The 144179-nt window shown below is 40.9% G+C and overlaps 1 protein-coding gene and 4 pseudogenes across 1 annotated transcript; 2 read left to right on the plus strand and 3 right to left on the minus strand.

Moving 5' to 3' along the window:
* Window positions 1-38205: 38205 nt before the first annotated feature.
* On the minus strand, window positions 38206-55184 carry LOC147425591 (uncharacterized; annotated as a pseudogene).
* Window positions 55185-57473: 2289 nt separating this feature from the next.
* LOC147425592 (uncharacterized) lies at window positions 57474-59090 on the minus strand (annotated as a pseudogene).
* Window positions 59091-92206: 33116 nt separating this feature from the next.
* LOC147425593 (diacylglycerol O-acyltransferase 2D pseudogene) lies at window positions 92207-92790 on the plus strand (annotated as a pseudogene).
* Window positions 92791-93770: 980 nt separating this feature from the next.
* Window positions 93771-94354, plus strand: LOC147425594 (diacylglycerol O-acyltransferase 2D pseudogene; annotated as a pseudogene).
* Window positions 94355-115273: 20919 nt separating this feature from the next.
* LOC147425595 (pterocarpan synthase 1-like) lies at window positions 115274-116037 on the minus strand. Its single transcript, XM_086500248.1, has one exon. It carries the CDS (start codon window positions 115948-115950, stop codon window positions 115330-115332), a length of 621 nt encoding a protein of 206 aa, XP_086356374.1. The 5' UTR covers window positions 115951-116037; the 3' UTR covers window positions 115274-115329.
* Between the last annotated feature and the right edge of the window lie 28142 nt (window positions 116038-144179).

Here is a 144179-nt window from a genome sequence, read left to right on the forward strand (position 1 = left end):
TGGAAATAGAGATAAAGGTAAGGGTTGGGCTAGAGATGAAAAGAAAAACATCAAGAAACCAATCAAATCACAAATCAAAACACACCTTATGTGATAATGCTTCGAGATTTATTCACCAATTTGATGGAGAGAAAAGGAGAGGGAAGACTATCAACATTGAACGATGCACCAAATCCAAGTCCTTGTTTGATTAGAGTTGATCTTACAAGGATTTCTTACAAGATTGGTTAATCTTCCTCAAGGAGCAAGTGTAGGCTTAGGCTTATGTTTATAGCTAAGTACAATTAGGCATTAATCCTCTCACTCTCTAATGAATGGTTTTCAAGGAAGAGAGATCCTCTTTTATAGTTGAAGGGAACCCCCAAGGGTTACATAAAAAAGAGAGGAGCCAGTGTGAACAAGAGCTGACAATGTTTCAAATCGGTTGTCCCCAAATGATATGGGCAGACTGGGATCCACCATTTTGAGCATATCTCCTCAACTGCGGGTCTAAATAAAAAAATAAAAATAGGGAGTTTTTTTAAAGCTCATGAGCTATGAATCTATTCTATGTACTTTGTCCAATTAGAATTGAAACCATGTGTAAAAAGTTCATCAAAATAGGGTATCTTTTTGACAACAAAAGTCTTCTTGTGGTCCCCTTAGCTTAAAGTTCTATTTGATTCCAATGGACACCTCATGCAATTTGAAAGCATGACATTGCTCCTTGAAAATTTTTTGTAATAAAATAGGTGCATCATTGAAAATTATGCAAGCTAGTGTCCCCAAGTTAAAGAGGTGTATCTATTGACGCTTTTTTTCATAATCGTTTAGTAATAGTAAAGTAAGAATATATTATCCTTGAGATAAATAATAGGATGAGATAGAAAGTTTTTAATTGTACTTAGATATGCATATGTACATTATGAAAAATATACTTATATATCTAAAAGGTTACAAAGTAAATCTCCTAACATTTGTTCCCACTATATACGTGCCACAACACGACAAAGTGCCTTTTCTTGGACTTGAAATTTCTTTTGCTTTACTCTTCTCTTCTTTTGAATCAATTCCATGTATGTATGCAAATGAATTTGATAGTTTTCTTTGTTTATAGTTACATCAAGCTTTATCAAGGACTTTTTGCGTGATCTATCTTTTTTGATACCATGGACATGCTTTATGGCAAAGCATTATTCAAAACAAGAACAAAGAACAAATAACTTTCTTGAAAGATTTCCATTTAGTTTTCAATGCCGCTTCATATATAAGCTTTGTCATCCATAACTTTTGCTCAACCATTGCAATGAACATAGGTGCCCGTTTGAAATCCATACATAGTGATAGCTTCACTTCCCTTTGGATGAGATTATCATGCTTAGTTGCTTCCCCACATGCAAGGTCAATACGTAAGGTCTGATGGTATGATTTGGGATCCATTGGCCAAGTATAAAACTCTTTGTTGCGATACATGATGGATTTGAAGAGTAGAATATAGTCAATCACACTATCCCAATTATGTTTTCTGCGTTTAAATCGATTGGTTCCACTCCACAAAGATTCACCATTCAATGAGCATACCTACGCTATTACACATGTGTAAAAGTAACTTTCCATAATGATCTGACTCTTTCTCATCCATTAAATTACGATCATAAAAGTGAAGTTCCTCCAACTCCCTTGAAATGTATGGCATATCAAATTATTGAGTATCATGTTGCAATGTTTTTGTGCAAGCACTTATATCCGCAAAGCCAATAACATCACTTCCACCTTTAAAATAAGCAATGTCCTCCTCTAAATAAAAAAATGGTTGATCTCTATCCATGCAATCATAAAAGGGGGAATTATGATGAGGAATGTAGCAACTGGCTACAAAATGGGTGCTCTTTTTTCAGCCATACATAATGTTTGTACTTGTCATCTACAATTGATACAAAATCTTCCAATCCTTTCTTAACCATACATGACACCTCTCCTTGCCCTCTTTGTTGCTTGAGATTCTTTGACCACATCAATAAATGTTCATTGTAATTCTCCAATCCATTAATACTTTGTGTATCATGCTCCTAAGTTTCAACAAGAAGTACAACTTTGGCTTTGTTGGTTAGTTCATCAATGCCAACCACCACATTCCATGGATATCCATTGGAATTCCCAAAGCATAATTTCAATTGTAACTCGGTCTCATAGGTTGTGCATTCTAATTTGCTTGAGGGACTTGCCTCCTCCTTGGGCACATTTTCTTCATGAGAGATCTCCTTGTTTTTCTTATTCCTCTCCTCATATGCCTTGCGACGCATAATTTGTTGCTTAATAATGTGATATTCACATATAAAACATTTTCTATCCCTCAAATAGATCCAGCTATTATCATGGATAATCTTTAGTCTCGTCTCATCCGATATAGTGCATACAATTGCCATTCTCTCGAGTGAGAAGCTCCTTGCTTACCCACTCTATGTGCTCCATAAACCATAACTTCTAACATGCCAAAGTGGTTTTAGATGAAATCTTAGACAAAAATGGCAAGAGAAAGAGGTGTCTCTAAGTTCTCTTCAGAAATTCCATGAATAACAATGTTTTTGGAATGTTGCTCCCGCTCCTTCAACTCCTCTACATCCACGTTCTCAACATTCTTTGTTTGAGCTTAGGGAGGAATTAGGAGCCACATTGCTACCACATACATAGCTACCACACACATAGCTACCACACACATCAGCTCAAGACTTGTTTGTACATATATTTTTCATGTCGCATACATCTTGGCTATTCATTATCAAATTTCTTCTCTTTGAATACATGGTCATGGTCAACTTTGCTCATGTGCTCCTTCAAAGCATTCAAGTCCACAAGAGAGCGTTTACATTCAATGACTTCCTCTTCAAGCTGCATCAAACAAGTGTCCTCTTGAGATTTTAATTCTCAACCACAAGAACCCTTAGCATGCCATTCTCCATTGCAAGTGCCCGTAAGTATTCACCTTGTTTGTTTACAGTCTCTTGCAAAAATACCAAGTATGCCATGATCATGGCTTTTGATGTTGTTGCTTGAGTGATTGTGTTTCTATCTCCACACTTAGGAAATTTTGGATCATTTTTTAACATGGTTGTGGACCTTGTTGAAGAAGAAAAACCCTTGCGAGTGCCGGAAGACATTGCATGTAAAATAAGAGATTAGAGTCAACTTTTTTGAACTTGTTCAATTTGAACATGCTACTACAGAAATTCCTTTCATGTTTTTGAAACCTTATGTTTCTACATCAATGTGTAGAGGACATTGTGCTCTTTGATTGTGATGCTATAAATTACCCAAATCAGAATTCAGATGAATAAGTTATGATCAAAAGAGTGAACTGCTGTTTACTTGGCCAAAAATGGCTTAGAGAGAGAGAGAGAGAGAGAGAGAGAGAGAGAGAGAGAGAGCATGCTCCTATATAGTCAATTAGAGAGAAATATATATATGGATATATAAGGTTTCTCTCATCTCTACACACTGTTGGGAGGCGTTGTAGCAATGACCTAATCGCAACCCACACAAAATTATCAAATCCGTGGATCGGCAACCTGGCTAGGGCATGGAAGCATGAGCATCGGATGAATAGAAATATAGGATTCAAGAGAATACCTCTCCAATGCAAGTAGAGATTAGCCATGTCAAGACTAACTCTAATCATTCTTTAATCACTAATCTATCAACTCCTACACACATCAAGTCCACCGAAGTCCGACTTGCCAATCTTATGGAGTCACAAGAACATAGTGAACACAGGCATCCATGATCAAAGCACACACTAATTGCATTGAAGTTGGATTTTCCAATCATCACATGCCAGCCAAGTTACTCTAAACACATCACACACAAGTGGCATTGAGCTCAGGGCTCTTGAACCTTCACACACTTAAGCACAAAATTAGGCACAAAATCTAATGACATGACCAAGAGTGCACACATACTACACTAATCAAGAGAATTAGAGGAGAAATCAACTAATTGAAATACTTATGGAAGAAGAGAGTTAAGATCAAAGCAAGAAGTACATACCTCTCTAGAATCTAGAATAATGAGAGTGTAATACTACTTCATGACATAATGAAATGTATAGAAGATAAGACTAATGAGTAAAATAGGAATTAGATTAATCAAGCTTCTTTAATTACAATGGATTAGTCCTAGCCTCTTAAGCATGGGCATTAATCTCAAGGGTAGGCCATAGAGTGAACACTCAAGATAGAGAGAGCTCTCAAAAGTGGATCCTCAAGAGTGGATACTCAAGAATGAAGCCTCCTTGCATAAAGGCTTCCTTTTAAAGGCTTTCACCACAATTGCTTCTACTATGGGTTTAAGCTTGAGCCCTCTAACTAGCATATACAACTTTGGAACTCCAAATGAGCCCAAGACTTATACAAAGTGAGTTGGAAATACTATGCACAACCATAGCATATCTCCCGCTTGATGCATATTTGGTGTAGCCTGTGTTAGCTGCAACTAACATTCCCCCTTCCTAATTTGGCGCGTTGTCGTGTTGTGACACGTACATAGTGGGAACGCATGCTACAAGATCTATCTTGTAATTTTTTAGATACATAATTATATTTACTATAGTGTACATATGCATATTTAAGTATAATAATAAGCCTTCTATCTCATCCTATTATATTTCTCAAGGGTAACATATCCTTACTTTACCATCAAAAAATACTATGGGAAAAGCATCAATAGCTCCGCCTCTTTAACTTGGGGCAAAAAGCATTGATTATTTATTTCTACTATTTCATTATCATTTCACACCCTAGCTAGATCCTATATCTAGGATAAACTCTAATATATATATATATATTCTATGTATTTTTTATACTTTTCTTATATTTCTTTTTAAATAGCTACTAGGAGAGAATCAAATCCTAGTGGGACACTAGGTGGCATGATTTCAAAGATACACTTATTTTAATGCATTATTGCAAGCATGATTACAAAAATTTGTCAAGGAGCAATGTCATGCTTTCATATGGCATGAGGTGTCCTTGTGAATTAAATGAAAGTCTAGGCTAAGGAGACCACATGAAGACTTTTGCTGCCATAAATAGACCCTATTTTGATGAATTTTTTACACAAGGTTCCAATCCGAATTGGAAAACAATTTTAAAATTAAAATCGTAGCTAATGAGCTGAAGTTTTTGCCCATATTTTTACTTTTTTATTTGGAGCCACGGTTGAGGAGATGTGATCAAAATACTGGACCCCAGTCTGCCCACATCATGCAAGGACAGCTCATTTCCAACTTTTTCAATTCATGTTCACACTGGCTCCTCTCTTCTTGTGTAAACCCTTGGGGGTTCCCTTCACCTATAAAAGGGGACCTCTTCTTCCTTGGAAAGAACTCAAGCATTTAAGCCATTGATGAGAGGAATTCATGAGGGAGTGAGTAGTAATGCCTATTTGTACTTAGCCATTAACATAAACCCAAGCCTACACTTTTTCCTAGAGGGAGACTAGCCATTCTTGCAACAAGCTAACCTTGGAAGATCAACTCTAATCAAATAAGGTCTTGCACTTGGTGTATCAATCAAAGTGGAATTATCCACTCTTCTTCTCTCTCCCATCAATAATGGTGCCGAAGGGTTTCAAGTAAGATGTGTTCTACATTGATGTTTTCTTGATTTCTTGTTGTTTTCATTTTCATCTCTAATCCAACATATATATATATATATATGTATCTAATCTCATCTCCTTAACCAAACCTATCTCTCTCATTCTTAGTAATTCATCCTCTCTAGGTTGTCTTTGCTACAGGTACATCTCTCCCCGCAGTATCCTTATTGCCTACGGGCAAGAATAGGGCTTGGGAGGGAAACTTCTCATCTCTTCACTTCTCTCATATCTACATTTCTCACATACTATCTTAGATGAATAACCCACATGATGATCATTTCTATCGCTTTCACTCTGTACGATCTATTAGAATTAACGTATAGATTAGCCGTAAAATACACTTTCAACAACATATAGTGTTTCTCTTCGGCCCTGAAAGGCTCAATGAAATACTTCTATCACCGGATCCCATCATACTACCTCTCATAGACTATAATTTTTCTTTTGATGTAAGCGTAGTTATCTTGCTATGAACCAAGAGGATTTGTACACACAATTAATCCCAATCACTAGACAAAATATCTATATTATGGTAAGCACAAAACTACAATTCCAAAGAACAATTCGTAGCCTATTTGGTCAGATAAGATTGAATGCCATTAACTCATCCATTAACCCTTTCATATTACCCATGATACGATATGACCATAGCCTTGATGTTTTCATCTTCGTATTGTTTTGACATTCTCTTTTGCGTTCTTTCTCTGTGTGTGTGTGAGTGCAAGCGAGAAAGAGTGAGTCTTCTTTGATTGCACTTCTTTCCAAACCCTAGTCTTCATGGCATCTATGGTTTAACTCCTTCATATAGTTTTGTTGAGTTCTCTCACAAACTCTCACAGCCTAGTAAGCCCGGTGCTTTCCTGGCAAGACCGCAAATTTCTCGACATATTTTTGGTACCCACATCATGCAAAGACAGCTCATTTCCAACTTTTCCAATTCATGTTCACACTGGCTCCTCTCTTCTTGTGTAAACCCTTGGGGGTTCCCTTCACCTATAAAAGGGGACCTCTTCTTCCTTGGAAAGAACTCAAGCATTTAAGCCATAGATGAGAGGAATTCATGAGGGAGTGAGTAGTAATGCCTAATTGTACTTAGCCATTAACATAAACCCAAGCCTACACTTTTTCCTAGAGGGAGACTATCCATTCTTGCAACAAGCTAACCTTGGAAGATCAACTCTAATCAAAGAAGGTCTTGCACTTGGTGTATCAATCAAAGTGGAATTATCCACTCTTCTTCTCTCTCCCATCAATAATGGTGCCGAAGGGTTTCAAGTAAGATGTGTTCTACATTGATGTTTTCTTGATTTCTTGTTTTTTTCATTTTGATCTCTAATCCAACATATATATATATATGTATCTAATCTCATCTCCTTAACCAAACCTATCTCTCTCATTCTTAGTAATTCATCCTCTCTAGGTTCTCTTTGCTATAGGTACATCTTTCCCGGTAGTATCCTTATTGCCTACGGGCAAGAATAGGGCTTGGGAGGGAAACTTCTGATCTCTTCACTTCTCTCATATCTACATTTCTCACATACTATCCTAGATGAATAACCACATGATGATCATTTCTATCGCTTTCACTATGTACGATCTATTAGAATTAACGTATGGATTAGCCGTAAAATACACTTTCAACAACGTATAGTGTTTCTCTTCGGCCCTGAAAGGCTCAATGAAATACTTCTATCACCAGATCCCATCATACTACCTCTCATAGACTGTAATTTTTCTTTTGATGTAAGCGTAGTTATCCTGCTATGAACCAAGAGGATTTGTACACACAATTAATCCCAATCACTAGACAAAATATCTATATTATGGTAAGCACAAAACTACAATTCCAAAGAACAATTCGTAGCCTATTTGGTCAGCCAAGATTGAATGCCATTAACTCATCCATTAACCCTTTCATATTACCCATGATACGATATGACCATAGCCTTGATGTTTTCATCTTCGTATTGTTTTCACATTCTCTTTTGCGTTCTTTCTTTGTGTGTGTGTGTGTGAGTGCAAGAGAGAAAGAGTGAGTCTTCTTTGATTGCACTTCTTTCCAAACCCTAGTCTTCATGGCATCTATGGTTTAACTCCTTCATATAGTTTTGTTGAGTTCTCTCACAAACTCTCACAGCCATAAGCCCGGTGCTTTCCTGGCAAGACCGCAAATTTCTCGACATATTTTTGGTGAACCCGACGTGAATCTGGTAGGGTGAGAGTTTGTGGGTAACCATGGGTGATCATGTTGAGCAATAGGGTATGCATTTTGACCCAGCAACAATGGAAATGTTTCAAGCATTTGCAATGTTCATGCAACAACAACATGCTACTGAAAGAAGGGAGATTTCAGCAACCAAGGCCATACAAGCGGCCGTCAACAGAATGGATCAGTTCAATGGCAAAGATGTAACCAAGTACTTACGCGAGTATGTGAAGGAGATGGAGCTGCATCGCGTGTCAGAAGGTGAGATGATTCAAATCTTTGAGCTAGTTGTTGCTCCAGAAATTAGGGAGCATGTTAGGGCAATTAAAGATGGGCATGGGAGAAATTGGGAAGAACTCAAAGTAGCTTCAAAGGAGGAATATTTCATGGAGGACTCTGAGAGAGTGACCAAAAGGCATTCTTAGAATGGGTAGTCAAGCCAAAGCAAGGACTATCAATAACAGAACTACTTAAGGAATTTGAGCGGCGATATGCACAACTCACAAGGACAGAAAGGGCCACACTAGATGCAGAGAAGACAGATCTTTTCTTACAAGCTGCAGGTAAAGAGTTTCAAGAAAATTTGGAGCTTCTTCTTGAAGATAATGATGCTGAGCAAGGACTAAAGACCGACTGGAATGAGGTTGAAGGTGCTGTCTCACTGCTTGCCAAACGACACAGAAGAAGGGACAAGATGGTAGTAAACACTACAAGTCCTTCCACCTCAACTTCTGACAAAATGGTAAAGCCTACTTTTATTGCTCCTAAGTTTGATGATTCCATGCTAGATGAGCTTGTGAAGGGAATGCGTGACTTGAAGGTGAAGTTTGCAAAGCTTGAAGAAAAAGGCCAACCATCAGGGCCACTTCCTAGGCAAAGACAACAGCCCAAAGAAGGGTTTGTTAATAGATGTATTTGGTGTGATAGTACAGACCATGTAAGAAGGGATTGTGATGATTTTAGTGATGCTTTGTCAAAAGATGTTGTCTTTTTTAAGGATGGTAAAATCCACTTAAGAGAGACAGGTCTACCCTTGAGAACTAACTTTGGGAAGGGGGGAATGCAAACCTTAGTTGAAGATATGGCAACCAAACATGCCACCTCTTCAGTTGAGGCAGCTACTTATGGAGTAAAAATTGAACATTTTTGTGATGAAGAGGTGAGTGACCATCATGGTCAAATTTGGCCAAATTTCATGCAATTAGCTAAAAAGGGAAAGCTTACAAAAGAGATTCTACATGAAGCAGGTGATTGCATACGTCTAGAAACAGGATGGAATGATCCACTGGACTCATTGTCAGTGCATGCCTACATTACAAAATGCCAACAAAATGAGGCAATTGTAGAAGAGAAGCGCGGACGTGAGAATGTTGATGAAGCACCATCAAAAAGAGCTTCTAGAAGTGGGGGAAGAAGCGACTCAATGACTTCTCAAACACCCTCAACACAAGGAGCATCTCCACCTGAAGTACTCATGGAGGAGTCTACAAGAAAGATCCAACGAAAGGTAAGACAAAAGGCCCAACTTATAAACTACAATCTGATATTGAGGTTGCTACAGATTTAAAGAAAGTCTTGGAGGAAAAGATCTTGAATAGCAAGATTGAGTTCACTCTGGGAGAAGTTCTTGGCATTGCAAAGCGTGAATTCCACGAGGAGATCATTGACATCATCAAGAGGAAGAGGCAAACCCTTTCTGAAGTTTCTCGTCCACAGGTTGAAGGGGAAACCTCGAAGACACAAGGGATGCAACTGCAAAATAAGGAGAATGATGGAGCTATGGTAGGATGCTACCAATCTAGTGGGAGAGTGAAGCAAGTGCATTTCTCAAATGATGATGGAGAAGTTGAAGAAAGTTCCTAGGAGTTACTATTCACGAAGTCATTGGGCAAGGGCTACTACAGAAACTTTGGTCAAGGTAGGTGATCTTGAAGAGCCATTTGTTGCCTTGATTGACCATGGTTCAGAAATAAACATAATGTCAAAGAGTCTCTACAACAAGTGCAAATGGCCAATGGACACAGATCATGGTTGGATGGTAAAAGTGGCAAACAATTCATCTGGTGAATTGTATGCAGCATGTCCAGGTGTGAAGGTGACAATAGGTGATGTAAAGATTGACCAAAACTTCTTTGTTCAGGATACATCTTCATATCATCTCATCCTTGGATAACCCTACATTGTGGGAGTTCGAATGGAAACAAAGGTAATGGACGATGGTTCAGCATATGCTAGGATACGTAGCAAAGATGGTAAACGTGCTGTCCAATTTCTCACAGTTTGTGTAAACCATGAAAGAAATCGTGACAACCTCAGAGAACATCCTCTACCAAAGGTAAGCAAAGAGTTTCATGATCATAGAGAAATGATGGGTTTTTGCCAAGTACCATTGTAAAGCGGGATTGCAGTGGTACAGAAAGAAAAAGGGTCTCTCCTGATCCAAAAATAGGTGAAACTTTCTCAATGAGCTCCTTGGTAACAAGGAATGGGTCAGTATGTTTTACAAAACTTGAAGATTTGAAGAGATATGAGAGGCAATATGTGCATAATGTACAAATAGGCATGAAAAAGAGTGGGTTGCTAAAGCCTACTGAAAATGTTTTGGGTTTGTGTGAGCAAGTTTCTTTTGTAGATACTATGGGTGAGCTTGATGCTATAATGAGGTCTAGTTTGCATCTTGAAAATGAAGTTGTGGAAGTTTGCTCTATGGAAATGTATCAAGTAATAGAAGCCTTTAAAGAAATCCAAACAGTTGGCCCAGAAGTCCATGTTGAAACTAAATACAAGAGTGTAGCAAAGAAGGTGAAACCAGTAGCTTCACCCTTACCACCCAACAACAGTAAAAGATTGAACAGGCTTCTTACAACCAAGTTTGCGGAATCCTAAAAAGATCGGGCATACCTTCACAAAGGAGTCTTTTCAAGAGTTGCAGATTGGTTGCGAGGAGTTTCTAACACAGGAGGAGACAAAGTGCTTCAAAGAAATGCTTTCAAAGCATGGTAAGGATTTTTCATTTGAGCCACATGAGACAGGATGTGTTGATCCTTATATTGTAGCTCCTATGGTAATTTTCACAATACCTCATGTGCCTTGGAATCTGCGGCCTATTCCGGTTCCAAAGGCTCATTTGCCAAAGTTAGTAGAGCTACTGAATGAGAAAATCAAAATGGGAATCTTGGAGCCTTCTTGTGCTCCATACTCAAACAGGTGGTTCACAGTTCCAAAGAAGAATGGTTCTCTACGCTTCATCCAAGATATGCAACCAGTGAACAAGGTGACAATTAGAAATGTAGGTACAGGTCCAATTGTGGATGAATTTGCAGAGGCATTTGCAGGGAGGGCAGCCTACTCAATTGGGGATCTCTACTCAGGGTATGATCAATTTCAGCTTGCAATCGAAAGCAGAGACTTGACAACCATGAGGACACCTTTGGGTTTGGTAAGGATGTGTACCTTGCCACAGGGAGCAACCAACTCGGTTGCACATATGATGAATGGGATGAATAAGGTCTTACGTGACTTTATTCCTCAAATCACAATGCCTTTCATTGATGATTTGCCTATCAAAGGATGTGAAGAAAGTGACAAAGATGAAGCTTTGGATCTCAAGGGATGTCGCAGGTTTGTGGTAAATCACATAAATGATTGTGATAAAATTTTGTCTAGGTTGGAAGAAGTGAATCTTACATTGTCAGGGGAAAAGTCTATGTTTGGTGTCAAAGAAGTGATCATTGTGGGGCACATGTGCGGGCCATATGGTAGGAAACCTTGTCCATCAAAGGTAGATGCCATCCAAAGAATGAAAGAAACATGCACTAGCATCACTGAGGTTAGAAGGTTTCTGGGAGCATGTGTCTTCTATGTTATTTGGATTCCACATTATGCACATGTAGCTGATCCTCTTTATCAGCTGCTTAGAAAGAATCAAAAGTTTAAATGGACAGAAGCACATGTAAAATCCATGAAAAAGCTAAAGGAGTTACTCCAGTCAGCAACGACTTTGAGAAAGGTAGACTATGAGTGTCAAAGGCCAGTGATTGTGACAGTAGATACCAGTCCTACAGGGATTGGATGGGCAATATGGCAAGATGACAAAGAAGGACACAGATATGTGGTAAGATTTGGAGCAAAGGTACTAAGTGCTCGCCAAAGAAACTATCCACAGATAAAGAGAGAGTTATGGGGTATGGTTACAGCCTTGAAAAGTGGAAAAGAGTACCTAATTGGTGCATGTGTGGTTGTAGAAACAGATTGTCTACCACTTCTTGGGATGATTACAAGCTGCTCAACACCAGACATTGCTATGTTGCGGTGGATTGCCTACATTAAGTCCTTAAATCCTGAGTTTAAGCACATTGCAGGTAAAGACAATACAGTGGCAGATATGCTATCAAGGGCAAGGTATGAAGATGAGTCACAAATGATTGATGAGGGAGATGATGTAGGCACAAAATTCTATTCTATCTCTCATGTCAAAGGTAACAATGTCTACATGACTAATTCACTTGAATTGTTCTTGAAAGATCTTTATGAAGGTGATTGGCTTTCTATTGGAAGGTACTTGAGTACTCTAACAAAACAGGATGATTGGTCTGAACAAGAATTCAAGAGGATACGCAGGAAAGCATATGGTTACTTTTTAAGGGATGGTTACTTGTGGAAGCATCCTAAACAAAAGGGTGCTACACCACAACGGGTTATATGTAAAAAAGAGACTCAAGTAAAGCTCATGCAAGAGTTTCATGAGAGTCTATGGGCTGGACACAGGGGTGTGTAGGCAACCTTCTCCAAGTTGAAAGAAAAATACTGGTGGAAGGGTATGTATAAAGATGTATCTCAGTTTGTAGAGTCATGTGTAACTTGTCAAATGTATTCAAATGTTCGACATCGTAATGGATTTCACCCTACATATCCACTAGCCATGCACTATAAATGGGTTGTGGATCTAGTCACGATGCCTTTAGGACTCTGGCAGATGAGATACTTGGTTCTTGCACGAGAGGAACTAACTAACCAGGTTGAAGGAAGAGCATTAAGAGCTAAGACCACAGAAGCTGTGTGCAAATTCCTTCTTGATGAGGTGATTTGCCGTTATGGTTGTGTGGGAAAAATCACAGCAGATCGAGGTGAACTGGATGCCGAAAAAGCAAGGGAGTTCTTTTCTAGATTAGGGATCAAGCTTTCTCTTACTACAGCTTACAATCCTGAAGGCAATGGAAAGAGTGAAAGAGGGCATCCTCCTATCATCAAAGCTTTGGCCAAGGCTTGCGAAGGAAGAGTTGGTGAGTGGCCAAAATTGTTACCATATGCTTTATGGGCTGATCGTACAACACATAGCTCAGTAACTGGCTACATGCCTGCGGAGCTAATGCATGGTCAAAAGCCAGTGATGCCGATTGAGGATACAATTCCCACATGGAATGTACTACCTTGGCAAGAGGGGCTTAGTAGGGAAGATCTCCTTGCACTGCGTATAAGGCAGCTAGAGAGAAGACTTGGAGACATTGAAGCTGCAAAAGAACGACTCAAAAATGCAAGGTTGAAAAACAAGGACTATTTTGATAAGCGACATCGACTCAGGAGCAAAGCAATTGACAAAGGTGACTGGGTTTTAGTGTATGATAGTAGCCTTGATAACCAGCACACAGTCATGCGTAAGTTCTCAAAAAGATGGTTTGGACCGTATGTTGTAAAGCATGTGCATGAAAATGCTACTTACAGCTTGTCTGAACTAGATGGTACAGAAGTAAAGATTCCCATTGCAGGAAAAAGGATTAAAATGTTTAAGAGAAGAGGAGATAATGATCTAGAAGATATTGATGAGGAAGAAGAGAAAAACACAGGTGAAGATCAAAGTGAACATGAAGCTCTGAAATCATCCAGTGAAGAAGAAGACAAGGAAGATGTACAAGAGGTCTAATCTTACAAAGAGACAATGTGGCACATACCGGAGGATGTGAAGGTTTAGAGGGGGTGGATGTCGTGCTGTGACACGTACATAGTGGAAACGCATGCTACAAGATCTATCTTGTAATTTTTTAGATACATAATTATATTTCCTATAGTGTACATATGCATATTTAAGTATATTAATAAGCCTTCTATCTCATCCTATTATTTTTCTCAAGGGTAACATATCTTTACTTTACCATCAAAAAATACTATGGGAAAAGCATCAATAGCTCCGCCTCTTTAACTTGGGGCAAAAAGCATTGATTATTTATTTCTACTATTTCATTATCATTTCACACCCTAGCTAGATCCTATATCTAGGATAAACTCTAATATATATATATATATATTCTATGTATTTTTTATACTTTTCTTATATTTCTTTTTAAATAGCTACTAGGAGAGAATCAAATCCTAGTGGGACACTAGGTGGCATGATTTCAAAGATACACTTATTTTAATGCATTATTGCAAGCATGATTACAAAACTTTGTCAAGGAGCAATGTCATGCTTTCATATGGCATGAGGTGTCCTTGTGAATTAAATGAAAGTCTAAGCTAAGGAGACCACATGAAGACTTTTGCTGCCATAAATAGACCCTATTTTGATGAATTTTTTACACAAGGTTCCAATCCGAATTGGAAAACAATTTTAAAATTAAAATCGTAGCTAATGAGCTGAAGTTTTTGCCCATATTTTTACTTTTTTATTTGGAGCCACGGTTGAGGAGATATGATCAAAATACTGGACCCCAGTCTGCCCACATCATGCAAGGACAGCTCATTTCCAACTTTTTCAATTCATGTTCACACTGGCTCCTCTCTTCTTGTGTAAACCCTTGGGGGTTCCCTTCACCTATAAAAGGGGACCTCTTCTTCCTTGGAAAGAACTCAAGCATTTAAGCCATTGATGAGAGGAATTCATGAGGGAGTGAGTAGTAATGCCTATTTGTACTTAGCCATTAACATAAACCCAAGCCTACACTTTTTCCTAGAGGGAGACTAGCCATTCTTGCAACAAGCTAACCTTGGAAGATCAACTCTAATCAAATAAGGTCTTGCACTTGGTGTATCAATCAAAGTGGAATTATCCACTCTTCTTCTCTCTCCCATCAATAATGGTGCCGAAGGGTTTCAAGTAAGATGTGTTCTACATTGATGTTTTCTTGATTTCTTGTTGTTTTCATTTTCATCTCTAATCCAACATATATATATATATATGTATCTAATCTCATCTCCTTAACCAAACCTATCTCTCTCATTCTTAGTAATTCATCCTCTCTAGGTTGTCTTTGCTATAGGTACATCTCTCCCCGCAGTATCCTTATTGCCTACGGGCAAGAATAGGGCTTGGGAGGGAAACTTCTCATCTCTTCACTTCTCTCATATCTACATTTCTCACATACTATCCTAGATGAATAACCCACATGATGATCATTTCTATCGCTTTCACTCTGTACGATCTATTAGAATTAACGTATGGATTAGCCGTAAAATACACTTTCAACAACGTATAGTGTTTCTCTTCGGCCCTGAAAGGCTCAATGAAATACTTCTATCACCGGATCCCATCATACTACCTCTCATAGACTATAATTTTTCTTTTGATGTAAGCGTAGTTATCTTGCTATGAACCAAGAGGATTTGTACACACAATTAATCCCAATCACTAGACAAAATATCTATATTATGGTAAGCACAAAACTACAATTCCAAAGAACACTTCGTAGCCTATTTGGTCAGCCAAGATTGAATGCCATTAACTCATCCATTAACCCTTTCATATTACCCATGATACGATATGACCATAGCCTTGATGTTTTCATCTTCGTATTGTTTTGACATTCTCTTATGCGTTCTTTCTTTGTGTGTGTGTGAGTGCAAGAGAGAAAGAGTGAGTCTTCTTTGATTGCACTTCTTTCCAAACCCTAGTCTTCATGGCATCTATGGTTTAACTCCTTCATATAGTTTTGTTGAGTTCTCTCACAAACTCTCACAGCCATAAGCCCGGTGCTTTTCTGGCAAGACCGCAAATTTCTCGACAGCGCGTCCTCGTGTGTCGGTGAAGCAAAATAGAATGACATGGTAGAAAGCAAGTCCATGGAAGAGATGTTGAGCTGAAAAACATAAGAACAAGTAATGAGCATTAAAGGCCAACAAGGATTAAAAAATGATGTACAATGAATAATCATGCAAAGTGACTTTTTTTTGCTTCTAAAAGATGGGTGAATCATAGTAAAAAACTAGACAACATAAAGCAAAAAAAACATTGAACTATTATGAAAATTAAACCACTTGAAATTTCAAGCAATCAATTATGATCCTAGGATAATGCAAGTTCATAAACTTAGTAGACTAAAAACTATGTGACTAATATTAATAAATCATTCAAGTCTATCATGTCTATGGGCTATAAAAAAGCTCCTAATCTATTAGTACATTGTCGCAATTTTTTTTTTTTTGAATCTCATGGAAGTTTTGTTTTTGTCATTCATTGAAAAAAGTAAAACACATCACAAGGCTACCACCCCAAGGCAAGTCTAGGTACAACTCTTGGCTCCTTGAACCCTCAAGAAGGTGTTCCAAAATCCTACTAGCCTACCAAGGCAACAACTAATCCCCCCTATTAGCCCAAGGCATCGATTTAGGGGCTTGACTTGCCAAGTGCCAATAAGGCACTAGGCCTCACAAAGACACAACATAACATAGAAAATTTCTTTTCATGTGTCTAGTAGCATTTTTTCTCCTTTTTCTTGACACTTTTTTGCTTCATTGTTTCATTTTTAGCACATTTTTATTGTTTCCATTATGAGATGTTTATGGAAATTGGACTAAAGGACTAAAGCCTAATCATAGCGCTAGGTCATGTAAAAAATGAATGGAGTATTAAGACTATCACTAAGAGTGTAGAACTAATGAGCAATGAATCTACATTAACCTAAGGTCAAGGCCAATTACCTATGAATAGCACACATAAAACCTAATTTTTTGATGAGTTAATATTCACAAAGAAAAGTGTTGAAACTTTAAGATGCCTAGCTTTTGAACATGAGAGAACCATAGCTTAGAAGCAAAAATTACTTAAGCCAAGCATAGAGAATGGAGAGATGAACAAAAGAGAAAAATCATGGAAGGATTACACCTATTTATGCTCTTTGTGCATCCTTGAGCAAGCATCCCCTTGGTGTAGAGAAGTGTCTTGATCTTTTTTATTTGCAAAAAAAGCTTTTTGAAGCTAAGTGTAAACACAAGCTACAAAGCCAATTATTGAAAGCCAAATGCACACAAAAACATCAATGAAAACCTAAAGCTAGGGTCTTGAATACCCAAATTTGTCGAAGGGAAAAAACCCAAGGGAAAAAAGTGCCTTTGGTTATGCACATGATGCTCTTTGTTAGCAAATTTATGCATACACATCCAAAATGAGAGAGAAAATGCTTCTACATAAGCACATTTGCAATTTTTACAACCTCTCATGCATGTTTCAAAGTTGATTAGTCTCTAGCTCAATGAAATATGGAATTAAAAACAAGCCAAGAGTGAAAATAATGCAACTTTGATGAAATGAAGTGGCTCTTCAAAGCCAAATTTTACAATTTAAAGCTTTCCAAAAAGTTGGCTAGCAACTAGCTCACATAAAATTTTCAATTTAAGAGCAATCTATGAGCTAGAGATGACTTCAACTTTAAAGGAATGAAATTGAATGGATCTCAATAGCCAAGTTTTGCAATATATTGCAATGATGACCCCTTCTTGGATCAATGAAAGCACATGCCTTGCCACATCCCTTCAAAATAAAGCTCAATTGTTAGTGCATGAACGCATTTGTCAATCAATATAAGCACTACAAATGTCATGTTCAATCACAAACTCAAAATGATACTTCTCTCCCATGGTCATTCAAAAAATCCCAATGGTCAGCGCTATGCAGTGATTTGGAATCAAATTAAGCACCTAAAGAATGCATAACAATGCCAAGCCCAAAATTTAATGATCTCTTTTGACTATCAAACATGCTCAATTTTAGCGCTTTCCAATGATTTTTCATTCAATTCAAGCACTAAAATGTACAAGCAAACCAAGTCCAAGCACAACATGTCTCGATCAAGCATGAACGTATCATCAATGTAACTCTCAAATGAAGCTCTCATGCATTTCAAATAGAGCTTTCCATTTAGTGCAATGAGAATTTCAATCAAGCCAAGCACTAACCCATGCACGAGCCAAATTTTTAGTGCAAGTAAGGCAATAACAAAATCATGGCTTTACTAGATGCCTACATGTTGCTCTTACACTAGCAAATATGGCATACGTATCAAATGATGAAATGGTTATTCATCCCTCTCGATTGCTCAAGCAAGACCATTCATTGTACTTCTTCAAATTAGGGCTCAACCATTAGTGATAAAACTGTTTTGCATAGAGCATCAAGAAGTCATGCTCCCAATATACATAAAAAATTCAAGAATGACAAGTCAAATATTCATAAAACTCCTCGTGAGCAAACATCAAATGATTTTTTCACTACATTGTTTTCAAGAAATCTCAATATCTCTTTGCACAAAGACGCCCTCAAGATTTGTTTTCAATGGCCAATTTTAACCCCTTTGAACCAATCAATGAATGCAACAAAGGCAAAGTTTTCATTTCGATTCATTTTCAGCCTAAGTCCCTTGTTGCTTGACCAATCTTAGCATGCAAGATGTTTATTTAATTTTTATTTAATTTTATTTATTTTCTTTTTTTTCAAAGAAAAGGGAGATGAATGGTGTGGGAACCACGGCTTATGAGTGATTTATTTATTTATATATTTTTACTTTTATTTTGATCGCTGTTGTCTGGGAGATGCTGGGGCCGGCTTGTCGCGGGACTTGGGAGGTGTGTGGGACTAGAATGGTGAGCATGCGAGAGAGGGTGTGTGTGTGTTGAATGGTGAGCATGAGGCAGGGTCAACAGACTTTGAGCCTTGAGCCCGTGGAGGTGACGAGAGACAAAAGCTAAGCATTGAGGGGTAGCCAGGTGCGCGGGCAAGTGGCAAGCGAGAGAATGCGAGTACGTGTGTCAACGATTGAGTCGGATTCGGAAAGGTTCGAGGGAAACAGTGCAAGGCCTGCAAGTGGGTAGCGTGATGGGAGCTTGGAGAAGCGTGTGTGTGTGTTGTTTTGCGCCATAATCGGTGGGCTATGGACTGTACGGAGCCATAATCGGCGTGGGCTCTGGACTAGGAGCCACAAAGTGTGTGTGTGCATTTAGGCTTACAAATAATGATTGCACACACATTTCACAATCAAAAATCATTTTGGTGCCCTAATTCACCATCATTCATAAAAAATCAAGTGGTCTTGGATAGGCACACACACTCAATTTTTGCCCAATGTTTTGGCATTTAGGCTTATCCAATGATAAAATTAGCCTATCTTACACATCAATTACATAATTGCATACTCATTGATGGGGGCTTTTCACAAGCCAAGCTCCCATACCCCTCTTATCTCGTCCCCACCCCATGAAAACCTCCTCTTAGGGAGGGAGTGATAAAAAGCATTGGAAAAAGTAATAAAAAAATAAAGTATGATTATGTAAATATATAAGAAAGGTAAAATAGGCCACCTCATGCCTGCGGGGCAGCCCATCCCCACCTTGCCTCCTTTTTCTTCAGTGTTGCCCCGCCGTGTGTCCCTTTTCCTCTCCTCCACTCAAAAGGTCAACCCCCTCTCTCTTCCCCTTGTCCTTTCTCCTTTCTCTCTCCCCTCAAGCTACCCCACCCCTCACCAATAATACATTCTAACTCACCAATAATGCACCCTAACTCACATGCAACTTATCCTATCTTCCAAAATAGTATACCCCACCCCCCTTTTCTCTCTCCTATCATATCCCATGACCCAAATACCCCCCTCTCTCTCTAAAGGGCGCCATGTCTCTTGTCTTGTAGCTAAATAACCTCCCCCACACTCACACACACTCAGTTTCACCGAAAAAGGTGCACACAGACCCATCCCCACCCGGTGGTTACCTGATTTTTCTTGTGTTCACACACATCTGCACACAGATTCAGCTCTGAACACACTCCCCTCTCTCCCCTCTTGTAATTAGTTTATTCTCCATTTCACCTCTCACTTTTTTTCATCAACCCATCTCTCTCTCTTAGTCTCTCTCCAATGAGACTGCTGTTCTGGCACATATACACACAGCCAGACAAGTGGGGCCCACAGTCACATGGCCTATGTAGATAATGATTTCTTCATTTCTAAATTCTAGAATTTCTCCCCCCTCCTCCCCTATATAAAGAGGGGTCACCATCACACTAAACACACACAACATCACCAAAGAATACACTATACACTGTGTGTGCCTAGTGCACACACACACACCCACACCATCACCATCACCATCACCGCAATCACCATGCTCGTTTTGAGCATGACCTCTACACCCTTGGGCTATGGAAGATGAAGGGCAGCTAAATGAAGGATGATGGCCATAACCCTCGTGCGAGTCTTCTCCATCAGCTCCCACCTATCCGCCATGTGCTCTACCACTCTCTTCCTTCTCATTCCCCTACCCTAAGCTCCCCATTTCATTGCCTTATTCTCTAAATAAAGATTGAGGTTTTGTGAGTATGTTTTCTTGCAATGTTTTGCCCATGTGAGGTGTGAGGAATCGCCACCTAGTCTTGTGTTTGGAGTGAGCTTGTGTATGTGTGAAGGGTGTGCGGATTTGCCATCCTTCTGTGGTGCCTAAGTACTAAGCCGCTATACCCCCTCCCTCTCTCTCTCTCTCACTTGATCTCATTTCCCTTCCTCTTCATCAGGACTCTCAAGCATCCATCTCTCTTGGATGAAAACTTTGTTATGGTGGTGTGTTGTTTGCGTCCTAGCCGCTGAAGCTAGGTGGTGGCCCCTATTTGCTTTACCATGACAGGCTCGAGGCGCGCCATTCGGTCCCCGGTGTTTTAGAGGCCGTCGAGGGTTCGGGGTTCGCTTTGCTCCCGTCATTTGGTGCCCCCACTGAGGATCTTTTCATGAAACCCTTCAGTTTACAAGAGTGAAACCCCTAAACTATTGTGAATGGATGAATGGCTAGCAGGATTTACTAATTGGACGACAGAAGAAGAAGAGCTCCAAGCACGAATAGACGAACTCCGCATCTCCATCGAAGCTGGAGTGCCAGGCAACCAACACGCCAAACCCAGTGGATATACATAGGCCAAGTGCCAAGAAGAAGAAGGAGAAGGTCAAAACCATGTCCCCAACCTACAACCAACCCACAACAACAAAATGGAAGGAGTTCTACACAATAGAGAATCAACACTATTCTACTTTGAGAATCGGGTAACTCAAGTCACCGAGGTAATTATCACAATCAGTTTTCAAGTCGCACCTGATGCTGCAGCACAAATAACGGAATCATTGGCTCACACTCTCACTAGAGAAACTAGGGATCTACTGAGTTTGTTTCAGGAAAGAACACCACCCTCTCCCACAAGCTTGGACAGTGACTAAGCACCTCTAAGCTTCACATGAATCAGTACAACCTACTTCAAGACAGATCACACATACCAACACGTGTACGCTCAATCAAGGTAATACTGGACTTGAAGGCTCACTACCAGCACGTCTGGCATCTGATCAACCATTTGTCTTACCTTTGGTACAAGGCAATGTACCCTTTGAAGTTTTAATCTATGTCCTAGTATAAGAGGGTATACACGCCTCCTTGTAAAGAAGAAAAAAACTTTTGCAAGTTAAGCAGTGTGTCTTTCTAGCTCTCTCTCAGTAATCATGGCAAGTGTAGCATTTCCAACATTTAAAGGAAAGAAGGGGGAGGATTTGGTAACAGACTTCCTAGATGACTTTGAAGTAGTATGTGTAGTGAGCAACAAAGATACGGATGAATCCCGGGTTAGAATCTTTAAGCATCTCATGAAGCTAGAAGCTAGATCATGGTACAATGCACTTCCACAAGCAACCAAGGATGACTGGGAACCCTTAAAAACCGCTTTTAAGAGGCGCTTTGGGGGAGGTACCACTTCAGAAAAGTTGTGGGACAAGTTGAGAGACTTGAAGCAGGAGAGTCTTTTAGAATATGCCGCCTATGAGTCCAAATTTGTGGATTTGTGGGAACGGTGGGTTGAGTCACTGGCAAGGGGGAAAGCTGCACCCGATTTCCTAAAAAAAGATCGGTTCACGCATGGCTTATGGCCGCTTCTCAAGGAGAAGGTGAAAGGTAGATTCCCGGCTACGCACGAGTTAGCCGTTGAGATTGCTCGCCTTAAGGACAAGAAGCTGCGAATGAAAGCCAAAGAAACCGAGTCAAAAGAAGCAGGAACATCACGTCGACCAGTAACTACGACAACCACCATTCCACCACCACCACCGGCTCTTGGGGTAAGAGATGACCAACAAGATATGTTGGCCCATATTACTGACCAACTGCAGAATTTGTATGTCCACTTAATACAGCAAGGGAGGAGTCAAGAAAGAGATCAAGACCCTGGAAGAGCACGACGACAAAATAGGGAGTATCATTGCTACAACTGCGGAGAAGACGGTCACGGTATGTACTACTGTCCCAAACCACGACAAAACTATAATAGAGGAGGTAGGAGGAACCAATTGTCACCCCCTAGAGAAAGAACACCCCCACCCCGAGCACCGAGCCCCACCAACACAAATTCTACGTCCGCCACAATCACCACTTACAATAATCCTACGCCCACCACCAATTGGTACCCGCACGCCAAGTATCATTGGTCTTGCAGAAGAGGTCAAAATGAGTGTAACAGAAGAAGGATTAAGTAAGAAGACTATTCAAAGAACTCAAGCAGTGGAACAAGAGGTTAAAGAATCAAAAGATGCTACCCAGGTGGGGGAGGTAAGTCAAGAAAATTGTGTTACAAATGTGAGTACATCTTTAACCTTGAATGAAATAGGCACCAAAGCAATCAATCGACAGCATTGGGCAGTAAGGATAAGAAGGTGTAAAGTGTTGATTAGGCCTCGTCAGAGTAAGAGGAATGCAAAGGTCATGAAAGATACAAGAGAAGAGGAAAACCAGCCTATTAGCAAGGCTTTGCAGAAGATGGACAACATATCAAGCAAAGGGGAGGGCTTTGAAAACGGAAGCCTGTGCACCAGCATGGACCCAGGGCAGTGTAGCAAGCTAAAGGAATCTTGCATCAAGGCAGTTTCACTAGAGGACCATAATGAAGAGGTAAGTATGACTAAAGGTTTGGAGTTGGATATTGCTCCAGAGGCTTGGCAGCCGAGCAAGACTTTATTGTGTAGTGTTATAGACTTGGAGATGGGTAATGCCTCTAGTCTACTGAAAGATGTTATATCCTTAGAGATGGGTAATGCCTCCAGTTTATGTGAGGGTGTTCAGAGTAAGTGTGATGATCAATATATTGCCAACCTTTTAAGGATGTTCCAAACTCCTCCACAACACAGCATTGTGTTTTCATGGGATGCATCAGACCTATGGCTATGGCTAGCCGCTATAACATATAGAGAGAAGATCAGCATGGAGATAAGAGCAAAGGAGCCATGGATAGACAAAAGCCTGATAGAATGCAAGAATGAAGACCTCATTCGCAATTTGGTACAATTTTTTACAAATAGTGCATCCTCTCTTTGGAGAAAGGTAAGTGGATTATGCTTGTATTTAAGCCGCAAGGTAGGTGGCTTGCTATTAGCATTAGTAAAGGAAGCTGACATGTTTGAGCACACCCAAAAGAAGCATGATATGCTTGCAGTTTTTTCTAGTCATGGCAGTAAGCAAGATTCTGAAGACAACTTGAGCTCACCACACCAACAAGGCGGCCATATATGGTGGATTCTTGGTACACTCTTGGGAATCATAATTTTCAGTTCTATCTTTGTAGGATCCAAGATGCTCATTTCCCCTCTCGCTACTGGTGATTACAAATTTGGTCCAATTTGGCATGAAAATTTTATTGTCCGGACACTACAGACAATGATCCTATTTTTCACTTGGGATCCAGGAGGACACTGCCACAGAGTTTTGGAAGCCATGGGCTTCCCGTTTAATCAACTCACACTATTCCAAGGAACAGGCTATCACCCCGACCTGTTATAGATTCATGAATATCCCAGACATCTCAACAATGGCCAAATGGAATGGCTAGTTCAGAAGGCAACTCGATATCGGCTCCTACAGCTAAGCGGAAGAAGAATCAGAGTCAGAGCTAGAAGCATGAATGCCTCTAGCCAAAAGGGGGGGGCTAATGATGGGGGCTTTTCACAAGCCAAGCTCCCATACCCCTCTTATCTCGTCCCCACCCCATGAAAACCTCCTCTTAGGGAGGGAGTGATAAAAGGCATTGAAAAAAGTAAGAAAAAAATAAAGTATGATTATGTAAATATATAAGAAAGGTAAAATAGGCCACCTCATGCCTGCGGGGCAGCCCATCCCCACCTTGCCTCCTTTTTCTTCACTGTTGCCCCGTCATGTGTCCCTTTTCCTCTCCTCCACTCAAAAGGTCAACCCCCTCTCTCTTCCCCTTGTCCTTTCTCCTTTCTCTCTCCCCTCAAGCTACCCCACCCCTCACCAATAATACATTCTAACTCACCGATAATGCACCCTAACTCACATGCAACTTATCCTATCTTCCAAAACAGTATACCCCACCCCCCTTTTCTCTCTCCTATCATATCCCATGACCCAAATACCCCCCTCTCTCTCTAAAGGGCGCCATGTATCTTGTCTTGTAGCTAAATAACCTCCCCCACACTCACATACACTCAGTTTCACCGAAAAAGGTGCACACAGACCCATCCCCACCCGGTGGTTACCTGATTTTTCTTGTGTTCACACACATCTGCACACAGATTCACCTTTGAACACACTCCCCTCTCTCCCCTCTTGTAATTAGTTTATTCTCCATTTCACCTCTCACTTTTTTTCATCAACCCATCTCTCTCTCTTAGTCTCTCTCTCATGAGACTGCTGTTCTGGCACATATACACACAGCCAGACAAGTGGGGCTCACAGTCACATGGCCTATGTAGATAATGATTTCTTCATTTCTAAAACACTATGCACTGTGTGTGCTTAGTGGACACACACACACCCACACCATCACCATCACCACAATCACCATGCTCGTCTTGAGCATGATCACTACACCCTTGGGCTATGGAAGATGAAGGGCAGCTAAATGAAGGATGATGGCCATAACCCTCGTGTGAGTCTTCTCCATCATCTCCCACCTATCCGCCATGTGCTCTACCACTCTCTCCCTTCTCATTCCCCTACCCTAAGCTCCCCATTTCATCACCTTATTCTCTAAATAAAGCTTGAGGTTTTGTGAGTATGTTTTCTTGCAATTTTTTGCCCATTTGAGGTGTGCGGAATCGCCACCCTAGTCTTGTGTTTGGAGTGAGCTTATGTATGTGTGAAGGGTGTGCGGATTCGCCATCCTTCTGTGGTGCCTAAGTACTAAGCCGCTATACCCCCTCCCTCCCTCACTCACTCACTCTCTCTCTCTCTCTCTCTCTCTCTCTCTCTCTCTCTCTCTCTCTCTCTCTCTCTCATTTCCCTTCCTCTTCATCAGTACTCCCAAGCATCCATCTCTCTTGGATGAAAACTTTGTTATGGTGGTGTGTTGTTTGCGTCCTAGCCGCTGAAGCTAGGTGGTGCCCCCTGTTTTCTTTACCATGACAGGATCGAGGCGCACCATTTGGTCCCCGGTGTTTTAGAGGCCGTCGGGGGTTCGGGGTTCTCTTTGCTCCCGTCATCATGTATCATCGTTTTTATCAATTTCTATGCATGCACACACTCAAGATTAGGTGCATACACACTTGAATTTTTTGACAGTTTTTTCCTCTTTGGTGTATTACACACACAATGATTTTTATGCACACACATGAATTCAATGATGAGAATTAAGCATTATCTTGATACACACAAAGTTCAATAGTCAAAATTTGACTATCAATTTCATTCCAAGTGAATCAAATTAGGTGCAAAGTGTAGGTCAATTGAGTTACACACCTAATTCTAGCAAATAATTAGCAACATTGAACCACATTAACCAATCAAGAATTGACATGAGCATTACATCGTAATTACACTCCAAGATATTCCCTTGCTCCATGCTAAGACGTATCATTTCACACAGAAGTGTGTGCACCATCAAATCGGATCCAAAATTGACCATTGTAGGCCAAAAAGTAAACACTCAAATCATCAAATTAGGCATAAAATAGCACAATTAACTTGATTAGAGTGATGATTCCACCTCTTAAAAGGGGATCTAACATACATTACACTTCAATGTTAGTGGTTAGGTTAGCAAACTTACTCAAAAATTAGTAAAAATTAGCATGAAATTAGTACAATTAGCATGAAAATGAAGCAAAATTAGTAAGGGTTAGTATGAAATTAGTGAAATTGGGGGTTTGGGGTATTCATAACTCAACAATTAACTTCAATTACTTGCACAACATCATCAAATCAAACCAAAATTGAGTTATACACACTCAAAAAATCGAGAAATTAGTAGTGAAATTACTCTATTCTAAACATCCTATACTCAATAGCTTAGGTTATCGATTCCCGGCAGCGGCGCCAAATGTTGGGAGGCATTGTAGCAACGACCTAATTGCAACCCACACAAAATTTCCTTCTTATAAGCACATTTAGCTTCAAATTTTGTGAAATTTGATGAGGTTTGGTTTCACCTACCAGGTTACAATTCTACCTCTCATTACACAAGGTCTACAAGTTTGCATTTTCTTACCTGCCTCTCTCTCTCTCTCTCTCTCTCTCTCTCTCTCTCACACACACACACACACACACACACACTTAGAGAGTGGGAAAGAGAGAGTGGAGAGTCAATGAGAATGTTGGAGAGAATGTTGGATGGTTGACACTTATTGATGCTTTCTTTCCCTCACTCTTAATCTCATGTTCACCTAACTAAATCAGTAGACCAAGCTCTGTATATTCTTTTACGTGTGGTTAACCCTCTGGTTTTTTGGATCTTCAAACATTAAATTTTGAAAGGGATGTCGTAATAAATCTTGAAAAGAGTGATTGGGCTAGCGTAGCGATGGAGAGAGTTGTGAAAAATATTGTTAAGCTATATTGATAATACTAAACAAATGATATCTAGTTGATTTCCTTCTCGTCAATCATACACCACCGGTTGACCCTTCTTAAGAATCAAATGACCACTTCCCCATTTTTTATCTGCATTCACAGCAATGAGCCAAGGCCTCCCTAGGATAATGGGATAGCCCTCCCCCTTAGCTAGCATGACATACATATCCACTCGTGCATCTATGTTACATACAGAGACTTTTACATTTTCAATGATCCCCAAACACTTCACACTTGAGTTTTTGGCTAGCCTAGCTTGACAATTAGAGGACTTTGTAATTTCAAGCCCTAACATGTTCATTGATTTTTCCGTGATCACACACATTTGAGCTCCACCATCAACATATACATTAGACACCTTTTTACCCCTTATGTAAGCATCCACAATGGGTTCCACATCTTTTTGTAGCTTTGAGGCCACAACCTTAATGGAAAGATTTTCTTTCTTTTTTGGAATTCTTGTACTTACCAACTTTGGCCATTGCCTTCTTACTTTGGCTGATAGGTGTAGAAGTTGAGGCCATGAAATGTTTGGCTTTTGGGTTTGTAAATCCTCCAGGATTTTGTAGGGCTCTAGCTCCTTTCCCAATGGGAAGTCGTTGATACCAATTTCCCTTCGCATTGATCTTTTCTTCCTGCTACTTTTAGCTTCTTCCATCTTTGACTTCTTCTTCTTGTCCCTTCTAGCTGAATTTGTTCCTTCACTTCTCATGTCTTCATCCTTATCATGTGCTCTTGTGCGTTTTTCTACCGGCATAGCATCAAAGTTTAGAGTATGCTCATCTATTACCTCTTCTAGCTTGATGATGTTGACTCCTCTTTCTTCCTCCTCATGTGGGACGGGAGGTATATTTTCTGGTGGTGGTGGTCGAAGAAGGATTTGTGGGCCTTGAGCTAGTTCTTGTTGCACAGTGAGAGGAGGCAGTCTAGGGGGATATATGTCTCCCGGAAGTCGCCTTGGATGTGGACAATTGTACATTCCATGGCCCATTTCATTGCAATTCCAACATCGCAACTCTTGAGCTTGTCTTCGTTGATTGCGATTTCCTTCTCTTGGTTGTCGTTGTTGAGGTAGGCCTTGTACTAGATTCAGAGTGAGGTTCTCAAGCTGTTGAGTTAGCCTTTGTAAAACCTCTTGTTGAAAGTTATCTCCTATTTGTGAGTATTGTGCAAGAGGGGCCCTAATTGGTGCTTCCATGGTTTGTGAAGACTCCCTCTCACTCACTTCATTCAAACCCCTTGCTCTATGTTCTTGGAAGTGTAGTTTTCTAAACTTGATGATGGCTACCTCACGTGCTTCTTCGAAGGTGGATGGGAATTTTAGCTCTACTTTAGCCTTTAAAAGTGGATACAAGCCAACCATGAATCTCTCTTTTTTTAGAAAGTTAGGTGCACCACCATGATTTTCTAATGTAGTCTCCCACCTACCCCATAGATTGACAAAGGTTGCTTCATAAGAGGGATAGTCTTCAAGTGATACCTGCTTATGTGTAATAAGACATTTCCATATTCCTTCAGAAGTATCACCTTGCCCGAACTTGGAGAGGAAGCTTGCTCGCAGTCTCTCCGAGTTGGACTTGATTTGGGGTTGCAAGGTCTCATACCATGCTTTAGCTTCTGCTTTTAGAACCAACGGGAAGGCTCGTAACTTTACTTCCTCTCCATCTCTCCCGGATATGAGATGTGCCATCTCCAAGTTGTCAAGAAACTCTTGCGCATCTTCTCCACTTCTTGCATAGAACGTGGGAAAAGAACTTGACATTTTGTTTAGACTTTTTGAAATTTTTTTAAAAAGAAACTTTTCTCTTACGGGCCGCACAAGATTGTTGACACTATAGATCTGATTACATTAAAATGAAGATGTACACATCCATTGTTAATTCGTACTTTATCATAGGTAGAATAAATGGATTAATTGAAGCATTGATTTCATTGAGGCGAGTGGATCCAAATATCCTCCTTATGATAGATTGAAACCTAAACATAGTTGCAATGATTATATGCATGGATTGCCGAGCAATAGGCCTAAAAGGTTCATTGTTTTGATCGTGATTCATGTGCTACTCCTCGTTGTTGGTTTGAAGACCTCGTTCCTTCATATGGCCCTTGAGCACCCCTTCACCACTCCTTGTTCCTGCCTTTAAAACAAAATGAACACGTAAACATCAAAAGAAATTTCATAATTGATGATTGGAAGTATAATTGGATTGGGTGATGCTAGTATTTCTCAAAGTCTTTCTGTACCAAACATAAAAACAATGCGTTGCTGGAAAAAGACTTTTCTATCTATGTGAAGATTTACTCTAATGTGTTGTGCAAAATGAAATGGATAGATGGGGACTCCATCGTTCATCACTAAAAATTTGAAGGTAACTTGGAAATATGTTCCTCCGTGGGGGCACCACTTTATGAGGGCGAGTTTTTTGAAATGGGGCCTCTAAACCCAAATCAATGGGCCTACCCTCACAAAATGTTCGTAAAGAGGTACGCACACTTCTTGGGGCACCACCTTCTTTTGGGAGTGGAGAAGGAAACCAATCAAAAGAACACTTGCACTCACCCACTCAAGCAACACACTTTGAGAACCTTTACTCGATGTACACTTTGGACACTTGACACCATCAACGATTATGCAACCCAATGCCGTGCATCAAATGTAAATCTCAAACACTCATAAAAAAAAATCATGCGCACAAGACCTGTTTCTCAAACACACAAGAGAATCACCTACATCAAACTAACACACTTTGCATAGAGAGCTCATCTCCATCTATGCAATGCTGTGACAAATAAAATCACCATGAGAGGTAGCCGCATGCATATGTAATGAAGCAAAAGAGAGTTGGAGTGAGAATTTTCTTTAGACTAATTGAATAAGTGTGGAGAAACAAACCCATGGTAAATTGAGAGTAGAACACTTACTTGATTTCTCGCACACCTTTTAAGGGGTAGACAGACGCTGGCTAACCATTACGAATTGCGACACTTGATTGTTTGAAGATGATTTAATGATCATTAACATAACCATGAGAGAGATCATGATGTATTTACAAGTTATTGAGGTGCTACAATGATTTATTGGGTTGATGGAGTAAGAGATTGTAGAATAGAAAGAGTGGAGGATAGAGTTGCACTTCCTCCAAAGAGGAGGGTTAGGAGGGAGGATGTGAAAGAGGGAGAGTTGGGGGTTTCTCTACTATTGATCAAGAACAACATGAAGTTGAAAATATAGGTGTGTGTCTTTGAGTCTCTCCAAGGGGGGCTATTTATAGTTGTGTAGGAGTGGGATTATGCTACACTTAATTAGGGTAAGTGATTAGCCCTAATTAAGTGTCCTTTGACCACTCATTGAATATTGGACATAAAAGGGACTATTTATTCACCAGAAATATCATTTTAGACCGTGAAGTCTCCATAGGGATGCATAATGTAGGTGGGACCCACCATGAGGCCCTACGGGTGGCTCCTGCGGGGTATCTCAACTTGTCTCTCTTGGCATTTAGAAAGCATCTATGGGTTGGTTCCATCACATGAAAGTGACCTTGAACACTCATTGCTCTTCTAGAAGATGAGTAGGGGAAAAATAAGATCTCACCCTCTTGATTTACTTGATTTATAGTTCCCTTTAGCTGCGAATCTGACAGATTTACACTATTTTGATCATAACTCAAAATGACATGCTTCAAAAGGCAAATTTGACCTTCTCAACATGTTTGATATGAATTTGTACTATTCTTCACGCCCATGCACCAAGAAATTCGGTTTGGAAGGTCCACACTAGGCTAGGGAACCTTTTGCTTCCAAGTCTTCTTGTATGGGCCCTTTGCTTGTATGCATCCAAGGGGAATCATGCTTTTTCAAAAGGGTATGATGCTTAAACAAATAGAGGAGGGCCCAATATTATTTGCTTGTAAAAATAATATACAATTTGAGTCTTTTTGAAAGGAGAAAATCTATATGTATATTCTTAAGAGATATTGGGCCACCTATGTAGGGGGCATATAAGACTTGTAGAGATGGACCATAATCTTTGGTAAAGACAAGTGGAGAGTTGATTTTCCATGGTAATTTATCTATATGGGATGGAAGATGGATATATTATTTTTTTACTACTAATTCACAAGAGGTAAGAAAGTTTGGGGGTAGATAGTTGGTTATTGTATGCTTACTTTTATTTACAAAGCAAAAAAGAAAAGGGTGGTAATATAAATATATGACTAAGGTGACATTTTTGGGAAGAGTACAATGTATGTGTCGCCACAAAGGTTAAACGAAGAGGGGTAATTTATTCTAGATAACTTAATAGCGTAGAAAAATATATACACATATGAGGAAGAGGACGTTGAGTAGGCTGAAAAATGTTGCAAAAAGATGGTTACCATTTTATGCCATTCAATGGTATACAAACTAGGATGTAAGATTTTACCACAACGAAGAAGAGGCAGAATAAAAATAGACAAGCAATCTTACACCAACTTGCGCATCAAGTGGAGCAACAAGATGTAGAGAAAATAAGTGATAGATGTTGGAATTAGGGTTGCAGGAAAACACACACAGCTTGGAGAATGCGTAGGAAGATCAAGGCACACAACTGAGAGTATATTACTTATTACTGTGCAATATAAATATAGATAGCCCTAGAGTGATGGGCGTATATACAATGCATGGGGGAAAAACCTCATAAAGAGGGAAAAAATGCCTTGGCGGTCCTAGTGTGTTCACACACATCACTACCACATGTATATGGTAACAAATCCCCCCTCGAGTGATGTGGTGAATAAGAGATGGCACATGAGTAAAGGGAAGTGCCATGCCCTAAGGACATAATCATCCCACAAAGGGAAGTAAGCCCAAAGATTTTTGGAAAGCTTCGAGCTTCTCACGAGACAATGCCTTTGTGAAAAGATCTGCAAGGTTGTCCTATGTTGACACATAAGACAAGTTGATCTCTCCTGCTGAGAGCCTCTCCCTGACGTAGTGGTAATGCACCTGAATGTCCTTTGTGCGAGGATGGAAAATTGGGTTCCTTGCAACTACCAATGCACTCTGGTTATCAGTGTAGATAGTAATGGTAGTGTCCTGTCCAACACCCAAATAAACCATAAGGAGACTGAGCCATACACACTCAATCGCAGCTCTGAAGACTGCGTTGTACTCAGCCTCACAACTAGAAGTGGCCATAGTAGGTTTCTTCTTTATCAACCATGATATACATGAACTGCCAAGCATGAAGCAAAAACCACTTGTGGACACTCGCGTGTCAAAACAACCAGCCCAATCTGAGTCCAAAAAAGCATGTAAGCCTGGCAGTAATGATCCCCCCTTGGGATAAAACAATCCAAGATGTAAAGTGCCACTAAGGTAACAGAAAATCCTCTTTAAATCCTGGCAATGCTTAGACCCTAGGCTATGCATAAATTTGCTGACTTGTGAGACTGCAAATTGAACACCCGGCCTTCTGTTGCATACATAAATGAGGCATCCAACAACAGTTTGGTAAAGAGTGACATCTATAGGATCACCAGCATCATGAAGACTCAATTTCAAACTTGTTTCCATGGGAGTGGCAATAAGTTTGCAATACTCAAGTCCAAACTTACATAGCAATGTCTCTATGTAACTTTTCTGACACAAGGCAATACCACCATCACACTGCTTAAACTATATCCCAAGTAATGCTGCAACAGCCCCAAATCTTTCATCTTGAAAGTAGCATTCAAATCAGCCTTAAATTTAGCAAGATGTCTCTCATTTGGTCTAGTGATCAACAAATCATCTACATAAAGAGCCACAATGAGAAGTACATCACCCTCATGCCTTACATACAATGTGCTTTTTGTTGGACTGTTACAAAAGCCTTGTTTGACCAAATGAGTGTCAGCTTTCTCATACCAAGCACGAGGAGATTGCTTCAACCCATACAAAGCCTTCTTACATCTGCACACTTTGTCCTCTTGTCCTTTCTTGACAAAACCGCGAGGCTGTGCTACATAGACTTCCTAAAAAATGTCACCATTCAAGAAAGCAGTGACAATATTGGATTGATGTACATCCCAACCAAAATAATGTGCCAATGCACATAGAAAACACACAGTAGTCATACGACCAGTGGGAGAAAAAGTCTCTTCATAATCTATGCTTTTTGCTATGCATAACCCTTTGCAACAAGTCGAGCCTTATGGCGATCAATCTCACCATCCGGCTTGCATTTCAACTTGTAAACCCACTTCATTTCAATCGCCGTTTTGCTAGGAGGAAAATCACATAAAGTCGAAGTGTCATTTTCTATAAGTGCATCATATTTTTATTGCATGGCAGCCATCCAATTTTTTGAATTATGTGCTTCATCAAAAGACATAGGTTCCTCAACATCATGTAAGCTAGACATAGCCAAAGCATAACAATCTGATGCATAAGATGCATGGCCAGAGCCTAAATGAGTACGACTAGACAAAGGTGCATCCAAGTTATTGTCATGCAATGTATGCACCAGCCATTTTGGCATACCTTTAGCCTGCTCATTTTCAGCCCTTTTCTCATCAAGTACATCATGTACATCTACATCAGTAATAGGCTGATTTGTAACATTTTTAAAAATCCCCATAGGTTGTAATGTCCTATGAGCTTACATTACTGTCTCTAGTACATGACAGCAAGGGATGAAAATAATCTTCCACAAACAATACATCCTGTGAAACCAAAATATGCTTTGTTGCGGATGATACAACCTGTAACCTTTGCGTTTAGCACTATAACAAAAAAAATACATTTGACAGCCTTATCATCCAATTTTCTACGATGTGTTTGTGGCACCAAAGCATATGTCAAACAGCCAAAAACACGCATGTGCTCAATAAAAGGCTTTCTATCATGCCATGCTTCATATGGAGTAATAGACTGCAAAGCTTTTGTAGGACACCTGTTAAGTACATAAGTGGCACACATGATGGCCTCAAGCAAAAAAAATGCAACAAAGCTTGACTTTTGACCATACATCGTGCCATTTCTATAAGTGACCTATTTTTCCTCTCAGCAACATCATTTGTTGAGGTGTATAAGGCACTATACATTGGTGTTTTATCCCACAACTAGCCAAAAATGCTTTAAATTCATGAGACATACACTCCCCCCTCGATCGGAAGGGAGGGTGCCGATAGTACATTTCGATACATTTTTAGCCACATCCAGAAATTGTTTGAAGCACATAAAAACTTTGGAAGGGGGGAATGTTAGCAGCAGCTATCACAGGCTACACCAATTATCCATCAAGAGGGAGACACTCTATGGATGTACATAATATTTCTTATCCACATTGTATAAGGTCTTGGGCTCATTGGGAGTTCCAAAGTTGTATATGCTAGCTAGAGGGCTCAAACGTAAACCCACTGTAGAAGGGATTGTGGTGCAAGCCTTTATAGGGAAGCCTTTATGCAAGGAGGCTTCATTCTTAAGTATCCACTCTTGAGGATCCACTTTTGAGAGCTCTCTCTCTCTTGAGTGTTCACTCTATGGGGATGGCGGCCTAGCCTTGAGCTTCAACACCCATGCTTAAGAGGCTAGTGCTAATTAATTGTAAATAGAGAAGCATTCTTAATCTAATCTCTACTTTCTTCATCAGTCTACTTCTTCCATATTCCATTATGTCATGAAGTAGTTTCACCTTCTCATTATTCTAGATTTGAGTATGTGTGATGAATTCTTGCTTATTGACCACTCCTATCCTCCTATGAGCACTCAATTTGCAATATTTAACATCTCTAGTTAGGTTGATTAAGTTTCTTCTTAATCTTGTTATTAGTGTATGTGATCTATTGTTTGCTTGTGAGTGGATGAGTTTTATAAAACTCTAGCACCATTCATCTTGTGTGTGTAGCTTTTGATGAAGTGCCTTGATCGGGATGTGGTGATTGGAGAGGCCAACACCAATGCAATTAGTGTGTGCTTGTCATGAGTGTGCTTTGGGATTTTAGTCTATAGTAAGTCGGACTTTGGTGGGCTTAATGTGTGTAGGAGATGCGTGGTTGATGATGTGATTAAAGTTAGTGATTCATGGCTAATCTCTATAGCATTGGATGAGCATACTCTTGAATCCTCTCATTCGATACATTCAATGCTCGTGCTTCCATGCCCTAGCTGGTTGCTGATCCTAGGATTGATAATTTTATTGGTCTTGGGTTGATTAGGCTATGCTACAATTGTCCCCAACATTTGGCACCACTGTCGGGGATCGATAAAACTAAGCTAGTGAGCATAGGATGTGTAGAATAGAGTAATTTCACTACTAATTTCATTGGTTTTGAGTGTGTGTAACTCAATTTTGGTTTGATTTGATGATGTTTGTGCAAGTAATTGAAGCTAATTTTTGAGTTATGAATACCCCAAACCCCCAATGTCACTAATTTCATACTAACCCTTACTAATTTTGCTTCATTTTCATGCTAATTGTACTAATTTCATGCTAAATTTCACTAATTTTTGACTAACTTTGCTAACCTAACCGCTAACATTTGATGTGTAATGTATGTTCAATCCCCTTGTAAGTGGTGGAACCATCACTCTAATCAAGTTAATTGTGCTCATTTATGTCTTATTTGATGATTTGAGTGTTTGATTTTTGGCCTACAATGGTCAATTTTGGAGCCGATTTGATGGTGCACACACGTGTGTGCAATGAAGCGTCTTCGCATGGAGTGGATTAATTTTATTTGCGAATTAATCAGTTCATGTTTTTTTGGCTAAGGTGATGCTTTTTCGAGTTTATGTAAGCATGGATTTCTCTCGTATGTACACCTCTAAGGTGGCGTTGAGGTAGGTGAAATAAGTACCGAGGGAAGGAGAGAGAAGAAGGATTAGACGAAGAGAGAAAAACATACTTGTGAAATAGAGATAGGATAGGGGTGTGAGAGTACTGACACACACACACACACACACACACAGAGAGAGAGAGAGAGAGAGAGAGAGAGAGAGAGAGAGAGAGAGAGGGCAGGGCTCAAGAAAAGATAGGTTCCTTTATCCAAATCCTATTCAAAATGAAAAATGGCCGGCTCAAGTTTGGGCAAGAAGGCTCTCAAGCCGGTTCAAATTATGGAATTTTTAGTTATAATATGAGATTTTTAGTGTGATTATCCCTCTCAAATTTAGGGTTATCATGTTCATATGTGTGTGAAAAGATTCCAAAGCCGGGTCCACAAAAAATGTTTATTGAGCCCTAAGAGAGCCTGAGGGTGAGTGAGGGATAGAGAGAGAGAAAATGCCAAAGTAGAAGTGACAACCGAGAGAGAAAACCATTTGCACAATAGTTGAATTGTCATTTGTGCAATGATAGGGACATATAATATTCATAGCGCACAAATCAAGCATATATTCTTGCACACTCCACTAAAGTAGTTAGTGTTGGTTAGTCATGGTACTACTAGATGCTTTTCAAGATTTGGGACTATGCTTTTTGATATCGTGCTGCTTCAGCCTATATAAATGATATAGAGGCAAGCAGCATATGCAACACAAGTGACTTGGAGGTGCCAATCAAGATATTTGTTTTATTTTCCCTGTACTTATTACAATGCCTATAGGTTATGCAACTACTAATAATGAGGTTGTTGGTAAAATCCACGATGAGCTTCACAAACTCCATGCAGAGGGAGCATGACACAAACAAGGCCATCCGGATGTTCAACCACCTTAATCACGCTCTCAACACTAGAGACCAGGAACTGAACTCAGGCTATGAGACAATGAAAAGTGCTCTAGCTCAGTGGGAGACGTGGGGCTACATTGTCAGCACTCGGAGGGTCACTTTGCAGGCGGAGATTGACCATTTTCTCGTGTGCAAACGCACAATCAATCTGGTGTACATCTCTGGCTCTAATGTGGTGGAAGATTGAGGCAAGATTTGTATAATTATGCACTTATTAATATATTTAAATAATTATGCACTAGCAAAAATAAATTGTACTAGTTTGATGCAAGTTTTATTGTGTGTGCCTGCAAGTTTGATGCCCTACCTAATATTGTAATTAACTTAGTTTAATTATATGATGGTGTTCTTTGAATTGTAATGATTGATATGACTAATTTTGAGTACGATCTTATATATACGGGATGTGAGATCATGTGCACAACATTGTTTTATTCACGCCGCTATGCTGTCGAAATTTTAATAGCTTGTCAATAATATTGACAAGCTATTAAAATTTCGACAGCATAGCGGCGTGAAAATGAAAACAAAAAAATCCCCCATTCCATACCTGCTTCCGTGAAAGCTTGCCTAACTTTTGTTTAGCTTTGTATACATGAAACCACGATTATGTTTCCAAACATGATAAAAAAGCATGATTATATTGACAAGAAATCAAAATTTCGGCAGCATAACGGCATGAAAATTCAAACAAAAACAATCCCCATTCCATACTTGCTTCTTTGCAGTAGCCCAATGCTCATGGGAAGAAGAAAATACATACGCAAAAAAACATGTGTTGGTATGTTACTTTGGTAAATTCAAATCTCTCAACTAACTTCTACCTAGCATAATAAATATGAAATCATGACTACAATGATAAGGACGGTGAACGCCAACAACATGTCTTCAATTATACCAAAAAAGTGGCACCCAAACACCATGGTCACACATCGTGCCATACAAATCATAAACTAGAGAACACCATAGATAATACCAATGTAGATGTCAATCAAGGGTAGTGTGATCCTGGCTTATATTGTTGCCAGTCGGTCTCCTCGTCGCTATTTGCATCAACTTCTGGAATAGCACTTACACATGGAGCCTTGAAGCGTGAACGATGCTGCTAAAAGACCCGTGGATCACTATCTATGCAGAGGCAGTGTCTAGACAACTCAGTGCAAACATGGCCCAAGCCACCACATCCAAAAAATATATCAACAATGTAGGTGTGTCCTGCAGTAAATGTCCACACGAGCCAAACTAAAAGAAGGAAAGAAACATGCGCATTTCTACTTTACGTAAAATAGTCTAACAAGGCCTAGTAGGAAGCATATCTTCTTACCGAAAGAAGTTAAGGCTACGCTTGGCGGCACCTCTAAGAGCACGTCCTCCAATGCACTCTCCGTCAGCACACTCCGCCAGAATTCCGGACTTGGCATCGAAAGAGTTGTTGTCCACGCTCTCTCCATCTCGTCGATCGTAGATAGGACATTGACCATTATGATAAAACAATCATAGCAATAGTGTTTGCACCTACAAATTACAATTAGAATGTGATCTAATTGAAGAAAACTAAGAGCATGCTTTTTCAATCAAAAAATAACTTTACTTACTCTCTCAATCTCAATGGTCTTTCGCACATAACCATTGAGGATCAAAATAAGGATGATGTGCATCATTTTGAATCCCATCTCAATGGCATGGCCAGACACAATGCCAAAGTGATCAGTGGAGTTTAAGGTGATGCACCACCCATTGTCTACCACATACTTAGAAGCTATTATGGCCACTTTCTTACTTAATTTTTTAGAGAATTGATTCCATGGAGGGACCTGCATATTATGCATTGTTAATTTATTTAAAGTTTCCAAAACTATCATAGAGTGCTCATTGAGGTTTTGAAGAATGCATACCTTGTTCTTCAAAAATTTCTCAACTTTAAAATTTGTTGGAAAATCCACAAACAAAAGAGAGGCCACTTCATTGCTCTTTTCCCCATCAACATTAGCTGAATGTAGAAAATCCAAGATCCTGCATACGATCAAACACATGTGTTTCAAACATTCACAACACACACCACACATAGTCAATCTTTCTTCTCACATGTATTTACCATTTCTCATCCTCGAGAGAAATTTTGTAAACATCTAGCATGTTGCCAATAACGGTCACATCATAATATATGGAAGGCACTGCATAATCTGAAAATAAAATATTTCATCAAGACTTGTTGAGTAGACAGAAAGTGACATCTAGATATCTTTACAAGCAAGTTTACCTATGGAACCTTGAGCAGCTTTTTTGTTCTTTTTGGGGGACTTCTTGGGCTTCTTGGATTTAACAAATTCCAATCGTTTCTTTATAGAGAAGATTGTACTAGTGTTTACTCTTTTTGAAGAGGTGGCTTTCTTGGAAGCCAAGCCAATCTCCTCAATACCCTCTTCATTTATTTCAAGAACGTGCTCTAAAGGAAACAAAAATATGTTTCTCTCACAAACATAGTCTAAATAGTATGAGCACTTTAACAATTTTGTACTTTTTATAAATGAAAAATAATAACCTTTATATAAGTTCCCTTCATCACGTGGGGAGGTGCCTCGAGTGTAATCTAACCACCAAGGACAATCGTCAATTTTCCAAGCAAGCAAACCATGATCTCTCATCCATAGTGGATACATACACTCCTCACAAGAGAGGTCCCTCCAACTTTCAACAACAACTGACAAATTCTCCAACAAAGTTTTATTGTAAAGCTAAATTAGCCATCTACATAAAATGCATTTAACTTTCTTTGAGCTCCTTTACTGAGTGACTTATTTATTATACAAACTCTAAGTGCAAAATAGAATATCAACCATAAAGATATCAATTATATTACCTAAATAATACTCTCCTCGAAGATTCCATAAACTCTGGAATTTTTTTTTTGTGTTGAGTTTACTCCAAATCTCCACAAAAGATTTATCAATGTGCTCCCTCAACCGATGATGAATCTATGCTTCAAAGCCCTCCGGCATTTCATCAATCATTTTCCCTTTGATCCTTACGCATTGCTTCAAGATACTCCCCAATACCATTTTGTACACAAGTACATTCTAAATTTCATTGCACTGATATAACTCTCAGAAGTAACATTATCTACGCGGCAATGCATCAAAGAGTGCAATATTTCCTTTTTCCTATAGAGAAAACAATAAACAAACCATAAATACATTGATTCATTTGATGATTTCATGTGCATTTTTGATCCAAGGATTATTACCTCTCCGGTGATATTTTAGAAGTTGCCAAAGAGTGGACCTTGTCTCTGGTAAGGCCCACCTGATCCTTTTCTCTTATCCAATTGAAGTTAAATAACAAAGAGAAGAACCCTTGGCCATTTGCAGGGTTGGCAATGGCCAACATCTATGTTGCATTTGCACGAAATAAAATAAAATCAATTTTGCAATCCAATAAATCCAATCCAAATGACATGTCAACTTACAATTTTGTAGAGATTCAAACATGAATGGTGAGAAGAGAAAGTGTTTACCTTATAAGATCTTTCTTTGAATATTTTTTCTACTCTTCCTCGAGAAACCATTTCCTTTTCTGTGAAATCAATGGATCATTGATCTCTTGCATCTCTTTGATAAGAGACATGTCAAACTCTTCCTTTTGTAGAGCAAGTAGAAAAAAAGTAAGATTTTACAAAATTATGCCTAGCTTTAGAAATTACATAAAAAGTATACTTTAAGGTAAAAAAGTATACCTTCCATATGAGCATTGCCAATAAAAGAGCAGGAGCATTGTACCAATTCCCTTTAGATGCCTTCTTCTTGCAAGCAAGCTCTACCTCTATCCATCGTATCCAATCTTGGGGAAAGTCTTTCATTAAAGAATCTTTGCTTGCCACGGATATTGTGCTCACAGTGGTTCTACCAATCCTAAACCACAATATCTTAAATTAAATGACAAGAGAATGGCATCGATAAAGTAATAGCAATATATTTAAAAACAACAAATGAGCTACTCATTTTGAGAGCGTAGAGCTATCATAAGCTCCCCCTCTGCACTTCTATCAACATAGACAAATTGACACTTGATAGAACAATGTCTCCACCTTATCATTGAAATTCTACAACAACAAAAGTGCAAATTAGAAAGCATAGAGTAATGTAAGACAACAACCTTATATTAAACAAAAAACAAATCACTTACGCGTTTTTATGAAGTGCATCCAAGTTTCAAGCGGTGATTGCCATCCCAAACAATAAATTTTCTCCCCCTTAAGTCTTCCCACCCAAGAGGAAGGGAATTATCAAAATCATTGCTTATTTCTCGCCAAATAGGCCCCCATTCTTCTTTGTCTAAGTCGGAAACATAATGTTGATCATGGCTAAGCTTCTTAAATGACACAAGAAATGGAGCTCCAAGCACATTGTATCCATACATCTTAAACCTTTTCACTAAGCCCTCAATGCCTGGACCCACCGCTCTAATGGCTTCATTTTCCATCAATCTGCAGAGAGGAATGCAAGGAGGTTCCCCCCTCTATTTACAATAACACCCTCTACAATCTCCTCCAATATGCGACCATGAACATCCTTTCCAAACACTGTAGGATGATTGGCAGGTTTAGCAATAATTGGCGTTGCTTCAGACACGCTTTGGGCCACCACTCCACCTTGTGTAGCAAGAATATCTATGAGCTCCTGTTCTTCATGCACATCACCCAATATATCCTCCTTCTGACAGACATTGTAAGAAGCAATGGAAGATCGTGCATTGGCCCTTTGTCCTGTAGTGCCAGACCTTAATGTGTATCCTACTCCTAAAAGCAAAAAACAATAAGGCCACAACTAGTTTAGTATGTAGAGACAAATTAAAAAAAAGACCACAAATAGCTTAATATAGTTGAACTTACTTTGAGAGATACCTGTCTTGCCACGTTTAGATGGTGTATGAACCATAATCTATCAACTATAATCAATAAACAACAAAAGTATTCGTAGCAACAACAATACAAATAGAACATACGGCGTAAAATGCAAATTAAAAAAGAATCCCATTCCAAACTTGCTTCCGTATAGCACCACAATGCTCACGGGAAGAAACAAATACAAATCTACTTCAATATGTGTCAATACAAATCCACTTCGACATTTGTTTAGCTCTCCTGTACAACAAGTGTATATAAATGTGTGTGCGTATGCATGATTGTTACTACGTGTGTGTATAAAAGTGTAATGTGTGTGTGTATGCATGATTGTTAATGTGTGTGTGTGTGTGTATGCATGATTGTTATTGTGTGTGTGTATGAAAGTGTAATGTGTGTGTGTGTTTAAGCCATGTGTTACTGTGTGGTTGTGCGTGTGAATGCAAGTGTGTCGATGTGTGTGTGTATGCATGCATGTCCGTCGGAGGATCTCCATGCCTTGAAAGGCATGGTGAGAAAACAACATGCGTGCTACCTTCTCACCATGCCTTTCAAGGCATGGGGGAGCTCCAATGGAGCTCCTAATAGAGCTCCTCCAAGGTATCTGACATGCACGCACGACAACACACACACGCACACACACACACACACACACACACTTTAGTGTCTAAGGACATTTGAGTGTTCGATTACAGAACTAGTGTTAACTTAAAAAAATGCTACATTGTTTACACACACACACACACACACACACACACACATACAAGATGGAGGCATATATATAACTTAACTTTAAAAAATGCTACGTTGTTTACACGCGCGAGCGCGCGCACACACACACACATATATATGCATTTTAAAGTTAAGTTATATATATGCCTCCATCTTGTGTGTGTGTGTGTGTGTGTGTATACACACACACACACACACACACACACACACACAAGATGGAGGCATATGTATAACTTAATTTTAAAAACTGCTACGTTGTTTACACACACACACAGTCATACACACACACACAGAGTCATACAAACACACACACACACAAGATGGAGACACTATTAGACTGCATTAAATGCACTCCTTGAACCACCATTTAGAAATTAAATGGCCCGCCAAATTTGATGACAAATTCCACTGGCAAGCACAAAATTATAGTTTGTACATATTTAAAAATTATAATTTACCAATTTGAATGCACATACATTCACAACCGTCGTATATTAAATGATATATTAGCAAGTTTAAATGCACTTCTTCAATTATAAGTTTCATTATTCTTTGAGCCGTATGTGTTAATGCACAATATTTTATGTAACTATCTTATACACAAAATCCATGGGTCTTTTAGTCTACCTACCAATCTTTCACTTTCATTAACCTTCACCACTTTCATTAACCTTCACTCCATCTTTCACTTTCATTAACCTTCACCACATTGACTTAACCCACCACAATTTTCTCACGTCTCCACCCTGTAATCTTTTGCTTGACATAATATTCTCAACATCAAAGTCTGTGTGTGTGAGTGTGTGTATGCATGTATGTTTGCCGGAGGAGCTTCATTAGGAGCTCCATGCCTTGAAAGGCATGGTGAGAAAGCAGTGTGCGCGCTTCCTTCTCACCATGCCTTTCAAGGCATGGAGGAGCTCCAATGGATCCCCAATGTAGCTCCTTTGAGGTATCTGACATGCACGTGCGACACACACACACACACACACACACGAATAGCTATTCAAGGACACGTGCACACACACACACACCTTCGTAAGTAGAAAATGTGTACACACACACACACACACCCACACATACATACACAAGATGAATGCGTGAGTACCTTTTCTTCTTCTACTCTTCTTCTTCACAACAAAACAACCTCCTTCACTTTCACTTCACTCCACTTTCTTTTCAATTTAAATGTGAGATATTTATAGAATATATACATTAAATCAACACGTAAATCATTCTATACCAAGCTACTAATTGAAATTATAGAATAAATATATATTAAAATGCTACGTTGTATATGTAACTTAAACACACACACACGCACACACAATCATATATATATACACACACACATGCACATGCACGCGCACACGCACACACAGAAGTTTAAAAAAATGCTATGTTTTTTACACACACACACACACACACACAATCATATATATATATATATATATATATATATATATATATATATATATATATATATATATATATATATATATATATATATATATATATATACAAACACACACACACACAATATAGTGTACATATATCACTCTTTGTCAATCACTCACACTCACACACACACATACACAATCGAGCAGAAAAGTACCACGGTCAACCCATGATATCACGCACATGCACACACGCACATGCACAAAATATCACACTAATTGTTTTCTTAAGAAGGACACAAGTATTGACCAGAAATGTACTCATTTTTTTACAGGCAACTACATCATTAGCAGAGGACTAATGGACAAACGTGAAGAAAAATCACGTCAATCCAAGCCTGCTCTCCAACACTAGCAGTAGCATACAACTGCATGGTAAGCAGGGTTGCGCATTACCAATCCATTCAGAAAGCTTTGCAACTGGTGGAAACACCAACCGAGAGGGCAAAGAGAAACACGGATAAAGTCCAACTATGAATAAATGGTACTTCAAGTCTTTTTCACATGCACAATTAAATGAAGCACATACAACATATGTATGCGTAGTATAGGTGACTTCTATTTTGCATAAATTCATAAGGATTAGTGACAGAATCCTTCATAATCACATACAATAATCCGGGTTTTATTAGTATCACATACACAAAGCATATAAAGCATATGCATGCTTAGTATACGTAATTTCTATTTGCGTGATATGCATAAGAACATAGGGATAGAATCCTCCGTTATCATATTTACATTAGGGATACACAAAGAAATATCTCTCAAAACATGGGTGCATACGTAAGAGGTAGAAACAATAAGTTGATCACAAGGATAAACACAAATAGAAAACGGTGCTAGTCATAGTCATAAATACACAAAAAAGCGTTTTGTTTTGTAGTCCACATACATAGGCGTGTATCCACGGAAATTTCTCACATATGCATGAAAAAGGGAACACGAGTAGTGGATCATGAAAAATAACACATGCATGATAAAAAAACATCATTGTAAAGCTAATATCCCGAGAAAATGTGTCAATTGAAGGGCATAATAGTGACGGTGCGCATTACCTTGGATAAAAAGCATATACAAGAGGAATAACACACATGGTGATGGACAACTCACCAGGTAAATAGGTACATAAAGCTCTCCTTGCAAGATCTCTTTTTTCAAAGTACTAGCACAAGGGTGTTAGGATATAATGTTCCATTGGGTTTTTTTTTGGTAAAGAATTCTCTTTAAAAGTTTACTCACAGGAGGTTTTCAAACACTATTTTTCATATCTTGATACATATCTATACCATTTAGGGCATAATTCAATGAGTACTACTGTTTTTTTTTTTTTGAAAAAAGAAAGATATTACAAACAAAATGCTGCAGAAAATTTCACAAATCGACAGTTATGAAGAAATAGGTTTGAAAGGTAACTGTATATACCATAGAAGGAAGGATCATACACAAGTTTCTTGGGGTAATAATCAGGGATAGTACTTAAGAATATTAACCACATGTGTATAATTATTTCTGACAAATAGGGAGACAGGCAGATGGCTAGGATGAGCATCACTCGGGACATTTTTAAGCTACAACAAATTTGGGACAAGCTCACGGCAAAAGAAAATCAAGCTAATAGCAATTAGGGACCCTATCTCCAAACCATGTAAACCCATAAAATCTTTCAAAGATCACAATGGGCCCTACTTACATAGGCAAGAAAAAGAAAACATAATATATGTCTAGGAGTAAGGTCGGGGTCTGAGGTGTCACAACAATAACAAGCAGTGGGGATTGCTTGATATACCTGTTACCCATTTAGTACAAATTAATTCTAATTAATTGTACTTGTGGTTGGTCGGCAGGTAAAGATCCTTGCTCTCATCTGATAGGAGTTCCGTCTTAAGCTCCTACTTTGTCATGTATCAGAGTATTTTGTAATGAATTTTACATCAAGAAATTCTTCTCTATTTTGTTCTTTACACAAAAGATTTTTGCAAACAGTATTCAAGTCTCTCAATATATGATTCTAAATGATGGGATTTTAAATTCAAACACACACACACACACACACACACACACACACACACACACACAAGATGGAGGCATATATAATTCAAAAAAATGCTACGTTGTTTACACACACACACACACACAAGATGGAGGCACTATTAGACTGCATTAAATGCAATCCTTGAACAACCATTTAGGAATTAAATGGTCTGCCAAATTTGATGACAAATTCCACTAGCAAGAACAAAATTATAGTTTGTACATATTTAAAAATTATAATTTACCAGTTTGAATGTACATACATTCACAACCGTCATATATTAAATGAAGTATTAGCAAGTTTAAATGCACTTCTTCAATTATCATTTTCATTATTCTTTGAGACGTCTGTGTTAATGCACAATATCTTATGCAACTATCTTATACACAAAATCCATGGGTCTTTTCGTCTACCTACCAATCTTTCACTTTCATTAACCTTCACCACTTTCATTAACCTTCACTCCATCTTTCACTTTCATTAACCTTCACCACCTTGACTTAACCCACCACAATTTTCTCATGTCTCCATGCTGGAATCTTTTTCTTGAGATAATATGCCAAACATGAAAGTCACAATAACTTGGAAGGTTGGTGGTCAGATAGTCAACCACGACATTCAGTTGAGGGGAAACTCATTGTTGGTTAGTGCCTATTATTTGCAGAGCTTGCTGCCTCCATCTTGCCATTTCAATCACTATCTACTCTTATTGAAAGTGATTCTAGTCTATCAAAAGTCTTATTGCAACCACAGTGGGATGTTGAAGGTCATTAGTATTTCTTAATAGATGGATCTTTGTAGAGCTTGTTTGAGATGCTTCATTCAGACACATTTATACAGGTATCTGACAGTGAGAAAGAAAATGATAAAGAGATATTTGAAGAGGTTTTAAGCATTGTGCATCCTGAAAGTAGCGGTGACGATATAGAACAACTCAAAACTCAGTCAATCATCATTTGGATTCAACAAAATCCAAGGGCAAAAAAGTAAAGGATCTATTAACATTATGTGGAGCTCCTTTGCAAGTTGCTGAGCTTCCACAACATTATGATGAAAATTTGTGTTCTGAGTTGCCTGCAACTCAGGATAATACAAAACGAATGTCAGGGATTAAACAATGCTTTGATGGTCACTTGTGGACTCGCCCATTTGTTACAACCATGGCGATAGCATGCACAGTTTGTCTAAGCCATTGTTTGGGATGCATGCAATGAAATTACTCAACATTTCCTCATTATATTAAAGAACAAGAATTTAATAGTAGAGATTTTCATGGATTTTGGGACAGATAGGTCAAGAAGGGCTACCTTGCAATGGAAGAGAAAATAGCAATAACTTGTCATTATTGTCAAAAGGTTGTTACTTGTGTTGTTGCTTGTCCGTGAAAAATCTATTATGTTTACCCTAGAGATGGTACAATGTCGTGTGACTGGCAATACATGTTGGTAAACATTAGGTGAAATTTGGACTCACAAAGGGGACCTTTAAGCAGTTTGACTTTACCTCTCTCTACCAAAATGGGCGCATGGATAAATTTTTTCAAACAAACTCCAAAGTTGGCGCAGGTTTGATAGTTAGAATATCCTCTTCAAGCTCTATCTACTGATATATAGCACACCATGAGATTCCTCATATTTTAGAAGATTCATTTTTTGATTCACCTATGATGTGACAACTCTGTCGGAATCTAAGTGAATCTTAGCATCGATCCAAGGGAATCAAAGGTAGGGTCGGTAAACACACACCTACACCAATTCTTTGCGTATTAGCGGTAGAAACTGGGAATTTAATCAAAGCATTCCGACAGGAGTTCAAAGTACCCTTATCTTCCAAAATCAATTAACGGTTGCACGCATAATTGATTCGGCTACAACGGGATTAAGGATTTCCCTACACGACTGACATTTTGGATCTTGACTTGGCTATTATCGACTTTGACGGGATTAGCAAGGCTAATTAAACTTTGATGGGATTAGCAAGGCTAATTAAAGTTTGTAGTATTCTCAATATCAGGTATTTTTCTTTACGACCGCCGACAGAGTTAGCATGACTAATCACCGGCCTATGCTACGAGTTTCTATGTTGGATACGGCTACGAGCCTTTCTGCAATCCAAGGTATTGTTTTCTCTTTTGTTCGCACAGCACGTCTTTGCCATGAACACAAAAATTGATGATCAACACATGTTTGACTTCGAATACTTGGAGTCTGCTTCACTTGTCGATGCCGCGGGGTCGGATACTCTCACAGAGGGTACCCACGTGGCAACCGGGATGGAAGGCAGTCTATCTTTCTCTCTGCGAGTATGTACACCTCCTTCTCAGAGCGTGTTTGATATTCTGGAGGATGATAATTACTTGCCGGATACCAGGGAGTTTTTCACTCAGCAGGACTGGCAAACTTTTGATGCTCAATTTTGCAAGTTAGCTGTACGGGTCCAAATATTGGCTACACAAGTGGAAAATCTCACACGATTAATTTACAATATGCTACCAGGATCAACTTCTCACTTTGTGGAAACCCAAGAGGTTGTCTACCCACCAGTTATGACCAAAGAGGTCCAACATGCACAAGATAATTCGGTGGTAGGAACAGATCTGGTCGTGACCAATGTGGTCAGGAAGCGACTATCACAATCTGACTTTTGACGCGCAAAAAGTAAAAAATTATGCTTTATTTGCTTAGGAACGCATCAAAAAAAGCAGTTTCCACATGTGCGACAACGTAAGCATGATGCATTAGTTTGTGATTCAACATAAACTCCAGTTTTGGTGCAAGACACAGTAGTTATATGTCTTCATACGTGAATGTGGCTTTTCAGAGTATTGTCCGTTTTTTGAATTGGGTAGCGTTATGCCCCAATTTCTTTTTTGTTATCATAATTTTTGGTAAGACCAGTCCATACTCTCGGCTTATATGCTAAGTCAAAAACATTATGAGGTGCATGTAGGATCGGTGACTTAGGGTGTATATGATACACGTGTCACATAATTTTTTCATTCCACAACGCCAAATGCTTGGTCAATTTCACATGACAAGACGTCTAATTTGTGCTATGATTGCTTTGACATCAAGAGTATTGGCAACTAGGTTGGGAGCACCTACATTAATCGGGATATCATCTCAACGAATCCCTACCAGTGCAATGGATGCAAGGCACTTCTGGTGTAGACTTTTACGTTTATGACGGTCGCGGTAGCCATGGGCTTCCACTTTTCTATGCAAGTCATGCTAACCAGGTAGTATAAAGTAGGATTCCCACCTTACACAGTCATCACACACCACCACTACAAGGAGCCTAAAATCTAAGACTTAATTCACTGGCAAAGTGTCATATTTAAGTCATTTTTGTACAGTTACGACCCCCTACACGGTAGGTGAGGCCAGATGTGGCTTGTGTTTTCTGTTACCTCTCTCGATGAGAGCACTATACAGTCAGATTGTTGCCTGCTTAAATGATAAGCTGCACATTACACATAAGATGAACACAAGCATGGGCACGATATATACAAGGTAGTAATTAAGGAAAGTTCCTCAGCCCAGCATTCTCTCTCTCTCTCTCTCTCTCTCTCTCTCTCTCTCTCTCTCTCTCTCTCTCTTTCCTATCTCTCAAAAAGAATAATGAAAACCTTTTAAGAATCTTTTGCTACATGTTTTGTTTGGGGGTCAGCATGATCCAAGGTGCTCTAACTCTCAGCTAGAAATTGGGCAACACACCTTCTACATTAGTCTTCATCATTTTCACCATGATTGAACACTAATTGCCATATATGGGCTATGAGCCACACACACTGACTAAGAGTCATTATCATATCTCAGGTACGACCCACCTATTGGCATTCCTAGGGTGATTGTTATTAAGCTCAAATAGATCTATCCGGTGGAGTATACATCGATGTTAATTGACAAGCCAGAGTCTTGTCATTACGGCTGTTTAGGGTGTCATTTTACCACAACATGTTTTCAGTCCAACACTCGAGTTGAGTTTTTATGAGCTCACATCAACTGATCTCTACCACAGATTCTAGATACAACACACCACTACAATAGCATGGATGTCCATAAGAGCTAGAATTTCCACTTGTGTGGATCTCTTGCTCTCTCTATAGCACTACGAGTGTCTATGGACGCATTGTTTTGGGGTAAGACCCCGCGGGTGCTTACTAAATCACCCCATAGTTATGGAGGATCACAGTTTGATCTATTCTCGTTATACTTTCAAGGAAAGAAGTTCACAATATACCACGCGGTAGCAGACGAATTCAACTTCTCAAGTTGATTCCAACCATTTTGTACACGATTGACTATGTTGGTTATCGTTACCTGCTAGTCGAGCAGTTTCTACAAAGGGTCTTACCAAAGGGTTTGACTACGTAGATTCTAATCGAAGGGGTTGGATTTCAAAGGCAACACCTAGGGTTTCTAGTGAAATATTGCTTGTTTTTTCACAGGTGGACGACGTAGGGAAAGGCATTGAGTATTCCATTGCCACCATATGTGAAACTTAGCAAACAAGATTGTCATGTGTCTGAGGAAGAACAAGCTGAAATGGATAAGATTCCATATGCGTCTGCAGTGGGTAGTTTAATGTATGCAATGATTTCTACTTGCCCAGACATTGCATTTGCAGTGGGAGTAGTAAGTCGATACATGTCAAACCCAGGCAAAAAACATTGGGAGGCAGTGAAAGGAATATTGAGATACCTGAAAGCTACAAAGAGTATGCGTATATGCTATGGGAGTCAGGAACTAAGTGTAAAGGGTTTTACAGACTCAGATTATGCACGTGACTTAGACAACCGAAGGTCTACGTCAGGGTATGTCTTTACATTGGCTGGTGGAGCAGTATCATGGCGTTCTAGATTACAAGATTGTGTTACTCAGTCTACTAAAGAGGCTGAATATGTTGCAGCATCAGAGGCATGCAAAGAATCAATTTGGCTTAATCGACTAGTAACAGATTTGGGAATCAAAGAAGAGATACCTATGTTATATTGTGATAGTCAAAGTGCTATACAATTGGCTCGCAATCCAGTTTATCACTCAAAGACAAAGCATGTGGATGTGAAGTATCATTTCATCAGGGAAATGCTCGAGGATAAGCAACTTCATCTTGTCAAAGTTCACACCACAGAAAATCCTGCTGATCTACTTACAAAAGGACTTCCCTCAGAGAGCTTTGCGCATTTTCGCAAGCAGTTAGGTGTAGGGTAGTACATCACTTCTCTACATCTCTTGTATATTAGCTTGTATAGTAGCTTCTCTCACACTTAAAGTACCACATTGGACTTTAAGTGGGAGGTTGTTGGGGTATAAAGCCCAATGTGGTCGCCCAGGTGAGTGGGCGGGCCGCCAGGTATGTACACATATTCTTTTGTAAAAACCTAATAAGAACTCACTATGCTCTACACATTACAATAGAGCGAGTTCACCATATCCTCGTGCTCTTCTTCTCGCACTCTCTCTCGCGTCGCACTTCTGCTCGTACTCCTTCACATGTTGCATCATATAAGCCCACATAGGGTAGTTGTCCGCATCCAACCTATCCTCAACAGCAAACATCTTGAACACATTTGTGTTGTTGTCAGCCATGGTAAATGCTGCACCTGATGTGAAAACTACCCAAAAATAGGAGAAACAGAGCGGGAACAACACGTGCTATATAGCACAAACCGTAGAGGACTATCAGACACATGTTATGCAGAAAACAGCACTGACAGAAATTCTGCACAAAATGACGAAATTGCTTGTGCAGACCTGCCTGTAGTGGAAACGGAGGCCGAAATGAGCCCGAATCAGAAATCTGAGCAGACTAAGCTCTACGAGCTATCCCGAAATATTTGTCAACCTGCAAACGCTCACCAAACCTCACTGTAATCGAAGAAAGTGAGCAGGCGTTTCCTGGAGCAGCTGGCAACTAAGCCCGGGAGGACGTAACCTGCTTTGATACCGATTGTTGGAATTAGGGTTGCAGAGAAACACACACAGCTTGGAGAAGATGAAGGAAGCTCAAGGCACACAATAGAGAGTGTGTTACTTAGCGTGCAATGGAAAGATAGATAGCCCTAGAGTGATGGGCGTATATACAATGCACGGGGGAAAAAACCTCCTAAAGAGGGAAAAATTGCCCCGGCGGTCCTAGTGCGTTCACACACATCACTACCACATGTATATGGTAACAGTCTCCACTTTCCACCATCCGAGCCAAGTTTAGCTGCTTCTACCATGACTGCCCAAACTTGATCCTGTTTAGCCAGGGAAACAACAAACTTGGTGTAACAAGCTTCTGCATGGGCCACAGGGTTGAGAATTCTGAGGCCTCCTTGCTTCACCGGTCGATCAATTGATTCCCACTCGGCCCATTGCCATGGACTGGAGGATTTCGTGTTGTTTTTCCATAAAAAACTTTTGACTGGTTTTAAGAACTCTTTCCAGTGACACTTAGCCATCTTGAGAAGCGGGCTAGTGAAGGCAATGTAAGGAATCATAAAGGCATTCATTACTTTTATCCGACTTGGGAATGGGAGAAGAACATACTCTCACCTACTCATTTTTGTTTTTAATTTTTCAAGCACCCACTCAAATCTTTGCTTGTGAGTCACGTCCACCCCCAAGGGGGCTCCCAAATGTCTGAATATATTTCCTTTTGTGAAAATCTCCCCCGACCAGACAGAAGGGTCAAATGAGTCATTTTCTGATAGGGAGATCAGCCTTGACTTCTCTATATTGCACTGAGACCCTGAAGCTGTTGAGAATATTTGTACAATCTCCAGATCTTTTCTAATGACCTGGGGGCACGCCTTCAAGAAGAGGAGAGAATCGTCTGCAAAAAGTTTTGCTAGGAGTTGGCTTTTCCTAGCAAAGCAAGGCCTTGCAACCCCCCTCGTTCCACACTAGATTCGAGCGTCTTGATTAAAGGATGTGATCCTATGGCGAAAAGTAGGGGGGCCAGAGGGCATCCCTGCTTAATAGACCTTTTGACCTCAAAAGAGTGCACAATCCTATCATTGAACCGGGAGCTCTAACTTGCTTCCAGCCCCCAGTACGCGCACCAACCGACATAGGCGAGGCCCAAAGCCCAGAGCTTCCATGACGACTTCTATATATGTCCATGTTATTCTGTCATAAGCCTTGTCCAGGTCCAACTGCAACAGAATGCACTCCTGCTTTGTGACAATTGCGTATTCGATGCCCACCATTGCTGCCAAGATGTTATCATAAATGGACCTTCCTTTTATGAACCCATTTTGATGGGGAGAGATGATCTTGGTTAATAAGGGGGCTAGTCTGAGGGCTACTACTTTAGCTATAATTTTGTAGGCCACCGACATCATCGTTATAGGGCGACAACGTTTTATTGAGAACATCAGATCTATTTTGGGATGGGTTCGATAAGCCCTTTCTTTACACTTACCTCCAACGACCCTTTGACCATAGATTTATTGGCCAATCTTGTGATTGGGGCCTTGAGATCATCCCAAAATTCTCTATAGAATTCCACCGTCATCCCATCCCAACCAAGGGACTTTTCCTTGCCAAGGGCTTGCAATGCTAGTGAACATTCATCTTCGGAGAATGCCTGTTCCAAGCAATTAGCTTCTGAGTGAGGAATTTCCTTCTTGACACTCTGTAGTAAGGTCCCTCAGGCTTCTTCCACTTCTTGGGATTGGATCTCTGGACGTCCAATGATTTCACTAAGATAGCTCAACATCAAACCAGCCATCTCATCCTAGTTATGAACTGTTGTCCCTTTCTCATCATAGAGCGAGCGGACGTAGCCCCGACTCTTCTTGATTTTTAAAGCCCTAAAAAATTGTGTTTGATTGGAGGCTTCAAGTTGAAGGAAAGTCTCCCTCGAGAGAAGCCTTGCCTTTCTGATATCTTCTAACTGCTCATTAGCAAGGTTAAATTTGGCTTCGAGCCATCGTTTGTGCTCCTCCTCAGTAGCATGCCCATTGGCTTTTATGGAGGTAAGCAGCTGAACCTCCGCTGTAAGATGAAGAAGGTGTACCTCCCTAGCTTTCTTGAACCGGGGGCCCGAGGTTTTGATTGCTTTCTGGATGCACCAAGCAAAGAGGTCCCATGCGTTCTATTTGTTGAGGTGGACATATTTTTTGAGCTTACCCAGTACTTTCTTGGTTAGATTCCTGAGAAGAGGGTCTTTGAATAGGTGTGCCCCTGTTACTAACAGTTGTTTCTCACCTCTTGGGGTCTCCTCCTCCCCTTTATTCTTCTTAAAATGTATGTGCAGAGGAATGTGATCCGAAAGGCTTTTTGTTGGGACTACCTTCATCTCCATCAACGACGGTATCCAGTCAACTTGGTGTGAGCAATAGCATTTGTCCAGCCTTAAGGCAGTGCGGGCATACTGGAGGCTTGTGTAGGTGAACCCAAGCATACTATTCCATGGGCCAATTTCCCATAAGTCGATCATCGCACACTTGTCGCACAAACTTTGCCATTTAGACCTTTCCGAGCCAGCCAAGATCCTGTTCTATCCCTGCTCTTTTCTACCATATTGAAGTCGCCAACCAACAGCGACTCACCTTCAATAGGAGTATCTCTAAGATGCATCCACAGTTTTGCTCTTTCTTTTGCATTGCAAGGGCCGTACACATTCACAACGGTGAAGGGATGCCCTTCCCATCTGATTCTAATCCCCAAGATTCTATCGGATGGGTGGTTAAGAACCAACTTCGGCTCCAATTCTCTGTCCGCAATGCTGAGGATGCCACTGAAACCGTTACTTCCTTCTCCATAGAATAACAGTTTCTTTCCTAGCACCTGTTTTCTCTTGCTATGGGTCTAAGTGGTGTTCTTGGATGGCCTAGCAGTTGACTGTCTTCTCCTTTTTTACTTCCTCCCAGAAAAGGGTACTCTTCTTACGGGTTTTCAACCCCTTTACGTTCCAAGATTGGATAGTGAGAGACTCCATCATTAATGAGGGGTTCATTGGGATAGAGGAACAAATACTTCAGCATCCGAATCATTCCCCCCCCCCCCCCCCCCCTTGGTCATAGGAGAATCCGGGGGTTCTAAGTCAGGGGATTTCTTTTCTTGCAGTGTTGCAAATGGATTGTGCAGTGGGACAGTGAACCCCCCTCCTTTCGAAGGGGTTGAGGATGAATTAAATCCTTTCACCTCAAGTGTTCTCACGACTTGAAGCACTTTGGAGTCTCTTGCCACTGTCTTCACTCTTCTAGCTCTTTTTAAACCAAGGACTTGGATAGCCGTCACCATTGTCACTGTCATAAATTTGGGGGTAGCAGTGGAAGTACTGATCCTATTATTATTGCCTGCACCTTCAGAAGTTTGTTGCATGGGAATAAATTCCTCCACAATCTTATCTTGCATCTTAATATCCATTTTGTCACATACCATGCGTCCTTTATCCTTCTCTGCATTTACCCCTTCGTTATTGCCTCCTTGCTTCTCTAGCCCTTTCATCGGGGAATCCATTTTACTCGGGGCCTGTGCTATTGGAGCTGCAGTATCATTAGACTTCAAGGGGCAGTCCTTGGCAAAGTGTCCAAAGTTGTTGCATTCAAAACATGCCCCAAAGTATGTTCCAAAGTTTAGCGGAGTAGTAAGTAGCCCTGCTCCGACATTGATAACCATGCTCTTAGGTGGCATTTTAGACACATCCAGCCTATACAAACCCTGTTTGAGGTTCTGCCAAAGCCTAGGTATAAACAAGGGAGTCCCAATTGGCTAGCAAGCATCCTGAGGTTTTTCCACAGCCAACTAGGCAGACACAGAAGCTCAACCCAAACCGGATGAAACCCTTGTAAAGATTCAGCTGAGTCAAGCACTGGCTCCCAAGGCACCACACAAACTGTAGTCCTATTAAAGACTAGGGGCCCTTTGTCAAGGATCTTTTCCACATTGAAGGCCTCTTTGAATCTTACTGAACAGAATCCTTTGGCTGGGTAAAAGGTACTTTCAAGTGCTCCTCCATGGCCAAGAATCTGAGGGCCTTGTAGCCATTGAATCATCTCAAACCTGGTCGGGATTCTTCCACTGAAGCCAAATACAAGCGTTAGCTTAGCTTGCCTGGCTAACTATTTTTTGATAATTGCTGGTGGTATTGCTATAGTAATAGCCTCGGCAACCTCCACCTGCTAGGGCAAAGACTTTTTTAAAGCGGAAAAGACCCGATCTACAAGCCCGTCTTCCACCAGCCCACTATAATCTGTTTGGGAGCTAGTCCTTTTGTTGTTGCTAGGGCCAGATTCAATAATTTTGTTGACTTCCTTAAGCTCTTGCTGAAGTCTAGCTCTTCTATTCTGCAGTTTTTTGATATTTCCTTCACTCGACAATCCTTCTTTTGAGCCTTTTCCACAATCCTTGGAGTTAGGCCCCTTGAGTATGCTAGCAAACGAGATGCCTGGTCTGCGAACTGCAGATGCAATTGATGCCTTATTTACGTTCATACAGATGGGACCCTGAGGAGCCCCGTCTTTGAGGGTTTTAACCTCGAATTGAACCCTTGAGCTGAGCCCATTTTCGCTCTTGATTCCTCAGAAGGCGCTTTTCTAGTCGGTACAATTTTGTCATCTTTCATGGTTGAAGTCTTCAACGAATTGGGGCTTGACATTTCCGCATCATGTAACGGTTTCAAAACCGAGTGGTCGCCTTCATCCACATCGGCACTGCTAACTCCATTTCAAATAATTTACCCGCCGCTAACATCTGTGAAAATTTTACAATATCTTTGCCTACGACTAACCCATTGGGTTCCATTACCAAGTGGCACAAAAAGAGAGAGCTAAAGGATAATATTCGCTTACACTCCCCACTAGGTGGTGGTGCAACGTCTAGCGGGAAAATTATAGGCTCAACTAAGCTATATGCACGTTTGATTATTAAGTGGGCTCAAAAATCAGTTACTAAAGCTAATAATCGTTAGGGCAAATGCAAGAACGATTATTAACGCAAAGGGGGGCATAAGTTCCAAAAAAGAATTAATTCTCAAGACTAAGGTCAACTAAAGCAAAGCAAAGAAAACAACGATTATTTGCTAGGCAGCGAGCAAAGAAAATTATCATGATTATTATGTACCAATGATCGCAATTATTAACAAGCCTTCTGTTCAGTGAGGTGGCGGGAGGCAACGTCAGGCTTGGGAGAGTCGCCAAGTAGTACACGGCTTCACCTCTCTCTCTCTCTCTCTCTCTCTCTCTCTCCAGCCCCTAATGCGACAGTAGGCAAACCAAACTCAAAGTACTCTCTCTCTCTCTCTCTTTGCATCTGCAAGTTCACCAGACCCAGCTGGCAAGCAGCATCCGTCTCCTCGTCATCTCAAATCGTCATCGTGCCGACATCGTGCTTCTTTCGAGGGGAGGATCTTAAGTGAACAAAATTCAAGGTCTTGAGAACCAATAAACGACCTATTGGTATAGAAGGATAGACATTAGAAGTTAAAACTTAAAACGCATTGAAATAAAGAGTAACTTTTGTGAGAGAAAAATTTTGATTAATTTGAAGATAATCGATTACAAAGCAAGGCAACAAGATTAATGTAAAGAGGGCAACAAAAATTCTATTGGCAAGAGAGAGGTACATATGAAAGCTCATAGCGAGAGAAAGCTTTTCTCTTATCTCAATTGAAAGAACAAAATTTGATCCATTTTTTCGCGGCCAAAAAATTAGAGAAAAATTATCATAAAAGAAAATTAAAAATATGACCCAAAGATCACAAAGTTTAGAATAATTTAAAAAATGAAAACTTACAATCTATTCTTCAATGGACCTAAATGCATGTCTTGAGGTCTTTGCATCATCCCACCACATTGCAATTGCTTCATCAAAATTAAACTCATCCAATGGAGGTCCTTCAAGAGAAATTCTCATCAAAGTACGCATGCTCTTAGTAGTAAGAGAATTTCTAAGCTTGGATTTGATTATATTTTGGATACTAAAACCTCGCTCACAAATAACCGTAGTACAACATTGCACCAATGCTATTTGAGAAAGCATTAGTAATGATGCATACTTTTCTCTCAAAGTTTCATTGCTACCAGTGTAGCACCATGTGTTTTTGAAGTTCCACCCCTTCCACTCATTGTATGCTTGATATTTAAAAGTTTGAAATTCCTTTCTCAACAAAAATGGATCAACTAAACGCTCAACAACTTTCCCCCCTTTCAAATTTTTGGTTTGTCCATAAAACTTTATAATCTCCTCAATTGCATCGCCCCCAAAGTTTTTAAGATCCTTTCAAATATCTTTTGTAGCAGGATAACAACAAGGGGACAAAAGTTTAAAATGGCTCAAAATAGAAGTATCCTCAAATCTCTCCTTCAAATTCTCAATGATATGCTTTGTGAAAGTCTTTTGAAAAGCTATCGCATTTTCAAGGTCAAAGTCACTTTTATCTCTAGTAAGTTGAATGCTTCTAAAGTTTGAGCCTCTCATAGAAGACCTCAATTCATAAAAAATTCCTTTGGATGGCCCATAATTGAGAATTATGGGATATCCATAGCTATCTAACTGTAAGGCATTAAGATCAAGGCTAGGTATCATCACAAATTCAGTCTCCATGGCTATTATCTCGGCATCCACTATCCCAGAGATAGCAGTCACATCAATATAATTACATTGAAAGAGCTTACTAAGACTTGTCAAATGAGAAAATAAATCACCCAAGTAATGTGCAACATACACAAAGGCAAATGAAGATATTTTCTCAAAAATACTTGGTTTTTCTTTTTTAAAGTACTCAAGCAATTCACAAAATTTCAAGAGCACTTTATGTCTACTCAACCATCGGATTGTGTGTATACCCTCTATCTTAAGAAAAGGTAAGTCAAATTCATCTTGCAAATATTTTAACTTTTCTAAGCGAGCCACACTTCTTCTAAAACAAGTAGCCACTTCATTCAATGTTGCATCAACATACATCACAAATGGAAAATCACTTATGGTGTTACTAGCACATAAATTAGTGCGGTGAGCTACACAATGCATGGAAGTCAAAAAAGGATATGCATCTTTAAATTGTGTGGCTACCCCTATTTTTTTCCCAACCATAACGGATGCTCCATCCGAACCAAAGCTTACTAACTTCTTTTCATGCAAGCCAAAATCTACCAACAATTTTTTCAATGAGGCAAACAATCCAAGAGCTGTTCGGTCATCTACCTCTAAAAGGTCAAGAAATGATATTTTTGGCTCATTTTCTTTTATATAAGAAACATATACAATCAAATGTTCCTCTATAGAAATGTCTGTTGATTCATCTACCATGATGCCAAAGAATGGAGATTGACGAACATGTGTCATATACTCTACTTCAAGACCCTTTCCAATGTAGTGCACAAACGAAGCACATGCTTTATCATTTTTATACATGTTTTTGGGGATGTTTGGAGTGTTACATTCTCTAAGCAATTCAAGTGTGGGAACATATTTGGTGTATGCAAGGTCATTTTTGGCAACAAAATAAGAAACTGGAAATAAATTTTTCATGCTATCTCCAATGTCTTCAAAATGTTTAGTAACACCAACTTCAAAACTTTTCTTCCCACTATGCAATGCCCATGGAAGTGCTTTGTGTCTCTTTGATTCCCCATGATTCACTAAGGCACTATGTTGTATATTAATTGCCCCATCGTCCCAAATTCACTTTTACAATGTTTGTCATTTTTACAAAAAGAACAAAACATCTTCCGTGCACCCTATCAAACTCAACCCACTCAAATTCAAATTTCCATTTATCATTCCACAAAGTTCGAGCTTTTTTACGCCTGTTGGCTTCCTCTATACCAACATTTTCAACCTCTACATCATCCACATCATTATCATCAAGCACAAGTTCAATTTTTCTTTTTCGTTTTTCACTGCTTATGTTAACTTGCTTTGAAAATCCAAGCATAGCAAGCAAAGATTTTTGCTTAGAGGAATTTGAGCCATAAGAAAACCTTACAAGAGAATTCGTTTGATGTGGTAGCTCCTAAATTGAAAGATAATCCGAAAGATCTTACACCTTTAGCTTCGTGTGCGAACACATATGAATTAGTTTGAAAATCAGCTGCAAGTTTCTTTCTGCATGGAAAGGTTGTCCACAAGATAAAATTACGATTCATAAACTTCTAAAAATATATGAGTACACGTTGCTACATTGCTGAAGAAAACTTGAAAGTGATTGAAAGCAAAAAAACCTGGAATATTGACTAGATACACATTAGGCTCCTCTCTCTCTCTCTCTCTCTCTCTCTCTCTCTCTCTCTCTCTCTCTCTCTCTCTCTCACTCATTGGGAGCCTTTATTTGTGCATTTTTAGCACTCGACAGTCTGTGCGTTTTCAACATGCACGAGTTCCAGCTTCGATCTGTCTCTTTCTGGCCATCATTCGCCATGCCCTGTTTTGCACTACCACATCCAACTATAGCTTTGTGGACATGCACCACTTGCATACTTTGTCTGCGATTTCTCTCACTGGCCACGTTAATTACACTACAAGGTCATTACGAAGGTAGCAGGGAATTAGGATGCTCTCTCTCTCTCTCTCTCTCTCTCTCTCTCTCTCTCTCTCTCTCTCTCTCTCTCACACACACACACACACACACACACACACACACACACACACAGCCCACAACTATGGAGTTTACCTGCTATGGACATATGATTCACTTAAATATTTTATTCAAATAAAATCTTAGAAGACTACAATCGATTGAAAAGACTACAATGGATTGGGAGAGACAGAGAGAGAAATTGATCTCTGTGTGGATCACTGGATTGACAATTTGATGGATCGCAACCTAAAATCTACAAAGCTAAGCACTTCTTCTAAATCGCGTAGGCAGAGATGGGATGAGGAAAGAAGCTTTCCCCAGTGCTTAGCAGCTTTTGTGTTCTTCCTATCTTTGAGATGATGTGATGAGGAAAGGAATGGCAGAGAGATGTTGTGTTGCTCTTTAGTCAATGCTAAATGGCAAGTGCATATTAAAATGAGGCACCAAGGCTCAAGCTTGCAATTTGCCAGACTCAAGAGGCGGGATGAGAGTAAAAGGGGCGGGATCTTTAAACTATATAGGTGAGGCTTGCAAGTTGCCGCTTAAGGCCTGAGCTAAAATAACGTTTATTTTGAACGTTGGGAGTTGGAACTTGGGCTAATTAAAGTATGAATAAAATTTTGACAACTTGGTCGAACTGATTGGTGCACATAGGATTCGTGTTTTATCACATAACGAGTCATGAGAGTGATCAGTCATAACACATAACATACATACACAAACACACACACACACACACACACACATATATATATAATATATAAACCTCATACTTATTTATTTGCCCTTAAAAGAATGTTACTCTTGTATTTTGTAAAGGTGGTTACCTTTTCTCGGACACCTTACAGTTCAAAAACCTTAGGGGTCCCTTTTCCCTTAGGTTTCCAAAACCTAGAAAAAAAAATCATGAGGTAAATCTCAAAATTTGTAGGTGATATTACACTAAACCTAGGTTTTTTTTTAGCACTGACTCCAACCCCCCACCTCTTGGAGAACCTTCTGTGAGAGAGAGAGAGAGAGAGAGAGAGAGAGAGAGTTCGACGAAGAGACAATCGCACACCTACACGCCTTGACTTTCCTTTTGGCTTAAAACACCCTCACCTCCGTTGATTCTCACTTTTCGCTAATTACTCAAAATCGTCCACACATACTGGTAGGCACTAGAATAAATTCATTTCTTCCAAAATTCCTTGGAATCTTGAAGGTGAATAGGTAAAGATTTGCATACCAGAAATGTAGAGGCCATAATAAACAACTCATAACGTACGAATTTTGGTTGATGGATAATGACAATACACAAGGACGACAATTTCAAGAAATAAATAGACATCGGGAGAAAATAAAGAGCAATACAATTTAATTACAATTCACTCCTCTAGTTGAGCTACCTCAATATCTGATACATTTATTTGACACTCTTGAACTACGTTTTTTATTGACTCTATAGACTCTTTTATGAAGGACTTCAAGGTGCCATTATCATGGCAGTGGACCGCTGTCCAAATCTGCAACATGATTTCTTGTAATCTTTCGAGAATGCCTTCCTCCACTCCCTCCGATGTGTCCTGCATGTCAATGTCCTCCACAATATTCAAATGACCCCCCTCCTCCAGTACGATTTGCAAAAACAAGAAACAACCAAACAAGTTAGGCTCCATTAGCAACAGTCATGAATTCAAAACCTTCAAGACTACTTGTGCCTTGTTGTCAGTAGATGGCATGCCTAGGACGGGTGAAAATCTTGGCCATCGGTAATTAAAAGATATCAGAAGAACATGATAATGGACCTTGTGTATCAAGAATAAGGGGGCGGGATGGTAGGAATGGCTGCCCTGATAGCCGATGTAATTTTGGTCCCTGGATGATGTCATAGCTCAACACGAGCATGACAAGACCTTGTAATTTTTTGGTTGATCAATATAATTTACTCACAATTGTGAGTTTTGCAAAAAAAAAAAGATGCAACAAGCATTCCCTCTATAGTAGGTTGCATTTATATGTCCGTATAACAAAAAATGTACGTATATTTTGATATTATACGCTCTATACCCGTATTATATGTGTATCTCTGAATAAAACTTATTTCGATCGAAATTTATTTTTGCTTTATAAAAAAGGTGCCGTGATAGTTTGTTCGAACTGTCGTGACAGTGGCATCCGAGAGCGAGAGAGAGAGAGAGAGAGAGAGAGAGAGAGAGAGAGAGAGAGAGAGAGAGAGAGCGAGAGCGAGAGAGCAAGTAGTTAGGTGATTACTTCTACTTCTTTTTATGTTTTTTTCTCTCTCTAACGTTGTATTTGCTAGCACTATTGTTGTGAAGCTTTGCTCACACCTAAGTGTTAGTTTGCAGGACCATCGTGTCGCACTGCAAGAGGGGTTTAAGGTCCCGGGGAGGTCACCTAATAAAAATGTAACCTATCGCGTGAGTTCAACAGAAGGGTATTTAAAGTTCTTGAAACTTATAGAAATATATATACAAAAGGGCATTATTTTTTCAGATTTGAAAAAAACTTACAGATTTTAAAAGAAAAGGGTACATTATATTCTGAACAAAATTCATAGATAAGGGGTTTTACAAACATGTCTTTAACGCACGTGATATGGTAGTTTTACACATAGTGAACCCCCCGAGTTTAAGGTTTTTAAATCCTTCGTTCTTGGTTGTTGTGGACCATCGCGTCGCACCGCAAGAAGATTGAATTTAATAGATTCAACGTCTCTATTTGTTGTTGACCACTGTGTTGCACTGTAGGGAGGGGTTTAGGGTTTTAAAATCCTTTGTTCATGGATGTTGCTGACCATCACGTCGCACCGCAAGAAGATTGGATTTAATAGATTCCTCGTCTCTAGTTGTTGTTGACCATCGTGTTTCACTGCAAGGAGGGGTTTAGGGTTTTTAAATTCTTCGTTCTTGGCACTACTGACCATTGTATCGGACTGTAGGAAGATTGGAGTTAATAGATTCTCCATCTCTGGTTGTTGCTGACCGTCATGTCGCACTACAGGGAGGGTAATGGAGTAATGCACATTACAGTGAAGCAATTATTGGGCCAAGTCACTAGAATTTTTGAGAGTATGGTTCATCCTGAATTCAAAGCCAAACCTGAAATCAAAGAGCGAATGCAGTTTGTGGCACAACTACATTCAGAATTAAAGAGCAAGTGTCAGGACAAGGGTAGGACCAGTCCGGGCCAAGGGCCAAGACGGACATGAAGTCAAGGGGGTCCCTATATTTAGAAGGCCAAGGGCCTATATAAGGCATGGCTGGGTGGAGATTAGGATGTCAGTTCCCATGTCCTTTCACTGGTATCAGAGCTTGGGGAAGAGGAGGAGAGCGAGGCGCCGCATGAAGGCATGGAAGCATGGGGCATGGAGGCAAGGTCTCTATCTCGTTTTCTCTCTCGATCTCTCTCTCAGAAGGAGGGGAGGGCTGCATGAAAGCATGCATGAAGCAAGCTTTCATGGCCTCTCTCAAACCCGCTGCCATGGAAAAGACTGATGCGTCGTGTGAAGCCATGCAAGGGAGGTCAAGGCTCGGAGTCGGGCTACGCAGGAAACACCACCAGTGAACATCTCTCGGGCAGGCTCGACCTTCACCAAATCTGTCAAGAGCAAGATCAGTGGACGCGCGCCGGCCTGTGGGTGGTTTTTCGTCACAGTAGCATAGCCTACCGAATTCAGTTCTGCGTGCTACCTTCTCCATCGACATCGTGCAGATCTGCAGCATGCCATAGCTTAATTTAGAAGCTTGGTTTCATATTATGCAACAATTTCTTGTCCATTTACTTGGCCAAGGGCCGTTTCCACCACCTACCTATTGGCCACTTACGTTGGCTTTGGCCGTGGCCCTCCAAGGGAAGCCATGCATGGGGTAGAACAAGGGGAGGCTTGACCATAATTTTATGCATAGCATGCGCAAAAAATTTGCCAGTTGGAGAAAACTCTCGATGGTGATTTTTTCGACCTCTTGAAACCTCTCCATGACAAGATTGACAGCGGACTCCACGGCATGCATGCAGAGCAGTGCTCGGGAAGCAAGGATTTCACTTCGCCATGACGCTAGGGAAACAAGGTTTCTACCTAGCGCATGCCGATTTTTTTAAAAAGGAATCCGACAGACTCCCAGATTCAAGCAGTACCAAGTTTGGTACAAATTTGGTGACACCGGACTCGAGAATTTATGGAGCCCATGGGAGAGATCCAGCATCATGCACAACAAGGTCATGGGTTGGCATCTTGGAGAGGCTTCAAGGTGCATCCGCTAACGCTCCAGGTATCTTTGTTTATGTTTCGCCATTAATTTTTGAAGTCTTTTTACAATCATCTGCACTTTGTTTGGTTTTGTGAATTCTTACTGGTGCAATGGTTGCGGCCCAAGAGATAGGTAGAATTTATCAAGCAAGGATTGAATGATTCTATGGCAACGCTCTTGTTCAAGATGCCCAGAGCTCGGCATGACCGGCGCACACTTTGTGTACCACCACTGGAGCATTGAAGTTGCTCACAAGATTCCAAATTGGTTGCGAATTGGGCAAGGCCCTTGACAACATGAAGTAGAGTAATTATTGAGCAAAGTGCTTGCTAATTCTTGTATGCAATGGAATGAAGGATCACGGTTATCATTCATAGCACTAATCATGTATACGATGCATAATTTGCACATGTTCTACTGTTTTTGCATTACATTTACAATTCTACAAGGTCGATCATGCAATATTTCTGGGAGCACGGCCCCATTGGACATTCACAGCTAGGAGAGAGATGCAACGTTGACCACCATATGAATTTTCACACTGCCAACTTGTCAAGCAAAGGTTGCTTTGATCAAGGAGTATTGGACAATCGCTGACATTGGATAGTTCCGATGTAGCTGATATCTCTCTCACTATCGAGCAATCTTATGATTCTCAATCAGTAGCAAAATTTGGCAAGGCCAATTCTCTATGCAATTTTGACAAGGTAAATCTTTTTCTGCTCGGACATATGTGTATCACCAAGAGCATCTGTTATCTATGATCTTTCAGGTTACATTCTTGTCTCATCCATTTGATGAACATAAGTGAAGCAAGGCTTCTCTTTATGCATCTTGCATTGAGACTCCCCACATTTGGCATATGCTAAGAGCCTACAAACTAGGGAAGGATTTACCAAGCATTGTTATTTCATTACATGCACAAAAGGTGTACATGATACACACGCCAACTCTCTCTCGCACAGCAGCATAGGATACGAGCCTGATGGGGATGAGTTTCTCCATCACGCGTTCAGGAAAACCGGTTACAGCAGGATAACCAGGTTAGACAAATTTTAATTTTTTTTTATTTTGCATGTTTTCAAGTTTACTTTGGAACATGTTGTCTGTCGCGTAAAACACAAAGCTTTGATAATTCGACATGAAGCAAGGCTTCTCCTGCGTGCCATGCTACTACCCATTGCTTTGGCATCAAGGGTTTAGGAAACTGAAGGGCTTACAATTCTGCATGCACGGCATGCTAACCGGGTGGCATGAATTCCACCGATTCATGGATTACGCTTCCGCTATCACACTCGCAACTCTTTCAAGTACATACTAAGTAATGGATCGTTCACTATGCTTGTTGGTTGCCAAGACTAAGTTGTCCTCATACAATCACGACCCCTGCAGGGTAGGGGGGTCAGAATGAGTTTCTTTTTTTCTATTACCTCTTTCGATGAGAGCGTCATACTGGTAAACTATGGAATGCTTATACAATAAGCTACAATTTAGGCATAAGATGCGTAAGAGCACATAGCTTGGGTACACACTCTAAAACATTAAGGAAAATTCCTCAACCCAACATGCTCTTGTTCTCTTTCTCTCTCTCTTTATGGGAATAATGAAAATCTTCTAAAAAGCTTTTGATACATGTTTTGTTTGGGAGTTAACATGAGCCAAGATGCTTTAACTCTCAGCTAGCAATTGGCCAAGATTCCATTCACATTAGTTTTCATCAGTTTATCGATTGAACACTAATTGCCATAAGAGCTAGGAGCCACATACAGGCTGTATAAGAGCCATTGTCAGATTTTGGGAAGGACCCAACTATTGGCATTCCTTGGGTGATTGTTCTTAGGATCGAACAGATTTGCCCAGTGGAGTACACATCGAACATATTGACATTAATGGACAAGCAAGAGTATTGTTATTTCGGAGGATTCGGGTGTCATTTTTTGCACTATATGTTTCTAATGCGATTGAGTTCTTGATACTCTTACACTTACATCAGCTGATCTATACCATGGAGTCTAGAGGCAGCAAACGGTTGAGACAGCATGGCTGTTGACACGAGCTAGGTATCTTACTTGTGTGGATTTCTTGCTCTCTCTATAGCACTACGAAGTGTCTATGGGCATACTGTTTTGGGGTAAGACCCTGCGGGTGATGCTACATCACCCCATAGGCATTGAGGATCACAGTTGATCTCTCCCAGTTATCTTTTCAAGGAAAGAATTCCACAATCTACCATACGCGGTAGCGGACGGACACACTTCTCAAGTTGATTCCAATCATTCTGTACACGGTTGACTATGTTGGTTACCGTTATCTGCTAGTTGAGCAGTTTCTACAAAGAGCCTTACCAAGGGGTTTGACTACGTAGATTTTGATCGAAGAGCTTGGATTGCAAAGGCAACACCTAGGCTTCCCAGTGCAATGCTATTTGTTTTTTCAGGTAGGGGACGTGCTCCTCCCCATTTCAATACGGGTAAGTGAACATTACAGGTAAGAGACTCATATTCTCCAAGTATGCATCTATTGATTTGGTGTTATTCCATTTTTAGTATGCTTTGCTTGGTTTTTCAAGACGTATAAGTACGCTTGAATATTACAGAGTCATGCCACGGGCATGTCGGCACAAAGTATTTTGGGCCAAGTATCCAATCTATCTTTCTGCCTTATGCTGTTACGAACCTACTTGTAGGGCTCAATTTGGCACATGTTGTTACATGGGATACAACATGGTCTAGGAACTCAAGGAGTTTGGTTTGGCCAGTGTGGAGCAATGAATGAGGGTCCCTCTCACTCTTGTCGTAAAGTGTTTAGAGCTACCTCCACACACAAGTATATCTTGTACTTGAAGGATGTTCCTTTTTACACATCCTTACATGAGACATTCCACATGTGGAGAATATGAGTCTCTGGACTGACATTGGCGCCATTATTTCAATTATGTCTCACGACAAAGTCCCTAGGTGCTGGTCACATCTGTTTTCTCGACATTTTTTTAGCACGACGTATCAGGAGCAATTCTGTGGCCAAAAATTGTCGGATACTCAGAATGACTTGTTAAGGTATAAGTACTGCTAAACAACATTACAGATGGTTGTTTATACGAATAGCAAGGCTATAAGTTGTTAAATGAAAAAGTTTCATTGTCTGTACCAAGAAGTGATCAATGTTTCACCTTCTATTATGATTCAGACATTTCAGCAAGGCTTGCAAAAAGATTGCAAAACTGAAAGTGTTTACTTTCTTTTTAGAACTATTTACATTCCTCTTTAATGTGTACTAGACGCATCACATTTGCCATAAGTATTGGCAAGGATCACCATGGATATACAGGTTCGGATCCGTTTTTTGCTAAATGCATGCACACTAGGTGTTATGGGCCCTAGTGTTTAGCAAACGATGATTTGGAACGGCATGCATATTCCTCAAGTTATTGCTTATGAAGCATTTTGCACTCTATGTGCACTATCTCTATGAGATTACTTTTGAGTCTACTAATCACCAATAGAGGTCATGGCTCGTCTTGGGTGTTTGTGGATTTTTTAAAAAGTTAACCACGATGGTTATTTTGCACATTGTTGATTCCTCAACAATGTTATACGCTATTGTGATTTCCCGTTTACTAGTCGACTGGAAAGACTATCTATAAACTGTGGGGGAAACACACCTCAGTACTGTCAGTATCCAAGGGGATTGACAGATTACAAAGTGTACACTTGGGCTACAAGATATGCAAAGTGCGTACATTAGCACCAAGCAAAAAAATTCATAAGCATTTATTGCTCTTTTTGGAGTTTACGCATGTTGCGACTAGGTAGTCTCTTCATGTATAACTCAGGTTCTCAACCTTGAACACTCGTTCGGGGGGGGTTGTTTACTGATGATGAAAATTGGGACCAAGTCAAGGACTTAAAATTGGCTGATGAGTTATGTCAGCAAGTTACTTTCATGGAAAGTGACAAGAGGTACTCTTTTTGGTACATCTTTGTTGTGATAAACTTGTTTACTATGCTCATGAGCATTCTAAATGGAGTCTACACACTACGTTTGGATAGGAACCGGTACCATTAGATGGTTACAAATGGACAACAATGTAGAAAATCAAGATGTTACTCTTGGTTTCATTGAACCTCCTACTGAACCGGGTTCCACTCAAATGAACCGTTGGATCCATGTGGGATGTTACCGTAGAAAACATTAGTGTTCTTATGAAGATACCATCACTTGTGTTTTCGTGGACGAAAACGCTTCTCCAAGGGGGGAGTAATGTCAAGACAAGGGTAGGACCAGTCCGGGCCAAGGGCCAGGACGGACATGCAGTCAAGGGGGTCCCTATATTTAGAAGGCCAAGGGCCTATATAGGGCATGGCTGGGTGGAGATTAGCATCTCAGCTCCCATGTCCTTTCAGCAAGGATAAGGTTGAAGTCTCTTCTAAACATCCTAAGACAGAAGAAGATGTGCCTTCTCCTTCAGGTGCCGAGCCCTTAGCTATACATCTGGATGATACTACGTGTCCTCCTGTCCTACACTTACTTGGGGATCATTCTATCTTTCACCTGCAAGCACCCCAATTAGGTGAAGGACGTTTTGCAAATGTGAAACAAGTTTCAGTGGCCCATCCTTTCTTCAAAGATCTTGTCTATGCGGCAAAGATCTAGGAAGCAAGCTGACTTTACAAATAGTGCTAGAGGAAGCAACTGCTACTACTGTTCAGCATCGTGGCATGATATTGCCCCGTGCTCTTGTTCGTTGTAGCAAAAGGTCCATGTTGATCTTCAATCTTTGCAATGGAGGTGAAGTAGTGTATTCAAGCATGTCATCATGATGGAAGCAAGCCTGCAATCAGAGAGTTTGTTGGACGGATACGCCGCGACGAACGTCAGCATAGCGAGAACTCAGCTAACATATAATGTCAACTGAGGACGAAGCTCGACCCGCAGGCGCGTGGAAGCAAGCAAAGGGTGTCAACCTCTACTCGACCGACTAATGACTACTTCCTACAGAGATATCAACTCTACATGCCATCGGTTTTGTGAATGTCAGAGTCTCATATGATGCTACCGCAAGCCAAAAGCCCATTAGACGTTCTCGAAACGTTACGAAACTTGAGGGATATCCTATCAACACCAATAGGCCACTCTCCCTAAGGTCCGTGACCAAAAAAACCTACTCAATACCCTTCGTGCAGAAAACGCGTAGGATGTCTGGCCGGTTTTTGCAGGTCGACGCTTCCGAAAACTAAAGTGCCTAATGTGTAGCTGTACTCGCTCTGATCGCGTGGATATGCTGAAATGCAAAAACGGACAACAGTTACTCACCGAAACTCCAAAAGTAGCTCGCGGGTGAATCTGCAAAACACAGACGAACACGCGTGATGTAAGCATCAACGCGTAGCTCTCCTCGTGGGCAACACACTGCTGCTCTCCGTTTGCGATTCCGACCACCGTAGCTCCTGTAGCGCACACACACACTCTCTCGCAGTCTCCCAACGACACAGAAGATCCGATTTATTAGAAGTCTCTTTACAAAGCTTTAGGTTTTGGCTTATATACTAAGCCTTAGAAAACCTCATGTCCGACCAAAATGACCTTATTTGTCCCTAGGCTTCTATAGAGCTTAATTACAACACCGTGAGCTGGCTTTGCTCATCCAACAAGCATCTGCGGCCTCAATAAAATTGTTGACTTAAAATATGAAGTTCCCGTAAACATTACAAAAGTGGCCGTAATGGCTCAAAATGATAATAACGGGATATTCGATGATGTCCATGAGCTTGTATCTTCACATTACAGCATCCATCTTCGTCTTCATCACTTCATCAACATCTTTATTTGAAATCTTTAGAGAATCTTTGAGGAATATTTATGGAATCTTTGTGGAAGCGTTGTTGAAAGGTTGACCTTTCAACACTCTCCCCCTCCGAAGTCTTGTCGTCCCCGACAAGACCCTATGTCTGTAGTGGCCTTGGCGAGGCCGTAATGGCTCAAAATGATAATAACAGGATATTCGATGATGTCCATGAGCTTGTATCTTCACATTACAGCATCCATCTTCGTCTTCATCACTTCATCAACATCTTTATTAGAGAATCTTTGAGGAATATTTATGGAATCTTTGTGGAAGCATTGTTGAAAGGTTGACCTTTCAACAGAGTTTAATCACGCATTGACAAAACAAATTTACAAAGAGAAAGAGATTTGGGTGGCTCAAGGAGACCTTAGCACTTTGGCTACGTCCCAAGAGGACGAATCATAACTTCAAGGGGAGCCATTGAATTACAGGCAATGCAGACATCTATGCCCAAATCATTATGTACGTAATACATTGTTTCGAGTTAGTGGAAATGTTAAGGCTTCTACTCCCTTAAAAGTTTCAGATTTGCAACACATTGTCCTCCCGAGAAATATCTTTTCAAGATTTATCCAAGTATATAGATCTCCACCAAATAATAATCAAGTGGCAATTTACTTTGTGCAACAATGCTATTGTTATTATGTATTGCGGCTCAAAGTAGATTGGAATGATCATCCCACTACAAGAGGTGTCGAGGAAGGATGCCTGACCGAGAAGATAATTGCCCGGGAAGCCAATCAAGAAGACCCTCCACAAAAGGGGTTATACATATTTTCCTGAAGAAACCGTAGTCATTGAGCAGCTCGCAACTCAAGACGTGGATTTGGCAAGTTAAGGAGAGACCCCAGCCATGCTACGCGCTCATATAGCAGAGCTAGAAAGAAAGTTGGCATAATACAAGGCAAGATATGGGCCTGTAATCGAAGAAGAGACAGGAAATGCGGGTCCAAGAAATTCATTCGGCAATTCAAAATTTTGTGTATCTGATCTTTTAGGGGATTCAACCCATGATCTAAATTAAATCTCTCAAACAATAATGAGCTATGTTGTATCTTAAATCTCAAGATTTGTAACTAAAACGTCTTTTTGATATGTAAATCTCTATTTGTTGGAAAAAATGAACATGTCGGATGTTGTTGCAATTGTGTAAGTTTTATTCTCTCTCCCTCCCTCTTTTCAAGAATGATAGAAGAAGGTGGAGGGAGAGAGAGAGAGAGAGAGAGAGAGAGAGAGAGAGAGAGAGAGAGAGAGAGAGCTAAACTCCACATAGCTTTCACATTACAAAATTAATTGAGAATATAGTACAAACTTTATAGCTCATCCGTCCCCTCAATCAATGTTGTAGAGGTACCTTTTTCTTGTACATGTAGTGTAGTTGAAGCCATAGCTCTCCCCCTCCGATTGGTTGTTGTAGGGTGAATAGGTTGAGTGAGGTTTGTTGTTGTAGCAAGCCTTTATCTTGGCAGCTCTGTATTGTTTGTTCTTTGGGTGTCATCCTGCATGTGTACCTGTAATCTTGAAGCCTTTTTGAATTGTTTCTGGGCCGCTCCCCTTGGATCCTATAGTCGATGAGCATGTAGTGGTTTGGGGATGTCGTTGGTCTGCTTTTTTGTGTTTTTATAAGAAAAATAAAATAGTAAAAATAAAATGTGGCGTATATTACAAAATGAAGGTCTTGGATACCTGGATAGGACTAAAGGGAAAAACCCAGTGGGGAAAAAAATGCCTTTAGTCACCATTAAATGTGAGGCTAGATGTACTTATGTTTGATGTAACCGAGTTTTGTTGAGTTAAAGTACTTATGGACGTATGGCTACTATTACTGGATATACAGTGGATAAGTGTTAGTAGCTTGAAGTCAGAGTCATTGTTGTTGAGCAAATGCTTATGAAACCTGTTACCACTTCGTCATCGTCATTTTGTTGTGTAAGTGCATGGGTGGAACACAAATCGTGTCAAATGCAAATGTCCAATGATGGGACATTATATATGCTTGCACAGATAGATGCATGGGAAACAATATGTGGTGCGAGAGGAGTTTGAATGGGTGCTTCCTGGAGTGAACGTAGCTAGAGAAGCAAAAAGATATTTGACTTCAAGAGCTGCCGTCACTCGCAAGAAGGGTTTTTGTCGACGAGGTTTTTTCCACTCTCCTCATTGTGTTCATGTGCGTGAGTGTTTTCTGGACTACTCCGCCACTCCACCATTTAAAATAGTAGACTTTGACTCTTATGCTCACCTCTTCCAGCATGAGTGACATGACTTTATGTATGCTCAACTCTCCAGCTTGAGCTTTAATCTAAATATCTAGACTCATAGACCACAAAAAATATTAAGACATGAAGCTTGGGTCTAATGCTTGCTCATTTAGTGGCTCAACTGCCCGACTCTGGACTCTTATGCCATTACTTTTATGGCGACTTGTCTTACTCTCGGGAGCTTTCGACCAAGAACAGGTTTTGAAATTCAAAACTCCCATCCTCGAAGAGAGGATTTGTAAAGGACCATACTGGAAATATTGGTTTCTTTTGCCATACCTAGGTGACCTTGGTTGTCAAAATTTCTTTTTGTTGTTGTTGGTCCCTTGGTTGAGAAGATTGGCTCGCTCCATTCCCTGTAACACTTTGTCTATCATGTCTTGACATTTCTTGAGAGCTAGAGATGACTTCAATCTTCTTCGGTATGTGTTTTTCTTTTGGCACCCATTTGTATCTGCATCGTGTGATTAGCGTGTCTTTGCAGATATCCTTTTCCTTGAGTGTGACATTGTCCTTGATTTTGCCTTCTGTGAAATTGCGATTATTTTCAAGCTGAAGTCGTTTGCTTGAAGAATGTTTACCCGGCATCTTTGGTAGCCAGATTCTTCAATTTCCTTGATAGTAACCTTGTGCTTGAAGAATTGTAGATGGCACTTCCCATGATGTTTTTTATGTCGTATTGAGATGTACAAGAGTGCCATTTTTGGTATTATTTATCGATGAAGTCCTATGTTGGTATGAAGGCCAGTTGGATTTGAAATTTCCTGCATCCCTTTGGCGAGCCTTGTTGGCTGGTCTCCTTTGGCGATATAAATATGATCTTTGTTTCTTTTGGGGACGCGTTTTGAAACCTTTATCCACCACATAAGCCGAGATCTGTGGTTTTGGTAACCAAAGTTTCTTTTGACCCTCATAATAGCCTTGCTCTGCTAAGCTGTAGTGGGAGGCTATCCATCCCATGTGTTTACCTTTCGTCAATCGGCTAGGCTCATTTACCCATATTGGGTCCTTGACCTTGATTTCTTCAGCTTTGATGTAGACCTTTGAAGATTTTTGTCGACGATGATCTCGAAGTGTAGGGTATTTTGGTTGAAAGATTTTCTTTGGAGTCTGTATTTCATGTGGAAGCATGTGGTCAGTTGATGTCGAAGCTCTGTCTTGAACTTTTCGGGGCTGGATTGAAGACTCTGATTTAAGGGGCTGCTTCTGTTGGTAGGACATTTGTGGGTTCACTTTGGCTTTGCCTTTGTCGGTAGCCAATAATCTTGGAGCAGTAGTAGGCTGGATTTCTTGAGAGCTAGTCGTGATGACCATTGTTGAAAATCCAGGTTCTTCTGCCAATGTTTTTGCCCAGTTCTTGGACAAAATCAAATGTGTATTCATTTTGGAGGAATCCACCACTAGGAATTTTTCTTTGATTACCTTTGACCGTAGTTTAAGGGTAGCTTTCGCAATCCCTAAACTTGTGACGGCTATTCCATGTGATATAGGAACCTGTACCTGAATTTCATACAGTTTTGGCTTACCTAGAAGTAACCATAGCCCATAAGACATGACATTAGTCGTGGCAATGCAATCTATCTCTGCTGTAAAGTTGAATTTCAGTTTCTCATGCACATCCAACGAGAATTTAATCTTCTTGTTGGCTGCCAAGTAACTGATGTCCTCGTTGCTTTCGGTACTTTTCTTAGACTTTTGTGCCTTGAAGGCTTTGTCATCCTCTTGTATGTTGAACTTCTTTGTCATTTGACTGGTTGTAGCATGTCCCAAGTGCTTACTATCTTCTGTTGTAGCTGCTTGTTGGTGTTCATTGCTAGTTTTTGACTGTGACACCTTGATTCTTGATTTTAGAAGCTCTCTGTCACAATTTACTTCTTCTAGCACTTGAAGGTCATTCAATGGTGACTTTTCTTCTTGGAAATGTTTTGAAGCTTGTGTAGCAGGATATTGAGGTTTACTCTCTTCTTCTGATGCAATGGTCGTCGTGGCCTTTGGTTTCCATTGTTCCATGGGTTTTTGTAGAGTTTCTTCTTGAAAATATTCATTCATATCCTGTATTGCTTGTCCTTGGTAGTCAATCTTGGACTCAGTCATTTCCTGTTCTTCTGTGCATTGTATGTCTTTAGTTACATCTTCTTTTAGTTTCTCATACTCTTTGATTTGTTCAATCACCAATGAAGAGTCCACAATAGAAAATTTATTTGGTAGACTTTTAGCTTCATCCATTGACTCTATTTGCATGTCTTCCGCTTGTGATGTGGCACTAAGATTTTTTGTTACCTCTGCCACCCCTTCTTGTGTTGGCTCACTATCGTCAAAATCTTGGCTTCTTTTGCTCTCGAACCTTGAACTACGAGCTTCATCTTCATCACCTTGTGGATGCTCTGACTTGTCCTCACTGAGGTTCCTTAAACGAGCTTGAATCAGCTGATTCAATTGATCTTTTTTGATAGCGTGATTCTCTATGATAATGTCGTTGACACCCTTGACTTCAAGCAATTGTTTCTTGAGCCTATCTTTTGTGCTCTGCGACAAAATTTGCTTCTTTTCCGGAGATCTTGTTGGGGATTCTTTCTTCCGTTCCCTTGTTGTCACTGTCTGAACTTTGCTTTTGGCTTGTTGCTTCTTCTTTTCCATGTAGAGCTTTACTGGGCAGTCCTTCACTAAATGACCAATGGCACATTGGTCGCAATATGTTGTTATCTCAACATGTGCACCCTTTGGACGAGGCAGCTTTCCATAATACTGTTGATAATGGTTTCCTGTGGTATCTAGATACAGATATGACCTCTTCTTTGCATGCATGAACCTATAGATTACGACTGACTTAGGTGTATCCACTGGCTTTGTCTTTTTATCCTTCATCGTCTTGTCCTTGAGAAGCTGAAAATAGCTTCCATTATTGCTTGCATACAAGATCAAATCACTATCCATGCTTTCTAGCAGTTGTGATGCTAATTCTTCCATCAGTATATGGTCTTTGACGTGGGGCTTGTGCATAGCCTTAGGGCTATGTTTCCGAGTTGATTTTGGCGAGTTCTGCACCGAGGGTGAAGATTGAACCGAATCTTTGTTTTCCGTTTCCCTTGATGGTGCTTTTGGATGGGGTCCAAGTATGTGACGTACAGGTTGCCCACAATTGCTCAACTCATCCATATTTTTCACATCGGCTATTTCATAGTGCCTATCGTATTTGTCGACCACAATGACATTTTGACCTGACCTTTTACATTGGGCATTGTGAATTTCCATTGGTCTCTCCTCCGGCTTGGCATCTTCCAATGCTTCTTGAAATTCCACTTGGACTCCTGAAAAGGACACTGCTTCTTGTAAAGATGGACTTCTTAATCCCACTCTTGAAGATATAGGGTCTCTTTGTTGAGTTTGAACTCCCCCCATCCAAGAGTGTTCCATATCTGATGTTGGCATCTATTGAATGCCTGGTGATATGACTTCTTGTGCTTTGTTAAGTAGCTCTTGAGACCAAGCTAGTTCTTTTTGAAGTTGGGCTATCTTCATAGCTAGTACCTCTTGTGCTGGTGTAGTGCATGAGACTTGTGTTGTGTCTTTCCATGTTGTGTCTTGTGTTGTGCCTTGTTGTGTGTCATGTGGTGTGTCACTCATTTGTGTAGTGACAGCCGTAGGTGTCAATTCTTCCAGGTGCGTAGTTAGAGGTAAACCCATGACGAGATGGTATACATTACCACCTTTAGACATGCAGTCTTCTCCTCTTGAGCCAAACGCTTCTGGTGTAAAGTAATGATTGTTTTCTACAGGAACTTCATGACTTGTGACAACCCTGTAGTATCGACCGTCTTCGTCTCCATAGAGGGTACCAAACTTCTGTTTTCCATCTTGTCCTTTGTACAGAAAAATACTTAGAGGATATGCGTAGAGTTCTGTAAGTTGATCCTTGTACAACATTTCTATCTCATTGTCGATGTATTTTCCGTGCCTCATGTAAATTGATCCCAGACAGTCTTCCATGAAATTTGGATGTGGGTGTAGTACATTCTTCGCTGTTTCAACTTCCACATATTGAGATGTCCGAGTTTCCTCTGTATCTTTCTTTGTCTTGATGTACAATTTCCGATTGACATCCTCATAGCATGGCAGTCCTTTGTAGTATCCAATCAGATAGATCTGAATTTGCTCTCTTGTAATATCTGTGGATGTACTTGAAGCTTCTTCCTGACTGGTCTGATTCCTTTGAGACGCCATTGCTTTCGTCTTGACTCCCTTGTTGTACCTGTTTAGTGATAGCTCTAATTGCTTGCCTCAATGCTAATAAAAATTATTAGCACCCTTGTGTCGGTGTTTTTTCGCTTGAGGTTCTTCAGCTGTTGTGGATGCCTTAATCTGTGAGTTTTCTGAATTGGGCTTTGCTTGAACTTCTTAGCTCCCTTGCTTGCCAAGACTGATACTGTCTTGTCTGGCTGCTTGCTTTTCCTAGAGCTTTTAGCAGGCCTCAATCTAGTGGAAGCACTGTGATAAGTTATGCAACTTACCACTATTCTGCAACGACTGCTCCCTTTGTAGCGATTCTTGAGTCGAGCTAACCTGTGTTCACTTTAGCACACAATCTACAAAATTCTATTTAGTTGGCAAACTTTCTCACAATGAATGCAGAAATCCTTGATATACCTTTGACGGCCACACTTGTTCCTTGAGCACCTTCCAGCGGGTGACCAATGGTTTTCCCAAAAGATAATTTCAATCTGCTAACTTAGCAGTCTTCAAAAACCGTGACCGTTTTCTCACAATTCTTTCGAACTGTCGGTTTTAGACACTCCTGACTTCCGGATGCATTTCGAGGCTTTAAACGACATTTTTTTCAAAGTTGAACTAAATGGTTGCATACATTTAGTTCAAGTTCTGCTCTAAGATCTGTAGAGCCGCTCTCAGGCTACGTTTTGATATAAAAACTTTTCCAATCCGATACCGTTTGTGAAAGTTATGGCCAAAACAGTGAATTGCAGATTAGAATGGAAGAAGATTTGGGTTCTGTATGGTCAAAATTTCAGTTGGACCCTAAAACTAGCCTAGAGACATGCTACGCGTAGGATGTCTTTTTGCTCAGAATGACTTGAAATTTTCACCCCAGATTCTCCTTGATGTGTTGATCACAGTGGTGTGCTCGTAGGTTGGTTTGGAGTCCTAAATCAAGCTAGAGACATACTACGCGTAGGATGTCTTTTTGCTCTGTTTCAGCTCAAACTTGCACTGTAGCTTCCCCTTGATGTGCTTAACTCACAACTATTTTTACTTTTTGATTGTGAGACCTATAGGTTGGTCAAATGATCAAGAATCGGCGTGGTCTACCTTAAGACTTGGGGGCAGCTCAAGAGAATTGGTAAGAAAATGCAATAGAGCAGCAGGAGTCTTAAAGTGGGGGGAAGAATCCAGATGGTTTAAGAACTCCATTCTGCATTGGTCCCTTTGGCTCTCCAAAGTGGTAGATCCGCCACAAACTCCATATTGGATTGAGACAGCCAGGAAGCTGAATAATAAGGGTTTGAAGCAACTTGGGTACTTCTGGGACAGTGGAAACAAGAGTTGGAAAACCATTGACCTTATGGTTACTCAGTACCAACTTAATATCTTAGAGGCCTTGCTTGTCCAAAAGTGATGAAAGAGCTTGACAATCTAGTGATGCCAATCTATGATTCAGAGTTGGACTGGAATGCCTGGAAATGGCCCGGAAGTAGTCTCTTGTGGAAACCCCATACTAAAAGCATTTATCAGACAATGATGCAAAAGAAGAATTGGTCTAGCCCCCTTAACAATCTATGGAAATGAAGGGGATCGGGGAGCACCACAGACGGAGAATGAGAGAGAGAAGGAGACACACGACACACAGATATGGGTGGGGAGACTCAATGAGTGAGCAGTTCCCTATACACTTATGCTATGTATAAGGTATACAAGTCAGTGGGCGCCCAGACTCTGGGCGACCGGCAAGGCACATGCGCCTATACCCCAACATGCAGGAGATATATGTTTGTTACTACCTAGTGGTGCATCTTATACATGAGACCACCGAATGCTGATGCAATGCTAGCGGGCCCTGGTAGCTCTACGGAGCATGCATCAACATATATATCCCTGGCAATAGGCATCTCTGACTGACAAGGTGTGTCAGCCACATGCATCTCCTGACTCTCCACAAAAGACGCATCAACCTGTCGTGCAACCTCAGAGCAAACTAGCTGCTCTAGGTGTCTGCTGGAAGACATATCCTGCACAACTATATCCCCATGCTCACTGTCGAGCATAGAAAGGAATGACTGCATAATCGCTGACATCTCAGTCTCCTCTACAATCATCCACTGCAAACATGACCACTCAATCTGTTGTGACTCACTAGAGCTCTCATGCTCTAACTCCGTATGCATAGACTCTTGCACAACGTCCTCCTGTCGTGACTCACTAGAGCAAGACCGCTCTACCTGTCTATCCTGCATAGAAGTATCTCGCACAACTGACTCTCTGCTTTGCTCAGTCACTAGCAAAGAATGCATGTCTGACTCTGCCACCTCTCTGTGTGACTGCTCAAGTCGTTGTGCACAACGAGCTCACTACTCTTCACTCCATGCAAAGTACCCTGCAACCCATGAGCAAAAGAGACTCGCCTGCTCTCTCGCTCTCTAACTGGCTGCATGATCACAGAGACAACACCGTCTCTCTCGTGATCCACATGCAATGGGTAACCTGTACCACTCCTGGCACCTCTCGCAATCACTAGCGAACCCAAATGCATCACAAAATCTCGCTCTCGTAGCAAAATCTGACATCCACTATCCCGTAACTGTCTGACTGAGATCAAATCCCGTCTCAGATCTGGCACATAACGCACATAAGGCAGGGTAAATCTCATACCACTGGGCAAGGACAAACATACGTCTCCTGCACCCTCAATGTCATACAAAAAACCATCATCCATGTGCACACAACCAAGTCTCCCACTAGAAAACGTGCTAAACCACTCACGATGCGACGTGACATGGAAAGTAGCATCTGAATCTAATAACCAATGTGAAGACAATGTGCAATCCGATATGCAATCCGTAGACATAAGATCGTCTGAAGACAAGCTAGATGTAAATGTGACATCGCCGTCACAATCATACTCAGTAACCACCGTACTGATCTCACTAGCATCTGTCATGCCCAAATCTGCATCACGCATCTGTCGCCTCCGTTGTCTCAAACGCCTGAAACATCGACGCCTAATGTGCCCTCTATGTCCACAATGCCAACATGTCAAGTCTCTATGCCGTCGAGACTTGCGTGTGGGATCAATCTCTCCCATGGACATAGAAGTGGGACTAGACTTCCCTGTAGACATGGATGTCGCGTACATAGCATGTAAACTCTGCCATAAAGCATGAGTTGTAGTCTCCCTCGAGACCTGCCAGTCAACAGACTCAACCAGATGCAAACAAATCGTAGACATGGCTAACTCATCAAGATCCTGCCAATCATCATCACGCATAGAATTGGGCTTCGCCAATACACCACGCAAGGGTTTATCCTGCACCAAATCCGTCAATGCAACAAGCATATGTTCCTTCCAAGCAACAAAATCTACACCATCAAACTGTGTCAGACCATAACGCTGGAAGTCAAATGAAAAATCAGCCATAATGCTCGCAAAAGAGCAACCAACAATGAGTAGCAAATGTCAACCAAATCAGCCCTAAACTGGCTTGAATCGCATCAACAAAAGTCTGCAAATATGGCTGTAAAATATGGTTGCAAATCAGCCCTAAAACAGCCCCAAAATTCAGCTCTTAAACAGCTGCATAAACAAGTCACAAACGTGTCCCAGATCAGCCTACAATTGAGCCATACATGGACACCTGCAAAGAGGAAACAATGGCTGAAAATTCAGCGCCCAAATAAGCCCTCAAACCTTCCTGTAAACTTGTAAACCTGTAGCTGAATCCTGCTGAAAAACCTCAAGCCATTAGTGCTCGAATCCGGCTACCTAGCTCGTAGCCACACAAGCATACATCACAATACTCACTCCTGTGAGTGTGCCAAGATAACTGTACGCCTGTCAAACCCGTGAGCTAATCACCAAGCCCACACTGTGCGGTATCGGTGCATACACACGCACAAATCTCCCACCTGCAGAGAACACCGCACGCAAATGCTGAGTGCAACCCGCAAATTCTACCTAGATCGCATAAATGATGCGCATAAAACTCCTGGGAAAATTTCTCCAGAGTTTCGTCAGTAAAACGGCCACAAAACCAGTAACCAAACTGATTGCACGCTCAAAACCATGAGCAACCAAAGCGCATCAAACCGCACTCCAAATGCATGCACCAATCTCCACACTTTGCATACATCATTGCAAACACCTGCAAATCTAGTACACAAATATCTGCTCTACATATGACTGCCAAAAAACATGCTCGAGGCATACATTGCGGAGCTCAAAATGCAATCACATTAGTCTCCCTGAGCATCAAACCACATAAGGCATACATTGTATCCTCCCACCTGTGAGAAAACTTGCAGCAAATATCACTCTCACATCTGAGAGCAAACCATGTGTGGAATCCTCGACACACAGTAAACAACTGCTGCTGCAAAAAAATTTAGCATTCAGAATTTTAAAATTCTGATATGACAAGCACGTCCGGAGCGTGCCAAAACCCCAAGGTAGACTCCTGGATCACATGTATCCGAGTCCGGGTGTGAAAGCTATGCCAAAAACCTCCGTTTCGACCCAAAAACGCAGCATAAACTGCCAAAAGAGGGCTGAAAAATGCAGCTCCTCAACCGTAGCTTGAATGAGGTTTCTAATGGCTCGAATGGCTTTGAAAGGGGGGTGAAACGCCAGGACACCTGGTGGAAACGCTTTCGGAAAGCTAAATTTGCCGATGTCGAAGTCGAAACTCTGTTTGCACTCTTGAAAGTGTGCACGCGCGTGGACGCGATTTCGGGAATGAAAATGGCTCTCCGCTGTCGTCATGACTGTGCACACACGCGCTCCCTCCGCACCTACGCTATGATACCAATTGAAGGGGATCGGGGAGCACCACATACGGAGAATGAGAGAGAGAAGGAGACACACGATACACAGATATGGGTGGGGAGACTCAATGAGTGAGCAGTTCCCTATACACTTATGCTATGTATAAGGTATACAAGTCAGTGGGCGCCCAGACTCTGGGCAGCCGGGCAAGGCACAAGCGCTTATACCCCAACAGGGAAAAGCAATGGCCGGAGGAAAGGTGGGAGCATGTAATGAAGAACATATGGAAGCCAAAGGTTCCGTAGCACATGAAGGTTTTCTTATGGAAGGTTATTTGGGGTACTCTACCGACGGGGGTGAAGATTCAGGAGAGAGGGATTGGGTCAGATCGATGCTTGGGGTGCAGGTTGGCTAGTGAAGATCTGGCCCACCTATTCATGGACTGCCCAACTATCAAAGGCTTCGCAGAGAAAATATGCAAGTGTGCTGTTCAATTTACTTCACTCACAATTGTGAGTTTTGCTAAAAAAAAGGGTTGGGTAAAGTTTATCTTTATATTGGGGGTGGACAAAGCCTCCCTTTGGGGGGACGTCCACCTATTGGCCCCTTTACCCTATGGAGTGCTTAGGAGAAACATAAGCATATGTAGTAAGTGTACAAAAAGTAAGTGTCTAAGAATGGCACTTTAAAAATAAGGCCAATCTTTTAAAGTTGTCATGCAAATAGGCAAAATGTGCAATAAGATACATATTGGGAAAGCACCCTTGCTCACAAATCGGTATCATTGTAGGATACTCCAAAGAAGAAAAGCCATATCTTTTAAAATTGCATAAGCCTAGGGGGGAGGATGATTGGGATGCTCAAAAATTCATTCCTCTATCCCAATGAACCCCTCATTAATGATGGTCTCTCACTATCCAATCTTGGAACATCAAGGGGTTGAAAACTCATAAGAAGAGTACCCTATTCTGGGAGGAAATAAAAATGGAGGAGACAGTCAACTGATGGGCCATCCAAGAACACCACTTAGATACCCATATCAAGAGAAACTACGTGCTAGAAAAGAAACTAGTACTCTATGGAGAAGGAAGTAACGGTTTTAGTGGCGTCCTTACCATTGCGAATAGAGAATTGGAGCCGAAGTTGGTTCTAAACCACCCATCTGGCAGAATCCTGGGGATTAGAATCAGATGGGAAGGGCATCCCTTCAACATTGTGAATGTGTACGTCCCTTGCAATGAAAAAGATAGAGCTAAACTATGGATGTAGCTTAGAGATGCTCCTATTGAAGGTGAGTGGTTGTTGGTTGGCGACTTCAATATGGTAGAAAAGAGCAAGGATAGAACGGGATCCTCCAATATGCTGGCTGGCTTGAAAAGGTCTAAATGACAAATTTTGTGTGAAAAGTGGGCGATGATGGACTAATGGGAAGTCGGCCCATGGAACAGCACGCCTAGTTTCACCTACACAAGCCTCCTGTATGCCCACACTACCTCCAGGCTGGATAGATGCTATTGTTCACACCGGCTGACTGGATACCGTCACTAATGGAGATGAAGGTAGTCCCAACAAAAAGCCTTTCGGATCACAAACCTCTGCACATACATTTTAAGAAGAATACAAGGGAGGAGTAGACCCCAAAAGGTGGGAAAAAATTGTTAGTAACAGGGGCACACCTATTCAAAGACCGTCTTTTTAGGAATCTAACCAAGAAAGCACTGGGTAAGCTCAAAAAAGATGTCAGCCTCAACACACAATGCATGGGAACTCTTTGCTCGGAGTAGCCAGAAAGCAATCAAAACCTCGGGCCCCAGAATCAAGAAAGTTAGGGAGGTACACCTTCTACATCTTACATCGGAGGTACAATTGCTTACCTCCACAAAAACGAATTGGCTTGCTACTGAGGATGAGCACAAACGATGGATTGAAGCCAAATCTAACCTTGCTAATGAGAAGTTAGAAGATATCATAAAGGCAAGGCTTCTCTCTAGGGAGACTTTCCTTCAACCTAAAGCCTCTAATCAAAAGCTCAGGTTTTTAGGGCTTTAAAAATCAAGAAGAGCCGGGGCCACGTCGGCTCGCTCTATGATGAGAAAGGGACAACATTTTATAACCAAGATGAGATGGTTGGTCTGATGTTGAGCTATCTTAATCAAATCATTGGACGCCCAGAGATCGAGTCCCATGAAGTGGAAGAAGCCAGAGGGACCCTACTTCAGAGCGTCAAGCAGAATATTCCCCACTTAGAAGCTAGTAGCTTGGAAAGGGCATTTTTTGAAGATGAATGTTCACTAGCATTGCAATCCCTTGGCAAGGAAAAGTCCCCTGGTTGGATGGGATGACGGTGAAATTCTATCTATAGAGAATTTTGGGATGATCTCAAGGTCCCAATCACAAGGTTGGCCAATAAAGCCATTGGCGAAGGGTCGTTGGAGATAAGTGTAAAGAGAGGGCTTATCAAACCCATCCCAAAATAGATCTGCTATTCTCAACTGAAACATTGGTGCCCTATAACAATGATGGCGGTGGCCTATAAAATTATTGCTAGTAGCCCTCGTGTGTGTAAGTGTGTGTTGAGGCGGTCCAGGATGGATGGCAATGGAAGCAACCCAAACAAGAAAAGGAGCATGACCTAGTTATGGATGCAAATTAGGACACACTAGAGTTTTTGTCACGTTCAAGAGGAGGCCCAATAAAACACACATAAACAGCTTTATGCAAGCATCAAGCGAAGAAAGCACATAAACAGCTTTATGCAAGCACATAAACAGCTTTATGCAAGCACAAGCATCAAGCGAAGAAAGACAAATGTGGAGAAAAGGGGAGAGAGAAAGGAATGGAGCTTGTGCACAAACAACCTTATGACAACACACATAAAGAAAGATGTAGAGAAAAGGGGAGAGAGAAAGGAGCGTGTGCAGTACATGGTTTGCAACTTGCACAATGATGTTGTTTGTTACGATGCTATCATGGAGCTTGTATAAAACTAGACCGACTCTTGGTGAGTGTTAAACATTGCCATCACACACACATTTTTTAAAGATTGTGGGACACCTATCACCACAATACCCTCGTACAATGGACAAGAATTAGGAAATGAACACATTAAAATGCTTTCACAACAAGATAAAGTGAAACGACTTTAAGATACAAAGCACCTTGAATTCATTAAACCACGTTGGCTAAGTGGAAGGACAAAGATTTGAAAGCCAAGTCATGTCTTTGAAGCAATAAACCTCAATTTGTTTGATGATAGAAGAGCAAATATGATAGTAATCTTGAGACATGACACTCACACTCTCTCACTTTCAATGTGTATCATAAAAAATTGTAGTGCACCAATGTGTAAACGCACAATATGGTGACCACACCTAATCTCACCTCATGTGTATAGTATTAGGGTGCTATGTGAGAGATGATTTACAAGGAAGGAAAGGGGACTATTTATAGGTTGAAGACACCTCATTACGGCTATTTTTTAATATCAAATAATAACGGGCCTCCCTTGTATGCTTGAGCCATGGATGTAGACTGAAGAAAAGATCATTATTGACGGTAGATGAAGAGGAAATTTGTGTGTATGTGTTCGTGTGTGTGTGTGTGTGTGTGTGTGTGTGTGTGTGTGTGTGTGTGTGTGTGAGTGAGAGAGAGAGAGAGAGAGAGAGAACATGTTCACTATGTACATGTCTTGAGGTGATATACCTTTTAAGGTTATGTCGATGCTTATTTATATTAGTAGATTAGTAACCTAAGAGATGACTAAGGTATGCTCACATGAAGTGCATTATATAGGAATGGATGAAGAGAGAATGGGTAAGATGGAAGTGATGTTAAAGAGATATGAGAGTGTTTATGTGTGTGGAGACATTGATTTGAACTTGTGGAAGTGGGGAGGGAGAAAAAGGTAAGAGAAGATGCAATTTGCAAGTTTGAGTGAGGAATGGAAAGAATGAGTGGGTGTGTGTATGTGGAAGTGTGTAAGGAGTGAAAAGGCCTAGGAAGATTCCTTGTGTGAAAGTGTGGACAAATTGGGATCTACCAAAAAAATCCTCTCTCAAAACCATGAGCTTCAAAAATCACAAAAAATATTAAACATATTATTGAGCTTGTGCACTATCTTTTTATGTTAATCACTTTTTTCAAACCTGGATTGGAAGTGGATGCGAAAAATTCCACCAAACCATGTGTCTTTTCTCACTGCAATTTTAGTGGGTCCCTTTTAGTTGAACTTTCATAAGACTCCAAGAGTGAGCCCCTCCATACATGAGGGTATGGCATAGGACACTCAAATGATCATGAACACATGTATGGAGGAGGATTATTTTGAAATAGAAAAAATATATATGATGGAAAAAGACAAGCTAGAGTATAGACTATTCATAGAATCTAAAATAATGGCACCTCTACATAAATATAAATTTCAAAAAATATGAAAAAATAAAGGACATGAAACATGTAGAGGAGACTATCATTTGTGTCTTATTGATACAATTCTACTGTAAAGAAAACATGCACATAGAAAATAATTATCTAAAAAATAAATGACTAAGTAAAAAGTATATTTCTAAGCATTTTTTTTAGACTAGACATACATAAAAATTCAAGTAGGCTTGTACGAATAGGTTTATTTATAAAAAAAATGGATATACACAATGGTAAGGAATATTATGCGAGTGATGAGCCAATGGAAGTGGCATACTTAGGCAAAAAATAACGCACACCTAAGTGTAACTATTTAAATAAATACCAAAATGAAAAAAAAACCTATATCTAAGTCCTCTTAAGATGAAATTCTTACACGCATTATATTTATTTTTTGATTCATCTATCCAAGTGGCTAGCTAGCTGAGGATTTTTCAATGAGATATGGAAAGAGTCCCCTAACGTATGCACACCTAGAATTATGGTAATGATTTTACACAAAATACCTTGCAAGGTTTTGGGCCACGTCCAAGTTTCTTTCATTAAGTGTCATAACAAAGTCTATCCAAGGAATAAAATAGTCAAACCAGTGTCATAATTTTCTATTATTAGTTTATATTTCACTAAAAATAGAAGTAAAACATAGTTTATTACAAATTTGATTCGATATCAAATGTATTTATTGTATTTTTTATTGTCTCTAGAGAAATGACTTCTAGGTCATTATGTAAGGGAATGTTTTTAATGTCAGCATACACATTAGTTAGTATGAGTATTCTTTACTCTCCCCAAAGCAAGCTAACTAATTGGGTTTCATATCATCAATCCGCAATATCTCTTCAATGGTAGTATGAGCATACCATCTTCCTAAGTATTCCTTATGTAAACATATGGACAAGTCATGTTTTCAAATCAATGTTTTCATTGATTAGATGTATGGCTTGCTTGCTATTTTGTTTGCTCAAAAAAGTTCGCTCGTGGTTTGGTAAAAATAGCTTCCTTGTCCCTTTGATGATGGACAATACCAAAGTTAGGCGATCAAAAGGAAAGAGATCCAAGTGGTGCTTCTCAAACTTCCATTATCCAAGGGAATTCACACCATAGTATACATAACAAAGCACCTAATTCTTGGCTCAATAGAAAGAGAAATATGCAAGAATCTATCAAATGGTCAAACCTCTAGGGGAAATTTATAGCATGCCACACTTGGCATACATACTTACTAATTTGTTCTCTAAGTTTGAATCCTTTTCGAGTAATCCACTAGGACAAATATCATTATGTACCATATTGTCTCGGTAGAAAATATTTGAACCGGATTTTAGTAAGGACCCCTATACAGGGCCCAAATTTGATGCCCACTACTGAGTGTCAAGAAATGTTGGTTGAAACCTTGGAGGTGAAAGGTGGGCTTCAACTTTCAAGACTTACCAAAAACATTTCCCCCCGCTAGTAGACAGGGAAAGAGCACATTTTTTGTTTTGGGGTTTAAGGTCAAAATTTGGTGGAGTTGTTGGGCTAAAAATTGTGAAAGTTTACTGCTTATCTTCTAAGTCAAGCTCAAAATCTAGCCAGAGTTTGCAGCTTCAACAAATTTCAAAAACATTAAACCAGGATTTTTTACGAACCTAGATGGGTTTCAAAGGAAACTTAGGTTTTTGGATGTGTATATCAATGCAAATATCGACACATATAGCGATGTTTATACCGGCGCTCATTAAGAGTCTGTACCAGTGCATGTAGTACTGTAGCAGGCTACAATGTCACTTTCACAAGACACACAATTAGTACAATTGGTCTGGTCTGGTTCACACTGGAAGGACTCTTTGGGCTGGGCAGTGACACATGGTAGGGATACGGATGGTGGTATAGTGGACATCGTGGCTAGGTCACCACCACCAATCAGTTTGGAGATAGACTTAGATGGATGACATTTATGAGCCGTTGGTGGCTCTTTATGGTTGTACATATGAGTAGTAACTATTGGGTCATCAGGATCATCTTCTTCGGATATGGTCTGTTGTCGTCGTCTAGAGGAGCGAGTCTATACACATAGTACCTCTGCACCCGTTGTACCTGTGAGTTCTGGGCTGGAGCTCAATGTGCTACCACGCTAGAGTCTATATTGGTTCCTTTGAGATAGTCGAGTCCATATGTTCTTGTCTGCTGCTGTGTCTCTGTGTTGATTTGCTATTATCTATTGTTTCCTATGTTTTCATTCTATTTGAGTGAGATGTCATGCACGTTGCACTGAGGAGCACTCACTATAGAGAGCACTACACATTATCCACACTTCAGGTGTTCTAATTTTTGGCACGCCCGATGGGACCTCAACTGAAGTCTCACTCTTTGTTGAGGTACAAATTGAGAAGCTAGCTGGTTTGTACCTAGCCTCGCCTACTTCGCCTTGCACAATGTAGCCTGCTGGTCTAGTCCAGTTTCACCCTAGACAGCTTAGTCTAGCTGACCTAGTCTCTCATCCTGCTGGTATGATTCTCTCACCCTGGTCCAACCAGCTCTCTTCCTGGTCTAGTCCTTCCTCGTTCTTGATCCAGCCAGGTGGTCTAGTCACTCACCTTGGTCTAGTAGAGTCTAGACCGGTGTTCAGCCAGGTAAAGGTCTTCTTGCCCAAATCTTGGTTGGGTTTGTGGTTAGTGCATGAAATATACAAGGCGGTCATTAGAGCATCAAAGCACACTACTAAGTCCTCTGAAGTACTACCACAGAAGGCCTCAACCCTTGGTACCTAGTAGAATTCCACTAACCCCATCACCCATACCTCCACATACGGCATCATCTATTCCTCCATCCGGTTCTACATCTTCCACGTTATCTTCCCCAGTAAATCTCTCTATTTTGTTACAGCAAGCTATTGAGCAACAGGCTCCTGAGCAAGGGACCATGGAGGTGTTGACCAGTGTTTTGGCCAAGGTAGTTTCCTACTTTCAAGGGACTCTCCTCAGAAGATGCACACAACCATGCAAGGAGGTTTGTATTTCTTTGTAGAGGTCGTGGTCTTAATAGAGAAGATGCTTATTTGGTTTTGTTTCCATCAACCTTGGATGGTTTAGCAGAAAAGTGGTACAGTCAGTTTGCAGAGAATCACTTTCCAAGTTGGGCAGCTTTAAGACAAGAGTTCTGTGTAGCATTCAGGCCAGGTGACTTCCAAGAAAAGGTTTTGGATGAGTTGGCCAACATGGTGCTCCAGCCAGAGGAGACTTTTGCAGAACTCATGACTAAAACCAAGTCTTTGGCTGCCAAGCTTCCTCAGCAACAACTAGGGGAATTTATGGTCAAGAAGTGGGTAGAGAAAGCTCTTCCAAAGACGTCTCAACAAAAAATATGCGAAAGTCTTCAACCTGAGCATCTCTGGGGGAGTTTATAGCAGCCGCTACCAGGATAGAAGGAGCAAGGAGGCTATTCAAGGACCCCCTTCACGTGGAGACTACCTCAACACTCACGAAAAATCCCTGTGACCCCTTGCTTTCCTTATAAAGGGAGTTAGAAGCACTAAAGTTACAAAGATCACTTCAAGAGGAGAGATCCTTCTCTTTTAGACCGGAAAAATATCCACAGCAAGAGGCTTTAGAACAAATCAAGTGAGAGCTAGAAGAGCTCCGGGCACAAGAAGACACTAAGCTATCGATGGTGTGGTGTACATCTTGTTGCACTCCAGGGTATCCTCCTCAGGACTGCCCACTTTGAGCTTACTACCATTTCTACGAGAAACCTGGTCATGATGACAAAGAGTGCTATTTTCTGAACTGAATGCGGTAACTACAACAGAGCCTCACCCCCAACCTTCAACAAGGGTTGATACCTGCATCCAACATGGTTTCACCCTATGGCCATCAAAACCCTATGCCACCTCTGCTGACAACACCTCCTATGCAAGGTATGCACAACAACTTTGCATCTCCCAGCTTTTATCATGCTAATGCTCCTTCAGTTCCCTAAAGCTTCTACACATCAGCATCCGTTCCCAATGCAACAAGCGCCAAGACCACCTCACCCCTCCAATAGGCCAATTTTGTGCTACAGGTGTGGGGAGTATGGAAATTATCAGAGAAAATTTCCGTTGCCAGAAGGGTCCCCTCCTTGCCGACATTGCCTTGAAGCCAAGGATCACTATAGTAAGGACTACCCAAAACAACATGCATCCACAACTGCAAGCACAAGACAAAACCAACAGGAGTTTACATTCCCAAAGATCAACCTAATCTTAGTAAGCACCATTCCATAGGCCCCGCCTTCCAATCTTGTAGTTGCCTCTCAAAATGGGTTGAAACTGGTAGAAGAGCCTATGGGTGTGCTCATGCGGCATAGAGAGCCGCTCTTGGTCTTAGCCTCCCTGACGGTCCAACTTTTTCATCTCCAGTCACACAAATGAGTCAACCTCCCCTAGTAGTTGAAAAACTAGTAGGTAGTGCCAAGAGCCAACCTACCTCTCTTCTCTTAGATATTGATGGTGCCTTCATGGAAGCAGTAGAGGACTTGTAGAAGCTCAAGATACTAGAGCAATCATTGATCAAAAGAGAGAAGCCTACAATAGAGACTATCTTGAAAAACACCTTTCAAAAAGTGTCATTGTCCAACATGCTTCAACTTGATGTAAATTTCTGAAGTGACACCCTTTCCATCATTCAATCTTTGTATCCTGATGCAAGGTCTAGTGGCGGGCACCTACCAGTGTAGCCCTTAGAGCCTATATGATATCCCATCCCGCTGCTCTCCTCACTGATTATAGAAGCCCTCGTCTCATCGTATTCGTCTTGGGGTGGAGATTCTCAGGAGTGATAGTGTATGGTGGATCTGGCATCAACCTGATTCCCGAGTTCACTATGTTAGCTCTAAGTGTGCAACCTACTTGCACTGCTCCCTTCACAGTTACATCGGACGACGAACGGACAGTCTACCCAGTGGGATAGTGGACAAAGTGCCTTTGTAGGTAAAAGAATTCACATTTAACTTGGATTTTGTTGTGTTTTGTCTTCCCCAGGTTGAGCAAGGATTTTCCTTGCTCATCGGTAGACCATGGCTAAGACATACTAAAGCACTACATGATTGGGGAAATGACACAATGTGGATAAATACTCCTGGCTCCCCGATTCAACCCATTCGCTTAGAAGGAGGCATGGATCTCATTGTGCAACAAGTTTCTTTGTCAATGGAAACCAACCCTGAACAAGAACAGTCTCCTACTCCTGAAGGGTCAAACAAAGATCTGCTAGAGTGGTTGGAAGCTACCAAGTCTACGCCTTGTTATGGACTATCTAATCAACCTTTGCCTGAGGTCACACCCTTTTGCTGTGTTCCTATCGTAATTGAGCCCAATGAGCCACTTAAGCCAACAACTAGCGTAGAAGTCACAGAAGTTGATTGCTCAATTGACCCTTTACTAAAAGAATTCACACTGGGTAAGCTTGCAAAGGAGCTCAATATGAGCACCACTGCCATTATAACTCAAGTGGTATCTGCTATGTTAGCATTGTATCTATATGTATTACTTTTTTTTGTTATTTTCTACCCATCCCCTATCCACCTCCCCACACTCCCACCCTATACACCCCTCGCCCCCTACCCACATGGCCTCGCCCCCCCCCCCCCCCCCCCCCGTCGCCCCCTGCCGCCCAAGCCTCGCCCCCTACCCACCCCTCACCCCCTGCCCATGCCTCGCCCCCTCTTACCCACTTCTCATCTCTCTCCCTCACCTTTCTATGTGTTTGCATGCTTCTCCTACCTTCAGAGGCCCCTTTCATCCACACAGTATCGATTTCTACTCCTGTTTGTGTGTGTTGGGTGCAGTCCGTCTCTATCTCTCATGCACACACCTACACACATACATACTTCCAGCTACTTCCTCCCCCGCCTTCGCTCATTCTCTCTTGCTCTCGCTCTCTCTCTCTCTCTCTCTCTCTCTCTCTCTCTCTCTCTCTCTCTCTCTCTCTCTCTCTCTCTCTCTCTCTCTCTCTCTCTCTCTCTCTCTCTCTCTCTCTCTCTCTCTCTCTCTCCCTCTCTCTCTCTCTCTCTCTCTCTCTCTCTCTCTCACACACACACACACACACACACACACTTTGTTTTGTAAATCCTCTCTCTTCTTTCTCTCTCTTGGGTGAGGAGATGGAGACGTCTTGTAATTTAATCATCAAGCTACCCTCTGGATTTGTTTCCTTGTTCACAAGAGATGGCCAGTGACACAAAGGGGAAGAGAAAGTTTTTTGTAATCCAATCACAGCAGACAAGCAAGCTGAAGAGCCTTTTGGCTATTTCCTTGTGGCTTCAAGTATTCACCTGGTTGCCATCCTGTTGCTGTTAATTCTTTTCGTTCTGCCATCATGATGGAGCTTAACCTTATTTGCGGTGTTACTCAGGCTTATGGTCATCCCTCTTTTTGATAAGAGTGCTCTTGTTACAGAAAGTGTTGCAAGGTTCATCTGCAAGCATGGACTAGGTCATTTTCCTCTCAATGTGGTTATGGAGGATAAAGATGCACTGGATCCAAACCAAACATATCTCTTTGCTATGGAGCCTCATTCTGTTTTTCCAATTGGGATTCTTGGACCATGCAATCATGCTTGGTTCCTGCCTATTCAAAGGCTTAAGGCGTTTGCAAGCAATGCAGTGTTTTTAACTCCACTTTTGAGGCATGTGTGGTCATGGTTGGGCCTAGCACCTACTTCAAGAAAGATCATAGTAGATACATTAAGCAGGAACTACAATTGTATCCTGATCCCTAGAGGGGTCAGAGAGATGTGTTACATGGAATAGAATCGCGAGGTTGTTGGGTGCTCTGTAGAATCAGGAGTTCACCATTGTACAGATGCGGTACCTAGTGGTTTTCTTTCATAGTTTTTCACTATTCCTCTCACCGAGACGATGAGCGGTCTTGTGATGGGCAACTTGTAAAGCAGGCTACAGTGTCACTTTCACGGGACACACAGTTAGTATAGTTGGTATGGTCTGGTCTGGTTCACACTAGACAGACTCTCTGGGCTGGGCAATGACACCCACCACTTAGTTTGAGATAGACTTAGATGGCTGACATTTATGAGCCTTTGGTGGCTCTTTATGGTTGTATAGACTCGCCCCTCTAGATGACAACACCAGACCATATATAAAGAAGATGTTCCTGTGATGTTAGCATTGTATCTATATGTATTACTTTTTTTTGTTATTTTCTACCCATCCCCTATCCACCTCCCCACACTCCCACCCTATACACCCCTCGCCCCCTACCCACATGGCCTCGCCCCCCCCCCCCGTCGCCCCCTGCCGCCCAAGCCTCGCCCCCTACCCACCCCTCACCCCCTGCCCATGCCTCGCCCCCTCTTACCCACTTCTCATCTCTCTCCCTCACCTTTCTATGTGTTTGCATGCTTCTCCTACCTTCAGAGGCCCCTTTCATCCACACAGTATCGATTTCTACTCCTGTTTGTGTGTGTTGGGTGCAGTCCGTCTCTATCTCTCATGCACACACCTACACACATACATACTTCCAGCTACTTCCTCCCCCGCCTTCGCTCATTCTCTCTTGCTCTCTCTCTCTCTCTCTCTCTCTCTCTCTCTCTCTCTCTCTCTCTCTCTCTCTCTCTCTCTCTCTCTCACACACACACACACACACACACACACACACACACTTTGTTTTGTAAATCCTCTCTCTTCTTTCTCTCTCTTGGGTGAGGAGATGGAGACGTCTTGTAATTTAATCATCAAGCTACCCTCTGGATTTGTTTCCTTGTTCACAAGAGATGGCCAGTGACACAAAGGGGAAGAGAAAGTTTTTTGTAATCCAATCACAGCAGACAAGCAAGCTGAAGAGCCTTTTGGCTATTTCCTTGTGGCTTCAAGTATTCACCTGGTTGCCATGCTGTTGCTGTTAATTCTTTTCGTTCTGCCATCATGATGGAGCTTAACCTTATTTGCGGTGTTACTCAAGCTTATGGTCATCCCTCTTTTTGATAAGAGTGCTCTTGTTACAGAAAGTGTTGCAAGGTTCATCCGCAAGCATGGACTAGGTCATTTTCCTCTCAATGTGGTTATGGAGGATAAAGATGCATTGGATCCAAACCAAACATATCTCTTTGCTGTGGAGCCTCATTCTGTTTTTCCAATTGGGATTCTTGGACCATGCAATCATGCTTGGTTCCTGCCTATTCAAAGGCTTAAGGCGTTTGCAAGCAATGCAGTGTTTTTAACTCCACTTTTGAGGCATGTGTGGTCATGGTTGGGCCTAGCACCTACTTCAAGAAAGATCATAGTAGATACATTAAGCAGGAACTACAATTGTATCCTGATCCCTAGAGGGGTCAAAGAGATGTGTTACATGGAATAGAATCGCGAGGTTGTTGGGTGCTCTGTAGAATCAGGAGTTCACCATTGTACAGATGCGGTACCTAGTGGTTTTCTTTCATAGTTTTTCACTATTCCTCTCACCGAGACGATGAGCGGTCTTGTGATGGGCAACTTGTAAAGCAGGCTACAGTGTCACTTTCACGGGACACACAGTTAGTATAGTTGGTATGGTCTGGTCTGGTTCACACTAGACAGACTCTCTGGGCTGGGCAATGACACCCACCACTTAGTTTGAGATAGACTTAGATGGCTGACATTTATGAGCCTTTGGTGGCTCTTTATGGTTGTACATATGAGTAGTAGCTGTTGGGTCATCACAGGAACATCTTCTTTATATATGGTCTGGTGTTGTCATCTAGAGGGGCGAGTCTATACACACAGTACGTCTTCACCATCCCTGCACATCTGAGCCTCGACACCCCCATTCTACCCGTGAGTTTTGGGCTGGAGCTAAGTGTGCTGCCACGCCAAAGTCTGTATTGGTTCCTTTGAGATAGTCAAGTCCATATGTTCTGGTCTGCTGCTATGTCTCTTTGTTGATTTGTTCTTATCTATTGTTTCCTATGTTTTCATTCCGTTTGAGTGAGATGTTACGCACATTGCACTGAGGAGCACCCACTATAGAGAGCACGACACACTATCCACGCTATATGTGCCGATGGATTCTGCAAAAACAGACTACGCCGGTTTCTCCTGCGCATTTCGCTCCTTTCTTCTCTTCTTCTCTTGCCCTCCTCCTCCTCACTTGCTGCAGATTTACTGCCTCACGACTTGCCGGACTTGAGATTTTCACTCATAGGTTGCTCCCCATCAACAAGGTAAGCTTCTTTTCTTGTTTCCTAGTAGATTTGTTCACTTTTGTGTGTGAGTGAGTAACATTGTGGGTGCTCTTTTTTTTATTTGCAGGTTTGTGGACATTTTTCCAATTTTTTCTTGCTCAGATAGTGCTCTATCATTCTCTTTTGTTGCATACACACATAAACACACACATTCACATAAACATGCACGCAAGTAAACAAAAATGCACACACATTTTTTAATTGAAAAAATTTAACTTTTGTTATTATAAATAACATTAGTTAAAATTATCATCAACAAAGAAAGATAACAATATTTTATCATTAAAAGAAAGATTTATTTTTATTTATGCTATTTTATAATTAGTTTTGTTATTTTTTGTGTAAATAAATTAAAAAATTATATTGTTATTTTTTAAATTGTGACTTGTTATAGGTGTTGTAAATGTAAATAAAAAACTTTATAGTGTTAGGTTCTAAGTACCTTTAGTTTGATTAGGTTATTCGTTAATTTGCAAATCCTGGATCGGCGTTGTTATGTCGATCACTTAGGACAAAGCGACGTTATGTCGATCGGATGTACTTGTTTGCTTTGGGCTATTTGCTTAATTAGGGTTAGCCCTTTAATACTAACCGTTTAGGTAATAAGTCATTTCATTACTTAGGATTGGTTCATATTTAGATCCGTGAAGGCTAGTTGCTTAATTATAGCCATCTGCTTATGTATTGAATTGTTTAGCCGAGCCCGCTTAGTCCTACACACGGCTCGGCTTGTTTTTCTATTTAGTCACTTAGCGGTGTCAGGAGTTTTTGGAGCAAGGGATTGCGCATATGTACATATACATGCATGGTGCATCAAATAAAGGATTGCCCATTTTCCAGAGCCAGGTGGTTACGTGGGGCCCACATGTGTACAGGTAGGACACCATGTACATAGTGCATCGATTTTCATCGTTACTAGTACCATTGTGTTTTTCTACAATAAGGAGGAGTTGGTAGCGCGTAAAACTTCTCGAGGAAGCTATCCGCGGGCCGACGACGTGAGGTCAGCAGGTGCGTCAGATGGCATCTAGTGGCGTCAGGAGGGCGAACGAGGTCAATATTTGCACGCAGATGAGGACGGACACAATGTGGGTGTTTGCTTGTGAGAATTATGCAGAGAGGTCATCATGAGGACCTTTTTTGGGGGCCACTTCACGTGGTGGCGAGGTGCATTATTGGAAAAAAGCTGAGTGCCAGATGTGCGAATGATGCAAAAGGGTGACAACTATGCACTGCGAGGTCAGTTTTTGGCCTGTTCGGGGTCCGTTTGAGGTCATCTAAAAGGCCAAGGGTGCCCAACTAAAAAATCTAAGTGTGGGAACTGAAAAAACTGAGAGAAGACCAGAAAAAACATGGAGAAGAGAGGAGGAACAGCCGCAGCTGTGTTTTTGCTCATTTTGGAGCCTGTTTTGGCCGTAAACTGCTCATCCGAGGTCGGATTTGAGCACTTTGACATTGTAGACTGGGGTTTTGGGCCGTTCCGGACGCGATGGCGCTGTCCATTTTGCCAAATTTCTCACTCTTTTCCTGCTGTTTTTCTGTGTAAGTTTCTCCTATGAGCGAAGTTTCTTCTCCAATTTGTGATTGTATCTAGTATCTTTTACCCATATTGTGTGAGCTGTTTGCCCCATTGGTGTTGGCCCAAGCTCATTTGTATCTAAACATCAGAAATTCTCCTCTTTTGAGCTGAGTTTTTTGGGTGTGTGTGTGTGTGTGTGTGTGTGTGTCTGTGTGGACTGGGCAAGTGGATAGTCTCTTTCCTCTCACTCCAGAGGTGTGTTCCCTGTCTCGGCCAGGTGTGTTGTGTAAGCCGAGTGGTGCCCCATAGTGTGTGTGTGTATCTTCCCAAGAGTGTGTGTCGGGTCGTTATAGAGGCGCTGTGTGTGTTTTCATCCCGCTCACATTCTTTTGGCGCCCCCACTGAGGATCTTCTTCGAGTACCTTCTGCGTCGAGCTTCAAGCTTCGAGATTCGGGGTTACAGGTTGCAGGTTGCAGATTACAGGTTCTAGGTTATAGGTTACAGGGACAGGTACAGGTACAGGTGATTCACACAGGTACAAGTAGCTGGAGTACAGTGATATACTAGCAGTGATGTCACTTGCAGTTGTTGTGGGAATGCATCACTTGGCGCCTATTTGAGCGCATTGTCTGTTGGATTGTACGTTACTTGTGGAAACTGCCATTGTACGCATTTGTGGAGCCATACTTGGTTGTATTTGGCAGTCCCAGCCATTTCTGAGACTTGGTCTGGAAGATAGTCATTTCTGAGACTTGACTATATGCGATTTGCATTAGCCTTCGTGTGAGGGTCGATAGCGTGAGGTTTTTATTGAGCTGGGGGATTCTCAAATGTGGAGATCCTTTCGGTGATACAGGTAGCTGGAGCACCCTTTTTGTGACCTCTCCATAGGCTATGTACTAGTGAGTCCTATTTGATGCTCGGGTTCTATTGTTGGCAGTTTATGCATACAGATACAGTCTATAGTTTGGGTTCTCATTGCTCTACTTCTGGGGAAACTCTGTCAAAATTTTTCCAAGTTATGATGGCTAGTCTTTTGGTCTTTGAGCCATTTTATGCTGTTATGCTGTTGAAATTTTGGCAAAATCAGAGGATAAGACAGGTGTGCTTTCTTGGGAGCTTCATGGTTGGCTTTAATGGATGATCAAAATGGCCCTCAGTTCACTCCTTTTCATTTAACTCAAAGAATTCAGATTAATGTTCATGTGTCCAGGAAGATCTTTTTCCAGCAGCGCATAGTCTTTATGTTTGGGCCAAGAAGATTGAGAGAGATCCTGGAATGTCCTTTGCCTGTTGTCATTCCGATGATTAACTATGAAAACTCATTTGATGTGCATGTGTTTGTCCTTATCTAAAGTTGAGCTCCATTGAAGTTTCTGGGGATTGGGTAGTGAAAAGTTTTGGGTTCTTGCACGTGTGTTCAAAGGGGTTCTCAAAGCATCATAATTTGGGTAGCCATGGCTTTCTCTTATCGCGAGTTTCATGGAAGAAGTGATGAAGATGTGGAAGAATTTTTGGAAAAGATGGAGGTTGCCTGCATTAGCAACCAGATTCATGACCCTACGCAAATGTTACGCCTTCTCCAAATTTGTTTGAAGAGTGATGCACGAGCTTGGTCCAAAGCATTTGAAGAGGAGTTGCGTATGGCTGATCCACCTATAAGATTGAGTTGGGACAATCTAAGGCATGGATTGGAAGTGGAGTTTGTGAAGATAGAAGACCCTGACAAAGTGTGGCAAGAAGTACAAGGTTTGGTGCAGAAGGAAGGTGAGCCACTAGATGCGTACATACGTAAGTTTTCATTGGCATGGGAGCGAATGTGCAAGGCTTTAGCACCACAGGTACCCCCACCTGACATGATGAAGAAGGACAGGTTCTTAGCTAGTCTTTGGGAGAATATGCGTTGGAGAGTGGAGCTAAAGAAGCCTAGGACATATGAAGATGCACTAGAGGTAGCAAGGAACAAAGAGTGGAAGCTGAGGAAAATGAGCCAGTTAGGGGTGGAGTCTTTGCCCATGAGGTCTGAATTTCAGCCTATGGAATCTTTACAAGGTCGCATGTCAGGGGTTCATCACGAACCAGTGGTTCGTGTTACTACTCAGGTTATGCCAGCAGTGGTCACTACAGCAGTGCAAGATGATGGCCTAAGGCAAGACATGAGGCAAGTGGTTGATTTGATGAAGAATCTCAGCCTAAACATGCTAGGTCAAGTGGGAAATAATCGAAGTCGAGGGCGGTTTGCAAATCAGCAAGGAGGTGAAGAAAGGCCTAGGAATGGTGTTGGACAAAGCAACGGTAGGTTTTGGAGGCAGACGCCCACATGTTACAATTGTGGAGAGTTGGGTCACATCAGCCCGCAATGTGATAAGCCACCAAGGATGGGGGGAGACATGTATCCATTGCCAAGACAGGTGCTAACTAGGTCAAATGATTATGGCATCGAAATTAAGGGAGACGAAGGAACCAGTGGACTGACCCAGGAGGAAAAGGGAAAGACAAAAGTGCTAAGTGTAGTCACCTTGGAGAAGGCATCAAAGCTAGAGGATACATTAGTGATGCCTATTGGGAAGAGGACCACAGAGGAAAAGGAAGGAAGAAGTGCCCCAGGTCCTAGTAAGAAGAAAGGAAAGAGCCATGAAGGCGAGGATGTCAAGGCCAAGAGGAAAAGGAGAGCTCGTCGAAAGTTTCATGTTTCAGATTTTCCACTACGGGATGGGCAATTAAGCTATGACTTGAAGGAGGATCTGACGAGCAGGAAGGCAGATGTTACTTTTGGGCAGCTCATAGAAATGGTTCCTAAACTAAAGCGACAGTGGAAGAGGATGGTTAACCCAATGGAGAAAGAGCCAGAGAGAGGTTCAGTGAAGGTGTTGGCAATGGACGAGCTACCAGACATTTGTCCAATAGTAGATGTGTGGCATAAAAGGAAAAATTTGGGACAAGGTTATGTGGATGGCGGAGCCCAAATATGCGTCATAACACACTCATGCGTTGAGAAGATGGGTCTCACAGTGGCTGGGGTGTCAGGGTTTCGGATCAGATTGGCAAACCATCAAAAAGTAAAATGCTTGGGTGTTGTAAAGAGCTTAGAAGTGGAGGCATATGATGCAAAGGCAGTGGTTGATTTTCATGTGATGCCAGCAGGGTTGGGAGCATATCCTATTATACTGGGCAGACCATGGTTACGTGCAGTGGGAGCTGTTCAAGATTGGTGACATGGTACGATTAGCCTCTATGGAAAGACAGGTACCAAGAAGCTTTATAATATGGACACAAGGAAACGATTAGAGGAGCTTTATGAAGATGAGGATGAGTCTAGTGATGAAGACTCTTCCACGGTGACAGGTGAGGACAGTGATAGCACTACCAGCAGTGATGAGGATGCTGATGTTGCATTTCTTTTGATGGATAAAGAAATCAAGGAGTGTGGTTTAGTCGCATTTGCGAATGAGGTTGAAGATGAAAGTGAAGGGCCTTATGAAGTGATTGAAGGGCTGATGCAAACCAAGGTTGAGTTGTCAAAGAAGCAGGAATTAATGACGCAAATGATTAGTGGAGACCTCTCAGCTATGGAGAAGGATATATTTTTGCATATGCTGGCTAGTTTTCTTGATTTGTTCATTACTTCATATGAAGAGATCAGAGGGTTCAAGGGTGAAGAGATGCATATAGAGCTGAAAGAAGGTGCTAAGCCAGTGCGTCAAAGGCTAAGAAGGATGGGTCAAGAGCAAATGGAAGCCTTGCGGGTAGAGGTGGACAAGTTATTGAAGGCAGGGCTCATAGTTCCAGTGGAGACCACAGAATGGGTGAGTCCAGTAGTAGTCAGTCCAAAGAAGGATGGGAAGTGGAGAATTTGTGTAGATTTTAAACCCTTAAACGCAGCCACTAAGGAGAACCCATATCCTCTTCCATTCATCGATCAGATCTTGGATTCAGTGGTAGGTTATGAGAGGTACAGTGTGTGTGATGGTTTTTCAGGCTATTTTCAATTGAAGATTGCTCTTAAAGACCGCACAAAGACATCATTTATTACGCCATGGGGCTGCTATTGCTACATAGTGTTGCCATTTGGGTTGTCAAATGGACCATCTTTCTATCAAGAAAGAGCAAATTGGGTGCTGGAACCATTCATTGGTAGTTGTGTTAAGGCTTTTATGGATGACTTCTGTGTTTATAGCAGTAGGGCTGAACACCATGAGAAGCTGCAGATGGTATTGGCTCGATATGATGAATGTGGAGGACAACTAAATCCAAAGAAATGTCATCTAGCACAGCCAAGGGTGAAGTTATTGGGCCATATGGTGTCAGAAAATGGCATTGAGGCTGATCCAGATAAGGTGAAGTCTATTATTCTTCTTCCATCACCTATGAGTACAAAGCAATTGGCAACCTTTATACACAAAGTGAAGTACATGGCAAGGTTTATTCCATTGTCTTCGCAGCTTCTTTATCCATTACAGCAAGTGGCAAAGCATGATCCATTGCAATGGGATGACAAGTGTGAAGAAGTGTTTCAAGAGGTGAAAGAGGTGCTAGGGGGGTTGTCAGCCATGCAGGCTCCTGATTGGGAGAAAGTTTTTTATGTAAATCCATCAGTAGGGGATGATGCCATTGGAGCCATGCTATTGCAAAAGGGGAAGGGCAGCCATTATATGAGGCCAGTGTATTGTGCAAGCCGAGTGAAGTTGGTAGCGGAGAGAAAGTTATCGGAAGTAGAGCTAGTGATGGCCAGTGTAATATTTGCTTGTCGACGATTTCGTCATTACTTGCTACCACGGCCTTTTGTTTTCTTGACGAGTTATGCCTTTTTGCCACAGTTAATTAATGGTATTAACATGTCAAAGGTGGTGAAGAAATGGGTAATTGAGCTGCAAGAGTTTGAGTTCTCTTTTCTAGTGGAAGATAGTACAAGGGCTACCCTAGCTGATTTGTTGACCTACAAGGAGAATCCCCTTATTGTTAAGGAAGAGGTGGTGAGAAAGGTAGTTGAAGAAGTGCCACAGATCATCCATGCACATGTGTTGTTCTTTGATGGTTCATACAGAAAGAGCCACGATGCAGCTTCAGGGGGTATAGCACTTTATGATCCAGAGGGGAAGCTAGTATGCAAGAGAGGGTTCAAATTGGATGCGCATAGTAACAATGAGGCTGAATATGCTACATTGGAAGCCGGATTACACATTTGTTTGAAGCATGGGGTTCGAAGGTTGAGCATAAAAGGTGATGCCTTGTTAGTGGTGAAGCAAGTGCTGGGTGTGTGGAAGAGCAAGAACACCTCATTGAAGGAAATGTGCTTCAGAATTAAAGGCCTGTTAAAAAAGTTTGAAGCATGGAGCATCAAACACATTGAACGTGCTCTAAATGGAGAGGCACATGAAGCAGCTCAAGGCATGATTGGGGAGCTATTCGTGTTGAGGACCAATTTACCTCTTTATCATGACCGGGAAAGTTTGGCTCAAGAAGAGGAGTTTTTGCTAACAGGAATCATTCCAAAGGAGATTCAGAAGTCTAAGAAGTATGGCTTTGTGCGTAGAGCATACAGGTACAAATTGATTGGTGATGTCTTATACATGAAAGGGGCTGATCTCGTGTTGAGACGTGTACCTTGGCGGGAGGAGCTTTACAGAGTGCTGGAAGAGAATCATGAAGGCGCATGTGGCGGCCATTTTGCTCTAAAGATCACCTTGCATAAGATTTTGCAAGAGGGGTATGTATGGCCTAGTTTGCACAAGGATGTTCACCATTGGTGTAGGTCTTGCAATAGGTGTCAAGCATTTGGGAAGAGAGTGTTGAAGCCAGAGCTACGAAAAACCATTATGGCGTTTGATGTGTTTGAAAAGTGGGGGATTGATGCAATAGGCCCGTTACCTATCACAAGCAGGGGCAAAAGCTATATCTTGACGGCAGTGGACTATCTCTCTAGATGGGCAGAGGCTATAGCAGTAAAACAGATCACTGCAAAGGATGTGGCAAAATTTGTGTATGATGAAATATGTTGCAAGTTTGGGGTGCCATTAGAGCTACTTTCAGATAAGGGGCCAGGATTTAGAGCTAAACTGGTAGACTTCTTATGCACAAAGATGAATATTAGGCACCAGCATACCACTCCTTATTACCCGCAGTGTAATGGCTTAAATGAAAGATTCAATGGTGAGTTGGTACAAATTCTTTCTAAAGTGACAGAGCACCAAGGAAAGAATTGGGATTTGGAATTGCCTAGTGCATTATGGGCTTACCGTACTTCGGTGAAGACAGGTACTGGGTTTACTCCATTTCATTTAGTGTATGGAAAGGAAGCACTATTGCCTGTGGAGGTAGAGTTGCCTGCGGTCAAGATGTTAGAGAAGTTGCTTGGGCCGCTTAGTGATGCATTCAAAGAGAGACTCTTGCAGTTACAAGAGGTCCAGTTGGATAGGATGAGCGCATTGGAGCATTATGGGCAGATGCAGGATAAGGCTTTGGCAAAGATAAATGAAAAGGTCAAAAGTAAGGGTATCAAGAAACATGACTTGGTTTTGCGCTACAATAGTAAGCTGGACAACACCTTCCAAAAGAAGTTTCAAATTAAGTGGGAAGGCCCTTTCAAGGTAGTGGAGTGTTTTCCAAATGGCACATATCAGCAGGCTAACCTGGATGGTGTTCTACATAAGTCAAGGGTAAATGGGTTGCGTCTTAAATTGTATCATGCTAGATTAATGATGGTGGAGCAAGATGAGCTGTCTGTGGATCAAGCAGTGTTGGTGAGGGATGAGGAGACCTGTGATGCGGCGAGTCTCATATCTCTCTTTGCTGCTGCTGATCATGAATGATCTAGCAGGCTAGGGGATGGGCAAATTATGTCCGGAGTTTTTTGGAGCAAGGGATTGCGCATATGTACATATACATGCATGGTGCATCAAATAAAGGATTGCCCATTTTCCAGAGCCAGGTGGTTACGTGGGGCCCACATGTGTATAGGTAGGACACCATGTACATAGTGCATCGATTTTCATCGTTACTAGTACCATTGTGTTTTTCTACAACAAGGAGGAGTTGGTAGCGCGTAAAAATTCTCGAGGAAGCTATCCGCGGGCCGACGACGTGAGGTCAGCAGGTGCGTCAGATGGCATCTAGTGGCGTCAGGAGGGCGAACGAGGTCAATATTTGCACGCAGATGAGGACGGACACAACGTGGGTGTTTGCTTGTGAGAATTATGCAGAGAGGTCATCATGAGGACCTTTTTTTGGGGCCACTTCACGTGGTAGCGAGGTGCATTATTGGAAAAAAGCCGAGTGCCAGATGTGCGAATGATGCAAAAAGGTGACAACTATGCACTGCGAGGTCAGTTTTTGGCCTGTTCGGGGTCCGTTTGAGGTCATCTAAAAGGCCAAGGGTGCCCAACTAAAAAATCTAAGTGTGGGAACTGAAAAAACTGAGAGAAGACCAGAAAAAACGTGGAGAAGAGAGGAGGAACAGCCGCAGCTGTGTTTTTGCTCATTTTGGAGCCTGTTTTGGCCGTAAACTGCTCATCCGAGGTCGGATTTGAGCACTTTGACATTGTAGACTGGGGTTTTGGGCCATTCCGGACGCAATGGCGCTGTCCATTTTGCCAAATTCCTCACTCTTTTCCTGCTGTTTTTCTGTGTAAGTTTCTCCTATGAGCGAAGTTTCTTCTCCAATTTGTGATTGTATCTAGTATCTTTTACCCATATTGTGTGAGCTGTTTGCCCCATTGGTGTTGGCCCAAGCTCATTTGTATCTAAACATCAGAAATTCTCCTCTTTTGAGCTGAGTTTTTTGGGTGTGTGTGTGTGTGTGTGTCTGTGTGGACTGGGCAAGTGGATAGTCTCTTTCCTCTCACTCCAGAGGTGTGTTCCCTGTCTCGGCCAGGTGTGTTGTGTAAGCCGAGTGGTGCCCCATAGTGTGTGTGTGTATCTTCCCAAGAGTGTGTGTCGGGTCATTATAGAGGCGCTGTGTGTGTTTTCATCCCACTCACAGCGGCTTAGGGCTAATCGTGTAGGTATTGACCAATAAAGACGAGATTATTACCCGGTGGTCCTAATCTCCGTGCACCTTTAGACCGAGGTGTGCAGAGATCGAGCATGGCTAGAGAATGTGAGGTTGATAGAGCTAGCGCCAAACGGTAGAAAAACGACAAACGGATTTAAGGAACACAACTGTCTTCAAAAATGACTTGTGTACTTAAAAAACGAAGACAAACTTTGACAAACGAAGTAAAATAACACAATTGGACTTCAATAGTGCACACAGACTTCAAAAACAAAAACAGATTTCAAAAACAAACTTATGTCAAACCCTAAAATATAGGCATTGACCAATAAAGACAAAATTATTACCCGGTGGTCCTGATCTTCTGCACCTTTAGACCGAGGTGTGCGGAGATCAGGCATGGCTAGAGAATGTGAGGTTGTTAGAGCTAGTGGAAAATGGTAGAAAAACTGCAAACGGACTTAAAAAATACAACACTGTTTAGAAATGACTTGTCTACTTCAAAAACGCAAAGGGACTTTGACAAACGAAGTAAATCAATGCAATAGAACTTCAATAGCACACACATACTTCAAAAACCCTAATATATAGTCATTGACCAATAAAGACGAGATTATTACCCGATGGTCCTGATCTTTGTGCACCTCTAGACCGAGGTGTATGGGGATCAGACATGGCTAGAGAATGTGAATTTTTCATGCATTGTCATGTAGTTAGTGGTGTGTACTTATAACAAGAGTGATTTATTCATTTGTTGCATCATTGGTAGATAAAGTATGGACGATAGGATGGCGTGTCCTTGTGCGCATTGCAAGCATTAAATCTTTCAAAAATAAAAAATCTACGTTCAACACTTACACAATAACGGTCTCTTTCCCATAGAGAAAATACAAGACCTGCGTTATTGACCTTATGGTCCGAAGGAGTAGATCAACCTCTGCAAATAGATATTGCTCCAACTTCATCCTAGAGAAGACGATTATCAAACAAACAACCATCCACAGAGTCACCCCACCAATACCCGATTCCACATTTCAAGAAGTAGACATGGAGCAGATGTTAGACGTGTTCTTTGACATGGATCCCATCATTGAAAACCTAGAAGGCGACAACATACACGGCAACACTACAAAGCAACCTGAATCATTCGTCCATATCAACGGCATGATATCAACGATAAAGAGGGTGATATGATGCAAAATCTTGCATGTATGCAGCTTTATAGTGGTGCAAAAATCTCAATTCTCCATATCACTTTGACAATGCTTAATTTGCAGTCTGTCTATGGGTGGTCTGACACCTCCATCATAGAGATTTTCAGGTAAGTACAATGTATCCTAAGCATGCCAAAGTGAAAATGGGCCGTTCAACAATATAATCTGGTGTGTTCACTTGTTGATGTAATGATAGGTTTCTCAACAAGAAAATCTTGCCAGAAGGCAATCACATGTCCCCTACCCGGCCAACCACTGAAAAGCTTCTTACTAACTTGGACTTGGATTATCACAAAATACATGCATGCACTAATGATTGTATACTCTTTCACAATGAGTATCCAAATTTAGAAAAGTGTCCCAATTGTGGATCAAACAGGTATAGAGAGAACACAAAAGGAAAATTTATCCCTACAAAGGTCCTTTGAGACTTTCCTATCATTACAAGAATAAAGAGCATGTTCAGGTGCAAGTCTATAGCCGCTTTGATGACATGGCACTCAAATACTAGATCAATAGATGATGTGATTGGCATGCCATGGTCACCCAATCCGCCACTCGGTGAGTGTGATCAAACTGCACCCAAGCGTGCCGAAGATCTCCAAGTGGTCCAGTTTTGTCGCATTTGATTAACCAAATCCAATCCAGATGCAGGACCACAACTGTAGATATCTTGAACAAAAAACAATGCTCCCCTTGTGCTCCTTGCCCTGGAAAGCTGCTTTTGTGGAAAAAATCATATGTGCAATCTCTTTTTAGCTGCAGCAAGGAGTCCACACCAAAGCTCTCCTTTGTTGGCCCATTCCTAGTTGCAGCCATGGACCTTCAAAAACTGTACTTCAGAGTTAAATTACTTTAAAATATTATGTCCAAACAAGAGAAACATGAAAGCGTCCTCACCAATTTTCCTTCACCAAGGGACCCATTGTCTCATCAACATTTAGAAATTATTTCTCACCAAGTACATGGCTAGAGCCCCCCTCTTGCATCAAAGTTATCACAATTTCCTTTGCCACAAACATTTTCACCTTTCTTGCGCCTGCATGTCTATCTACACTGAGAACACGTGCAATCATTTCTTTGGTTTTATCAGTGAGCCCTTTTGACGACCCATCACACATGTCAAGTTGGTGAGTTCCTTGATGGACCATTAATCTGCTCATGCTCTCATCCCTTGGCAAGACATAATATACGAAGAAATCATATGTACGCAAACAAATGGGCGGTTGACCCCAATAGGGGCGTGATATATCCATTTTGGTATGGCAATGGATGGAGTAAACCCATTTGGATTACAAAATTTATCATGGAGCACGTGGCCTATTTGCTTGGTTAATTATAATCTTCCACCATGGCTAGCTATCAAGAAGAAAAATCTGTTGTTGTCACTAATCATCCCAAGAAAGTACAAAGCAAAGAACATGGACATCTATCTGGAACCACTTATAGAAGAGCTCCAAATCTTGCGGACAGGGATCGATGTGGCGGACATGTCCCAACCAATTGGACAAAAAATGTACATATGAAAGGCATTCTCATGTAGACCATGCACAATTGGCCTGGCTTTTGCGAGTGTTCAAGTAAGTATCTTTAAAACTCTCACATATATACTATTCCTAGCTATGCCAGTGCTTTTATTTTAATTTTATGATTTTTCAGGCTTGAGCTACTCGGGCAATCATGCATGTCCGAAATGTGGTCCTTGACTTGGATTCTGTCGCTTTGATCATTTGAGCAAGACAATTTACAAGGAGCATGATAGATTTTTGCTTGAAGAACATGAGCTACGTGGACCAAACATGTGCAAACATTTGAGCAAGACAATTTACAAGGAGCATGATAGATTTTTGAAGAACATGAGCTACGTGGACCAAACATGTGCAAACATGATATGAATCCACTACTGAAAGCGAGCGACTGGAAAAACATGTGGCTGGAGAGGGGAGATTTCCAACCACTCGGCATGAAAAGAGGCTTTCTATTTTCCATGAACTCCCATATTGGAGTGACCTACTGATTAATCATCTTCTTGACCCAATGCACATCTTCAAGAATGTGGGGGAGATCATATGGAAAACCATCACTGGAAAAAGGGAGAGTAAGGCCCAAAGAGATGACCTACAAGCGTGGGTCGAATTCCTGAGATGTGGCCTCGACTTAAACCTAATGGAAAGTTTGCTATACCAAAAGGTTCATGGGTTTTGAGTCGTGTAGAAGAGCAACAAGTGAAAAAAACTATAACTTCATTCAAGACTCCCACTGGGTACATGCGATGTTTGAAAACGGATTTTACTAGAGATGACAATGTTAGTGGTCTTAAGTCCCATGATTGGCACAAATTTTTACAGTTTATCTTACCAATTGCCATAAAGGATTGTCTAATAGATGACATTAGAAGAACAATCTATAAAATCAGTGAGTTAGTACGTTGGATCAGTTCAAAAGAGATAAGAAAAGACAACATTGATGCAACACACTTAAATGCTATTGAAACAGTGTGTATGGTGGAGAAGTACTTTCCAACAAATATTCTTTCCATCCAAATGTATCTACTTATGCATATGGTCGTTGAACTTGCAATTGTTGGGGTAGTCCATAGCAGGTGGATGTTCTTCTTGGAGAGATTCAAGAAGACTTTAAAGGGGTTCGTTCGTCAAAGGGCTCGCCCCGAGGGTAGCATGGTGGAAGGATGGCTTGTACAAGATTCTCTTGTCCTCATTAGTGATGTTTTGGGCTCAATTGATTCAGAGAGGTCCTGAATGTGGACTACTGAGGTCAACATCAAGGTGAGAGGGGACGAGCCACAGGGACAAGGCATCATTCGAAAGATGGATATCACAATGCGAGAAAAGGGTATGATATTTTGACTTCTCAACTCAGACATCATGCAAAAGTGGCTAGAGAGGTAAGAAGGGAAAAGGCAACAACGCTTGATAGATCGCTTGCAATTCAAGCGCAATCGTGCCACTAGAAACCTTCCTTTTCTAGATCATATTCAGAAATTGCCAGACTTTCCAACTGGGCGGTGGTTAGATGCGACAATCTAAGAGGCAAAAAGGAATGGAGTGTTGATTTCTGAAGAGGAAGAGGAGATGTCAAGAGGTTGTGATTGGCATGTAAATTTTCACAACTTCCTTTTTGAGCTCCACATGATTACATTACTTTAGTAACTTTAAGTTTGTTTCAATTTTTTGGTTGCAGTATCATAAATATGGAGCTTTGTGGTCGGATGGAGACACTTTAGAGTGCAATGGATAGACGAACAAAGGGTCACCTTCGACAGTGTTGTTAGGGCAAGCTTCATCCAAGAAAGTAGGAGCAGTGCCAAGGATGAGAACATAGAGGCTAGCCAACTTGAATACTTTGGCTACATCCAAGACATCTTGAAGATTACCCATTAGGAAGAGAATGGGGTGTAGGAGGGCCTCTTTATTTGCCATGAGCTTATGGAGGTGATTAACATTTTGACGAATAGTTGTATGCCATGTGTACAAGAATAGTGGGTGTGTAAGAGATGTGTAAGAGTGGTCAAAGGATGCACTTTTCCCCCCAAAAAGAAGGTGGACAATTTTATGATTTTTGACCTTCCATAACTCTCACATATGATCTCCGATTTGAGCAGAGAACATAGATCTACATTCTGCTTGTCGAGATCTTTCCATAGATATGCTACATGATATGGTTTTACCCTCTATATTTTAAATTCCATTTTGGGGGGGGGGGGACTTTGAGTTCAAATAAACTAGTTGTTTTGTCTGTTTGAATTTAAAAGTTGTCTTTTGATTACTTTCTTAATACTAAAGGTATGGCTTCCTTAAACTGCCAAATAAAGAGGCCCTCCTAGACCCCATTCTCTTCCTAATATTTAGAAAGTTGGATATTTTAATCTTTGATGTCAAGTGGTTCAAAGTTATTACCAACAACCCTGATATAATTGTGCGCAAAGATAAGAGTGGATTGATTCAAGTGAACTCTATGTGGGTGTGGACATATGTGCGGGATATGTTCGTACTTAGACAGCATTGTGAACAAGTTTTGTTCACACTAGATCCACTATGGAGAGAAAATGATGAAAAAGGTCTGTCTAACACGCACTGGCTCTATGTTGTTCAAGGTGCTCCACCGAGCAAGCAAGTGTGTGGAGGATTGGAAGTTGAGGTCGAAGAGATTCATGAATAAAGTGCAAGGCCGACGGATGATGTAAGTTTGGATTTTGAGCTGGAGGTCAGTGGTGAGCAGCCCGGGGAGTTCACTATGTGTAAAACTACCATATCACGTGCGTTCGAGACATGTTTGTAAAACCCCTTATCTGTGAATTTTGTTAAGAATATAATGTACCCTTTTCTTTTAGAATCTGTAACTTCTTTTCAAATTTGAAAAAATAATGCCCTTATGTATATTTATTTCTGTAAGTTTCAAGAACTTTAAATACCCTTCTGTTGAACTCACGTGATAGGTTACATTTTTATTAGGTGACCTCCCCGGGGTGAGCAGATGCTTGAACCTAGAAATGAGCTTTCAAGTACTGAAGTTGATGCGGAGAGCGACAAAGAAGTGGAGTTTGATGACGAAGATGCAAAAGTAGAGATTGAGATAGAATCTTTGGTGCATCAACTCTTTTTTATTAGTCTACAATACTGGATAGATTCATTAAGTTGTGTTGTAGCTTTGTTTTTTTGTTATTTGCATTGCTTAAGCGTTTCTTTTGTAAACTAACGTATTGTATCTATGTTATTGGTGTATCTGTAGCCATGGCCAATGTGACGAGGATACATACTCTCCTAGTTTTCGTTTTCATGTCACTCCGGTCGACATGTCATCCGACCAGATGGGCTCCCTTTTGACACAGTTCAAACTAGCAAAGATCAGTTACACACATAACCTTTGGGCAGCTGGTTCCTCTAGACCTACTATGGCCGTCCCTACGCCTAGGACTTATGTGCCCCCTATACCAACCGGCCCCACACTTAGTCAAGTGTGCCCCCTACACCGACGGGTGGTTCATCTTCGAGATGAGGTAGGTGTCGTTCTAGAGGCGATGGTTGTTGTGGTAGCGGTTCTACCGATGCGTCCACACCATCGAGAGAGAATATACCACACTCTTCAGTAGATAGTTCACTGATTGGCACACCACGCACACCTTGGGGATCACACAAGCATGATCCTAGCAAGGTGTACAAGAGCAGGGATGGGGTTGTTGTGACGGATAGGGTTAGAAAGGCCATGCTACAGAGGATTTGATAGCTCTGTACAATTCATTTTGGCACTCTATGATGGAGATTTGGGATAATCAAGATGATGAAAGAAAGAGTTACATCGTTGATGCCATTCATAGGGAGTACAGGCCGATAGAGGGGTACGATCTAGTCTCAAATGATTGGATCTTGAGCGTGGCAAGGGCCACAATGTCACACCGTCGGTCAAAGGTGAGAGACAAGTACAAGGACGATAGTCCAAAGCTGGCATGGTTGGAGGTAGAGGAGTGGGTGGGGATTGCACAAGAGACACAAGACAATCCTGCAAGATTTCAGTAGAGCAGAGACATGCAGCTAGAGCATGTTTGGAGTCTGTTAGAGCGTCATATCTTGGGAGTGGAGGCTATGTCACACTTTGGAATGAATTTGTAATTGTTAAACGTATGCTTTAAATTGTCAAAATGTACATGTTATTTGAAGATTTATCTAATGATTAAACCATAATTTTGTAGGAAGTTTCCATGAAGCGCCCTCCGACACGCCGAGAGGAGAAGTATGAGTACAAACATGGACTTGTGGCCCTTTTGACCCAACTGTAGGAGGAGGGAGAGGCCGTCAACTGGGAGGCATTACCATGAGGGTGACATCCTCCATATAAATATATTGTTTGTAGCTGTGGTCTTCTTGATACAGTTGTGCTCATTCATTGTATACATGTACAGTTTCATGCTTATGTTTATAATTTGCATTTTGTTTATGATTATGATTGCGGTATGACAATCAAGTTATGGTTATGGTTTTTCAATTATGGTATGGCACACAGGTTATGGTTATGGTTTGGCAATCAAGTTATGGTTATGGTTTTGCAATGATAGTATGGCAATCATGTTATGGTTATGGTTTGACAATCAAGTTATGGTTATGGTTTGCCAATCAGGTTATGGTTATGGTTATGGTTTTGCAATGATGGTATGGCAATCATGTTATGGTTATGGTTATGGTTTTTCAATGATGTTATGGTTGTCATGGTTATGGTATGACACAAAGATTATGGTTATGGTTATGGTATGGCAAGTGGGTTATGTTTATGGTTTTATGGTTTTCAAGTCATGTTTTAATTATGGCTATAAAATCTTTGTGCCTATGGTTTGGGAGTCGATGTTATGGTTATGCTTTTGGGAACTTGTCATGATTAAGCTTTTGATTTTGTGGTTTTGTCCTTCTTACAATTTTACTAATCTATATACACTCACTCTTTAGCGTCAAATTGTAGGTGGAGTGCGGTTGCTTGTGCACTCTTCCTTTGGGTAGAGAGGGATGTTTTCTACTGCTGCAGTACATATAACATCAACTCCCAGCCCTCTCTGTCCAAAAGAGAACTTGCAGGTTTTGTCATCGATACAGGTCTTGGTATACATGCTATTATAAGACTCAAAATACACATTGGTATAGCAAAATTACATACCGGCATATATTAAGGCGCATATTATGGTGTAAGTTGCATTGCTTATTCCGATGGTCACTGTATCTGTGCATATACCGACGATACGATTCCGTCGATGATTCCAACACTTATTCCAAGGCTTTTTACTTTTAAAACAAGCTTTGAGTTGTCGATATCCGCATCAGTTTTTGCGTGGCTTGTTGTAGTGACGGTATAAGAAGCCAATGACACCCGTCCTCCCTCCCCTATCCTTTTTTCACTCTCCTTATCGTATCTTGACTCTATCCTAGCACATAACCACATGCTTACACTCTCAAGAATGACAGACAAAGAGATAGAGAGAAAATATACGAATGTGTGCTGACAATAGGAGAGAGATAATATTTACACGTACACTTGGTTTTTCTATGTCAATTCCCACCACGACATCTTTCAATTCTACCACATGCATCGTCTCATGAGCTGTGAAGTCCTTGTGTTGCACACCATCCACCTGATTGGCTGATCCCCCCTGATGGCCGTGCAATCTCTCCCTTTTCATCCTTAATCACGAGGGAATATGGGTTGATTCCCTCTAGTAACCCTATTTCCAAAATTGTGCCACCCCCTCCCCTGTCTACATGCCTTGCATCTGCCACATGTGCATGTGAGTAAAAGTAGGCCCACACGATAGCAAGCCAAAGAGAGACATACATCAACATCCCTTTGCAAGCCCATCCTCCCTCTCTCAAACTCTGTTCGCGTTTATATTTATTATGCTCCCTCCCATTTTCAAAAGAAAATACCAATTGCTCCCTCCCCACCAATTCCAAGGTTGTTGCAGCCCAAGGTCTTGCTCTATGCATGCATCCTTGGGATGTTATCTCCCTCAATCATTTTGTTGCTGGATCATGTGGGCCTTTGATGCCCAATTTCATTGGGCTGAAGAGAATGGCAAGCGTGCAAAATGACAAGCGGGTTTTCATCGACGCCATAGCACCATTGATCATCTTGTCACAATTGTATTATTGCTTTGTGAATGCTAGAAAGCCTTTGATATGATTCCATGTAACAATTTGTGGAGAAGGATGGAGGAACTCCAAGTGCCAAGTGAGTTTATGCTTGTGGTTTCTTGAATTTATGAGAAGGTGATGCTCCAAATCTGGAAGCAAGTCTTTTTATAATCCTGCTATTGTAAAATTGGAATATTGTAAAATACTCATAGGTTAAAAATTTAAAATAAAATCAAGCTTCGCTTATATACTTAGCATCGAGTCCACAATTGTAGTTGATTTTCTTACGAAGTAGTAAAGGGGAAAAGAAAAGTTTTCTCTTGGCAGACCATGCAACCCAATCTCTCTGCCAGAATCAAAGTACTCAACCACCAGCTACTCCCATCCCTAATATTTTTCTTACATTATGACTTTTAAAACACATTTCAATGAAGCTATGAAGCTAGCTATAAGATTTCTCTAGGGAGGGGATGATCTTTTTACTAAGATTACCAAGGTAACTTGAGGATATACTATCTTCGCGGAACCAGAGGTAGACTAGGTATTCTTGATATTAAGAAACTTACCGCCATACTAGCTTCCAAATGGATACTAAGATCATCTCTTCATCAAACTACTCCGCTTGCTTGATCAAGAGGAATAAAAATAAATGCTACTTGCAGGATACAAAACTTGGCCTATTGTCTCCCTTTGGGATTTGATCACTGCCCTTGTATTTATCAAACTTCACAATTCCTCCATCTCAGCCAGATTTTGGATAGTCTAGTTTGAAATAAAAAACTTAATCCCGTTTCTGCTTTAATTGATTCTAAAACACATTTCATATTGCAAGACTCAATTGGTTTGGACATATTCCTGAAAAATTTGCTCTTGAGCTAGTATTACTAAAATTCAACCTTAAATTGGGTTCTAATATGAAAACAAGCATTCGACATAATTAAAAGATCATATTGGAACAGAGTTTTATAATGAAACAACAATAATGCTGAAAGTGTTACTCTATATTAGAGTAAGGGGCTACAAGACTCAATATGATTAATAGGCAAATGGAGGCACTCAAACGGTTAAAGTATTCTATTTGAATAAACCCCAAGAATTTGTGTGAAATGTCTCCTAAATGCAAGCCAAAAAAGCTACAAAGTTAAATAAAATGACAAAGAATAATATATGGCACATAGAGCTTATTTTAACTTGAATCCTAACTGCATATAGAAGCACATGTATGATAATCAAAGGTAGAAGCGTCTTTGGTAACAACCACATTGAAAAAAAACATAAAATTGAACTTTACAAGGGTTTAAAAATAATTCAAATAACTTCAAAGAGGGAGAGTATACCCATAGCTCCCAAGAAGAAGAAGAAGAAGAAGAGAGTTTTAACGTCGTAGAAAACTATCCCAAGAGACCTTTAAGAAACATATGTCGTGCCTTTTCTCTCTCTCTCTCTCTCTCTCTCTCTCTCTCTCCATATATATATATATACATATAGATATATATATAAATATATACATATATAAATATATAAATATACATACATACATACATACAAATATATATATATATATATATTTAAATATGTGTGTGTGTGTGTCTTCTCTCTCTCTCTCTCTCTCTCTCTCTCTAGCTTTAGAACTATCTTTAGACATCACCAAAACCAACCCCAAAAACAGATCTAACAATTCCACGGGGAATCACCAATATCAAAATTATCGAGAACAAGAAAAACAGCAGGAATAAATTACTTGGTGGAAAATATTAAGGATTAATAGTAGAGGTCGAGGTCGAAGGAGAGGGTCCATTTAGCAGGGGGCGTGCGGTCGATGGTGACTAGGAGGCAGGTGGCCAAGCCACGGGCGCCCAGGAAGGCGCCTGTGCCGCCGATGACACTCATGTAGCGCACGGGGTCGGCCTCGCGAAGCTGGCCGAAGATGTCGACGGTGCCCTTGTAGTCGCCTTCGGTGATGTTGGCGGTGAAGATGTGGAAGAGCGTGTAGCCTATCTTGCTGTCCAGCTGCCAGAAGCCGTGCGCCATGCCTATCTGAGGCGAGGTGGTGGAGGGACCGATGGTGAGCGGGTCTTCGAATGTGGAGGTGGTGCCGAAGGCGTAGGGATTGGGCCAGGTCACATTGGGCGGCAGGCCATACACAGAGGTGAAGTTGTCCTTGTTGTCGACAACCGAGTTGTAGGCAATGTTGTGCAGGTAGAAGGTGAACGAACTGGGTCCGCACAGAGTGGCCGACCGCGTCCTGCAGGACGCATTGTCCGCGGCGCTGATCGTGAGGGCGTCATCGATCCCAGCTAGCGCTACTGCATAATGCGGAAGCAGAATGCAGGCCACCAGAGTACTTATAACAAGCTGCGCGTGCGCAAGCGGAGAGCCCATCGCTGCTGTGCAGCGCTCTGAGCTCGCTCGCTGCTCTCCTATGAACAAATATGCAATGGCAGGGAGACAAGATTGTAACAGCTGCAGATAATAAAGCCTGATAGGCACCTTCAATACAAAGGGCCAATGAGCTGTTCTCTGGCCTCACGTAATTAACTGATAGGCATTGTTGACTACGTCTTTGGCAGGCTTTCCCCCTGCAATCTGCAGGCAACTTGCGATTCTTATAATCCTATTGCAGACAGCAGGGCCCAAGTTTCATGCCCATTAGGCAGTGGTCACACGAAGCATAGTTTCCAGTTACTTTTCAAACAACTATGCTTCAATTGTGGTCACATGGTGGATTATCGAGAGCAAGATAGTGCTATGCACCAAACTATCTTACAATATGCCCGATTTTGTCATAGTCAGTGCCTTTGTAATCGGCTCACGCATTAATGAAGGCTAATTTGTTAAGGGTTACTTTGAGGCCCTTTGGGCAAAATGGTCGTGGGATGGGGGGCCTCTCTCATGAGGCAGACCCGAATTTGCTTTATAATGCAATTTGCTACAGGGATGATGTCCGTCGGTCGCCGGCCGCCGACCACCATGCCACGTAGGAAAGGGGATTCGGACGACAACAAGGTGCAAATGGCCGATTAGGGCCGAATTGGACCCGATCAAAGCTAATTTGTTCAACTCACCCTAGTGCCCTTTAGAAATCTGCCTATGGGAGACCGGTTATTCACATGTGCCTTTGAAGACTTGAAACTTGAAAAGTTTTATAATCCCCTCAAAAAATGCTCTCTCCACACACACACACACACACCTTCTATAGTTGCAATTCTACAGAGAGATTACAGAGACTAATGATGCACTAATTATGCAAAATTTATTGAGCAATTAATTGCACCTATGGAGCCCGATTAGACCAAATAAATAGATAGTCAACGGATAGCTCTCGATGAATGGTCCCTTCACACATATGTGATGCATTGTATTGTGAGCTCTAAAAATTCTAATTGAAGATGGTAATTAGAAAACCTACACCAAATGCAAAGACTAATTGAAAGTGAAAAACCATGTAAGAAATTAACATTAAATGCGACTTCCTCCTCTTTTAATCACCAAAGGGTAGTGGAACATGCTCATGCCTAAGTGGTGATTAGAGAGTGGGATTATTAAGAGCGCTAATACAATAGGAATTAATAGGCTAGGTGTGAACCATCAACTCTAATACCACATGACAAGGATTGGGTTATGACGGAAATGAGAGTGAGCCATTCACGATAGTGTTAGTGTATTAATTATAAGAGATTGGAGAGAGAGATTGACACTAATGAAAGACGTAGCAAATCATAAGTAGATTGATATCAAAATAGATGCAAATGATGGATACAAAATGGGCATAAAGAAATGGGATATGAAGTGTGTAGGTTAGGCTTCTTTCATAGTTGATGGTGCGGATGTGTCACACACCCCAACAAAATTTTTTTGGACTTGTCAAAATTACGCTAAAAATTGTGAAATTTTATTGGTTATCTTCCAAGGCAAGCTCAAAATCTAGTGAGAGTTTTGCAATTTTTGCATGTTAAAATACAATAAAACCATGATTTTTTGCAAACCTAGATGCGTTTCAAAGGGAACTTATTTTCGACACTTAGAAAACCCGTAATTTACTTTTCTATAATTAATGATAAATATTTATTGTGCTCTAAGTTTTGACCTTTGTATAGTTTATTTAGTTATCACACGGCCCGCACACATATTTATATGTGTAACATATTTATTGATCTCCACACACACACACATGAAACCTTGAGCATAAAGTAGGACATTATGTGTGATACCCTTGCGGATGTCTTGGGCATCAAATGATTCCATGGGAGGCCTTTGATGCTCAACTTGGGCTCCAAATTTGGGCAATTGTAGTCAGTGTGTTGCTACCTACAAAATTCAAATAACAAAAAAGCTTCATCATTCAAAATCATCGATTAAAACTTGAAAATAAATTCAAGAAATTCTTATACAGTTAGCGTCCAGTCCCACGCTTCCTAATGAAAATTGATTTCATGGTAACAAGGCCTTTAATTTTAACATACCGCTTGAGACTTTCATTGAAGGAAAAAATTAAGGGTGGGGAGGCACACATAGAGATAGATTTGTAATGACAAGGAAGCCTTAGGTCTCTGTGCATGCCTAATGGATCTCCTCCAAAAAAGGGATGCTTTCAACACCCTTTACACCATGCCTTCATTTCCCCATTCGGTCCTGTGGACAGTCCTTCCTCACTTTCCCCTTGAGGGGCAAGTAAATGCCACAATAGGATGCATTCATCAATGGATTCATCAGTTCTTCTCCTCATTTGGATGCAAGCATAGCTTCTCATCCTGGGCCCTTAGTGGTACATCAACTATCCTCTATTGAGTAAGTGTCTATGGTGGGTGTGGGTGTGTGTGTGTGTGTGTGTGTGTGTGTGCGTGTGTAGCATTCATGGTGTGTGCATAATGTAGGTGATTAGCACTAATCACACACACCACAAGAAATGGATCATGAGCAATTAAGCATACACAATAGAGAGATACAAAGTAGAATACTAGGATTGATTAATTCCAACCAAATTGTGAGTACAAGAGGGCTCTTTCATAGAGCAGATCAAAGGGCATCTTTGTGACATCATATGTGATGTGTTGGTAAACCTTTAGAGGTGTAACTCAGCTAGATAGCTTGTGGATGCTCATATTGGGGTGTATTTAGAGGATCCAAGGGTCAAAAGGTAGTGTATGCAAGCATATACTAAAGCTAGTCAAGAGTCATAGTGTGCAAGAGTGTCTCCCATGAGGAGATGTGATCAAGGCACAAATCCTAACAAGCCTCCCCTTTTGTGTCTGAGAAGACCAAAGTTGAATGTCTTTCCATTGGGGTCTAAGTTTCCCATCTGGATAGGCTCACAAAGTAGTGTACCTTCCCTAGAGAACTAGTACCAGTAAGGTGTAGGTAGGTCAAATATCCTCCTTGGAGGATTGTCAATGAGGTTGAGGATGTCAAAGTTTCATCCCCTTGAGAATAGTACAAAAGTCAAAATGTTGTTTTTGGAGAACATATTTCTGCACTAGGAGGATTGGCCCCCTCCCCCTCCCCGCCTTTGCTTGCTTTCTTAGTGTTGTCAAAGTTTCCATTTTAGTTAAATGTGTTAGATGCTTGAAGATCGGTGCTGGCATATGAAGTCCCCCTTGTGGACCCGACTGGTAGCACTTTTTTAGCTTCTTGAAGTCCACCACAATACCCAAAAACAGGCAACGAGAATTGATCGCACAAACTGTCGCTCCTAAAGTAGGATATGGTCTACCTAGCCAGCCCGCCAAAGCTGTTTTCCTATCGGTGAGCCAAACTCCACAACCTTTGAGGTTACTTCAAGAGAGGAACCGAGAGTTAAATCCTTAGTTGGAAAATGTGAAACAAGTTTCAGTGGCCCATCCTCTCTTCAAAGATCCTGTCTATGATGCAAAGATCTACAAGGACTAGGTAGGAAGCAAGCCGACATTACAAATTGTTCTAGAGGAGGCAATTGCTACAACTGTTTAGCATTGTGGCATGATATTGCCCCGTGCTCTTGTTCGTTATAGCAAAAGGCCTATGTTGATCTTCAAGCTTTGAATGGAGATCATCTTGACTAGTGGATTTAGGCATGTCATCATGATGGAAGCAAGCCTGCAATCAGAGAGTTTCAACACACATCTGGAACTATACAACAATTCACAGACAACATTTTGCCGATCTACAATGCTCTTCTGCGGACGATGAAATTCATGCATAGTCACAACTTCATTCACAATGATCTACACACTAGAAATATTCTACTACATTTTGGCGAGTGAGGAGTGTATGCTGGCATTGCGGACTGGGGACAAAGTACACCAACAAACACTTTGGCAACATTTCCCAAGCTGCCAAATCTCACCCCTCAAACTCGAGCTCAATTTGAGCGAGATTATCGGCCATGGACTGCCCCTGAAAATATCATCACCAATCCTCCTCCTTTCACCAAAGCATCTGATATATATAGTCTCTCATATATTCTTAGATGCTTGATTGCGTGTATTCCAGAGCCCTCCAAGGTTCTCAAGCGTGAATTTTTGCAAAATGTAAACAAACATCTTGCCAGTGGAAAATTCTCCAAACCCTTAGATAGACCTAAAATATGGGATTTAATCCTTTGTTTGAATGGAGCCCATAATGTTGGCTATCATATGGTAACCAAATTTGGATTGAGGCATGTTGATGATAGACTAGTAACAAACTTTTTTGTCATTAATAGTGTGCAATGTGTGGTGATATTTCAAACTACATCTTTAATTGTATTTTCAGTTACGTCTTTAAAGTTCTTCAAGTTAAGGTTTTAAAGTATTTCAAATTCGATCAGTGAAATCCTCTAACTCATCTCTCTTTTCTGAGTGCTAAGACCTGTCTCATTAAAGTTTATCATTTTGCATTTCAAGAATGTTAGATATTTCTCCTGACCAAAATGCACCATAGCCTAATGTTCCCATGCATTGGCTCAACAAATTTACAAAGAAGAAGAGATTCGGGTGGCTCAAGGAGATCTCATCTCTTTGGCTGCGTCCCAAGAAGACGAATCGAAACTTCAAGGGGAGCCACTGAATTACAGGCAATGCAGACAGCTATGCCCGAATCACTTAGTGATCATTATATTATTTCGACTCTGTGGAAATGCTAAGGCTTCCGCTCCCTTGAAGGTTTCAAATTTGCAACACACTGTCCTCGCAAGAAATATCCTTTCAAGATTTATCCAAGTGTATAGATCGCTACCAAATAATAATCAAGTGGCAATTTACTTTGTGCAACAATGCTATTGTTATTATGTATTGCTGCTCAAAGTAGATTGGAACGATCATCCCACTACAGGAGGTGTTGGCAAAGGACGCCCAACCGAGAAGATTCATGCACGGGAAGCCAATCAAGAAGATCCTCCTCACAAGAGAGGTTACACATATTTGACCGAAGAAACGGCAGTCATTGACTAGCTTGCAACCTAAGGTGTAGATTTGGCAAGTCAAGGAGAGACCCCAGCCATACTGCACGCTCGTATACCAGAGCTAGAAAGAAAGTTGGCATGGTACGAAGCAAGGTATGGGCCTGTTAATGAAGAAGAGATAGGCAATGCGGGTCCAAGTAATTCAGCTGGCAATTCAAAATTTTGTGTATTTGATCTCTTTCGAGAAAAAGCCCATGATTTAAATTAAAACTCCCAAACAATACTAAGCTCTATTTGTATCTTAAATCTCAAGATTTGTAACTAAAACCTCTTTTTGGTATATAAATCTCTATTTGTTGGAACAATGGACGTGACGGATGTTGTTGCAATTGTGTAAGTTATGTTCTCTCTTCTTCCCTCTTTTTGACAATGATAGAGAGTAGATGGAGAAAAAGAGAGACAATGAGAGAGGAAGAGAGTGTGTGAGAGAGAGACAAGGTATGGATTGTGAAGCTAAACTCCACACAACTTTTGCATTGCAAAATTAATTGAGAATATAGTACAAACTTTATAGCTCAGCTGTCCCCTCAATCACAGGCACCATGTCATCAATTTCTTCTACATCTGAACATCTCGGATCAATATCTTCCGGGTTCCATTCCATTTCATCATCGGATTTGAGCTCATTTGCAATTGATTCATGTGTTTGAAAGCACCTGACGCTTTCTTCTATGGCACGAGTGGCTAACTTTGCTGGCTTATGCATAAATCGCATGTTACAAAAGACATACACCAAGTTCGCAGCTCATTTAGGACTTAATCGATTTCATTTTTTAGTATACATGAAAGCAAACGAAGACCAATTTCTTTCACAGAGCTACCACTTGAGGCGGAAATAGACAATACTCTCACAGCCACATGTTGAAGTTCTTTTTCTCCACCGTAATCTTTCCACCAAACGGGTGTGCTCATCATCTTGATAGCATCTATATACCAAGGATCCCCAAAAATTCCTTCTCTGGTAGTATATGTCGTCTTCTGTGTGTATTCCACCTGTCCATCCACATTGCCTAATAGTTGAGCACACACTTTCTTGAAATCATTGATCACCTCATTGTTTGAAGATTGCTCGTGCATCTGGGACTTGAGATTCAAGACAGAACCTGCTCCATGTAAAGGAGTATGCAGCTGCTCCCATCATCTTTTGAAAAATGACATCATCATGGCTTTCTCTTTTCTTGCATAAGATTTATAGTATTTTAACTTGCAAGTGGCTTCATACATGTACCAATAAACCCGTCCAAAGATAGAGGCTTCTTTGTCCACTAGTCGTATCAGATAAGTGATGGGTTCTGTGACAGTAAAAATTTTGTCTACATTTCTCCAAAAAACAAGAGAGTTTACAAGCTGATATCATTTGCAAGCAGTAGGTTCATACTTGGGATATTTATCAAGCCAAATGTCCCATCTTCTATCTGCCATTGTTTCAACAAGGGCTGCTTTAACCTTCTGCTGCAGTGTCAAGAGAACGTAATATGCTGACGCAAAATAGGTCACACAAAAAATCTGTAAATTTTTGGGTGGGGACTTTGTTCTAAACAAAGCGTAAGAAAATGAATGCTCTCTTATAAACTTCACCAAGTGGTTTGCATCTAGAGAGTGTGCTTAATAAAAGGAACTTTCCCAAAGTCCTTTAAGAGCAAATTCAAAGTGTGAGAAGCACATGGAACCTATGTAATATCTGGATACTTTGTTTCAATTGCTTTTCCAATTGCTTTGTAGTTAGATGCATTATTTGTCACAATGACAATCACATTTTTAGGTCTCCCCGCTCTTTTGATCAAACGCTCATATACACCAGCAAGATATCCACTAGTTTTCTGTTTTAGGGATGTATCAATCACTGCAAGAAAGATGGAACCTTGTGGACAAATCAACATTACATTAACCAATGGTTTCTTCTGACAATTTGTCCAACCATCTAGAGAAATTGTGCATCCATACTATGGCACATAATCAAGAGTTGTGCACTTTAAAATATTCTCTGATGTAGTTTTCACTTTATCTAAATATTCTGTACGCATCTTATTATTATTAGAAACCACAAAACCCTTCTTCGCTGTGCTCATTAAAGCATATTTGAAGATAGGATTATGAATGACATTAAAAGGAATTCCACATGCAACAAATGCTTGCATCCACTTAAGATGGAGTTCAAGCAGCCATTGTTTCCCAAATGCCTGATGCAAAGTAGGATCACTTGGTGTACGTTCTCCTCTAGTCCATGCTCCACTTCGGCTTATGTTAGCAGAGCTTCCGGTAGGATTAGAGCTACAGTCCCCAGCAAAGGATGAATGAAACCTCCTTGACCTGAAGTAGGAGTCGAGGGAGGGTTTTGATCATTCTCAAGTGTCATCTCGATGTCCCTAGCCATAGACGCGGAGCCATCATTTTGGGACCTCCCTTTTTTTTGCCCTCAACATGTGCTCTCTTTGCCTTAAGCTCACACTCGGGAAATTTTTCTTCAATACCTCTTGGGGGGTATTTGCAAGCTAAAACGTCTCTAGGAATTGTGAACAAATTTTCTTTTATCCTGTGATCATTTTCGCTAAAATTATGGCCGCAGGTCTTACACCTCAACTTTGATGTAGTCTTTCCACTGACCAATTCATCTATGTAGTTCCACTCGTGTCCTTTCACCATCTTCTTAAGATCTGCAAACTCAAACAGAACTAATTACTAAATACACATCTAAAATCGAATTTTAATACCATTTACATTACTTTATTCGTCAATGTTTTCAACCTCTTTAGTTTATAAATACCATTTTTTTTTCAAGTGTGAGCTTTGAATTTACACCTAAATCCTGAAAAATAAATCGATTAATCTATCTCCATAACTTCCAAGTGTGAGTAAAATCTACACAAAGCAAGATATCTTTAAAAAACCTATATCTAAATTACCTCCTAGTGTGGGTGTAACTCTACACATGGCAAGCAATCACTACTTCTCTAAATCTCTTCTAGGTGTGAGAATACCTCTACACAAAGAGAGAGATTATTATTTAATATACCTAAATTGTCTGTAGTGTGAGTATTACTCTACACATGACAAACAATCAGTAGATAAATCTAACCTAAGTTACTTCCCGGTGTGAACATAGTTCAACACACAACAAGTAACTCCTAACTTTAACTATCTAAGTAAAGTTACTTCTAAGTGTGAACATAGTTCAACACAAAACAAATAATTGCTAACTTTAACTATCTTAAATCACCTCAAAGTGTGAGTTTCCTCTACACAATGCAAGTAATCATTAACTATCTTACTTAATTTATCTCCCAGTGTAACATATACTTCACACAGAGGAGATAAAGACTCAAAACTCCAAAGCCTAAAATAAAATTTTTATCCAAAGCTCTAAATTTTTACTAAAAAACTTATATTACTAAATTTAAACTGACTGTTTTATATTTTTCTTGATGTTGAAAAGCTCACCTATAGATGAGATAAGGGAAGAGAGATCAATAGAATGAGAAAAACAATCCATTTTCACAGTATATAAAGAGCTTTATTTCGATCAAAATATCATTTTGATCAAAATAATATTTCGATCGAAATTTTAAGAAATTATACGATACGGTGGTTTTGCTGATGTGGCACTATATAATATGGCCGAATAAAGATAGGTGTCGTATAATAAGTTCTTTTAAAGCGTATCATATGTACACTGTATAACGTACAATGCAACTTAGGTCATTGGTATTTTGCAGTAATACAATCATCTTGTTGAATTTATCTAGATATCAAGGAGGGACCACTATGTTGCAGGTACCTCAACTCTCCCTTTGACTATACTATAGTCAATGTGTATACCCCTAACTCCATTCCTGAATTTCGCAACTTACTCTATTCTTCTGGTGGGTGATTTTAATATAGTATAGCTGGTTAGTGATAGGTGGAAAAATAAGGGTCAAACTATTTCAGGTAAATGAAAAGTCCTAGAGGGATCATATGATTGATAAATTGTATATGATGGACATTTCAAAAAATGTTGGATTCACATGGAATAACAAGCAATCACGCTCCTGTTACTGAGCTGCAAGGTTGGAAGAGGTTTACATGTTAGTTAATGTACTTTAGGACCATTCTCAAACAGAGAGTAAGTTTGACACCTCACTTTATTTATTTCATCATAAACCTATTCTTTTTTATCTTTGTAGAGCTGGGAACAATTTCAGGCCAATATGGATTCACCTAGATCAATCTTTGTTTACGTTAAAGTTTATTAGAAATAAGGTGTTTGGACAAGGGTAGGGCTAGGCCACACATGCAGTACAGAGGTCTATATATAGCTAGGGCCAAGGTTCTTAATATCGTACGATTGGATGGTTATTTAAGAGCATGTGGTTGTCCCCAATATCTTACACTTGTATCAGAGCTTAGGGGAGAGGGGTAGCATGGAAGAGGCATGGAGGCATGTATTCTCTCTCTCTCTCTCTCTCTCTCTCTCTCTCTCTCTCTCTCTCTCTCTCTCTCTTCTTCTTCTCTTTGTAAAGCTATGGTGGATATACTAACGAGGCATTCATGGTTGCACCATAGCCAATCGATAATTAGGAGTAAATTAGAGCATCATGATCTCAATGCACAATATAGAAATAAAATAGCTTGCTTGATTGATTAGAATTGGAGAGAGAGAGAGAGAGAGAGAGAGAGAGAGAGAGAGAGAGAGAGAGATACAAGCTTTGTATATTGTCCATTTACAAGCTCAATGTGAATAAGTGCAATCAATGATTGGATGTATATGCACCACAAGTGAAAATAGCAAGGGTCATGTGAGCTACCACAAGTAGCTTGTGGCTATCAAGTGAGTAGCATATGTTTAGGGGATGAGTAGCATGTGTGAGGCTTTATAGGTTCCATAGGAGAAATGTGACTACGCACTTAATTGGTGCATGCTTGACTTTTAGGGAGTGTTCTCACTACGAGTGTAAGCTAAGGCTTACCCCAATAGATACCCCCATAAGATGAAGCTTACACGAAATGCATGGATTCTTATCAAGGAGTCTAATATGGGTTATTTAGGGTAACTTCATATGGCTCATAAGATGGAAGATGATGCAAGAAATAGTGTAGGTCTTACCTCCAAAATATATGGTTCGGGACAATGTCTAAACACTTACAATGCAAGTCATTATTTTCTTTTTGGGAACTTCATTAGGGCCTCATCTCCAATGCATTAATTTCCTTGCTTTGGGAATCTGGAGGATTCTGATGATGGTGCACAAGTGGGATCCATGTTAGGTGCATATACATTATAGAATCACGTTTTGTGTAAATGCATGATAATGTTGGTGCTTTGGTTATGGGGTTGTCTTACCAATAGATATTGGCAGTGTTTATAACCCCACACAATATTGAGATTAGGTGTGGCATTCATAGCATAAATGGTTGCACCTTCTTGTAGGAGTTTTGTTGACTGAAATATTGCATACATTATAATCATTACCAAAAATTAAATGCTTCAATGCTTGAAAGGCCCTTTGTTTTTTCTCAAGTGTTATGCTTCATGTTGCTCTACTAAAAGCATTTAACCATCCCCGGTCTCAGTCCCAAGTCCTCAAACACCTTTGAAGGTGGAGAGAGCTAGCGGGGAATGAGGGCAGGGAAGAGGAAGAAGAAGTAGCATACGAGAAAGAGATAGTTCCTCACTTATTATCACTCTTCTTGTATAGCATAGTATAATAGAACAATAATGATGATGAAGAAGATGGAAAGCTTAAGCATTGAAGCATGGCTCTTGGTTGGATTTGCATTCCATAGCCAAGAGTATTGGTGTAGGCTCTCAACTTCTCAACAAGCTTGGAGAAGGAGATGGAACCTAGCCACAATCACAAGCCTGGGTCATAACTAGCAATAGGGGTGGACCTTGGACAAGTGTCCTCCTCTCCCCTTTGAGACATAGAACGTGATAAATGCTTAAACAATTATATTAATTAGCTCAATTATCATTGGACCCATTTAGAGGCCAACCAATAGGCTTTAGGCACACCATGAGAGAAACCTAGCTAGTGGCTTGACATGTGTCCCTTTTGCCTCTTTGAGCAAGGGATGCCCTTTGGATGAAGGAGTGGATACTAAATCCCATCCCCTACTCATGGCTTGTCTCCTCCTTTGTAGGCCTTGCTTTGAATTTTTGGAACACATTAATCTCCTCTAGCACCATAGTCATTAAGCACTTCAAGCACCTTAGTTAGCAAGCATGACAAGCACCTCAAGAACCTTAGTCAACAAGCACGACAAGAAGCTCAAGATTGGGCCGGGTTCCCACCTCAAGCAGAGCCCTAGCTTGCCTAATGTCTAAGGACTTTTACACTAAACATTGGAGGTCTTTAAATGAAGCTAACCCTAAGGTCTTTCAAGATCCATTAGCTAGCATTTCTCGTTGACATACCATCTCTCATTTGGACCCCTTTAACTTTGGCCCCGTGTTGAGATAGATCTATAAGCACATGTCTATATTCTAACCCTTGTTCTTGTTTATTCTCCCACATTAAATGATCGGTTTAATATGAGAAAATATCTCTTTTAATCATAGTCGTCGTCGACTATGAGGTAGAAGAGATAAAGCCTTAGTCTCATTAGTCGATGTTTCTTAACAAGTAGAGGATCACTTTTTACCGCACGACATCATTCCAAGATGGATGACTAATCCATTTGGGGATTGGGAGACTGAGCTACAGCAAGCATCTCTGCTCTTTAGTCCATATCATAGTTCCAAAGTAGAGTGATAATTTCTACTTGGTATTTGAGAGACGTGGTCAACACAAACATGATTCTAAGCATGCATGCTACTTAAATTTGTGCACAAGAAAAAGAGAATTAGTCTTATAAGACAAAAACATTGATCATTTAAAGGAAACATTTACATTTGCTTACTCTAATGTAGCATTGTAAGAATTGACAAGGTTCACACTATCTTTAAGATGTATTTCTTGCATCCATCTAGCATCTTGAAAAGGATAATTTTTGAACCTAATAAGATACCGTCGGATAATCTTACCATGTCGTAGTACCTTGTCCTCATCTTGAAGGATAGCTTCGGGTTGTAGGACCTCTTCTTGGTCTTTCATTTCTGGGGGGTCTTCAATAATTGGTTCACTTGGTGGATTTCCTTTGTAGGGCTTAAGTAGGCTCACATGAAAAGCATTGTGTATGAGACAATGGTTGGGCAACTTGAGTTGATAATCCATGTCATTGATTGGCTTCAAGATTTTGAAAAGGACCATAGCATCTTTTTGCTAGTTTAGCATTATACTTTTGATGGCCTGTAGGATTTTTTCCTGTTGTTTGACTAAATCAAGCCTTGGAAAACTTGAGTAAGACCCAATCATTTTCTTTGAATGTCAAGGCCCTGTTGTGCTTATCAATAGCAGCCTTTTGTCTTTGTTGAGAGATGGATATAGCCTCCTTAATCTTTTGGTGGAAAGATTCTTGTAATTCACGGCTATACTCATCAACAACAGCGAATATCTTCCCATGTACTTTAAGTAGCAAGGGACTTTTAGGTCTTTCCTCTATGATCTCAAAAGGTGTCTTTCCTGTAGAAGTATGGACAGTATTATTGTATGCATACTCTACAAGGGGTAAGTACTTCTCCCATTGTGAGCATTTCTCTACTTATGTAACATAATTCTATAGTAGATCAAGATTCATAAGATTGGCTATCTCACTTTGGCCATCCGTTTGTGGGTGATGGGCCGAAGAGAAATTCAATCCTGTATCTAGATTTTCAAGAAGATCTTTCCATAAATTACTGGTCATTCTAGAATCTCTATTTGACACGATGGATGTTGGAAATCCATGCTGTTTGAAAATTTGGGATATGAAGAGGGTTGTCATTTGATGTGCCTTAATAGTTTTTTTGAAAGGAATAAAGTGTGCTTGGTTGCTAAACCTGTTGACTATTGTCCATATTCCCGTATTCCCATGGATAGACTTAGGTAATCCAAAGATAAAATCCATGGATATACTCTCCTATGATGAATTAGGGATTGGCAATGTATGGAGTAATCCAAGTTGCTTCCCTCTATAACACTTGGTCTTTTAACATACTACACATTTTGAAACATACTCTTGTATGTCTACTTTCATGGTAGGCCAATAGAAGTACATCTCTACTCCTCGAAGAGTAGGTTTAATGCCTCTATGAGCTGCATAGGGAGGAGCAGGGGATTCATACATGACTTTCTCACGAAGGGACTAGGTAACACATAGCCTATTTCCATGGAGAAGATAACCATCCTGCAAGGTGAAGGGTTCTTCTTTCTTCCCCAATGCAAGTGATGACATTATTTCTTTAAAGTCAATGTCAATAGCATACTCATCTATCATAGAAGATAGATGATTGTGAGTTTCCATAAACACCACATTGACTCTTGGTTTTCGTGAAAGTGCATCAGCCACTTGACTATGCTTACCAGCAATGTGAGCAATACAAAAATAAAATTGCGAAAGAAAATTTTCCCACCTCATTTGTTTGTTGGAAAGCTTGGTTTGTGTCATGAAATACGTGAGACTTTGGTGGTCTGTTTGCAATATAAATGGAGTCCCCAATAGATAGTGCTTCCATGTGTCTAGGGCATGCAGAACAGCTAAAAGCTCTTTTTCATATATACCCAAGACCCGTTCATCGGCATTGAGCTTGTGGATTTGATATGCTATGGCATGCCCTTCTTGAAGCAAGATTGCACCAAGCCAATCACCACAAGCATCACATTGGACCTCAAATGGATTTGAGAGATCCGAAAGCATAAGAACTGCTTGGGAGGTAAGCTTCTCTTTGAGCTTGTCAAAAGAATTTTGCGTCCATAAGTACTTAACATTCTTCTTTGTTAAGTCATGTAATGGTCCTGCTATTTGAGAGAATTCTGCTATGAAGTGTCTATAGTATGCACACATATCAATAAAGCTTCTTAGCTCATGTAGATTCCTTGGATTAGGCCATGCTTTTCTTACCTCCAACTTTGATGGATTCATACGGATATTATCTTGAGAGATAATATGACCTAAGTATTGAATCTCTTGAAGGAAAAACTCACCCTTCTTTTGATTGATAAAAAGCTTGTTCTCCCTCAAGGCTTGAAAAATCACCTAGAGATGTTGCTTGTGCTCCTCCAAGGACTTGGAGTAGATGATGATATCGTCAAAGAGCACTCTAGTGAATTTGCGGTAGGGTCTAAAGATTTTGTCCATTAAACGATTGAATGTGGCTAGAGTATTTGTCAAACCAAAAGGCATGACAAGATATTCATAAAGACCAAACTTTGTATGGAACGCATTCTTTAGGATATCTTCATTCCCTATTCTTATTTGATGATAGCCACTTTTAAGGTCAATCCTATTGAAGTAGGTCGAACCTTGTAGCTTTACAAATGGATTTTCTAGCCACGGTATGGGAAATCTATTTTTGATAGTGATATGGTTTAGTGCTTGACAATCCACACACATGCTGTATTTACCATCTTTCTTTTTCACTAAAAGGACTGGAGAACAAAACGGAGAGGATCTAGGCCTCACCATCCCTTTGTCTACCAATTCTTATACTTGCCTCATGATCTCCTCTTGTTGAGCTTGGGAAACTTGATAAGGAGGCTTATTAGGTGATGAGATTCCTGGTAGGAGCTCCATTTAATGGTCATCATCCCCTCATTTTGGAGGTATGTCCATAGTGATATCATCAATAAAAACATCTTGGAATCGATTTAGAAAATTAAACAAGTCTAACTCTTCTTGATTCCTACCATCTTTGTTTGATAAAACATTAGGACCTTTTATAGATTGTTTGACAAAAATCATGTATGCAGAAACTGAACTTTTCATTGATTTGTCAAAAGATGAAGAATTTACAAGGGGTATGGTACGACCAGGCTCATTAGCATCTATGTACATGTTCTATTCCTTGTACTTGAAATACAACCTTCTTTTAGGGAACTTCACATTAACAGTCATAGGATCAAACCATGGTGCCCCTAACATGACATCTTCATGATTGAGAGGAGAAATGAAAAAATCTTCTTTGTTAACATAGCCTTGGACATGAAGATGCAATTTCCCAATCAAGGGAGTAACTGCGGCTTCCTGTCCCTTGAAGGCTCCATCGGCTACAACAACATCTCCCATCTCATGAGCTTGAATGCCTAACTTGGTGAGTAGAGCCATGATCAAACAGGATAAAAGCATCATGCTCCCTTACCTCTCCCCAAGCATAGGAAAGAGGTGATCCTTTGCAATGAGAATCCTCTTTTGGAGCTTCGATCGTGGAAGCTCTAGGAGTCTCATTGCGGGCATTTTTTTTGGGGCAAGAATGATAGCCATGTCCTTGCTCCCCACATTTAAAGCGTTTGTGATCCTTACAAAAAGCTTCTAGGGCCTTTAAGAGAGAGTTTATTTTTACCTTTGTAAACTCCCTTCTCTTTGGACCGGTTGTTGTTGTTATTGTTGTTGGAATTGACTTGGGAAGAGTCTTGGGAATTACTATTCCCCTTTGTATCATTTTTGTCTTTGTTTTCCATGGGCTTGGCATTCCTTTGGGCTAGAAATTAATGTGCAAAGAAACCATAGTGTGGTTGACTACTTTGGTGATAGAACCAGGCTGTTGGGAGTTGACTTACTTGGCCATTTCTTCAGGTAATCCCACACATAATTGTTTCTTTTGCTTGATGAAGTCTATCTTTTGAAAGATGGTAGCCTTGAGATGTAAATCCCAAAACTTTTCCACATATTTGTGGATAGACTCCTAGGAGAGCAGTTTCAAACTCCGCCATCATCCGGTAAGCATTTTGTCCTTTTCATCGCTTGAAAGGAGTTGCTTCATGATGGAAACTCGTAGAGTTTTCCATGCCTTGGGACTTCACCATTGCCACCAAGGCTAGCCCACCATTGACGAGAAGATTCTAGAAGTGCATAGCTACATGGTGTAGCTTGGAGGACTCTGTAAAGCCCTCGTCTCCAAAGGACACATCAAATTTTTGGATGAAGGCCAATACTTTGTCGATAGCACCAAAGGTGCCATCATAGGTGAGAAAAGAGATACTCTTTCCTCCCTCTTTGAATTTCTTGAGCTTTTGGGACCTTCTTACGCAGGGCAAGATTTGCGATGTCCTCTCCTCTTGCATTCTCTAGGAGAATAGATGTTACTTTCATTGGAAGAGGAGGAAGGTGAAGAAGAAGGAGAAGAGAGCGACCTTTTTCTTCAATTTTTCCTCCTTTGTTTCCTCTCTTCCCTTTTGGAGTAACAAGGAGAAGGACTATGTGTTGACCATTTCCTCTTCGGAGGAGTTGGCTATCATCTAGACTGCCATCTTCATGGAGCCACATCTTCAGAGGAACTTACTGATTCACTTCTTTCTCATTCTTTGGATTCCTCCTCTCTTATGGGAGAGGGTCTTCTTCTCGAAGTCTCATCAAGAGGCCTCCTAAGCACGAAGTTGTTGAGTAACTTTGGCTTTATTGAACATTGTTTCAATAATAAAGATGCAAAATTGACAAAAGTATTTCGACGAAAGTGAATTGACGAAAGTAATACACTGACAAAATTATACACATCATAGGAAAAATCACTTGATTGTTAAGCTTTGACCAAAATGTAATACTTACAAAACAATTGTCATTATTGAGAAAATACGTCATTGACCAATACTTACAAAAATAACGTTGTCGTGCCGCTCCGCTCCTATGACAAGAAAATGAGCAAATAAAATCCAATTAGGCTTATTTGAATCTTACAGGATTAATCAGCAGTTATAAAGGCTTGCTAACAAGCCAATTTTTAAGCTGAAAGTGTGCCAGATGCGGCTCTAAGGGTAAGAAGATGTGTTGGTAATGCTAAACAGTGAGTATTCTTAAAGTGATCATAGCTGGGATTTTATTAATCCAAGTTGAAGTACTCAAAAGGCTCTACATACCTGTCTTTACGGCTCGTCAATCGAAGCTACGGATAAGAAGTTATGACAATGTTAAGTTGAGTCAGTAGCAAATCCGTACCGGATTGGGCAACTGTAGCTGAGAGGACAAAACTAGAATGAATGCATGAGGCTGAAGTGCTCACTTTATGGAGCATGTTGGTCTTTTCAGATCGGAGATCGGGTTTACGGTTGCCAAGTTATTGGCCGTTAAAGTATCACCGCGGGCCGGTTTCGACCTCCCTGGTCGCCCTGATCAGTCACATTCATCTGGCTTAATGCAGTGCGGTGCCCGATGTGTATGTCAAATGAGGGGCCGATGCGAAAGCATTTTTATAATATGCCTAGCCTTGACGGGACAACTCTCCAAAAGCAATCACTTACACTTGCTTCTTACAGGTATGTGGAAATATTGAAGATTTTACGACATCAAAATTCACGATGATATTGCTAATCGATGACGACTAGAGAAAGATGTTGTGCTTGTCATTGCTTGCTCAGCATTTATGCCAAATATTATACTCTTACAGCCGCCAATGAAGGAAGCTTTGACCGGGGAAAAACGTTGTGCTTGGCAAGGCTACGGCCGATGTATATACTAAATATGGTGCCCTTACCAATGCCGTGGCTGCCCAATGGATAACCTTGGTGGTGCCTTGGCCATTATGTCTGCCTAATGTGGTGTCCTTATGAAGGAAGCCGGCCGCCCGAAGTCGAAGGGCCATGGGGTGACCACCCAAAAACAAAAGGTTTTTTGTATTATGGAGTGTGAACATTCAAAAAAGGAAGAGAAGGAGCATGGCGGGCAGCAGAGCCGCAGGCAGCGAGGAAGAAAAATTGGCTCGTGCAGGCTGAGGGAATTGTCGGATGACGCCGGTGAAGAAGACGAAAATGCCTAGTACGCCAGGGCGCTCCGGTTTGGTTCTAATTTCGAGCAGTTTGGCGGAGCTGGGATTTCGAAACCGCCATGTCATGGGGACGGTTCCTGCCACGTCTGCCACCCATTAGCGACATCGCTAATGGGTAGGCTATTTTTAGAGGGGGCAGCATGCAACCTAAAAAGAGAAGGAATCGTGTGTTTTGGGGCTCTCTCCTCCTCATAGACTCTGGACCTCCCTCGGGATGCCTTCAAGCTCTCAAGCTCCTTAAGCTCGGAAGCCTTCTCCTCATCATCGGGGGTGTTTCCTTCTCCGGATATCTTCAAGCTCGGGAGTTCTTAAGCTCTGGATAATCAACAAGCTCTTAAGCTCACATAATTAAGCTCTTAAGCTCTCCTCCTCATTTTCTTTGAGCTCTCTCTATCCGGGAGGGGGAGGATAGCTCTTAAGCTTTCATTAAAAGCCCATAAGCTAGGAGAAACCTCGAAAACTCCATATTCTTAACCTCTTAAGCCATCGTTAACATGCTCTTAACCTCTTAAGCCATTGTTAAAATGCTCTTAACCTCTTAAGAGAATCGTTAACATGCTCTTAACCTCTTAAGCCATCGTTAACATGCTCTTAACCTCTTAAGCCATCATTAACCGACTCTTAGCCTCATAAGCTTTCATTAGCCTACTGGAAATCAGATAAGCCATCTTAAACCTTGAAGACCATAACCTCTAATCACTCATTAACTGCCCAAGCCCATAAGCAAAACCTCTCAAATCCCATAAGAAAAATCTCTCTAAGCTCTGATAAGCCAAGAAAACCTCCTCTAAGCCCAAGCTTTGAAGGAAATCTCATGAGCAAGGTCCATGCTAAGCTTCATAAGCTCTCTAAACCTCGAGCTTCTAATCCTAAGCCAATTCCCTAAACCAAGCCCAAGTTCTAAGCTATCATTAGCGAATTGAATCGGGAAGCAGAAGTCAAATCGGACGGCCATTGGAAGGAAAAACTCTTGTGCCTTAACAGGAAGAAGCCGAAAGCGGGACAAATCAAGTCTTTGATAATTTTCTTCATTAGCACCTGGTTTAAGCCAGGTTTCATCTTGTAAGGAGCATTAAGCCTCCATTAATGATTGATTAATGATGATTACGGTTGATTAATTGGAATTAAGAGAACCGTTTGTTTTGAGCACTGTTGTCGTTAATTGTGCATGCTGCACCTCTTTTCCCCGCACCTCTCATAGCCAGGGGCCCGGTGCCTTCCCGGCTCACCTTTCACACAATTATCCGTAGACATTCTTGGTGAACCCGACGCGAAACGAGCCGGGGTGGGAGGTCAGGATGGAGATTGCAGCAGAATTGAAGCAGTTTATTGAAGATTACAACCTAAATAGATTTGATAAAAATCTAGCAACAGTAGATCTGCCCAAAATGTTGGGCTTAGTTCAGAGGTGTTTACAAGAAGTAAAAGCTATGAAGGTGAAAAAGCAGCTTGATGATGTAGTGGAGATGGCACTTGATGCCGTGCATGAGCAGTATGGAATTTTTCAAGGACATGATCCAGATGGACTCCTTGCATGTTATAAAGCGGAGATGACGAGCCAAGGAATTCCAGAAGATCGAATGATTTCAACCTTTGAAGAAGTGGTAACCTTTGAGTTTAAAGATAAGGTACGAGAACTGGCCGAAGCATATCCCACGCAGTGGGACTATTTTGCAGATGGTTTTGATCATGAAAGTTTAAGAATTATCGAGTTAACAATGAAGGAGATTAATGAACGAAACCAGATTTTTTTCTATAAAGAAGAAGGGGATCATCTGCAGTTCCTTAATTATGATCAATTTTGGGACCATATTTCTGCAAGAAGTCAAGCCAAGGCAAATACAGCTTTGGAAGTAGCGGATTCAAGGACAAAGGACCATATTTTGAATAACCAAGCAAAGGCACATAATGAATTTACTACTGAAACACAAATGTATGATTTTTTTTCGAAGATTGCTCTCATGGAAGTTACTTCAAATAATGGTTCAAGTGAAGAGCTAGACTGTACAACAAAATTATTTCAAGCTACTGACCTTGGCATGGGATGCTCTCAACAAGTTTATTAAGAAGATGAGCCACTACAGGCTTCTAATGGTTCTATCGGCACTATAGCTGAGCAGGGTAGCCGAGTTATTACAGATGATTGCAGAAGCAAATCTATTATGCATGCAATAGATGATGAAGTGGCCGAGACTGTGAACCTAACACAGGATATACTTGATAATGCCAGTGAGCCTATGGTTGTTTCTGGCAATATGTTTGTCGATTCTATTATCACGGAAGCAGATTCTATAATTGATGGGTTTTTGGCCCAATCTGAAGGAGAAGGTTATAGCAGTTTGGGAGAGCTTTGTGATGCATGTACCCCTTTAGAGGGGGTGTCTGATGAACTTTTTCAAAGTAATAATGGCTTGCTAAGTAGCATGGATGCATATAAGGAAGCAGGACGATATTGAAGATTGCCTACATCATGATGATTGTGAACAAGATATGGACATAGATTGTACATCTATGCTTATATATAGGCTGCAAGAGGAGCCAACTCCTATAGCTTTGTTGAATGATGAGACTTCCAAGGGTGATTTTCCCAAGGATGTTATGGATGAAGATTTTCAAGACAAAGCTATTATTCATTATCAACCTCAAGAGCCAGGTAAAAATCTCTCTGATGAAACAGGTCCAAAAAGTCCTAAGGTTTTTCGTAATGGCTGTGAAGCTAGAGGGGGTGATGATGCTAAATCATCCCTGATAATGCATAAAGTGCTCAGGATTTTTCATTTCTTTGGACGATGTGCCAAATGTGGCTAGATTTGGATATTATTCTTAATTCTTATGTCAGTGATGTCGTGGCTAGCAGTAAAAGGGAGTCAGCATTCTTTAATTCTTGTTGGTAACGACCTTAAGTTACCAAAAGTTTATGAGATGTGGTTGTTGCACTATGCTTCACGTGAATCTCTAGTATATTGTGGAGGCCATCAATGCAATGTGATTTTAATGGTATTTGATCCAGGTCATTCGAAAGATCTTCAAAAACAGGTACACTATGGATGGGTATTTTTGGGTCTACAGTGTGGTTTCTTTCTGCTAGATCCAAGAATAGCATATTTGAAGCAGAAGTGCTTGAAGTTGATTGATTCAGAATGTGTATGCTCATGTGGATATTATGCTGCTCCACTATTGGGGCAATTCCTTATTATTCCATTTGATCCTCGGAGCTATTGAAGAGCAACTTGCAGATTTAGAGACTTCATTTATTTTCCTGTAGCAGGTTACTTGGCAGTAGATTTGTTTTTGGATGTATGCTAAGACAAACATGTTTTTGGTTATATGATCAATAAGCTTACATGGGTAGCTTCCAATTGACATCTTGGACAATTGTTATAGTATCTTCACATCTTTTGAGATGGTTCTGCTACCAGAACTTGAACTAAAGGACTTGACAACCATTCCGTGTGTAGAGAGAGTAAGGCATACTTGAGCTTGACAGGGTTCCCTAAAGAGAGCTGATGGTCAAGCCGTGTGCATAAGTAACTGTAGCACTTGAGTTTGGCGGGGTTCACTAAACAAATTTTCATAATTGCATGCTTTGGAGATAGGACCACTACAGTTCAAAGATTTATGATGGGACAGCTACCAAATAATTGACCTAGTCTATTGATGTTATGATTTACACCTTCTGTTTGTTTTACATAGCTTTATCAGCCATGTGAGCTTGATGACAAGTAGCTTAAGGTATTTATAGAAGATGCAGCTTGAAGATCGGTTGGCACAAACCGGAGGCGTTGCAGGTTCAAAGGGGGTGAATGTCGTGCCGCTCCGCTCCTATGACAAGAAAATGAGAAAAGAAAATCCAATCAGGTTTATTTGAATCTTACAGGATTAATCAACAGTTATAAAGGCTTGCTAACAAGCCAATTTTTAAGCTGAAAGTGTGCCAGATGCGGCTCTAAGGGTAAGAAGATGTGTTGGTAATGCTAAATAGTGAGTATTCTTAAAGTGATCATAGCTGGGATTTTATTAATCCAAGTTGAAGTACTCAAAAGGCTCTACATACCTGTCTTTACGGCTCGTCAATCGAAGCTACGGATAAGAAGTTATGACAATGTTAAGTTGAGTCAGTAGCAAATCCGTACCGGATTGGGCAACTGTAGCTGAGAGGACAAAACTAGAATGAATGCATGAGGCTGAAGTGCTCACTTTATGGAGCATGTCGGTCTTTTCAGATCGGAGATCGGGTTTACGGTTGCCAAGTTATTGGCCGTTAAAGTATCACCGCGGGCCGGGTTCGAACCTCCCTGGTCGCCCTGATCAGTCACATTCATCTGGCTTAATGCAGTGCGGTGCCCGATGTGTATGTCAAATGAGGGGCCGATGCGAAAGCATTTTTATAATATGCCTAGCCTTGACGGGACAACTCTCCAAAAGCAATCACTTACACTTGCTTCTTACAGGTATGTGGAAATATTGAAGATTTTACGACATCAAAATTCACGATGATATTGCTAATCGATGACGACTAGAGAAAGATGTTGTGCTTGTCATTGCTTGCTCAGCATTTATGCCAAATATTATACTCTTACAGCCGCCAATGAAGGAAGCTTTGACCGGGGAAAAATGTTGTGCTTGGCAAGGTTACGGCCGATGTATATACTAAATGTGGCGCCCTTACCAATGCCGTGGCTGCCCAATGGATAACCTTGGTGGTGCCTTGGCCATTATGTCTGCCTAATGTGGTGTCCTTATGAAGGACGCCGGCCGCCCGAAGTCGAAGGGCCATGGGGTGACCACGCAAAAACAAAAGGTTTTCTTTTATTATCGAGTGTGAACATTCGAAAAAGGAAGAGAAGGAGCATGGCGGGCAGCAGAGCCGCAGGCAGCGAGGAAGAAAAATTGGCTCATGCAGGCTGAGGGAATTGTCGGATGACGCCGGTGAAGAAGACGAAAATGCCTAGTACGCCAGGGCGCTCCGGTTTGGTTCTAATTTCGAGCAGTTTGGCGGAGCTGGGATTTCGAAACCGCCATGTCATGGGGACGGTTCCTGCCACGTCTGCCACCCATTAGCGACATCGCTAATGGGTAGGCTATTTTTAGAGGGGGCAGCATGCAACCTAAAAAGAGAAGGAATCGTGTGTTTTGGGGCTCTCTCCTCCTCATAGGCTCTGAAGCTCCCTCGGGATGCCTTCAAGCTCTCAAGCTCCTTAAGCTCGGAAGCCTTCTCCTCATCATCGGGGGTGTTTCCTTCTCCGGATATCTTCAAGCTCGGGAGTTCTTAAGCTCCAGATAATCGACAAGCTCTTAAGCTCTCCTCCTCATTTTCTTTGAGCCCTCTCTATCTGGGAGGGGGAGGATAGCTCTTAAGCTTTCATTAAAAGCCCATAAGCTAGGAGAAACCTCGAAAACTCCATATTCTTAACCTGTTAAGCCATCGTTAACATGCTCTTAACCTCTTAAGCCATCGTTAACATGCTCTTAACCTCTTAAGCCATCATTAGCCGACTCTTAGCCTCATAAGCTTTCATTAGACTACTCGAAATCGGATAAGCCATCTTAAACCTTGAAGACCATAACCTCTAATCACTCATTAACCGCCCAAGCCCATAAGCAAAACCTCTCGAATCCCGTAAGAAAAATCTCTCTAAGCTCTAATAAGCAAAGAAAACCTACTCTAAGCCCAAGCTTTGAAGGAAACCTCATAAGCAAGATCCATGCTAAGCTTCATAAGCTCTCTAAACCTCGAGCTTCTAATCCTAAGCCAATTCCCTAAACGAAGCCCAAGTTCTAAGCCATTATTAGCCAATTGAATCGGGAAGCAGAAGTCAAATCGGACGGCCATTGGAAGGAAAAACTCTTGTGCCTTAACGGGAAGAAGCAGAAAGCGGGACAAATCAGGTCTTTGATAATTTTCTTCATTAGCACCTGGTTTAAGCCAGGTTTCATCTTGTAAGGAGCATTAAGCATCCATTAATGATTGATTAATGATGATTACGGTTGATTAACTGGAATTAATAGAACCGTTTGTTTTGAGCACTTTTGTCGTTAATTGTGCCTGCTGCATCTCTTTTCCCCGCACCTCTCACAGCCAGGGGCCCGATGCCTTCCCGGCTCACCTTACGTACAATTATCCCCAGAAAATGTACACACATCATCTCATTGTACATGCTATGACAAACGAAAACTAGTGCTATCTGGCTATGGCTATAGACGGCTCCAAAAACTGAGGTGTTAATCCGTGAAAAAAATTCAAGAGCTAAAGGAGCGTGGAATCAGAGATGGAGACCAAAAAGATTCTATAAAGGAAACATCCTTGGATACAAGGATAGCAGCCAATACGACAGATGGAATGTATTTGCAAGCACCTCTGCCAATTCCTGAGGTGGAAGAACAATGGCCACAGGATTTGTGGGAACATATCAGAAACAAAAAAGATGGAAGCGCAACACTTCAGTCAGCACCGATCACGGAGATCCACCTCGAGCATGAGCTCTATGCAAATGATATCCGATCACTGTATGGTGATGCAGGTACGAAAATATTAAAAGACAGCAAACCTCAGTCATTGAAGAATTTATAGGTAACCATGAAACCAAATCAGAGGTAAAGAAAGTACCATCTCAATGGAAGGCTAATCCTAAGATTATGGATACCAAAACTCTTCATGAGCCGATGTCATCTCCAATCCGTTGTACGCTAATTCTATCAGAGCTACTGCATATAAGACCTCATCTTTGGACAGAGGTGGGAATTTTTTTGGAGAAAATAGGGTTGGTAATTCTGCCACCAAATGCTTCTTCAAAAACACTGAATACCCAAATCTTGAAACATGCTAAACATGAGCCAGTACCAATGAACAAGGTGGGAGACTATTGTGAAGGGGAAGAAGGAAATACTACCCTGCCCATGGAGTATAAAGACGTAAACGCAATAGCAATATTGGATAGTAGAGCCGGAATATCCATAGCCACCAAAGCAATGTGGAAAAAATGGGGAAAACCTGCTCTCCGAAAAACTAGAATGAAACTTCAATTAGCAGATGGGTATCTGAAGAGATCTATTTGCATTTTGGAGAAAGTCGTAGTAAACTCTTGTGGAATTGCATCTACTCTCACCAACTATAAAAATATTGTCTAAAAAGGTGAGATTCTAGAGAACGATGATGATATCAAGAAAGATTCTTCACCTAGAAGAATCACTCTCAAGACTAGACTCTCCCCCTAAAGAACCTAGAGGAATCACTCTCTAGCCTAGACTCTCTCTCTCTAAAGAACTAGCTGAGCTCAAGGAATCATTAAGGCAGGAAGCACTACAAGGACGCTTTGTAAGTAGGGATGGCTAGAAAACTTAAGTGATGCCAAAAAAATTTCTCCAAAAAATTACTATAGTGTCACAAATGGCATCGCTATGCACGTTGCATTTTGCGACATGCATAGTGATGCCTACAAACTGTATTGTGTCCCATAAGTGACACAAAAAACTTCAAAAAAAATCCCAAATTTGTCACAAGAGCCATTTTTGCTCCCCCCCCACATTTCGCATAAAGAGCAGCAAGCAACGACGAAGCAAACAGAGCGTGTGCTGCCCATCCCCGTCTTCCCCTTTCGGTGGGGCTTTGCTTCCTCATGCCACCCGCCCCACCTATCCCCCTCTTCCCCTTCAACATCCCCCTCTTTCGAAGGAGGGTTGCCACCGAGAGAGAGAGAGAGAGAGAGAGAGAGAGAGAGAGAGAGAGAGAGAGAGAGAGAGAGGAAACAAAATGATATATTAAAGTCTTCAAAAGGCTCAAGGGGTGCACTATGTAATCATGCTAATGTATAATGTGAGTTCGAAAGGAGGGGTTTTTAAATGCAAAAAATTTAGGCAATTTAACAGAGATATATTAAAATAAGGGGTTTTTATATTCAATTTTGAAAAAAAAATCCTAAATAAGGGGTCATTTTATTCATTTAGACATGTTAAAAGAGGGGGTTTTTTAATACCCTGCAATCGCACGCTATATAGGGGGTACTAAACGATGAGCCCCCCCTAAGGATCTATGAGACCAATTTGTTACAAATTGGTGAATTTGATACCATGTCTGACTACAAAAAAAGAGATACTAAATTAAATCTAGAAGTGTTACTAGCTGGAACTGTGTGGGGTACAATGGGTGATGAATCCATCCTCATCTATACTTGTACCATAAAAACAATGCCGTGGTCGACTATCGGGCCAAGAAAGAGACCTTGACCAATGACAAGGGCACAAAAATCATAGTTGATGTAAAATTGAAGGGAGAATCTGTCTTTATTGTATTGGATTTTTCATAATAACTAATATCTAATTCTCCTAAATAATTTTCTCATGTTAAACTGATCATTTAATATGGGGAAGTGCCAGGGGAGAAAAAGCTAGAATATTGGTTAAGCTGGTAGACCGGCCACAGTAGGGATCCAAAGGAGGGGATCCAAAGGAGGGAAAATAGGGATCCAAAGGGGGGGCCGTTTGCAAAAGATCAATGTGTAACAATGGGCTTTAAAGACCCTAAGGTTTAGCCCATTAAGACTTCCAAAATGCTAAGGTTCCAAAATTCAAAGGTTGTGTCCAAAGGTCAAACACTAGGGAAATTGGATGCTTTGTGTGTGTACCAAAAAAGTCTTCAAAACTTCTACAAAGGAGGGGGCGAGCCTGGCAAGTAGGGGATGAGAGAGAAACACACACACACACACACACACACACACACACACACACACAAGCTTCCTTTACACAAAGGGAATGTGGCCCATATGTCAGCTCTCTAGCCCAGATGCCCACAAGGTGCACTCAAATCCTATTGGATGGCCATGGAGGTGGACCAATGAGAATTAGGCTAGAGTAGATCTAGTTTAATTAATTTTAAAACACTTAATAAAAGAACCAATAAGAATTAAGCTCTCTAGAAGACTATTGGACAGTCTTCCAAGGGGTCCAATGAGCATTCAACAACCCAATGGCTTACCTGATTCCTATTGGCCAGAAGACAAAGGGGTCCAATGAGAGTTAAATTGCATTAATTAATTGCCTAAAGCTCTCACAAAAGGGGGAAGGGGGACACATGTTAGAAGACTATCACTTATGCTTCTTAAATCCTATTGGCTAAGCCTGGAGGGGTCCAATGGGAAGCCATCAAGGGGAAATAGCATGAGGGGTCGACCAAGAGAGAGAGGGGGCTGAATTTCTCAAGGCATTATTCCACACACACTCATAATAGCTCGTGTGAAGCAAGAAGGTTTGTCTCTCTCCTTCTCAAGCTTTAATGGAAAGCTTATCACCTACTCCAAGCTTGTGAGAAGGGAGGCCTACACCAACAACTTTGTGATCCAAATCTAACCAAGAGCCAAACTTCAATGCATGCTCATATCCTCTACCATGCTAATTACTAAGCTATGCTATGCTAATATGAGTGATTATGTGAGGAGATGTACATCTTTCTTGTAAGACTACTCTTTCTTCCTCTCAATCTACTCTCATACCCCGCTAGCTCTCACCATCTTCAAAGGTGTGTGAGGTCTTGGGTCTTTGAGACTGTGAGGGAATTGATGTTGTGTTTTATAAGTGTGTTGCTTAGTGCTTGAAGCTTCCATCTTCATTGCACTAGCTAGTTATTGAAGGAACACAAAGAATTGTAATTTAAAATGTCTCTCTTGATGGGGGAAACCTATAATACAAAGTCTTTTGGAAGGAAGACCGGCTCCATGTAAATCCGGTCCTCAAATGTTGTCAATAGCTTAACTTCTCTCTCTTTTGAAGTATTGTTTATGCCTATCAAACTAGGTGTTATGCTTTTTGTTGCTCTCTCCGCCCAAGCACTCTTGTTATGCTCATTAGGAACCTATTCTAATGAAATGCTCACTATGTTCCTGTTATTTTCTGCTACTCACAAGCTACTAGGCCATTAAATGTTACATTAGTATCAGAGCTTGATGGGGGAAACCTATAATACAAAGCCTTTTGGAAGGAAGACTGGCTCCATGTAAATTAGGTCCTCACCTTTTGTCAATAGCTTAAATTCTCTCTCTTTTGAAGTACTGTTCATGCCTATCAAACTAGGTGTTATGATTTTTGTTTTTTCTCTCTACCCAAGCACTCTTGTTATGCTCATTAGGAACCTATTCTAATGAAATGCTCACTATGTTCATGTTATTTTCTGCTACACACAAGCTACTAGTCCATTAAATGTTACATTGGTACCAGAGCACAAGGTTTGTCTTTTCTTGCTCAAGAAGGGAGGTCCTCAAGCTAGCTATAAATGGTTGTTATTATTAATTTCAAATGAGTAAGTAGAATAGAGATTTTTTAGCCTTGCACTGCACCTGCCTTCGTGCAGATAACGGGGCATCACCGTCAAGAGCTATGGTCTTAATAGTGGAG

Source organism: Adiantum capillus-veneris, chromosome 25 (assembly GCF_014529385.1).
Source record: "Adiantum capillus-veneris isolate H3 chromosome 25, ASM1452938v2, whole genome shotgun sequence".
Taxonomy (NCBI): domain Eukaryota; kingdom Viridiplantae; phylum Streptophyta; class Polypodiopsida; order Polypodiales; family Pteridaceae; genus Adiantum; species Adiantum capillus-veneris.

Excerpts from the sequence above, each read along its gene's own strand:
- LOC147425595 (XM_086500248.1), bottom strand. The coding sequence starts at position 115,950 with ATGGGCTCTCCGCTTGCGCACGCGCAGCTTGTTATAAGTACTCTGGTG.